The 144,179-nt window shown below is 39.2% G+C and overlaps 2 protein-coding genes, 1 non-coding gene and 1 pseudogene across 3 annotated transcripts in view; 2 read left to right on the top strand and 2 right to left on the bottom strand.

The window, feature by feature from the left end:
* Positions 1–32,915, top strand: part of ADAM18 (ADAM metallopeptidase domain 18) — a 77,991-nt gene extending 45,076 nt beyond the window's left edge. The window contains exons 16-20 of the mRNA XM_014453660.1: positions 2,954–3,143; positions 5,027–5,107; positions 18,047–18,161; positions 25,866–26,025; positions 32,778–32,915. Coding sequence (XP_014309146.1) covers positions 2,954–3,143; positions 5,027–5,107; positions 18,047–18,161; positions 25,866–26,025; positions 32,778–32,886 — 655 coding nt within the window. The 3' untranslated portion in view covers positions 32,887–32,915. The remainder of the gene's footprint in view (positions 1–2,953; positions 3,144–5,026; positions 5,108–18,046; positions 18,162–25,865; positions 26,026–32,777) is intronic.
* Positions 32,916–40,336: 7,421 nt separating this feature from the next.
* LOC102436747 (A disintegrin and metallopeptidase domain 3) lies at positions 40,337–123,629 on the bottom strand. The gene is made up of 18 exons (XM_023751829.1): positions 123,441–123,629; positions 115,321–115,397; positions 114,445–114,622; positions 108,796–108,861; positions 100,347–100,418; positions 99,947–100,113; positions 98,113–98,194; positions 86,854–86,990; positions 84,227–84,413; positions 79,518–79,616; positions 72,841–73,036; positions 71,338–71,428; positions 70,878–71,067; positions 61,091–61,177; positions 57,629–57,746; positions 43,014–43,179; positions 41,534–41,588; positions 40,337–40,360 (listed from the first exon to the last, which is right to left on the bottom strand). Exons 1-18 carry the CDS (start codon positions 123,627–123,629, stop codon positions 40,337–40,339), a joined length of 2,181 nt encoding a protein of 726 aa, XP_023607597.1.
* Positions 93,614–93,743, bottom strand: LOC111825444. The gene has a single exon (XR_002828610.1). It is a non-coding gene; the product is annotated as a small nucleolar RNA SNORA65 (small nucleolar RNA).
* Positions 123,630–136,222: 12,593 nt separating the features above from the next.
* On the top strand, positions 136,223–137,310 carry LOC102425942 (annotated as a pseudogene).
* Positions 137,311–144,179: the final 6,869 nt, after the last annotated feature.

The raw sequence follows: 144,179 nt of genomic DNA, 5'->3' as shown, positions 1-144,179 counted from the left end.
TAGATCTGTGCTCTTCTTTCACAATGTATACCCATATCAAATCATCACTTTTTACACTTTAATAACTATCTTATAATTTTGTCAACTATCTATAATAATAAGAGCATAATATGCTAATTAGACTGGACAGCCAAACAACCCTCCGGACGACCTTCTGGACGAAGCCGGGGCTGTGGGGGCTGGGACCCTTGCATGAATTTCATGCATCGGGCCTCTAATACCTCAATAAAGCTGGAAAAAATAGTAGCAAATATGTTATAGAGGTCTACTATAAACATAGTTTCTCTGGCTAAAACTATGGTATTCTCTACTTAAAATTTGCTATGCAGGTAGATCTTATGTTGAATGTTCTTACAACAAAAATAATAATTGTTATAATACAAAGGGTGGAGGAGACTTTGGAAAGTGATTGATACGTTTATGTTCCTGATGGTACTGACGGCTTCACAGCGTGTACTTGACCCCAAACTCATCAAGTTGTATACAGTAAGTGTGTACAGCTTTTTAGAGGTCAGTTATACTAAAACGTGGCTGAAAAATAGAAACAGAGCCCAATTCAAAAACTAAGAGAGGAGAACAGAATATAAAAACACTCAGATAAGGTCAAGTGATCCAAGGAGAAGCAGGACTTTCTTTTAACCTCCAAGACACAGTCAGGAAAAATTGTTGAATTCTTAGGTAGGAACCACACTCAACGTGATTAAAAACAATGTGGTTCCTTTGTGGAGATTTTTGAAGATTATAAATGTCTGGAGAAGGTGGCTAGCTGGATGGGACTAAGATAGCATTCATCTGTCACCACATAAATTTACTATATATTAAGTATGGCATGTAGAGAATGCAGAATTTTCCAAATACCTCGAGCACAAGAAGAAGAATGGATTGAAAGAGAAGGTCTGGAATCATAAAGTGAGTGCTGATGAGGGGAAATCTCATGAGGAGGCCCTGTATAATCTCTGAAAGACAAGGAATAATCAGCCATACCTGTATTAGATAACAATACAGAACACCAGTCATCAGGCAGATCTGCTACACTACAGTGGATGCCAACAAAGTCGGGAGATGGTGGTTGCCGGGGTTCTTGTCCCAGCATCAAGAAGGGTTCAGGAATCTGGAGAAGGCTGTGCGTAGATGTTAAATAAGAGTCCAGAGACTAATAAAGAGTCTGGAGACAAGATATAATTTTGAAAGGCATTTGGGGGTCAGAGGAGCTTAGCTAAAGGAGCTAAGTTCTAAGGTCTTAAGTCTAAGATCTCCTAAGTCTTCCCGTCCCCAGGACCCCATGCTTTTTATTAACACAACTTGTCCTGAGGCGAGGCAGAGATATACACTTCAAAGGGTATACAGAAACATTGTCAGAATGGGGGAATTAGCCTACGGCTGTTCAGGTGTTTGGCCAATAGGAGGCAATAACATGTAGATTAAGATGCCTTTTAGATGTCTGGCCTTCCAGCAATAAGTTTAATACATCCTATTTAGGTTTGGGGAAATGCCTTCAGCCATTCCCAGATGCAGCCCTGCTGTTATGCTGGAATTGGTCTCCGGCAGGTGGTAAACCAGACATATTTCTCTCGTGACCAGGGGCATGTCTACTGCCCGGGGCCTAAGATTACCTATGAAAGAAGGAAAAAGAAAGGTGGAAGGTACCATAAAATTTAGCAAGAATGGCTTATCTGGACATGACTTTTCCTGAAATAAAATCACTAGAAGAGACTGGAATTCAATAGCATAATTTATCTGCTCTAAGTGGATTGTGATCCCTTTTCAGAAGAAAAAGCAGTACTAAGAATTCAACCACAAATGCAAAATTTGAGTGAGTGGACTTTGGAGAAAGAGTTTGTGTACCCCATAGCCACCCTGGAAAGAGACCTGCCATTCAAAGATGGTTTAAGATGTAATTCCTGGAAACAGAATGGAGCCACAATTAAAATACATAAATATCTAGATCTGAGAAACTAGAAAAAATATGTGGTAGGGAGAGAAGCTTGGGAAAAGATTTAGGTTTTGGCTCCCAATCTCATTTCAATCTTCACTTAATAATGTCGTTAAGCTAATTCCTGCAATATTAAAGAATCCAAAATGATCTTTTAAGACAAATGAATTAATTCCCTAAGTGGATACATTTCCTAAGAGGAGACTTTTGGAAAAATAATCATGAAATGTTCAACAGACCATATCAATACCTAAGAAATTGTTGTTTCATTGAGGATGAGAGTTGATAGAGCTGAGTGATTCCAAGAGCAAGAAATAACATAGATTATTTCCAGGCCACAGACTAGAAATTTTATAAGCCTCTTAGAGAAGCCAATGTTCTATCCAATGATAGATTACAAATGGCAAAATAAACTGTTTATGGGACAGCCTTTGGTGTACGATGGTATAAAGGAGATTTAAACATTTCTTAATTCTCAAGAGAGGAGTACAGAACTATTGAAAGTATCAACATGTTGGAATAATCTTGAGATAAAAATAAAAAGTCTGTATAAAACAGAGCTGCCCTGAGTAAAGATCATAATCAGAGGAGGCTCTAATGGTATACAAAGAGTAAATAAAGGCAATCAGCCACTCGTAGAAAATCTTGAGTAACAAATGACCAGACTGGCCAAGCTACAGCAAAGTGAGGACAGGTGATGAATTTCCCCAAAAAATGTAATAAAATATGATGATTGCTCTAATACAACTGGAGGCTAGACAACAAATTTTATTTCTGAAATAGGAAATGACATCACGTCTATACATTTGAGCTGTGTGTACTTTTCAATTCTGCTGCAATGCTAATTAATTAAATTGCATTCAGTTCTGCAACAAAGATGTTATTTTGACTTATTTTTTCTGGCTTTATACCATCAATTAAATAACATTTATGCTACTACCCATGTAATATCACACTTATTTGGGATTTGGTATCATTAAAAGAAGACACCATGAGAAATTTTCTGCTTTTCATTTCTAGGGATGTTCTCTGTGGAAAATTAGCTTGTGTTTGGCCACAGAAAAATACTTATAAAAATAATATTCAATCTGCAATTTATTCATATACTCAAGGGCATGTATGCTTATCCATCCCTACTGGATTATCAGTGAGATCAGATGGAAGAGATTATGGCTATGTAGCTGATGGTACTGTGTGTGGCACACAAATGGTAACAAAACATTTTTGTGTATTTTAGCTTTAATAAAGTATGTAATTATCTGATACTATATTCAATGATGACTATCACAATTATACTGAATGAATTGCAACCTGGTACTGTCACTTATTTCCCATATGATATTGAAAAGGTAACCAAGCTAAATCTCAGTTATCCAATAACTCTTGTTCAGTTAACCTGTCATCAGTCCTTATCTGAGGAAATATGTATGTGTTTTAAGCATAAGATTGCACTGACAGGTGATTTTGTTTTAGATCTTTGAATTCTAACAGCTTTAAAGCATAAAATTATAATCCTGAGTTTCCAATTTTCCCTGCTTCACAAAGAAACATAATTGAGCTTTCATATTTCTTAAATCATCTTCTTATGTATTTGACCAAAATGTAAATATGAGAGGATTGGAAGAAGCAAACAGGAAGCCTGTTCTGGGAAAGCATTGTTATAGTGATAATGTACAAGCTTATGTATGCATGCATCTGTACATACATATGAGCATTTACACATGCATCTGTACATACATATGAGCATTTACACATGCATCTGTACATACATATGAGCATTTACACATGCATCTGTACATACATAGGTGCATTTACACATGCATCTGTACATACATATGAGCATTTACACATGCATCTGTACATACATATGAGCATTTACACATGCATCTGTACATACATAGGTGCATTTACACATGCATCTGTACGTACATAAGAGCATAAAATAAAGGGAGAACAAAAGTGGTTCAGAGGCTTAGTTAGCCTGAAAGTATGAGGGCACACATTTCAGAAAACATAAGGCCTCTGAGATTTAAAGAAATTGTAAATCAGTATGTTGCATGTAAATGGAATTCAACACTTGCTGAATTAAAAATAAAATGAAACCTTGACATGGTGAATCAATTAGCTAATTCTTATATCAGGGCTCAGCAATCCTATCCCCTTGGAAAACTTGTTTGCTGTAGTAAGCAGCTCCTTTTTTATGTTTCATTGGGTTGACACTGGTTTATAAGATTATATAGGTTTCAATGGTACATTTTTATGATGCAGATGATCTTCCGTCACCATATATTGGCCCCCTTTACCTTTTGCTACTACCCCACCCCCTGGTAACCTCCATACTGATGTCTGTGAGTTTTTGTTTGCTTTTCTTGTGTGTTCATTTGTTGCTTTTAATTTTTTATACCACATAAGAGTGAAATCATATGGTTCTTAACTTTTTCTGACTGACTTATTTCTGTAGGCAGCTTCTAACATGGCCCTAATGATCCCACTTCCGGGTGTTCATTCCCTGTGCACTTTTAGGGAAATCAAAAGAAAATAAACTAGTAGGATAATTAATAAAAAAAGATAAATGAGGCAGAGTCACATGTCCACATACTAATTACCTGGATTAACCACTTAGACATAACAGGGATTTTATAATGGATACAAATTAACTTAAAATATTTATCTTGCCAGATAAGTCTGATCACTATTACAACAAAGACTCATGATAATTTATAATCCAAAATATTAATTCATGTTTGAAAGCCAAACAAAGTTAATAAATTTTCTTCCAATTTTTGAGGGGCAAATCATTAACATTAACCTAACCTATTATTTATAGCACAACATTAATAATTGTAAAAGCCAAAACCAAAATTATATGACATCATCACATCAGCCATGTTAAAGCAAACACCCTCATATTTTTTCCTTAAATTTAATATTGTTTAGAATTTTGTATTGGTATGCCAGTATCATTGTACTAGAATCAGATATGGGAATAAAAAATCTCAACTTGAGCATGTATTATGCATAGATAACAATTTTTTTCCATATCAAATTTTCAAATAATTACAAAATACTATGTTTGGATTTTTATTTTTTCAGTATTGTGAAAATAAAACCTGCAGAGAAATTGATTTAAAGAAATCTAACTGTAATGCCACTACAAAATGCAAAGGGAATGGGGTAAGTGACTTCTTTTTGTAGTTCTAAACTGCATGTTATTTTTCTGGATAATTCAAAGTAAAAAATATATACTACTTGAGAGAATTGAGAGTCTACATTACTTTTAAACTGAGCTTGCCTAGAACTAGCTAACTAACATAAAGAAAATCAGCTAAGAAAATTCAAACACTATTAAACTAATTATACACCAATTGTGTATTGAATTTATTGTAAGCACCCTCAACTTATAAATTAGTATCATGTTTAAATTAAAAACATTTATTCTTTCTTAATGCAAATAAATGCATATTTTATATTGTTAACATATTTTGTTCATCCTCATATTCTTCAGAACTAAAATTTATGCAAGTATACTTAAAAAGCATGTTGCCATATTAAAGAATTTTTTGTTTTTTATGAAGAGGTTTCTAATAGGAAATATACTTTCATGTAAAAACTTTTTTTATTTCTTCTCAACTGCTTTATCTATGTTAATCTGGTAATACAAATTTGTCATTATTTCATATTCAATTTTATTTTCGCTTCTTAAAATTTATAATTTTGGTCTTTTGTATGTAGTCAACATTATATGAATGATTCCATATTTACCAAATTTGTCAATATTCAACTTATAAATTTAAAAGTGATTGATTTAGAAAATATAAAATGCCACTATATTGTCTTCAATTTTTTTTATGGGCTATTAACAAAGAGGATAGCTCTATTTTGTGTGTGTGTGTGTGTGTGTGTGTATTTAATCTTACTGGTTATCTTTTTTTCTTTTTATTGTTTATTTTGAGGTAATGATAGGTACACAGGATACTGCAAAGATATAAGTATAAAGATGTGCCATGTGCCTTTCTCCTAGTTTCCCCCAATGGTTACATCTTAAATAATTATAGTACAATATCCAAACTATGAAATTAACATGAGTATAGTGTGTTCACATAGTTCCATGCCCCTGTTATCACAAGTGTAGAATGTATAATGACCACTGCAATACAGATACAGAGCTATACCATCATTACAAAATTATCATTCTACCTCTTTATAGTCACACCAACTCTTCCTCCTTGCCCCTCCAATGCTTGACAACCACTAATATATTCTCCTGTCCTATAATTTTTGTAATTTCTAGACTGTCATATAAGTTGAATCATATATATTAACCCAAAACAAAACATAGTTTTACTGATTTCAGAGAGGAAGGGAGAGGGGAAGAGAGATAAAAACATCAATGATGAGAATCACTGATCAGCTGCCTGCTTCCTGCACGCCCCCTACTGGGGATCAAGCCCACAACCCAGGCATGTGCCCTGACCAGGTATATAACTGTGATCTCCTGGTTTATAGGTCAATGCTCAACCATTGAGCAACACTGGTCAGGCTATTTTGTTTTATGTTTTGTATTTCTATAGTTAAAATTGTTGGCCTGATCTTTTGCTTTCCTTTGTTCAATGATCTGTTATCAGGCTCAGCTTTAATATCTGTCATAAAATCTCAAAACAAAGATATAGATTATAGATTATTTGTTTTATAGGGTATAAATTTTTCTTAATTTATCACTATTTAAGCTCAATTTTTATATTAGACTTTTTGAATGTATTTTTTCTTTTGATAACGTTTTTTACTGTGAAATAAGACATATAAGAAATAAATTAAGATAACATTTCCATATTTTTTATTTTTCTACATGTTATATTTCACAATTAAAATGTTTTAAAAAGAAAACTATTTAAAAGTAATGAAAATGTCAAATAAAATTTAACTGAATCCAGGGGAAGCAGTGTTTAAATCTCAATGAATCTCAACAACTCTATTATTTACACAAAATTCATGCACAGAGGGGAGGCTGTCCCTCAGCCTGGCCTGCACCTGCTCCAATCTGGGACTCCTTGGGGGATGTCTGACTGCCTGTTTAGGCTGATTGGGCCTAAACTGGCAGTCAGACATCCCTCTCACAATCCAGGACTGCTGGCACCTAACCACTCTTCTGCCTGCCAGCCTGATCACCCCCTAACCACATCCCTGCCAGCCTGATTGACACCTAACTGCTCCCCTGCCAGCCTGATCACCCCCTAACCACATCCCTGCCAGCCTGATTGACACCTAACTGCTCCCCTGCCAGCCTGATCACCCCCAACTGCCCTCCCCTGCCAGCCCAATCATCCCCAACTGCCCTTCCCTGCTGGCCATCTTGTGGCAGCCATCTTGTGGTGACCATCTTGTGACAACGTCACAGGAGGGCATTGCAGGAGGGCGTGACGCCACCTAGGCTTTTATTATATAGGATTACAATTCAATTTTATAAGCATGTAGTTATTCAGAAATTTCATTAATTGTGATATGTTGGCAGTTAATTAGTGTTGTTCATTTTTCATTCATGAAATACCTTTTTTATTACCAAGACTATATTTTTACTCCTGCTGAAAATTCAACACTTACGAGTGGTTAGAGCATCTACCTTCAAGCCAAAGGACCCTGAGTTTGATTCCCAGTCAAGGGCACGTTCCTGGGTTGCAGGTTCAATCAAGCATGCAGAAGGCAACCAATTGGTGTGTCTCTCACATCAATGTTTCTCTCTCTCTCCCTCTCCCTCCCTTTTATTCTCTCTGGAAATCAATGGGGAAAAATATCCTAAGTTGAGGATTAAAAAATAAAACTAACTATATTTTCAGAGAAGTTTTAGGTTCATAGCAAAATTGAGGGGGAAGTAACAGATTTTACATAAATCTCTTGGTCCCACACATGCATTGCTTCCCCGTTATTAACATTATACAGTAAAGTGTTGCATTTGTTGCAATTGATGAGCCTACATTGACACATCATAATCACCTAAAGTCCATAGTTTACATTACAGTTCACCTTTTGTATTGAATATCCTATGAGTTTGGACAACTGTTTAATTACATGTGCCTATCATTATGGTATCGTCAGATTATTTTCACTAAAATTTTTCCATGCTCCCCCTTTTTATACCTCCCCTACGTTAACCTATGGCAGCGACTAATCTTTTCACTGTCTTCACAATTTTATCTTTTCTAGAATGTCATTTAGTTGGAAACATTTGGTATGTGGCCTTTTCAGAGTGGCTTCTTTCAATGAACAGTATGCATCTAAGGTTTCTTTATGTCTTTTCATGGCTTAATAGCTCATTTTTACCATGGTTTAAACCATGTAAATCTATGTTGCCTAGATTTGTTATGATTTATTTATTCTTTCACCTATTATTTATTTCTTGCATTATAACTTTATATATTTCCTTTCATTTTTAATGAATTACTATTAAATTCCTTCCCTTATCTTGCCTTGATCAAATAAAAAAGAAATTCTAGGGTATAACTGATTTTTTTGTTTTGTTTTGTTGTGTTGTGTTTTGTGTGTGTGTGTGTGTTGTTGTTCTTTTTTGTAACTAATTACCTTGTAATTTTAACATTTTTTATTGTCCTTATTCCTTTATTCTTATACCAAACTTATGTAAAAGTATTTAATCCTGCACACACACTTAAGTCTTGCCCATTTTTGTACTTTTTCATACCGTTCACCTTTCACTTCTAACTTGTGTTTTGTGTAGCTACTTTGACTTTGAGATCCCTAATGGATTGTATGCATTAGCTTATTTTTAAAAAAAATATATTTTTATTGATTTCAGAGAGGAAGGGAGAGAGGGAGAGAGCGAGAGAGAGGCATCAATGATGAGAGAATCATTGATTGACTGCCTCCTGCACGCCCCCTATTGGGTATTAAGCTCACAACCCAGGCATGTGCCCTTTACTGGAATTGAACCCTTCAGTCCGCAGGCCTACACTCTATCCGCTGAGCCAAACCAGCTAGGGCAGCTTTTTTTTCCCCCGAAAAATCATTAGAGATGAAATTATAATACATAGAGATTTGCTATGCTAGAAAATATGTTCTTTCTAATATGACAGTGATGGCGAACCTATGACATGCGTGTCAGGGGTGACACGTGAACTCATTTTTTTGGTTGATTTGTCTTTGTTAAATATATAAAATAAATATCAAAAATATAAGTGTTTGTTTTACTATGGTTGCAAATATCAAAAAATTTCTATATGTGACATGGCACCAGAGTTAAGGTTTTTCAAAATGCTGACACGCCGAGCTCAAAAGGTTCGCCATCACTGTAATATGACATTGTTTTTCTATTTAATGGGAGGGGTGGGCTGCTGGAATACTTTTTCAAAAAGTAGAAAGAAAATGTATGTGAGAGTTATACATTTAGAGATGTTGCATATCAACAATGCAAATATTGCCGAAGCCGGTTTGGCTCAGTGGATAGAGTGTCGGCCTGCGGACTGAAAGGTCCCAGGTTCGATTCCGGTCAAGGGCATGTACCTGGGTTGCGGGCACATCCCCAGTGGGAGATGTGCAGGAGGCAGCTGATTGATGTTTCTCTCTTATCGATGTTTCTAACTCTCTCTGTCTCTCTCCCTTCCTCTCTGTAAAAAATCAATAAAATACTGTAAAAAATCAATAAAATATAAAAAAAAAAACAAAAAAAAAAAACCCAATGCAAATATTTTTGCTGCCTCAAAAAAGATGTTTCCTTTTTTATTCCAGATGAAGTTTTGGAAAGTTTGTTCTAGGTCTGTGAAATATGCCATTAGTATTTTAATGGGGAGTGCATTGAATCTACAGATTGCTTTGGGTAGTATGGACATTTTGATGATGTTGATTTTACCAGTCCATAAACACGGTATGTTCTTCCATCTGTTCTTCCATCTGTTTATGTTTTCCTATATCTCTTTTTTTTTCAGTGTCCTGTAGTTTTCCACATGTAGGTCTTTTACCTCCTTAGTTGAGTTTATTCCTAGGTATCTTAATATTATTGGTGGTATGGTAAATGGGATTGCTATTTTAGTTTCTCTTTCTGTAAGTTCATTATTGGTCTATAGAAATGCAATAGATTTCTTGGTGTTAATTTTGTATCCTGCTACATTGCCAAATTCATGTATTAAGTCTAATGATTTTTTGATGGAGTCTTTAAAGTTTTTATGTACAGTATCATGTCATCTGTGAATAAGGACAGTTTTACTTCTTATTTTCCAATTTAGATTCCTTTATTTCTTCTTCTTGTCTGATTGCAATGGCTAGTACTTCCAGTACTATTTCGAACAGGAGTGGTGAGAGTGGGCATCCATGTCTTGTTCCTGTTCTTAGGGGAAATGGTGTTAGGTTTTGCCCATTGAGTATGATGTTGGCTGTGGGTTTGTCATATATGGCTTTTATTATGTTGAGGTGTGATCCTTCTATTCCCACCTTGCTGAGAGTTTTTATCAAAAATGGGTGTTGAATTTTGTCAAATGCTTTTTCTGCATTAATTGATATGACTATGTGTTTTTTTTCTCTCAGTTTGTTTATGTGGTGTATCACATTTAGTTATTATCGGATATTTCACCATCCTTGCATCCCCGGGATAAATCCTACTTGGTCATGTTGTATGATCTTTCTGATGTACTGCTGGATCCGATTTTCTACAATTTTGTTGAGGATTTTGGCATCTATGTCCATGAGGGATATTGGCCTATAATTCTCTTTCATTGTGTTGTCTCTATCTGGTTTTGATATTAGGGACATGCTGGCTTCATTGAATGAGCTTGGAAGTGTTCCTTCCTCTTCAATTTTTTGTAGTAGTCTGAGGAGGATAGGTTTTAGTTCTTCCTTGAATGGTGAAACTCCTCTGTGAAGCCATCTGGCCCTGAGATTGTGTTTGCTGGAAGCTTTTTGATGACTGCTTCAATTTCTTCCATAGTTATCAGCCTATTGAGATTTTTAGATTCTTCCTGATTGAGTTTTAGAAGATTGTATTTTTCTAGAAATATGTCCATTTCCTCCAGGTTGTCTAGTTTGTTAGAATAGAGTTGGTCATAATATTTTTTAATAATCATTTGTATTTCTGTGGGGTCTGTTGTTATTTTGCCTCTTTCATTTCTGATTTTGTTTCTTTGTGTCCTCTCTCTTTGCTTCTTGGTGAGCCTGGCTAGAGATTCATCAATCTTGTTTATACTTTCAAAGAACCAGCTCTTGGTTTCATTGATCTTTTGTGTTTTTTTTTTGTGTTGTGTTTTTTTTTTTGGCCTCTATGTCAGTCATTTCTTGCTCTGCTCTTTAATATCTCCTTCTGTCTGCTCCCTCTTGGCTTTTCTTGTTGCTCTTTTTCTAATTCTTTGAGTTGTAGAGTTAGATGATTTATTACCATTTTTTTCTTATTTTTTTGAGGTAGGCCTGTAGAGCTATAAACTTCCCTCTCAGGACTGCTTTCATTGTGTCCCATAGATTTTGGATTGTAATGCTCTGAAGATGTTAATTAAGTCTAGATGATCTAGTGAGTTATTTAGGATTGCTGTTTCTTTGCAGATTTTTTGTCTAGAGCAGTGGTTCTCAACCTTCCTAATGCCGCAACCCTTTAATACAGTTTCTCATGTTGTGGTGACCCCCTACCATAAAATTATTTTTGTTGCTACTTCATAATTGTAACTTTGCTACTGTTATGAATCATAATGTAAATATCTGATATGCAGGATGTATTTTCATTGTTACAAATTGAACATAATTAAAGCATAGTGATTAATCACAAAAACAATATGTAATTATATATGTGTTTTCTGATGGTCTTAGGCGACCCCTGTGAAAGGGTCATTTGACCCCCAAAGGGGTCGTGACCCACAGGTTGAGAACCGCTGGTCTAGAGGACTTATCCAGTGATGTCAGTGGTGAATTAAAGTCCCCTACTATGATTATATTGTTGTCAATCTCTCCCTTGATATCTTCCAGGAGACTTTTTTTTTAAATATATTTGGGTGCTCCTACATTGGGTGCATATATGTTTATCAGGGTTATATCCTCTTGTTGTATCTATTCCTTTAGTATTATGAAGTGGTCTTTCTTATCTCTTGTTATGGCCTTCATGTTAAGGTCTATTTTGTCAGATATAAGTATTGCTATCCTAGCTTTTTTTTTTCATTTCCATTTGCCTGAAAGATATATTTCCATGCCTTCACTTTCAGTCTGTGTGAGTCACTTGTTCTGACTTGGGTCTCTTGTAGACAGCACATATATGGGTCATTTTTTTTATCCATTCAGCCACTCAATGTCTTTTTATTGGAGCATTTAGTCCATTTACATTTGTTATTATTGATAGATACTTGTTTGTAGCCATTTTTATTTTTTGTGCCTGTGTTCCTTCTTAACTTTTTATTTCTTCTTTTTACACCAATCCCTTTAGCATTTCTTGCATTGCTGGCTGGGTGGTGATAAACTCCCTTAGCCTTTTTTTGTCTGTGAAGCTTCTTATTTCCCCTTCAATTTTGAATGATAGCCTTGCTGGATAGAGTATTCTTGGATTCAGTCCATTGCTTTGCATCACTTTGAAAATTTCCTTCCATTCTGTTCTGGCCTGATGTGTTTCTGTTGAGAAATCATTTGATAATCTACTGGGAGATCCCTTGTATGTAACTTTCCATCTCTCTCTTGCAGCCTTTAAGATTCTCTCTTTGTCCTGAACATTTGCCATCATAATTATAATGAATCTTGGTGTGGGTCTTTTCGGGTTCATCTTGTTTGGTACTGTCTGTGCTTATCTGACTTTTTTCTTTCCCACATCAGGGAAGTTTTCTGACATTATTTCTTCAAATAGGTTTTCTAACCCTTGTTCCTCTTCCTGTTGTTCTGGCACCCCTATTACTCGTATGTTGTTTCGTTTCATGTTGTCCCATAGCTCCCTTATGCTCTCCTCCTGTCTTGTAATTTTTTTCTCCAATTGCAGTTCAGTTTGGGTGTGTTTTGCTTCCCTGTCTTGTAATTCACTAATTCAGTCCTCTGCTTCTAGTCTACTGTTGAAAACTTCCATGGTGTCTTTTTTGCAGCTATATCACTCTTCATTTCTTCTTGATTCTTACATTAGTTGTTGATTTTTTCATCCATCCGGTTTATGAACTGTTTGATCCTTATTATGAATTCTTTTTCTGACATATTGCATACCTCTGTTTCACTAGGCTGCTTTTCTGGCAATTCCTCCTTTTCTTTCCTTTGGGCATTTCTTTGTCTACCCATTTTTGGTCTCTCTGACTGATCTAGATGTCGAGTTGTGCAGGGGCTGCTCCTTGGGTGGCAGTGGCTCCTCGGGCTGTAGTTGCTCCTCGAGCGGTTGCACTAGCGGCTGCTCCTCAGTTGGCAGTATCTCCTCCTGTGGGTTCTGTTTACAGCAGTGGTATCTCCTCTGGCTGGTGGGGGAGGCTGCTCTCACAGCTGCTGTTCCTTAGATGGGGGTGGGCTAATCACATGTCAGCTGCTCCTCACATGGGGATGGACTATGTACGTGGCTGCTGCTCTTTGGATGGGTTGGCTGCATGCTGCTGCTGATCTTCAGATGGGGTGGGCTGCTCATGAGGCCGCAGCTCCTTGGACAGGGGCAGGTTGTTTGCAGGGCTTCTGCTCCTTGGATGGAGGACAGGCTGCTTGTGTAGCTGCTGCTCCTCAGGCAGGAGTGAGCTGCACATGCCGCTGCTGCTCCTTGCACGGGGGTGCTGCTCCTCACCTGGCTGCTGCTCATCCAACAAGTGTAGGCTGCATGTGGCTGCTGCTCCTCAGACCTGTGCGGGCTGCTTGGGCGGCTGCTGCTCCTCTAATGGGGGCAGGCTGCTCACAGCACTGCAGTTCCTCGAACAGGTATGGGTTGCTCACACAGCTGATGCTCCTCTGATAGGGGCAGACTGCTCATGCAGCTGCTGCTCCTCAGATGGGTGCGGGCTGCTCACACAACTGCTGATCCTCAAATGGGAGTAGGCTGCTTGTGGGGTTGCTGCTCCTCAGATGGGGGCAGGTTGCTTGAGCAGTTGCTGCTTTTTGGACAGGTGCAGGGTGTGGGCTGGGCACAGCTGCTGCTCCTTGCATGGGGAGGGCTGCTTGCATGGTTGCTGCTCCTTGGATGGGCAAGTGGGCCATTCACATAGCTGCTGCTCTTTGGATAGGTGTTGGCCATGTGAGGCTGCTGCTCTGAGGCCTGGGGCGGGCTGCTTGCGGGGCTACTGCTCCTTGGACAGGAGCAGGCTGCTCACATGTCTGCTGCTCACGTGGTTGCAGTGCTCTGGTCTAAAGCGTTGGGCTGGTCAGAGGGGAGCATGATTCAAAACTCGCAGGAGCCTGTGCCTGGGGTGGCTGGAGTCCCGTTGACTGTAGGACCACAGCTGAGGTATCAGGTCCCTGGCAGGGGTGGCTGTAGAGTCCCAGGTATTATCTGAGGGCACCCTGGGTGGAGGTGAGGCTGGGCTCCCAGTTATAGCAGCTCTACCCTTCAAAAAGGCGAGGCCTCTGAGGACAAGCTGGCCTCCTGGTACTGTTTGCAATGGGAGTAGAGGCTGCCTAGTTAGGCGAGCTCGGTTAGCCTGCCTCAGAATGTCCTGCAGGATCTAACTGTGCCACACACACACACACACACACACCCCATACACAACCACACAATCCTCTTTTGCTCCCTCACTCATTCACATTCTCTCCCTCACTGCCACTACCTGTATTTGGGTCTGGGATGTTATTGACCCATTCAGGGATGGAGTTTCCTCTCCAGGTGTCTGGTTATGTGGCTCACTCTCTAGCACCTTGGCCAGACAGGATAAAATTCACCTCGACAAGACACAACACAATGGAACAAAGCACAAATGTACTTACGACATCAATAAACCAATATAAGTGACCACCTGAGCAAAGAGAATTAGGGGACAGAAAAGAGCACAAATAATATCGAAGAGAGAGAAAAAGATAAGAGAGAGAAGAAAAAGGAGAATATATATATATGGGGGAAACACCACAGAACCAATAGACAAACCAAAAAAATACAAACACCAAACACCCAGCAAAGAAGGTGGGGCAGAATCTGTAGAGGCTGGGCTTATATACAGAAAGTAAGGTTAAGAATTGGATGAGTATGGGGAGGACCTCAATTCAGTATAGAGGAAGTAGAAAGGAGATGAGTGGATAAGAATAAAGAGAATGAGAGGAAAATAATAATAATAATAATAATAAATTTACAAAAAAATGATTTCAAAAATGGTATAAAAATAGCAAATAAAAATAAGATAAAATAGAGTGATGGGAAAATAATGTGAAAAGAAATAGAAAATAAAGCAACAAACAAAAACAGGAAAACAAAGAAAAAAGAAAAAAAGAGATAAAATAATAATAAAAAAATTTTAAAAAATGAAAAAGTGAAGTGTCATTCCTTTGGCTGGCTTAAGAACCCTGTCTTCTGGACTGTACTATTTCTCAGTTTCCTGTTGATGGGCTGAAGGTCTCTCTTTAGACTGGTCCCTGTGGACTCTCAGGGACTATTCAGATTTTTTTTTTAATCCTTTGTACAATTCAGGGTGGAATCTGGGTGTGGTTGTATTGGTTGCCCAGAGACTGGAGGGAGGGGCTATCTCTTCAGGACAAAATGGCTGCCCAGCTCCAGGCTCAGGTATGACTCAGCACCAACCTTGCTGCCTCTTCTCCTAGACCCCCACCTCTCCCCAGATTCCACAAGTCCACACCTTCTCCTGCATCTCAGCCATGGGTAAGTGTCTGTATCTGAAAGGTCCTGTGAACTAGGTTCAGTAAAGAAAAGCACAGGCCACAGAGAGGGGAAGGACTTCGCCTCTGTGAGCTTCTCTCCTGCCGGCACTGCGCGGTCTGGTCAGCCCTTAAGGCTGCCCGCTCTGAGCTCAGCCTTTCGTGACTGTGGACCCAGATCTAGAATCCCCTGCCTCCAGCAGTCCTGTGGACCTTCTTTCCACAGTCAGACACTGCGCCTGTCCCCAGGGACGCGGCTTGGTGCTGTGCAGATTCCCTTTAACCTTCTGGGCTCAGAGGCCTGTCAGACTCTCCTGCCCAGATCCTTGATTTTACCTTTCTCCAGGGATCCTCTGCCCTTTCTGGCTACACACCGTCTCACCAGCTGAGTCTCCTTCGCCAATTTGGCTTGGATGTTATTCGTTTCAGCTGCTCATTCTATTTGCTCCGGGACAAGGCTCAGGACACGTCCATCTATTCCGCTGCCATTTTGTCTCTCCTCTGAAATCACTTTTTTATATGTAGGGGAAAAGGTTTTAAAATTTGGATAACCTTCAAACACAAACAATTTATTAGTATGACTGTAAATGGAAAGGACACAGCATCTATAGAATTATATTAAATGTCTATACAATTTAATATTATGAGTCTATTTTTTAAATATGCCAATCCTGTGTCTATACAGAAAGACAGGAAAATAGGTTCATGGTATAACATTAGTGATATTAGTTTGGCAAAAAAACAACCATGAATGTGTGGAATGTGTGTTGATGTATGTTTGTGGATGTGGGTATCGATGTTTATATATGAATATATATGAATGAAATGCAGAAAATGCTTAGCAGTGGGGGGGTGGAAGTTAGTGAGGACTCTTTCAGTTCTATATATTTTAATTTTTTTAATTTCACAAAATTTTACTTGTTTTACTTTAAAATGAAAATTAATAGTAAACCATTCAAATAGAAAAGCATAAGTAACATGTGAACTGCACAGAATGTAAATGGCTAGTGATGCAAGCTTTTCATAAAGTTTTATTTTATAGTTCATTTGAAAAAAATTTTGCATCTATGTTATATTAGTTTGGAAAATATATTCACTTAAAATGAAACACATATTGTTTCATAATAGTGTTGAATTTCTAAAAAGGGCTGGGATAAGAGATTAAAGTGGCCAAGTCAATTGATGGTAATTTTATTGCAATATTTTGGGTAGAGATTAAAGAAATTAAATGTGGAAGTGGGAAAAGCAAATATTTTGAAAATAAATTGATATAATATTGTGAAAAATTCTAACATCGCCCAATGATATGCTTTCTTCTGTGAATGACATGTACATAATTTTATTGAACCAGACGATTACTGGAATTAGTGGGTAGTCACATTGTAAGGTTTAAAAATATGTCAAATCATTCTATTGTACTCCTCAAACTAATATAACCAATATAAAATTGTATACCAACTATAGTTAAATAAAAATAATTTTTAAAAATGATCATGAAGACAAAGTACTTATTAAAAACAGTCAAAATGTAAAGGCCAGAAATATACTATCATGTAGGTAGTGATGTCATTCACTATTATGCTGTCAAAATTGTCACTACTTTTTCTAACCTATTTCTCATATTATAGTCATGCACCACATAACAACATTTCTGTCAATGACAGCATCTGAGACAGTGGTCCCATAAGATTAAATGGAGCTGAAAAATTACTATTACCCATGACATTGTAGCTGTCTTAACCGTGGGAGCTTCATAGCATAGTGCATTACTCACATGTTGTAGTGTTGCTGGTATAAAGAAATCTAATGTGTTGACAGTTGTATAAAAGTATACAATTGCATACAGGACATAATGTTTGAGAATCATTATAAACAACTATAATACTGATTTATGTATTTGCACTGTACTTTTAATCATGATGTTAGAGAGTACTCTTTCTACATAATAAAAATGTTTGCTGTAAAACAGTATGCCATACATACTGGCAGCAGCCTCATGCTACTTGTGTTTATCACATTTCCTGATTGCATCATTTTCTCTTGTGCCTGATTTGATCTTGTGTACTTTTCCACATTAACGTTCTGTATAGGTGTGTAGCCTAACAGCAATAGGCTATACCATATAGCCTAGATGTGTAGTAAGCTATCTACCATCTATGATCGTGTAGGTGTACACATGTTGTACACCTATGATGTTTACACAATGACAAAATCATTTAACCAGGCATTTCTCAGAATGTATCTTTGTTAAAAGAATAGGAAAGAGTATATTCTTTAAAAACTTTAAAAAAATAATGATTTTACTCTTTTTAATTTAGGCATGTAAATACTAACATGATACTAATATATACAGTCTAACATAATTTAGAGTGATTGTATGTTTTTATATTTTAGATATGTAATAATTTGGGCAATTGCCATTGCTTTCCTGGCTATCGGCCTCCAGATTGTGAATTTCAAATAGGTTCACCAGGAGGAAGTATTGATGATGGAAATGTTCAGAAATCTGGTGAGTAAAAATTAAACTTTGAAAACAAAAATAGAATTTTATTTTATTAAATAAAGAAATGTACTGCCAAGTCATATCTTTCATTATCTTTTGAGTAATTAAAAATTATCATGAAGAGTGGCTTTAATTAAATTACTGTCAAACAAAATTTGTAATGAGAATTTTTTTCAGAGATACTGACTTTTAATAATCTTAGTAAAATTAGTTAGAATATTGCACTGTTCAATTTCAATAAATACCATAATATGAATTCAAAATAAATTCAAATATGGAATAACAAGCACTACACAAATGATTTGCATTCCAAAATATAAAAAATTGTAGGTTATTAAAAAACAAACAAAGCATAAGGTTTTTATTCAGAATTACATTTTGAAAATAACATTTGGCAAAATAGAAATACACATATTTATTAAAAAATAATAGCAAACCATATTTTATACTTTCTCTTGTTCCCATAAATAAACACAAGAGCCATAAACTATTTATTGATTCAACCATTCATTTATTTATTAATACCCTTTCTCCACAAACATGTTATTAAGTATCTGGTAAGGCAATCAAATTTAGATCCACATTTTAGTACGTCTACTCATGCAGCAATGTGGAAAAGGGGTGTTATAATGTGAGTCTGAATTAAGATAAATTATTTGAAAGGAAATTGTCTTACTTATAAAGACCTGAAGTAAATAATGAAATTGAAGATAAATAAGTCGCTACATAATATCAAATATTTGTGAGTAACAATGAATAAGGCATGATCAGTTGTATTTGGCACATAGAGAAGAATGTGTAATGATGATATATCATGTTTGCATAAAATAATCCGAGGATAGACACATCATAAGATAATGAATCTAGTTTTGAATAACTAGAGTTTAGTTTACCTGTGGAAGAATCCATGTGATAATATCTATGAGAAGCCATGGGAATTTGATAATAATGTTTCCAACTCAGTTGGGACATCAAGAATTGGTATTCCTTTGTTAGTTTATAATTAATTTAATTCATAGGATGACATAAAAGTATACACTGTTATATACAATAAGAGATTTGGATATAATTTCAGGAAACAGCAATATTTCAGAAACAATGTCTGAGATTACTAGTGATTTTTAAAAGAAAGATCATAAAGAGGAGTAGTCACAAAGACTTTTGCCATGATGTACTAATAATATAAAATCACATGTGATATTTTTATAAGGCAATAGTATTAGATTATGATTCTAGAAATAAGAGAAACACATGATACTCATCGTTGCATGTTTATGGCGTGATACAATCATTCTTATGTGTAACAAAATTCAGGTGAAAATGAAAAAAGAGAGAGTGAATGTACAGAAAAAAATATTTTAAAAAATAATGTTACCAAATTTCCTAAACAAGATGAAAAAAGTTAACACTCAGATATATGAATCTACATAAACCTCAAGCAAAATAAATTAATTAAATTTAAATCTAGTGCACATCAAACATTATCTAGTACAGACCACGTTAGGACACAAAACAAGTCTTGATAAATTCAAGAAGATTGATATTATATCAAGCATCTTCTCTGACCACTATTGTAAGACACTAGAAATCAATTAGAAAAACAACTGAAAAATAAACAAACATATGGAAGTTAAATAACATGTTACTAAACAATGAATGGGTCATCAATGAGATCAAGGAAGAAATCAAAGGTTACCTTGAGACAAATGAAAATGAACACAGAACAATAAAAAATCTATGGGACACAGTGAAAGCAATCTTAAGAGGTAAATTCATAGCAACACAGATCTACATTAAAAAGCAAGAAAAATCTCAATCTAACCTTACACCTACAGGAACTAGAAAAAGAACAACTAACAAAGCTCAAAGTAAAATAGAAGAAAAGAAATAAAGATTAGAGAAGAAATAAGTGACATAGAAATTAAAAAATACAAAAGATCAATTAAACCAAGAGCTGATTCTGTGAAAAGATAAACAAGATTGATAAATCTTTAACCAAACTCATAAAAAAAGCCCTCACCAGTGTTGTGCAATGGTTAGAGTGTAGGCCCATTCACCAAAATATCGTGGGTTCCATTCCCAGTCAAGGGAACATACCTGGGCTTCAAGATCATCCCCAGCCCTGTGCTGGAGACAACCGATCCCTCTCTCTCTCTCTCTCTCTCTCTCTGTCCCCTATTCCCTTCCTTCCACTCTCTCTTAAAAAGCAATTTGGGGGGGAAGGGGAATATGCTCAGGTGAGGATTAACAAAACAAAACAAAAAAGAAAGATGACCCAAATAAAATCAGAAACAAGAGATATAACAACTGACAACACAGATATACAAAGGAGTGTAAAAAATATCCTATATAGTCCTGACCGGTTTGGCTCAGTGGATAGAGCATCCGCCTGCGGACTGAAGGGTCCCAGGTTTGATTCCGGTCAAGGGCATGTACCTTGGTTGCGGGCACATCCCCAGTAGGGAGCGTGCAGGAGGCAGCTGATCGATGTTCCTCTCTCATCAATGTTTCTAACTCTCTATCCCTCTCCCTTCCTCTCTGTAAAAAATCAATAAAACATGTTTTAAAAAAATATCCTATATAATAAAAGGGCAATATGCAAATCGACCCAGTACAGGATGACCAGTTGCTATGACACGCACTGACCAGCAAGGGGCAGACGCTCAATGCAGAAACTGCCCCTTGGTGGTCAGTGCGCTCCCACAGGGAGAAAGCCGCTCAGCCACAAGCTGGGCTGACTGCAGCACTAAGGATGTCCAACTGTGGCTTAGGCCTGCTCCGCGGACCTAAGCCATCAGTTGGACATCCCCCGAGGGCTTTCGGACTGGTAAAGGGTGCAGGCCAGCTGAGGGGACCTCCGCTCCCCCTCCATGCACCGGGCCTCTAATCCTATCTAATAATAGAGAAACATGGTAATTAACCGTAACTTCGCTACCCTTCCCATTGGCTAATCAGCGAGATATGCAAATTAACTGCCAACCAAGATGGCGGCCAGCAGCCACACAGCTGAAGCAAACATGAGGCTTGCTTGCTCCATTGACACAGAAAGCCAAGGTTCCCCGCCTGCCGCAGCCCAGCTCTGAGCTCCAGATGCAACAATGTTGCAATTATAGAAGCTAAACAAACACAGAAACCTGCTTTCAGCTGCCAGCGGGCTCCGAGCTTAGAGTGCCAGTGATGGCAACAGAGTTTCAATTATAGAAGCTAAACAAACCCAGATACCTGCTTTCAGCCAGCCACAGCCTCAGAGCTGGAGCTGGCTCTCAGCTCCAGTGATAGCTATAGAAGGTAAATAAATCCCAGAATAAAAAAAAAAGAAAAAAAAAAGAGGCTGGGAGCTTCAGTCGCCCACCAGCCTCAGCCCCTCACCCAGACTGGCCAGGCACCCCAGTGGGGACCCCTACCCTGAAGGGGGTGTGACCAGCTGCAAACAGCCATCAGCCCATCATCCAGGCTGGCCAGGCACCCAAGCGGGACCCCCACCCTGATCCGGATCACCCTTCAGGGCAAACCAGCCGGCCCCCACCCGTGTACCAGGCCTCTATCCTATATAGTAAAAGGGTAATATGCAAACTGACCCTAACAGCAAAATGACTGGGAATGACTGGTCACTATGACACACACTGACCACCAGGGGGCAGATGCTCAATGCAGGAGCTGCCCTCTGGTGGTCAGTGTGCTCTCACAGCAGGGAGCTCTGCTCAGCCACAAGCCGGGCTGATGGCTGCCAGTACAGTGGTGGTGGTGGGAGCCTCTCCTGCCTCCTCAGCAGCGCTAAGGATGTCCAACTACAACTTAGGTCTGCTCCCTAACTGGGCATCCCCTGAGGGCTGCCGGGCTGCCAGAGGGATATCTGATTGCCATCTTAGGCCCAATCCCCCGGGTAGCAGGCCTAAGCCAGCAAGTGGTCACCCCCGAGGGGTCCCAGACTGCAAGAGGGCACAGGCCAGGCTGAGGGACCCCCTACCCCCGAGTGCACAAATTTTTGTGCACTGGGCCTCTAGTCTACACTAATAAAAGAGAAACATGCAAATTGGTGTCACTTCACTACGCCCACCAGCCAATCAGAGCAACTATGCAAATTAACCCAACAAAGATGTAGGTTAATTTGCATACGCAGCCACGGAGTGAAGACTGAAGGCTCCGGCTGGAGTGAAGACTGAAGAGGCTTGGCTTCTCCACTTCACCCAACCAAATGCCTGAGTCCCAGGTGCTGGAGGAAAACCAGTACCAGCAGCCAGGGGAAGGAAGGCCTATTGAGCGAACCTTCGTGCAACAGGCTTCTAGTATGTTATAAACAACTATATGCCAAAAAATTGGACAATCTGGATAAAGTGGATAAATTCCTAGAAACCCAGTTTTCCAAAACTGAATCAGAAAAATCTGAATATCTGAATGAACAATTACAACTAATGAAATTGAAGCAGTAATCAAAACACTCCCAGCAAACAAAAGTCCTGGACAGGATGGCTTCATGGATGGGTTTTACCCAAACATTCAAAGGGGAATTAACAACTATCTTTTTCAAACTGTTCCAAAAATTTCAGGAGGAAAGATTTCCAAGCTCATTCTATGAGGTCAGTCAGCATTATCCTAATTCCAAAACCAGATAAAGACACTATAAGGAAATAAAATTATAGGCTAATATCCCTTTTTCACACGATGCTAAAATCCTCAACAAAATATTGGAAAACCTTATCCAGTAATACATTAAAAACTCATGCACTATGATCAAGTGATATTTATTCCTGGGATGCAAGATTGGTACAATAGTTGCATATCAATAAACATGATACCCCATAAAAAAGTATGAAAGTCACATGATTGTATTAATAGATGCAGAAAAAGCATTTGATAAAATCCAGCACCCATTTATAATAAAAAACTCTTGGCAAAGTATGAATAAAGGAAACATACCTCAACACAATACCACCCATATAAAACAAACGCACAGTGAACATCATACTCAATGGGCAAAAATAAAAGCATTTCCCTTAAAATTCAGAATAAGACAGCGATGTCTGCTTTTACCACTCTTATTCAACATACTACTGGAAGTTCTAGCCACAGCAATCAAACAAGAAGAAATAAAAGGCATCTAAGGTAGAAAGAAAGAAGTAAAACTGTAATTATTTGCAGGTGACATAATACTATACACAGAAAACCCTAATAACTACAACAGAAAACGAGAACTGATAAATTTAGTAAAGTAGCAGAATCCCATATAATAAAAGGCTAATTAATATACAAATAGACCAAATGGCAGAACAACTGAATAACCGAACAACTGGTCACTATGATGTGTGCTGATTACCAGGAGGCATGTGCAGAACATGGCAGGCGTTGGCTGTGGTGGGATGGTGGAGCAGGTAAGTGGGGGTGCCAGACCAAGGCAGGGTGCCAGCCGCTGTCATTGGAGCGAGCCTCTGGTGATTACTGAGAAATATTTGCTCCACATGTTGCAGTTCCACCTGGCGCTCCCACCCACTGCCAGTGCCCTGCTACAGCCCTGCTTGCACCTGCTGCCGGTACTGGAGCTGCTGCTTGCACCCATTGCCAGCACCTGCCCTGCTCGCACCAGCAGCCAATGCTGGAGCCACCGCTCGCACCTGCTGCTGGTGCCCGGCACAGGTCCCGAGCACTTGGGATCATCAGCATGTGTGAGTGGCGGCTGCTGGACCTGATCACCCATGAGGGCTTCTCCACCTCCCCCTGCTCCTGAGGGGCAATCTGGGCAGCAGCTGCCGCTAACACCTGCTGTTGGCACCGGCCCCAATCACTCAGCACCTTTAGTGGGTGCAAGTGGGGCCAGCGCTGTCAGTGCATGGGAACGACAGCAGTGGGAGTGGGGCTGCCAGCAGACAGGGCACCAGGGGCCATGGCAAAAGGGGCTGGGCGGGGGCGCAGAGGATGATGGGTTGAGACCAGCCCCTGTGCCTACCGCAGCCTCCCGGCCCACAGTTCCTTTCAAGGTTCATGAATTCATGCACTGGACCCCTACTACAAAATAAACATTCAGAAGTTCCCCAATTCAATACACCGATATTGAACTATCAGAAAGAGGAACTAAGGAACCAATCTCATTTATAATTGTAACAAAAAAAATAAAGTATCTAGCAATAAATTTAACCAAGAAGATATAAAAAAACCTTTATTAGAAAATTATGATACTGAAGAAATTGAAGAAGATATAAATAAGTGAAAGCATATACCATGTTCATGGAGAGAAAGATTTAACATTATTAAAATGTCCATACTATCTAAAGCAATACCCAAGTTGGAGGAATCATGCTAGCTAATATAAAACTATAATAAGAGGCCATAGTAATTGAAACAGAATGGGATTGGCATAAAAACAGACATGTAGATCAATAAAATAGAAAAGAGAGCCCAGAGATAAACCCATTACTTTATGATTAATTAATATTTGACAAAGGAGGCAATGATATACAATAGGGTAAAGACAATCTATTCAATAAATAGTGTTGGGAAAATTGGACAGATACATGCAAAAAATGAAACTAGACCACCAACTTACACCATACACAAAATTAAACTCAAAATGGACAAAAGACTTAAACATAAGGCGGGAAACCATAAAAATACTAGAGGAATCCACAGGCAGCAAAATCTCAGATATATGCCGATGCAATTTCTTCACCGATATAGCTCCTATGGCATTGGACACTAAAGAGAAAATAAACAAATGGGACTACATCAAAATAAAAAGATTTTGCACAGCAAAAGAAACCATCAACAAAACAACAAGAAAGCCCACCACATGGGAGAACATATTTACCAATGTTATCACCAATACTTCAATTTTTTTAAGTGTAAGAAATAGTAAAAGGGTATAATATGTTTTGCAGAATGTTAATCAGAGAAAAAATACATACACATATTACATATAGCTATCTAGACATAGATATAGATACAAAGATAAGTGTAAATAAGAATTTTATTTATATGCATAAAATATAAATACTAAGTGGAGAAACACAAGTCCTTTAAAAATCGTTTTCACTAAGGAGAGAAACCATGTGACTTGGCAAGTGAGGAGGATAGGGTTTTTAAATTTTTTTTAATATTTATTTATTTTTAAATTGACTTCAGAGAGGAAGGGAGAAGAAGAGAGAGAGAGAGACATTAGTGATGAGAGAGAATCACTGATCATCTGCCTCCTGCACACCCCACATTGGGGATCGAGTCCCCCATCGAGGCATGTGCCCTGACCAGGAATTGAACCTTGACCTCTTGGTTCATAGGTCAATGCTCAAGCACTGAGCCATGCCCACCAGGTGAGGATAGGTGTTTTTTTGTTTGGTGGGTTTTTTTTACAAAACATTTCTTTTTATATTTGTAATGTAAGCCTTACTAATGTATTACCTTTTAAGGTAGAAATGTCATAAATAAGTTGAATGTAGTAAGCAATACTCAAAACATGTCCACAGTGGCAGAATAATTAAACAAATATGCATAAAATACAAGTAAGAAATATATTTTTAAAATTATCATTGTAATTTTAGTTTGTGACTTAAATGTTCTTTTATTTTCTCTATATGATCTTGCAAGGTATTACAATTTTAATTGTAATATATATGTATATATATGTGTGTGTGTGCATATTGCATATATATTTAAAGTGAAAGGAATATAAATGTATTTAAATATTCACTGCATGTCTACTGATCTCTTATGTTTTATTTCTAGCTATAGTTGTTATTAAAAAGGACTACAATGCACATCAGGACAACTGGCGTTTTCTTAGTTTCTTCCTTGTTTTTCCTTTTTTTTTATTTTCCATCCTTGTAATCATGAAGCTAAGTGAAACTAGGAAACTCTGCAACAAAACGAACCCAGAATTTGAAGGGTAAATATTATTATACAAATAATTTATTATCATAAATTGTACAGGTCATTGACTAGTGTCATACATTTATATTATATTATAAAAAATTGTTATAGTTTACCTAAGTATCTGTTATTTTTAAAAATATATAAATGTCATTTTTTTCTTTTTTTTTCTTTTTTTTATTATTTTTTTTATTGCTTAAAGCATTACAAAGGGTATTACATATGTGTCCTTTTTTCCCCCCGCCCTTGACAATACCCCGGCTTCCCCTACCCCCCAGTGTCTTATGTCCATTGGTTATGCTCATATGCATGCATACAAGTCCTTCGGTTGATCTCTTACCCCCCTCCCTCCTGCCCCCAAATCCCCCCCGGCCTTCCCGCTGCAGTTTGACAATCTGTGTGAGGCAGCTCTGCCTCTGTATCTATTATTGTTCAAAAGTTTATAATGGTCTCTATTATCCATGAATGAGTGAGATCATGTGGTATTTTTCCTTCATTGACTGGCTTATTTCACTTAGCATAATGCTCTCCAGCTCCATCCATGCCGTTGCAAATTGTAAGAGTTCCTTCTTTTTTACAGCAGCAAAGTATTCCATCGTGTAGATGTACCACAGTTTTCTAATCCATTCATCTACTGATGGGCACTTAGGCTGTTTCTAAATGTCATTTTTATAATTTTAGTTTTCTATAGTTTATTGTTAGCATATGTATATATATATATATATCTTTTTTAACACATTTTGTTTTATTGCTTAAAGTATTACAAAGAGTAGTACATATGTCTCCTTTTTCTTCCCCCTTGACCTTCCCCCAGCCTCCCCTACCCTCTGCCCCCCAGTGTCTTACATATATAGCTCTTTTGATATATATTAAAAGAGGGATACAAATAAGTTAAGATTTTGAAACCAAATGAGGAACCAAAAGAACATTTTATGAGAAAGTGAATTACATTTCTCAGAAATTTGTTTCATTAATAATGTATTATAATCTATCCACCTTTCTATTTGTTATCAAGTAACACTTTCTCAGTCTTGAGAACTGATCATGACATAGCCTTTTATTGTAAGTGACACAGGGGCATCAAATACTTTCTATGTTAAATAACTTTCTATTTAAGAAAGAAATAGTCAATTTACAATCTCTGAAATTATTAACATTATATCTCATGCACATCTACATGTTTTAAGATAAAACCATAGGCAGTTTCACTTTTTTACCTAGGTTACTAATTTTTGCTTACAGTAATTCCACAAGTTTGGATATTTCAAAGAACTCATAAGACTCCATAAAGCATACTCACCTAAGGATTCTATTATAAAACTAAAATGCATTATTGGCAAAACAGAGTTTTAGACATGTCGTTCACTTTACATATAAAACATTTTGTTGGTTCTCCACATGGGTTCAAAAAGTCACTGTATATGTTATAATTATTTTTGTTTGAGCAGTTAATTATTTTTGTAACAGCTGTCTTAAAATATATAATTTATATGTCATGCAATTCACTAATTTAGGTGTACAATGAAACAATCTTACTTTATTCATCAAGTCATGTAATTATCACCACAATCAATTTTAGAACATTTTTTAGAACATTCTCATCACCCTAAAAAGAAATTTCGTACTCATTAGAAGTTACTCCCAGTGGTTATCAGGGACTAGAGATTGGAGAAATTGGGAAGATGTTGGTCTAAGGGTACAAATTTCCAGTTACAAAATCAATAAGTTCTGGGGATCTAATATATAGCACAGTGATTAAAGATAGTAAAAGTTGAAATTATGCAACTATTTGACAAAAACACAAAAATTTTTTGTTGATCTAGGACTATACTCACATGAGAACAAATCATGAACCACAAAGAAAATTTAGATTTGGTCAAATGAAAGACATTTGAACTGAAAAGTAACCTTTAAAGAGGATAAAAAGACAAACTATGGTCTAGTAGGATGTATTTGTAAGTCATATAGTTATAAATATATATATTTTTAAATTCAAACCCCAAACTTAAACAAAGCAGTAAAAAATGGGCAAAGACAAAAACATGGAATAGACTGAAGGAATATATATAGATAGCAAACAAGCACATTACAATATGTGACCAACATATTGACATAATATGTTGACATATTGAGATAATGACATAATGAGTCACTGCATAAAGACAAATTAAAACCACAATGACATATCACATTTCTCCTAACAGAATGATCTAGATAAAAAATAGTGATTATAGCAAATCCTGATAAGAATGCAGAGAACGTGATAACTCACATATTGCTGTAAAAAATGCAAATGTATAGATACTCTGGCAATCAACTTGTGAGTTCTTATCATACAACCCAGCAATTTCACTCTTGTGTATTTATCCCTGACACAGAAAATTTAGGTTTACACACAAACCAGTACATGAACATTCTTAGCAATGTTATTTGTAATAGCTACAAACTGGAAATTACCCAAGTACTCTTTTGAAGGATGAATGATGAAGCAAACTATGGAACTGTTTCCAGTCCTCATCATTCCTATCTCATCATCACCAGATTATTAGAAGTTATCTTTCTAAGACACAAAATATCATGACTTATTTACACTTAAATCTCTTGAGAGTCATGTAAAGATGGCTCACCTCCTCCCTTGACCACGTCAAAATAACAATTAAATTATAGAACAATCAACCTGGAGAGCCATCTGGAAACTATCTGAACAGAAGTCCTATAACTAAAAATGAAAAGAAGCAGCCACAATGAGAATGGTAGGAGGAACAAATACTCAAAATGGGCTGTCCCAACACCACCAGTGCCAGGAAGAAGAGCCTACATCATCTAGATGTGAAAATCTGTGGGGAATCCACATGCCTATGTGAGACTAAAGACTGCTGGGAAACACAGGAGCCCTCTTAAAGGGCTTGCACTCAGACTCTTATGTGCATGCACTCAGCGTGGGCTTCAGCAGAGGGACAGTGACTCAAGGGGCCACCAAAATCATACAGGAGAAGTTGAGTTGTGTGGCTTCAGGGTGAGGGCTGGAGGGATCACCTCCATTGCCACTGTGTTGAGTCCTCCTCCCACATGGCCAAATCTTGATTTGCCTTAACCTGTTGAAATCCTCCTGCTCCACCTTAAAACTCCCTACCACCATGCCTCACTCAACTCTCACACCACCCAATAACCTTTCAGCAGCAGGCATCCAGCCTTGGCCATCTCCATAGGCTGTCTTTAAAAACCCTTAAAGTTCCACAGGCCCCAGGCAGGAGACAGCTGGTCTCAGTGCACCCTATAACTTATGTTAAGTGACCTCAGGCTCAATACTTGCACCATATCTGAATTTGCATTCACCTGATGAATACCATTTCCCCCACTCTAGTGACTTCCAAAAGCACTGCCTGACCCAACTTGTGATCCACCAAGAATCTGACAGCTCCAAGTCTTATGGACACTAGGCAGGCAATGGCTAACCTTGGGGGCCCTTGCCTTTTGCTGACCTGCTTCAGTCCCAGTACTTGCAACAACCAGTCTTGGTTCTCACTGTGGCATCTCCAACATGCATCCAGATCCAGCACAGGCAGCTATCAACTATAGATCACTTTGTAGGTACTAACTGGTAGCCTCAGGTTGGTCAATGGCAATGTCTGACATCGTCCTATCCCAGAGCCCCTCCTCAGATGCCCTAGAACCAACATACCCATTGCCCGACTTCAACCCACAACAGAGCACAACACAATCATATCCACAATCTGCAAAACCCCAGGGTGGTCTAAGTGGACACCAGACTCCACTGTGGAAAATGCCACTCTGAGGTCATCCACGCACAGCAGCTCATACGCTGTGGTCATGGCCAATTTCAGCAGCCAGTCAGCCTGAAGGTGAATCTGACCTACTTTTGTGCTCATAGCAATTAAGGCTCAAATATAAAAGGAGAGCACACAACGTACACAGGGAACGCTCCTGGAGCATCTGACTCAGGTGATCAGGGAGATGGCATTACTGGGCCTCACAAGACACCTACCACGTAAGGCCATCATGTCATGACTGAGAGACATAGCACATCTATCTAATACACAAAAACAAACACAGAGATATAACCAAAATGAGGAGACAAAGATACATGTCTCAAATGAAAGAACAAAAGAAAAAAAAAAGAACTAAACAAAATGTAGGTAAGCAATTTACCAGATACATAATTCAAAACATTGGTTATAAGGATGTTCAAGGAACTTAGGAGAAGAATTGATGAACTCAGTGAGAACTTTAACAGACAGTATGCATAAGAAAGGACATAGGAACCATAAAAAAAGAATGAGAAATGAAGAGTACAATATCTGAAATGAAGAATACAATAAAAGGACTCAACAGCAGATTAAATGATGTAGAGGATGAAATCAGCAATTTGGAAGGCAAAGTAGCAGAAAACACCTAATCATAACAGCAAAAAGGAAAAAGAATGAAAAAGTTGAGGATAGTTTCAGGGACTTCTGGGACAACATCAAGCATACCAACTTTTGCATCATAGGGGGAGCAGAAGGAGAAAAGAGAGAGGAAGAGATTAAGTCACAGACCATCCAACCTCAGAGGGAAGGCGGGGAGGAGAGGAGTGAGAGATCAACCAAAGGACTTGTATGCATGCATATAAGCATAACCCATGGACACAGACAGTAGGGGGTTGAGGGTGTTGGGAGGGGGGTGGGAATGACTGGGGAAAGCTCAATGGGGGAAAAAGAAGACATATGTAATACTTTAAACAATAAAGAATTATTTTAAAAAAGAAATATTGGCCCTAACCGGTTTGGCTCAGTGGCTAGAGCATCGGCCTGCGGACTCAAGGGTCCCAGGTTCGATTCCGGTCAAGGGCATGTACATTGGTTGCAGGCACATCCCCAGTAGGGAGTGTGCAGGAGGCAGCTGATCGATGTTTCTCTCTCATCGATGTTTCTAACTCTTTATCCCTCTCCCTTCCTCTCTGTAAAAAATCAATAAAATATATTTTTAAAAAAGAAGAAAAAAAAGAAATATTGACTAAAAATTTCCCTAACCTGATGAAACAAATAGAAATATAAGTCAAGGAAGTGCAGAGAGTCCCAAACAATATTAACACAAAGAAGCCCAGACCCAAGATACATCATAATTAAAATGGTAAAGGTTAAAGACAAAGAGAAAAACTTAAAAGCAGCAAGAGAAAGGCAGTTACCTATAAGGCAACTCCCATATGACTGTCAGCTGATTTCTAAATAAAAACTTTGCAGGCTAAAAGAGACTGACAAAAAATATTCAAATGATGAAAAGCAAGGACCTATGACCAAGGATATTCTAGAAAGCAAGGTAGTACTTTAAAATTGAAAGTGAGATAAAGAGCTTCCTAAACAAGAAAAAAATTAAAGGAGTTCATCACCTCTAAACCATATTACAAGAAATATTAAAGGGACTTCTTTAAGAAGAAGGGGGAAAGGAATGTAAATATGAATAATAAAATGCCAACAACTACATGCCTATCAATAATCACTTTAAAAGAAATGGATTAGCCCTAACCGGTTTAACTCAGTGGCTAGAGCGTCGGCCTGCAGACTGAAAGGTCACAGGTTCGATTCCGGTCAAGGGCATGTACCTAGGTTGCATGCACATCCCCAGTAGGGGGTGTGCAGGAGGCAGCTGGTCGATGTTTCTCTCTCATCGATGTTTCTAACTCTCTATCCCTCTCCCTTCCTCTCTGTAAAAAATCAATAAAAATATATTTTTTAAAAAAGAAATGGATTAAATGGTCCAATCAAAAGACATAGGGTAGCAGAATGAATAAGAAAACAAGACCCATACACATGCTATCTACAAGATAATTTAGGTCAAAAGACACATACTACTGAAAGTAATGGAATGGAAGAAGATATTTCATGAAAATGAAAACAAATAAAATAATGCTGAGGTAGCCATGCTTGTACAGACACAATAGAGTTTAAATCAAAGGCTATAATAAGAGACAAAAAGGACATTTATAATGATAAAGGCATTAATCCTTGTAAACATTTATATACCCAATATGAGAGCAACTAAATAAATAAAATATATATAGATGGACATGAAGAAAGATAAAAACAATAATAGACTCATAGTAAGAGACTTTAATACTCTATTGACATCAATGGATAGAATATTCAGACAGAAAATCAATAAGGAAACAGTAGCCTTAAATGACACATTAGATTAGATGTAGATTTAATTGGTATTTTTAGAGTATTATACACCAAAGCAACATGATATACATTATTTTCAGCTACACATAGAACATTTTCTATGATAGACCACATGATAGTCCACATAACTAGTCTCAATTAATGTAAGAAGATTAAAATCATATCAAGCATCTTTTTTTTACCATAATCATATGAAACTAGAAATCAATTGCAAGATTAAAACTGAAAAACACAAAAAATATGGGGGATAAAAAACATGCTACTAAATTATAAATAGGTTAGCAATGAGGTCAAGAAAGAATCATTAAAGTTGTAATTTTTTAGCTTCCTATTTATTATAAATCAATACTAAATAAAATACATATGCACATTTAATGTTTAATTGTTTATTAGGACTCCTTAGTTTTCTAAGAAAAAAAACTTGTTTGTAGTAATATTGATTTTTTATTTTTAGTTCTTGTGCTTGTATATGTATGTTTTGACCTGAGATTAAGCAGAAACCTGGCAATAGATGTGGCTAAAATAGGCAATTGTCCGCTACTAAACAAATCATGAATTTCTGTTCTGTTTCTTTTTTTGTTCACTACAGCAATTCAACCACTATACCGGAAAGCAATATTGTGGACTCATTATTGCCAAGAACTCCGCCGGTCAATGGCCAGCTTCCAGAAGAGAAAGTGACCCCTGAAGGCCTTTAAAATATCAGCTTGAGGGAAATAAAACTTATGGCAGGAGGCAGGCTTCCCTGTTCTCCCTTGTGTGAGCGCTGGTTGGTGTGGGGCCGACCTCCTTGTGACATCCTAAGGGGGTCAGGTAGCTCCATAAGGACAGTCGCACAGCAGTGTCCCTGGGCCAGTTGAGTGTTGCCTTTTGGGCTGGGAATCTTATCGTGTTTCAGAGCCACCTAGTTTCAGGTCAGGCTGCAGCTGGTGGGGCTGGTGGTTGGAGGGCTCAGAGCAGGCCTGGGGCAGTTGGCCCTCACTTACCTGAGTCTGCAGGGGCAGGAGAGGGCGCCCTGCTGCTGGGGCGGTGGGTCCCAGAGAGCCTGGTTGGGGTCCTGAGACCAGCACTTCCTCCCCCAGTCAGGGTTGAGGTCAGCGAGTCCCAGGTGTCTCTGGACAGTGATAGGGCAACACTCTCACATGAGAGGGGCCTCTTCCTGGAGTCGCACAATGTGTGTGTGTGTGTGTGTGTGTGTGTGTGTGTGTGTGTGTGTGTGTGTGGAATGCTCACACATTTCCTTCTGCAGACTCTTAAACATCACATCTGCAAATTACAGTGCCACAGAAGGTTGGGACCAATACCATTGATGGTGATGTTATAGAAATAGTTGCAATCAAGAAAATTTTCTCGACAGTCTCTTCAATAAATGGCCCTGGGAAATTTGGTGAGATACATGCAAAAAAAGAAACTAGATCACCAACTTACAACATACAAAAACAAACTCAAAATGGTTAAAGGACTTAAATGTAACACGGGAAACCATAAAAATCTTAGAACACTCTATAGGCAGCAGAATCTCAGACATATGTCGTAGCAACATCTTTACCGATACAGCTCCTAAGGCAATGGAAACTAAGGAGAAAATAAACAAATGGGACTACATCAAAATAAAAAGCTTCTGCACAGCAAAAGAAACCAACAACAAAACAACAAGAAAGCCCACTGCATGGGAGAACATATTTGCCAATGCTGTTTCAGATAAGAGTGTAATATCCAAAATTTACAGGGAACTCATACAACTTAACAAAAGGAAGATAAACAGACACTTTTCCCTAAGAGGACATATAGAAGGCCGAGAGACATGTGAAAACATGCTCAAAGTCACTAAACATCCAAGAGATGCAAATCAAAACAACAATGAGGTACCATCTCACACTTGTCAGAATGGCTATTATCAACAAATCCACAAATGACAAGTGCTGCCGAGGATGCGGAGAAAAAGGAACCCTTTTGCATTGCTGATGGGAATGCAGACTGGTGCAACCACTGTGGAAACAGTATGGAGTTCCCTCAGAAAATTAAAAATGGGACTCCCATTTGACCCAGTAATCCCACTTCTAGGGATATATCCCAAGAAACCAGAAGCACCAATCAGAAAGGATATATGCACCCCTATGTTCATAGCAGCACAATTTACCATAGGTAAGATTTGGAAACAGCCTAAGTGCCCATCAGCAGATGAGTGGATTAAAAAGCTGTGGTACGTCTACACAATGGAATACTATGCTGCTGTAAAATGAAGGAACTCATACCATTTGCAACAGCATGGATGCAACTGGAGAGCATTATGCTAAGTGAAATAAACCAGTTGGAGAAAGATAAATATCACATGATCTCACTCATATGTGGATATAATGATCAACATAAACTGATGAACAAAAATAGATCCAGAGACAAGGTAGCACTGAACAGACCATCAACCTCAGAGAGAAAGCAGGGGAGGGGGGTTAGAGATCAACCAAAGGACTTGTATGCATGCATATTAGCATGACCAATGGACACGGACACTGGGGCTGTGGAGGCTTGCCCTCATTAGTGGAAGTGGCTGGGGCGGGGAGGACGGTCCAATAGGGGGACAAAGGAGACAAATGTAATACTTTGAACAATAAAAAAAGAATTTTATTGCCTTAGCTGGTTTGCCTCAGTGGATAGTGCATCAGCCTGTGAACCAAAGGAAAATAAGATGATCATCTGAATAAAAGAACAAAAAAGTATTTGATAAAATTAAATACCCATTATGACAAAGGCATACAACAAGCTAGGAACAGGCAGTAACTACCTCCTAATAATAGAAGACAGGTGAACAAACCCATAGCTAATATCATACTCAATGGTGAGTGACAAGTTTACCTCTAAAATGGGAAAGAAGGCAAGAATGCCCATTTTGCCACTCTTATTCAACAGAGCCCTGGAACTTGTAGGCAGGGAAATTATGCAGAAAAAAATGAGGCATCCAAATTGAACAGGAAAAAGTAAATTATATCTTTTCACAGAGGGTATCATCCTATACATAGAAAACCCTAAATATTACACACACACACACACACACACACATACACACACACACACACAATCTGTTAGACCTAATAAATGGATTCAGAAAAATAGAAAGATACAAAATCAACACTCAAAAATACTACATTTCTATACATTTGACAGTGCACAATCCAGAAAGAAATACTACACTGCTGTAAAATGAAGGAACTCCTATCATTTGCAACATCATGGATGGACCTGAAGAGCATTATGCTAAGTGAAATGAGTCAGTCAGAGAAATATAAATATCGCATGATCTCACTCATTTGTGGAATATAATGAACAACATAAACTGATGAACAAAAACAGATCCAGAGACAGAGAAGCATCGAGCAGAACGTCAAACCTCAGAGGAAAGGTAGGGGAGGGTGGGGGAAAGGGGAGAGATCAAACAAAGGACTTGTATGCGTGCATAACCAATGGACACAGACACTAGGCAGGTGAGGTCACGGGCCGGGGAAGGGTGTGGGAGGACAATGGGGGGATAAGGACACACATGTAATACCTTAATAAAGAAAAAAAATAATAAAAAAAGAAAAACAATAAAATCTGCTGATTGATTAAAAAAAGGGGGGAGGACAATCTTTTCAGCAAATAGTGCAGCAAAAGCTGAATATTCATAATGCAAAAGAATAAAAATTAGACCTTTAACACCACATACAAAAATTAACCCAAAAGCAATAGAAGACATGAATGTAGAAAATAAATTACAAAGTCTTCAAAGAAAACAGAAAAAGAAACCTCCACAAAGTTGGTTGGGTTTGGTAATGATTTATTTTGGATATGACATCAAAGGCACAGATAACAAAAGAAAAACACAGACAAGTAGCACTTCATGAAAATTAAAAACTTTTGTGTATCAAGAGACCCTACAGAGTAAAAAGGCAACTCACACAATGAAAGAATATATTTGCAAATCACATATCTGTTTGCAAATCATAATCTTATATGGGATTAAAATTCTGATTATATAGAAACTGCTAAAATTCAACAACAAAAAGAACAACAAATAATCCGAGTCAAAATGTCCACGGGACTTGAACAAAACTTTCAACAAAGAGAAATATAAATGGCCACAAGGTATATGAAAAAGATATTCTGCATCAGTCATCATTGGAGAAATGCAAATCAAAAACCACAATGCCATACCACTCCATACCAATTAGGAAGGGTACTATTTAAAAAAAAACATAAAATATTAAGTGTTCATATGGATGTATAAGAATTGAAATATTTGTGCACAAAGAGTGTCAATATAAAATGTGCAGTCACTGTGAAAAAGTTACCCAAAAAAACTTAAAAAGAGAATTACCATATGGATGGACCAGTACAACCTGACTTCTGGGTATACACACAAAAGAATTGAAAGCATGGTCTCAATTAGATATCTGTACCCTAATGTTTACAGTAGCATTATTCACAATAGCTAAAAGGTGGGAGCAGCCCAGGACTGCCAGGAACACACATTGGGGAACGTATAAGCCTTTCAATAAGTGGTGTTAGGAAAACAATATATTCCTATGCAAAGGAATAAAATGGGACCCTCATCTGGCTTCTTACCCCCCAAATAAACTCAAAATAGATTAAAGACTTACACATGAGACCTGAAACTCTAAAACACTTAGGAGAAAACATAGGCAAAACCTTTCTGATCATAATCTGGACAGCGGTATTTTGGATGTGATCTCAAAACACAGGTGGCATAAGCAAAAATAGACAATGAAATTTTGCATCAAATTAAAAAGCTTCTGCACAGCAAAAGAAAAAATTAGCAGACTGAAGAGACCAGCTATGCTATGCCAGGAAATATTTGTAAATTTTATATCTGGTAAGGGATTAATATCCAAAATATATAAGGAACTCAATAGCAAGAAAAGAAATAACCCAATTAAAACTTACATAGGTATACTCTAATGTGAAATCTTCAATGGCAGAGTTAAGTTCTCAAAAGCCATTTCCTCATTGCTTATTGCAGACAGGCTTTGATCCCTTCGAGTTTTCTAAAATTATTCTGGCAAAAGCATCATTACCTCCACAGCTGATGGACATTTAGAAAAGGAGATCCCACCCCTGACCCAGGAGCATCTTTGCGTACTGATGGAAAATGCCCAGTTTCTAATTATCTCCAGGGAGGCTGATGGTTTCTAATCCATGTATAATGGGTTGAGCAGAAGTGCACCTATAGCAGTAAGAGTGAGAAGGGGAGGCAACAAACACTAAAGCAAGAAAATCTTACCCAGAAAAGCTCAGCTTCAAGTAAAGAAAGAGTAGCAAACCGGGGTCCCCCAAAGAACAAAGATATAGCCTAGAATAGATCCCAAGTTACATGAGGCCAACGAAGTGTCTCCTGGAGAAAGAAGAGTTATCTATGTCCAGGAACTCAGTGGGAGCAATTCCTTGAAGATGGGTGGGATGTTAGTGACTCTCTGGGGGCTTGGGGCTGGGCTTACTTGGCAACACTTCAAATCCCAAGCCTGGAATGGATGGGGAAGGGAATCACAAGGTATTGGAGAGATGTGGACTGTAGGTGTCCTCTTTTGTGATGGGAGCAGTTAGCATGGCCTTGGGCATCTGAAGGCAGGCAGCTGCAGTGGACAAAGGAATGTCCTCCTTGGGATGTAACAGCCTCCCTCCTTCAAAAGAGGCAAAACCACTTATTTTCCACTAAAGCAGTGGCTCTCAACCTTCCTAATGCCGCGACCCTTTAATACAGTTCCTCATGTTGTGGTGACCCCCAACCATAAAATTATTTTTGTTGCTACTTCATAACTGTAATTTTGCTACTGTTATGAATCGTAATGTAAATATCTGATATGCAGGATGTATTTTCATTGTTACAAATTGAACATAATTAAAGCATAGTGATTAATCACAAAAACAATATGTAATTATACATGTGTTTTCCAATGGTCTTAGGCTACCCCTGTGAAAGGGTCATTCGACCCCCAAAGGGGTCGCGACCCACAGGTTGAGAACCACTGCACTAAAGGATCCCAGCAGGTAGAAGAATCAGCAGACACAAGCCTACATACTTTCACTCACAGGATTTATTTTGGTTTGTGAAACTGAAATCTTTAAGCCATAACAAAAGGAGAGAAAAAGAGCAGATTTTTTTTTTTTTCATTTTTGGATCAGGCCAGTTAATGGTGAGCTTCTTGGTAACATCTTTTCTCCAAACTATGGCTTTTTGACATTATTGCCCAGTCACTGCTGTAAAAAAGAAAGTATAGAAAATAGAAAGGTTAAATTTTAACTTAATAAAACTGTCTAATTTTACTATGTATCTATAGGTATAGAATTTCATTAGTATAATAAGACACTGGTTATACTGTCACAATCTATGCCTGTGTTCCACAAAATTTGTAAACCCATTTCCTTTTCCTGAATCCTTTGTGCTAGCCACATTAAAATATATTATAAATTGGTATTTATAAAATATCTCACTTACATAGTTCCTATGCTTTATCTGGGTGAAATAAAATCACCAACAAGGAAACAGAGAGGATAACAATGAAAATATGTGAAAAAGAAATAATAATAATGATTGATTGATCTATTTTCATCTACAGAGGAGGAATACTTCCAAGAGTTCTCTATGCATATCCAACAGGTGTCCCACATACACATATTCAAAACAGAACTCACACTTCATCCCCCTCCACATCATCCTTCCAACAAAGTGCTTCTTAGCCTACTGGACAGTATGTGTTTAGTAAAAGGTGTCATTATCAACTTTGTCAGAAATGTTTTAATTTTCATAATTCTTTGTAGAATAACAAATATATCCATCCAAATATATCCATCACTCACCACTTACTCAACTCTACCTCTGTTATATCTCACAAAACTTTTTGATCTCTTCTTCTCTTCCAAACCTGTCCTTGTCATATCTTTCCTGTGTATTCCATACTCTCATCGCTGTTTCCCTCATTTCCAGTGCTGGCTGAATCTGACTGAATTCTCCCCTGCTTCATTCCAGCAAACTATATCATGTTAAGTTCTTCAAGTACTACTTCAAAAATTCTTTCACATGTTCCCAATCATATATGAGAAAATGTAAAACCTAACCAGTGCACACCAGACAATTGGTTACCTATTGGCACATGATTACCTATGTAGATTTTATCTCTCAATGTTCATAAATTTTAAAATAACATTTAAAATGTATTAAGAGCACAAATTGAGAAACAGGTCTGGGTTTACATTTTAGCCTTCCTCTCTTCCTGCTTTATATCAGTAAACATTATCTATGTACTTTTTCTTACTCTATATCCAAGCTCTCAACTCATTCTGTTAGTTCATCTTAAAAATTGGTTCCTAAAACCATTTTTACTGTTGCTGGTCTGAGGTACCATGCTGTTTTCTCTTGGGTTATTGCAGAAATTCTAGATTAACTGCTGTCTCCACTTTTACTCTCTGTCCTTGTTACTTTAAACTCTGCTCCAGATAACCTGACATCACCGTTATTTAACAAACATTCCTGACTTTTTCTTCATTGGCTCTTTCCTGTGTTTGCAAAGCTCCTTCCCAGTTATATGCAAGTATAGCTCTGCCATCTGAATCCCTGTGTAAGACAGCATTGATTTATTGCAGCAAAGGTGAAGCTCTATTTTTAACTCTGGGAAAGGCTGGGTGTCTGCTTTCACATTTTGCCAAGATAAGGGCAGTGAGGTTGATGATCATCTATTTAAAAATATTTTTAAAAAAAGGAACCTTGAGACCTTGTACCTGATGTGTCTCTCTTACCTCCATTACTGCCTGCACTCTCTCTTGCTGTGCTGTATCTTTTGTATTTAAATAAAAGCCTCATGTGAGATGACCCTGTGAGTCCATGAGACTTCTTTCAAACATCTAAACTGGGTAAATATTTTCACCTCCTTCAATTATTTGCTTACATATCACTTGCTCAATAGAGCTTACCAAGCCAACCATATTTTAGAAACTTCCTATCAAATTCCTTCATCAACATCAACTCTTCTAATTACCCCTCCTGCCCTAATCTTTCCCATCTTTCCAATACACTATATAATCAATTTATGAAATGTGTTTGTTTATGGACTGTCTAACCCATTTTTTGAAAATTTTGAGGCAAAATCTTAATGTAACCAATCAAGAATTTCTAGCAGGAGAAGGCTGTGAAAAACAGGAAAAAATATCACCTAAAGCAATATAGTGAATTTATAATTTAAGAGCTGGAAGAAATCAGAGAAATCACAAGATCAGTGTAAAGCTCTAGAAGAAAATAAGTGAAGTTGGGTGGTGGTAATTAGTTCTGGAGAAGCTTATCCAGCATGAGGATGAGACGGTGATTGGAGGATTTGAGAGGGAGATAGTGAGCTAAGTGCCAAAATTCTCATCTGAGATTTAGATTTTAACTGAGTAATCAAAGAAGAAGTAGAGATTGGTCTAGTCAGAAATAAGACTAATTTACATTCTGTGTAGGAGTTATAAATGTGTTCTCTGGTAGCAGATGAGGAAACAGATACATTGACTTCACTCTCAAAGTCTAGTATACAGGAATGGCATGTAATTTATTAGATGAGCACTGTTCTCATTCTTGGTTGAATGTTTGCATTTTTGCATTTACTCCAAATGGTAGATCTCATATCATGATTTCTTTATGCATATGAGTTAAAATTTGAAAAATATATACAGATGCCTACTTTATTCCATCTTGGAGCATGTAATTGTCTTTCTGCCTTGAAGAGTACATGTAGCATTTTCCTTGACATCTAATATGCCCTTACTAAAAGTACATTCCATTACCCACCCCTATTTACATAATAGGCTATATCTATCAAAATTGTGGAGTTTTTAGTTTAAACCCTTGTGTCTGATTGTCTTGAACTCCAGCTCCAATACTTACTAAAATTCTATACACATGGGGAATTATTTAAATTCTTTTGTCTGTTTTCTCATTTATGAAACAAGAATAACCATAACCATGGAATTTTAGTGAGGAAGAAATGTAAATATTTGAAAACAACCCATATAAGTTTACCAATTAATACATTAAGTGAGTGAGCAGGATACATGACAATTTGTAACTATTTTAAGAATATATTTAAATCTCTTCAAAGTCATTCTTTTTTTAAAAAAATGGTTGACAAATCACTGACTAATACTGGTTAACATTCACTACTTCTGAAGATGATAAAACAAAATTTGAATTAGTTTAAGATACTAGCAAATAGGAATGATGGTGGTGAAACATGGAAAAAATATATTTCCTACTTAGATATTGTTAAAGATTAAAAAATATCTCAGAAATGATATTATGTCAATAATTTGATTCCATCATTTTACCTTTAATTCTGTGTATGTCATGTAGCTGTTACTACTGCTGCTTTCTGACATGGACCTGTATAAAATAAATAATATTAGTTTTAGGTTTGGAAACATTTCAATCTTAAACAACATCAAGAAAAGTAACGAAGTTATATTTGTACTAATTACTCAAACAATGTAAGCCAAGATACACTTTGCTTCCTCTATTCCAGTCAGTGATCCTATTTTTAATATTTGGTCTTTCTAATGTTAACCTAACTACTTATCCTTGCAACCCTGAAGCTCCTTGATTTTGCTCTAAAACTTAGACTGCCAAGACCAGTTTTAGTTATGATCAATATTTCCCCATTATAACATCTCTTTTAAGTCATGTTTACTCCCAGCAATTATTCAGATTTGTCCAAGGTGTCTTAAGAGCACAAGAAGACTTATGCCAGATATCCATTCAAGTCCATTTATAATAGTTTTTTTATTATGTAATGTATATATAAATCAGGCAGAATAATACACTGAATTTAATTAGTTGCTGCTACGTTGTTTATAAATAAAAATAACTAACTTGGGAGACAGATGTGTTGATACATTTTTTTCTATAATTATTTTATTTATTTCTGCAAAATTAGGAAAGAGAACAGCCAGTGTTCCTCAGTTGGTTGAGCATCATTCGTACACCAAAAGGTCACCTGCTCAATTCCTGGTCAGGGCACTTTCCAAGGTTTTGGAGTCCTCCCAGGTCAGGGTGTGTGTGGGAGGCAATTAATAGATGTTTCTCTCTCACACATCTCTGTTTCTCTCTTCTCTCTCTCTCTCTCTCTCTCTCTCTCTCTCTCTCTCTCTCCCTCACCCCCTTCTACTCTCCTCCTTCTCTGGAATAAAAAAAAACATATTTTAAAACAAGAAAGAATGAGAATCATTGTGCTTTAGCATGGAATAAAGAGACACACTTGTTTATTTTTCATTCTGCATTCTAATTTTTCTGAATATTTCCCAAGAAAATTGTGTCTTGTATTGGTGTTATTGTTACAGAATAAAGTTGCACAAGTACCTTCATTCTAATTTTTGAAACACATGAGCAATATTAATTATGTGTAAAATGGGTGGTATCCTGTGTTCTCTCCCTTATTCTTTGCTATCTTATGTTTTTCTTACCTTCTACATATTCTATTCACAAAACGGGCTTACCTATCTCTATTAATCTGAATGTGGGGTTTCTTGAGAAAAAAACAAAACCTCCTAAAGCAATTTTACCTAAATGGCTTCCTATTTGAAAGGCATTGAGGATTTACTGAGTAGCTTCAGATTTTTCTGGGCCTCTATGCACATGAAGAATACCTACCTACCTACAATCTGAAAAAAACAACTTATATACTAAAACTCAGTATTTCTACACATCAATCCAATCCATCCAAGAATTCCTACTTGTAATATTCTTGGTTACATTTGAATTCTTACCAAAATGGATTTCAATATAAATATAAGAAATAATAATTTTACTTACCCTTCACTTAGTGCTTCTTCTCTTTTCCAAAATTTCATTTTATTCCACTTAAGAGCAATGATGGCAATTAAAATAAGGAAAAGTAGAAAAACGAAGAAACTCATCAAGAGGACTTTTATTTTAGGAGCAGCATGTCGTTTTTTTATTGGCCAGTTTACAATTTTCCCTGAAAACATGAGAGTACCTCTTAACATTTTCAAAAACGATACTTAAAGCAAAATAGAATTTTGATTTATAAAAACTTGCGATTCCAATTATAAACTTAAATTTAAAAGTGTTAAAGTGTATTTTTAATGTTCTGTGACTATGCCACAAAGTGCATTATATATTTATGTCATTCAATAGATATCAATACCATTTAAAAGAGGATAAACAACCCAATCAAAAAATGGGCATCAGACCTAAACAGATACTTTTCGAAAGAGGACATAAGGAAGGTCAAGAGACATATGAAAACATGTTCAAAGTCACTAATCATCCAAGAGATGCAAATTAAAATGACAATGCGGTACCATTCACACCTGTCAGAATGGCTATCATCAACAAATCAACAAATGACAAGTGCTGGCAAGGATGCAGAGAAAAAGGAACACTCGTGCACTGCTGGAGGGAATGCAGACTGGTGCAGCCACTGTGGAGAACAGTATGGAGTTTCCTCAAAAAACTAAAAATGGAACTCCCATTTGACCCAGTGATCCCACTTCTAGGGATATATCCCAAGAAACTAGAAACACCAATCAGAAAGGATATATGCACCCCTATGTTCATAGCAGCACAATTTACCATAGCTAAGATTTGGACACAGCCTAAGTATCTATCAGCAGATGAGTGGATTAAAAAGCTGTGGTACACCTACACAATGGAATACTACACTGTGGTAAAAAAGAAGGAATTCTTACCATTTGCAACAGCATGGATGCAACTGGAGAGCATTATGCTAAGCAAAATAAGCCAATCAGAGAAATATAAATATCACATGATCTCACTCATTTATGGAATATAATGAACAACATAAACTGATGAAAAAAAAAACAGATCCAAAGACAGAGAAGCATCAATCAGACTGTCAAACCTCAGAGGGAAGGTAGGGGAGAGTGGGGATAAGAGGGGGAGATCAATCAAAGGACTTGTATGCATGCATACTAGTATAAGCATAACCAATGGACACAGACACTAGGGGGGTGAGGGCATAAGTGAGGAGGTGAGGGGGGCAACGGGGCTTAAGGACTCTATGTAAAACCTTAATAAATAAAAAAAATAAATAAAATTTTAAATCACTAAAAAAATAATAATTTTATATATACTCTTTATTTATTCTTTATATCCTAATGTTTTTATCATATTCCCATCTGTTAAATGCTACTTAGGACACATTAAATTGATATTACTACTTAATACATACTTCCATTTTTTTAATATATTTTATTGATTTTTTACAGAGAGGAAGGGAGAGAGATAGAGAGTTAGAAACATCGATGAGAGAGAAACATCGATCAGCTGCCTCCTGCACATCTCCTACTGGGGATGTGCCCGCAACCCAGGCACATGCCCTTGACCGGAATCGAACCTGGGACCTTTCAGTCCGCAGGCCGACGCTCTATCCACTGAGCCAAACCAGTTTTGGCCATACTTCCATTTTAAATACAGAGCAAACAAAAGAACTGTTTTTAAAAAGTGACTTAATGAAAAATTATTGATGGGGAGAAAAAAGATGGTGACCGTCAAGAAAGTAGGGAGGGAGAGTGTGTGAGAGAGTGAGGGAGCAATAGAGGAGTGTATGGATGTATGTGGTGTATGTGTGTGTGTGTGAGCTAGGGACAATTAGATCCTGCAGGTCTTCCTAGGGGCTGCCAAACCAGGCAGTCTTAGATAGCAAAACCCCACTGCCACTGCGGACACTCCGGGGACAGCCAGAGTGGGCACAGAGACCACACCATCTTGAAAAACAGAACTGCTTGAGACTAGGGTCCTAGCCTCACCACCACCCCATCTGGCCTCAGACGCAAACTGGGACCCTACAGCCACTGGGGACAAAGACCTGTGACCACAGCTGCAGAACCACAGACACCAAGAATCCAGACATGCCAGCCACAGATTTCTGTGAGTCACAGAGCCCATCCCGCTCCCTGCAGGATCACTGCAGCGCCATAGGAACTGCTGGACCTGCCCCGCGCAAGCAGGCCTCCTGCTCATGCAGGGCGGCTCTGGCTCCACTGCCTGAATTTGAGCCTTGTGCACAAACACTGAGAATCTGTTTTCAGCAGAGTGCACTCTCGTGACCAGACCCCACTCCCACACAAGGCAGCAGTGCCACCTGACCTTGATTCTGGGCAAGCGCACGTGGAAGTCTATTTTCTGCAGTGCAGGAGTGGACCTTCTGCCGACACAGGGAGGCTGTGCAACCTGGTCCCCCAAGCAGACCAGGGACCCTGATTCTCTGCATGAGAGGCAGCACTGAGCACCAGTGACGTGACTCTGTTTCTCATCACATGCACTTGGGATCCCTGATTCCCAGTGCATGCACACTAAGAGCCAGTGACTCCAATTCTCTGTGCATGTGCACACAGTGACCCTGATTCTCAGCGTGAGGCTGCACCAAGCAAGACTTCAATACTCAATTCTCAGCATGGGCACAGAGGGACTCTGACTCCTGGCATGCACTAGGGGACTCTGATTTTCAGCACACACCAGCGGGGTCTCTTTTTCAGAGCGGTGCAGGCAGGATTCCTGATACTAGGTGTGCACATGAGGCTACACTGAGCACTGGTGACTCTGACCCTGGGTGAGCGTGTCTTTCATCAACCCACGGCAGCCACATGTCTTGGTGTTGGAGCTTCTTTTCTGTGACACTCGGGTGGCGTGAAGCTCTCACTGCACAGAGCCCAGGCCCCAGCAACTCGGCATTTGAACCTTCTGGTGATAGTTAGAATGGGGAGACTACAAAACAATCCACAGAGAAAAGAAAAAGAGAATAGCTAAGAAAGGAAATAAGTGAAATGGAGAAATGCAACATGACAGGAAAAGGAATTCAGAGTAATGGTCATACAGTTCATACACAGGATGGACGAGAAAATCAACAACCTATGCAAAAATCAGGAAGAAATCAAAAGTGATATAGCTACAATCAAAAACAACATGGAAGGTTTCAACAGTAGACTAGAAGAAGCAGAGGATCGAATTAGTGAGTTAGAAGATAAGGCAGAGAAACAAGCCCAATCTGAACAGCAACTGGAGAAAAAAATTAAAAAGCAGGAGAAGAGCCTAGGGGAGCTTTGGGACAATACAAAACAAAGCAACATACATATAATAGGGCTGCCAGAAGGACTGGAAGAACAGCAAGGATTAGAAAACCTATTTGAAGAAATAATGACAGAAAACTTCCCTGATATGGGGAAGAAAAAATGTTACACAAAAACAGAGAGTCTCAAGCAATATGAATCCCAAGAGACCCACACCAAGACACATCATAATTACAATGGCAAATGTTAACGACAAAGAGAGAATCTTAAAGGCTGCAAAAGAGAGACAGAGTTACCTACAAAAGATCCCCCATCAGATTATCAAATGATTTCTCAACAGAAACACAAGAAGCTAGAAGGGAATGGAAGGAAGTATACAAAGTGATGCAAAGTAAAGGAATGAGTAGAAGAATGCTCTATCCAGCAAGACTATCAATCAAAATTGAAGGGGAAATCAGGAGCTTCACAGACAAAAAAGGTTAAGGGAGTTTATCACTACCAAGCCAGCAATGCAAGAAATGCTAAAGGGAATGCTGTAAAAACAAGAAATAGAAAAGGAGGAAGGACCACAGGCATAAAATACAGAAATGGCTACAAACAAGTACCTATCAATAATAACATTAAACATAAATGGATTAAGTGTTCCAATCAAAAGACATCGAGTGACTGAATGGATAAGAAAACATGACCCATATATGTGCTGTCTACAAGAGACCCACCTTAGAACAAGGGACTCACACAGACTGAAAGTGAAGGGATGGAAAAATATCTATCAGGCAAATGGAAATGGAAAAAAAGCTGGGGTAGCAATACTTATATCTGACAAAATAGACCTCAAAGTGAAGACCATAGTAAGAGATAAGAAAGGCCACTTAATAATTCTAAAAGGATTGATACAGCAAGAGGATATAAATCTGGTAAACATTTATGCACCCAATGCAGGAGCACCCAAACACATAAAAAAATTCTGGAAGCTATCAGGGGAGAGATTGACAGCAACATAATAATAGTAGGAGACCTTAATACCCCATTAACATCACTGGATAAATCCTTTTAGACAAAAAATTAGCAAAGAAACATTAATCCTAAATGACTCACTAGATCAGATGGACTTAATCAAAATCTTTAGAACATTCTACCCCAAAACTACAGAATATACATTCTTCTCAAGTGCACATAGGGCATTTTCAAAGGCAGACCACTTATTGGGACACAGGCAAAGTCTCTCCAAATTCAAGAGTATTGAAATCATATAAAGCATCCTCTCAGATCACAATGGCATAAAATTAGAAATCAACTACAGTAAAAACAATCATAAAAATTCAAATTGGAGGCTGAATAACATACTATTAAACAATTAGTGGATTACCAAAGAGATAAAAAAAAGAAATAAAAAACATCCTGGAAACAAACAACAATGAAAACACAACAATCCAAAATCTTTGGGACACAGTGAAAGCAATTATGAGAGGGAAGTTCATAGCATTTCAGGCCTACCTCAAAAAAACAAGAAAAACTGGTAATAAACCATCTAACTCTGCAGCTGGAAGAACTAGAAAGACAGTAACAAGAAAAGCCCAGTGTGAGCAGAAGGAAGGAAATAATAAAGATCAGAAGGGAAATAAATGACACAGAGACCAAAAAAACAAACAAACAAAAGATACAAAAGATCAATGAAACCAAGAGCTGGTTCTTTGAAAGGATAAACAAGATTGATGAACCTATATCCAGGCTCACCAAGAAGCAAAGAGAGAACCCAAACAAACAAAATCAGAAACAAAAGAGGTGACCTAACAACAGACCCCACAGAAATATGAAGAATCGTAAAAAAAAAAATACTATGAGCAACTCTACTCCAACAAACAGAACAACCTAGAAGAAATGGACATATTCCTAGAAAAATACGAACTTCCAAAAACTCAACCAGGAGGAATAAAAAAAACTGAATAGGCCAATAACTATGGAGGAAATTGAAGCAGTAATCAAAAACCGTCCAACAAAAAATATCCCTGGACCAGACGACTTCACTCACAGGGGAGATTTATTAAACTTTAAAACCTATCTTCCTCAGACTATTCCAAAAAATTCAAGAGGAATGCACACTTCCAAGCTCTTTCTACGAAGGCAGCATTACCCCAATTCCAACACCAGATAAAGACAATACAAAGAAAGAGAATTACAGGCCAATATCCCTCATGAACATAGACACCAAAATTCTCAACAAAATTCTAGCAAATCTAATCCAGCATTACATTAGAAAGATCATACACCACGACCAAGTGGGATTTATTCTAGGGATACAAGGATGGTACAATATCCGCAAATCGATAAATGTGATACACCACATAAACAAACTGAGAGATAAAAACCATATAATCATATCAATTAATGCAGAAAAAGCATTTGACAAAATCCAACACCCATTTTTGATAAAAAAAAAAAAAACTCTCAGCAAGGTGGGAATAGAAGGATCATACCTCAACATAATAAAAGCCATATATGACAAACCCACAGCCAACATCATACTCAATGGGCAAAAACCAAAACCATTTCCCCTAAGAACAGGAACAAGACAGGGATGCCCATTCTCACCACTCCTATTCGACATAGTACTGGAAGTACTAGCCATTGCGATCAGACAAGAAGAAGAAATAAAAGGCATCCAAATTGGAAAGAAGAAGTAAAACTTTCCTTATTCACAGATGACATGACATTGTACATAGAAAACCCCAAAGACTCCAACAAAAAACTAGACTTAATTAATGAATTCAGCAATGTAGCAGGATACAAAATTAATACCCAGAAGTCTATGGCTTTTCTATACACCAATAATGAACTCACAGAAAGAGAAATTTAAAAAGCAATCCCATTTACCATTGAAATAAAAAAAATTAAGATGCCTAGGAATAAACTTAACCAAGGAGACAGAGGACCTTTACTCAGAAAATTTCAGATGTTAAAAAAAAGAGATAGAGGAACACATGAACAAATGGAAGAATATACCATGTTCATGGATTGGTAGAGTCAACATCATTAAAAAGCCCATACTACCCAAAGCAATCTATAAATTCAATGCAATCCCCATTAAAATACCAAAGGCATACTTCAAAGACCTAGAACAAATTCTCCAAAAATTTGTCTGGAATAAAATAAGATCCCAAATAGCAGCAGCAATCTTGAAAAAGAAGAGCAATGTTGGAGGGATCACTATACCAGATACCAAGCTATACTAAAAAGCCAGTGTTCTCAAAACTGCCTGGTACTAGCACAAGAATAGACATATAGACCACTGGAACAGAACAGAGAACCCAGAAATTGACACAAGCCAGTATGCTCAATTAATATTTGACAAAGGAGGCAAGAGCATACAATGGAGACAAGACAGTCTCTTCAATAAATGGTGTTGGGAAAACTGGACAGATACTTGCAAAAAAAATTAAACTAGACCACCAACTTACACCATATACAAAAATAAACTCAGAATGGATAAAGGACTTAAACGTAATATGGGAAACCATAAAAAATCTTAGAATAAGCCATAGGCAGCAAAATAGCAGACATTTGTAGTAGCAATATCTTTGCAGATATAGCTCCTAGGGCAATGAAAACTAAAGAGAAAGTAAACAAATGGACTACATTAAAATAAAAAGCTTCTGCACAGCAAAATAAACCATCAACAAAACAACAAGAAAGCCCACTGCATGGAAGAACATATTTGCCAATGTTATCTCTGATAAGGGTTTAATCTTCAACATTTACAGGGAACTCATACAACTTAACAAAAGGAAGACAAACAATCCAATCAAAAAATGGGCAAAGGACCTAAATAGACACTTTTTGAAAGAGGATATTCAGAGCGCCAAGAGACATGAAATCAATGCTCAAAGTCACTAATCATCCGGGAGATGCAAATCAAAACAACAATGAGGTACCATCTTACACCTGTCAGAATAGTTATCATCAACAAATCAACAAATGACAAGTGCTGGTGAGGATGTGGAGAAAAAGGAACCCTCATGCACTGCTGGTGGGAATGCAGACTGGTGCAGCCACTGTGGAAAACAGTATGGAGTTTCCTCAAAAAATTAAAAAATGGAACTGCCATTTGACCCAGCAATACCACTTCTGGGAATATATCCCAAGAAAACAGAAACACCAATCAGAAAGGATATATGGACCTCTATGTTCATAGTAGCACAATTTACAATAGCTAAGATTTGGATACAGGCTAAATGCCCATGAGCAGATGAATGGATTAGAAAACTGTAGTGCAACTACACAATGGAATACTATGCTGCTGTAAAAAAGAAGGAATTCTTATCATTTGCAACAGCATGGATGGAACTGGAGAGCATTATGCTAAGTGAAATAACCCAGTTAGTGAAAGAAAAATACCACATGATCTCATTCATTTATGGATTATAAAGAGCATTATAAACTGATGAACAAAAATATATATGGGGCAGAGAAGCATCAAACAGACTATCAAACTATAGCCGAAAGGCTGGAGAGGATTAGTGGGAGGAAGAGACCAACTGGAGGATTTGTATGCATGCATATAAGCATAACCAATGGATGCAAGACACAGGGGGGTGGGGGTTCAGGGCATGTGATGGGGGTATGGGGGTTGGGGAGACCTGGGGAAGGTCAATTGGGGAAAATGAGACATATGTACTACTATTTGTAATACTTTAAACAGTAAAATAAAATAAAAAATAAATAATAAATAAATAAATTATTGATATAACTGAATGTTGTAACTGAATTAATAATAGTAACCCAGATTAAAGTTCCATAGTATCTGTATAAAATTATATTGTTCTAATTTTGATTATATTAAGTAGAAAAATAGATATTCCTCTAGATCAGTGGTCGGCAAACTGCAACTGGTGAGCCACACGTGGCTCTTTGGCCCCTTGAGTGTGGCTCTTCCACAAAATACCACCTGCGGGCGTGCATGTACAGTGCGATTGAAACTTCATGGCCCATGTGCAGAAGTCGGTATTTTGTGAAACAGCCACACTCAAGGGGCCAACAAGCCGCATGTGGCTCGCGAGCCGCAGTTTGCCGACCATGGCTTTAGATGATATAATACATTACAGAAAAAAATTTAAATCCTTGGAAACGCAGTTCAATTTAACAACAACAAAAAAATAATCCAGACAACTAAAATACAGAAAATTAAGTAATCAGTATTACTACTGACATTCTGTGATAATTAAATGTAACTGCGATAATATTAAATGTAAATAAAAGTAATGCCACACCCTAGCAAAAGAGAAAAGTTCAATAACTTAGAAACACAATCCAATTACATGTTGATAAAAAGTGACTTAATAGCAATAAAGTGATTCACAATGTTTCCATGTTATTAGGAAATAAATTGGAAAATACATGTAAAATATTGAAATCATGCAAAAATGCCACAGTCTTACATTATGGGAGAACTCAATAGTTTTTAAACTCTCCTTTTCCTGCTTCCTCCATCAGAAAAAAAGGTTAATTCTTCATTAGTCCATCTTCACTCACAATATCATATTCAAAGTGGATCTTTCTTCTCATGTGCTAAAGGCTAATTAAAGAAATTGCACCTACTTATTGGATTGAGAGATACCCATTGCCATAAGGAAGGTAGGGCTTCCACTTCAGCTCTGATGAAATATTGCCATTGAATGGTGCTGAACTAGCCCTCTTATAATAAAAATATAAAACAAGACAATCTACATGAGGAAAGTGATTTCTGGAAATCAACAGAATATGCAAACCTATAATGTCAGAAGGAAGGAAAATATGATGTTGATTTTATGAAAATTCTACTCTACTTATGGAGAATTTGCTGACATCAGCAGAGAATTGGAGTCCTAGGCAAAGTGCAGCATTTCACTGAGTTAAGGAGCCAAAACACAGAGTTCACAGCACAGAAATGGCTAGAACTGCAGGGTGCAGCACAGTTGCTCTGTAGATTAGGGACCCGGAAGTGTTGTGATAGCCTCCCAGGTGTCCTTAGTGGAGGTCTAATCTGAAGCTAATCAAAGGCAGCTCTTACTGGCTTGAGATTGAAAATAAGATACCAGCGCTTGAGCACTGCTGGAAAAAAGAGCACTAAGATGATCCCAGTTTCTCTACACCCCACTAATAACATGTTGCCTGTTATTTTACATTATAATCAACCAAAGGAGTGTGAACCAGTATTTCACATGGATTTATTTTACATTTTCCTAAAATGTTTAGCACATTTTCATGGGTTTATGAGCTATTTTTTTTATCTTCTATGGATATATGTTTATTTAAATTTCTTCTTATTTTTAATTGAGTTGTTTTTCTAGTATGGGCTTTAAGAGTTCTTTATATATTCCGGATACACAAGTTGCATATCAGATACAAGATTTGCAAATATTTTCACTCATTCTGTAGTTTGTCTTTCACTTTCTGGGTTGTATCATTTGCAGCACAAAAGTTATTAATTTTGATAAAGTTCAATCATTCTCTTGTTTCTTCCTTTGCTTGTGCTTTGGTGTCTTCTATAGCATAGTCTATGACACAGACACAAAATTGTTATTGTATATTCTCTAGGTGTTTTATAAATTTAGCACCTCCAATGAGACATCTGATCCATTTTAAGTTAATTTTTGTGATGTTGCAATATAGCAATCTAACTACATTATTTGCATGTTTGATGTCTACTTTTCCCAACACCATTTTTAAAAAGATCATTCTATCCCCATTTAATTGCCTTGACATTTTGTCAAAAAGTAATGAGTGTAATTAATGAGTCTTTATTTCTGGACTTTGTATTCTATTCCATTGAACTATATGTCATCTTTATTCTTATGACAGTACTGTACTGCTGATTATTTTGTCTTTGTAATAAGTTTTGAAATTAAGAAATATGTTTTCGCCAGACTGACATGCCTCAGTGGTTGAGCATTGACCTATGAACCAGGAGGTCACGGATCGATTCAGTCAGGGCACCTGCTCAGGTTGTGGGCTCAATCCATAGTGTGGGGCATACAGGAAGCAGCCAATCAATGATTCTCTCTCATCATTGATGTTTCTATCTCTCTCTCCCTCTCCTTTCCTCTCTAAATTAAATTAAAAATATATTAAAAGAAGTATGTTTTCACTTTCAAATTTTAATTGAAAACCTAGTTTTGAATTTCTGTGTGACTTTTAGTATCAGCTTGTCAATTTCTGCCAAAAAGACAACTTGAGTTTGTTAAGGATTGTGTCGAATATTTATGTCAATTTGTGGAATAATTCTGTATTAACAATACTGAGACTTCCAATATATAGACATTAGATGTCTTTACATTTATCTAGATCTTTTAATAATATAAATGTATGCTTTCAGTGTATAACTTATACTTCTTTGCATAACATTATTTCTAAATATTATATTACTAGAGGCCCAGTGCACAACATTCGTGCACTGGGGGGTGGGGTTCCCTCAGCCCAGCCTGCCCCTCTCACAGTCCAGGAGCCCTCAGTGGATGTCCTACTGATGGCCACAGTCTGGCAGCAGAGGCTTGGAGCAGGCGTCCCGTGTGTGTGTGTGTGTGTGTGTGTGTGTGTGTGTGTGTGTGTGTCTATATGCTAGGGCCTGCCCCCAGCCGCGCCACGTTGGCTCGAAGCAGTTGCCATGTGTGTGTGTGTGTGTGTGTGTGTGTGTGTGTGTGTGTGTGTGCTGGGGGCCTGCCCCCAGCCACACCATGGAGGCTTGGAGTAGGAATCCCTCTGTGTTGATCTCTCAGGCTCCTGGCCTCCACTGCATGTTGTACTCTCCCTTGAGCTACGGCCAGGATGGGGGTGCTGCTTGCAAGCCGGGCTTTCCTGCTCCCGGATCCGCCATGGCGACCGGGGAGCAGGCCCAGCTGGGGGCTGCCCACAGGCTGGGCTTTCCCACTTCCAGGTCTCCATGGCAACCGGGGAGCAGGCCCAGCTGGGGGCTGCCCGCAGGCCAGGCTTGCTTTCCTGCTCCCGGATCACCATGGCTACCAGGGAGAAGACGCAGATGGGGGTGGTTGTTGTAAATCCATCACCAACATAAAACTCCAGTCTTTTTATTCTCTCAAACTGAAACTCTTTTACCCTTTAACTTGTCATTTTTCCCTCCCCATGGCCCTGAAAACTACCATTTTACTTTCTATGAATTTGATCACTCTAAGTGCCTCATAAATGCAGAATCATTCAGTACCATATCCAGAATGTGACTGGCTTGTTAAATTAACATAAGGCTTCAAATTTCATTCATGTTGTAACCTGTGCCAGAATTTTAATTCTTTATAAGCTAGTTAATATTCCATTGTATAAACATACCACATTCTGTTTCCCCATTTATCTGTCATTGGTCATTTTGGAATTTTTACCAATTGTCTATTGTGAACAATACTGTTATGAACATGACTGTACAAATATCTGTTTGAGACCATGCTTTCTATGCATTGTGCCATACAGTATACTTCACTATGGAATTGCAGAATAATATGGTACTTCTATGTATAGTCTTTTAAGGAACCACTATACTATTTTCCACAGAGGCTGCATCATTTTACATTCCACCAATAGTGCATAGGGGCTCCAATTTCTGCAAATTCTCATCAACACTTGATATTTTCTCAAATTTTTTGATAGCAGCCATCCTACTAATTGTTAATTAATATCTTGTACATTTGACCACAATTCCCTAACCGTGAGTGGTGTTGAGCATCTTTTCATGTACTTATTGATCATGTGGGTAACTTCTTTGGAGAAATGTTTATTCAAGTCCTTTACTCATTTGTTAATTGGGCTATTTTCTTACTGAGTTGTATGAGTTCTTTACATATTATGGATATTAAGTTTTCTTCAGATACATAATTTGCAAACATTTTCTAACAGCATGGGCAATTTTTTCACTTTGCTGATAATGCTCTTTGCTAGAAAACAGTTTTTAATTATTACGTATTCAAATTTTTCTACTTCTGTTTTCTGTATTTTTGGTGCCATACCCATAAAAGTATTGCAAAACCCAATGTTTTTAATATTTCCCCTGTTTTCTTCTAAGGATTTTATCATTTTAGCTCTCACATTTAATTTCGGATCTATTTGTAGTTAATTTTGGCATATGGCTTCAGTAAATATCCAAGTGTATTCTTTTGCTTGTTGATATCTACTATCCTATCAGCTACCTAAGGGCAATAATAATGTATTGTCAGTGATATACTACAATATATAAAAAAATATAACAACAAAAGTGCCAATGGTGGAAAGATATTAATGGAAATGAACTCTTCTGAGATTTATAGATCGTGAAGTTTAGAAAAATCAAATACACTACATTTGTTTGTGAACATTCACCAAATACATGGAAAAATGTTTTGTACTACCTACTATTCATATGGGATGGTTATGAAAGATTTTATTATTTTTAACTTTCTCTAGTATAGTTAACTTTAAAAATGCAACTTAGTTTTGAACTAGCACATTACAATAGCTAATTCTTGAGATATAAACTATATACTAAAACTATCACCTATTCTATAATTTAATAATACTAATCTAGAAAACTCTACTGTATAAATAGAAATGTTTGAGTAACCATGGTTAATTTTGGGAGAAGCCTATTGAAATGTTCACTTCTAGATTTGAATTATAAGAGTATACAACATTTTGATTAAAAGTATGATTTAGAGTTAGCTGCACTACATAATAGAGCAGCCACAATGGCTATTTAAATTTAAATTCAATAAAGTAAAATAAAATGGAAATTTTAGCTCCTTAGTTGTACTATCCACATGCCAGGGACTCAACAGCCATATCAATGGTGGAGATGTAGAACATTTCTTTTTCTTTTTATAATATACTAGAGGCCCAGTGCACAAAAATTTGTGCACTTGGGGGGGGGGATCCCTCAGCCCAGCTGTGCCCTCTCACAGTCTGGGACCCCTTGGGGGATGACCACCTGCTGGCTTTGGCCAGCTCCCCGGGGGATTGGGTCTAAACTGGCAGTCAGACATCCCTCTGGCAGCCCAGGAGTCCTCAGGGGATGTCCACTTGCAAGGGGGAGCAGGCCTAAGCTGTAGTAGGACATCCTTAGCGATGCTGAGAAGGCGGGAGAGGCTCCCACCACCACTGCTGTGGCTTGTGACTGAGCAGAGCTCCCCCTGTGGGAGCACACTGACCACCAGGGGGCAGCTCCTGCATTGAGCATCTGCCCCTGGTGGTCAGTGTGTGTCATAGTGACCAGTCATTCCCAGTTGTTTTGCTGTTAGGGTAAATTTGCATATTACCCTTTTATTATATAGGATAGAGGCCTGGTGCATGGGTGGGGGTGAGCTGATTTGCCCTGAAGGGTGCCCCGGATCAGGAAGGGCTTCCTGCTGGAGTGCCTGGCCAGCCTGGGTGAGGGGCTGAGGGCCGTTTTCAGGCTGGCCACACCCCTTTCGGGGAAGGTGGTCCTGCTGGGGTGCCTGGCCACCCTTGGTGAGTGGCTGATGGCTGTTTGCAGGCTGGCCAAGTCCCCCAGAGGAGACCCTCACCCCATGAGGGTGTGGCCAGCCTGGGTGAGGGGCTGATGGCTGTTTGCAGGCTGGCCACAGCCCCTTCAGGGTGGGGGTTTCCACTTGGGTGCCTGGCCAGCCTGGGTGAGGGGCTGATGGGTGTTTGCAGGCTGGCCAAGCCCACTTCAGGGTGGAAGGTCCTGCTGGGGTGCCTGGCCAGTCTGGGTGAGAGGCTGATGGCTGTTTGCAGGTTGGCCAAGCCCCCCAGTGGGACCCTCACCCTATGAGGGTGTGGCCATCCTGGGTGAAGAGCGGATGGCTGTTTGCAAGCTGGCCATGGTCCCCAGCCACCCAAGCTCCCAGTGGAGGCTAGCTGGAAGCAGGTATCTGGGATTTATTTATCTTCTATAATTGAAACTTTGTTGCCTTGAGTGGAGGCCAGAGCCGGCCAGGGCAGGCGGGAAGCTTGGCTTCCTCCATCACTGGGGCAACCAAGCCTCCTGCTTGTTCCAGCTCCGTGGCTGCCGGGAGTTGGTTGGGTTAATTTGCATATAGTCACTCTGATTGGCTGGTGGGCGTGGCTTGGGCGTAGTGGAGGTGCAGTCAATTTGCATGTTTCTCTTTTATTTGATATGATTTTTATTGATTTCAGAAAGGAAGGGAGAGGGAGAGAAAGATAGAAACATCAATGCTGAGAGACAATCATTGATCAGCTGCCTCCTTCATGCCCCTTACTGGGTATCAAGCCCCCAACCCTGGACATGTGCCCTTGACCGGAATCTAACCTAGGACCCTTCAGTCTGCAGGCTGACGCTCAATCCATTGAGCTAGAGTGAGATGTAGAACATTACTGTAAGTGCAGAAAGTTCTGTTGGAGCATACTGATTGAGATACTAACCATTGTCAAAATACCAATACCCATCATCGATACTTCCTCCTGGTGATGACAGTGTTTGCTCACAATTTGGAGGAGAATATCCGCTATCACAATGGCAATTGAAATTATTATTGCAAACCTAAAACCAAAACCAAATGAAGAATAAGAATACTATATGTACAATAAAAAATTAAACGCAACATTTGTCATTATTCTTCAATACACATTGTTAAAGTATTATAATTTAGTATATTAGAGGTAGTGTTTATTTTAATGTGGAAATAATTTCTAAAATAAAATTCTACAAAATAAATGTCCATGCATTATCTTTTCATAAAACAGAGATTTACTATTATTTGTCTCTTGTATTTTAAAATACAGGTAACATTTTTGATACAACTGAAATAGCTTATTCTAGAAAGACATAGAAATTATGAGGCTAGATGTTATAAAATTGTGGGAGTTTAAATTTATTATGAATTGTGTCATATAAAAAATAGCTGTGAGAAAGGCAAACATTTACCAAAAAACATTATGGACAAACTCACGGAAGAACTTGCTTAAACATACACAAACATAGAAAGTATTTTTCTAGAAAATATCTATAAATGTAAGCTGGTACATGAATTGAAAGAAGGGTCAGAAATAGATGAAGGAATCTAGAAGTAGGGGCATGCAAATATTCAATTAAAATTAGATAAAGAAGGAAAGATACAGAAATTAAATGTAAATAATAGGACATTTAAGTTACTTGGGAGAACATTTTGAATCAAGACATATAAAAATGTCACTTTTTTTGAATTATTACAGGATAAAATATGAAGGATCCATACGGCAGAAGACACTAGTCACAAATTTAAAACCAAAGGCATGCTTGAAAACCTTCCAAAGTTTACAAAACTTCTATAACATAATAGATAATTTCGCCATGGATGAGAAAATAAAAATGCAAATGGTAAATATGAGTATACATACATAGTTAAAACTGTATTATTAATTATTTAATAAATGCAAATTAACAATGGATTTACCATGTTAGAAGAGACTGAAAAACTGAGAAAGGGCACTGGCCATAATTAGAGGAAATGCACCTTTTCATACATGATAAGTGGGAGCAAAAACTGGTACACTGTTTCTTTAAGACAATGTATTACTGAAAAGTTTAATGGTGCATACATTTGACCCATCAGATATTATAGATAACAACTTAAGAAATCAGATAAACATGCAAAAATGAATGTGCAATAATGTCCAGTGAACCAATGTACTATATAATAAAAGCCTAGGTGGTGTTGCACAACACCCTTGCACAATGGCGTCACAAGATGGCCGCACAAGATGGCTGTCACAAAATGGTCACCACAAGATGACTGGCAGGGAGGGCATTTGGGGGGAACGAGGCCTGCAGGGGAGGGCAAGGAAGGGAAGTTAGGGGTGATCAGGCCAGCAGGGAGGACAGTTTGGGGTGATCAAGCCAGCAGCAAAGGGTAGTTGGGGGTGATCAGGCTGGCAGGGGGGGCAGTTGGGAGCGATTAGGCAGGGGGGCAGTTATGGGGCGATCAGCTGGCTGGTAGGAGAAGTTAGGGGCAATCAGGCAGGCAGATAGGTGAGCAGTTAGGAGCCAGCAGTCACGAATTATGAGAGGAAATGTGGGAGGAATCAGGCCTAAACTGGCAGTCAGACATGCCCCAAGGGGTCCCAGATGGGAGAAGGTGCAGGCCGGGCTGAGGGACACCCCCCTCCTATGCACAAATTTCATGCACCCAGCCTCTAGTTTATTAGTTAACTTAAAATTAACAATATACCAAAGTCTAATAGTGAATGACTTCAAATATATTGTGGGACAGACATACAAACAACACATTGAAGCCATTAAAGTGCATAAATGATTGGAATACACAAAACATCCTGCTCTCACTCAAAAAATATTAGACTACTAGAGGCCCGGTGCATGGGTTCATGCACATTGAAAGGAGATTAATTAGAAGAAATATTTTTAGAGGCCAGGGAGGGACCACAGGAGGTCTCCAGGGTGTGTTTGACCAGCCTCACCCAGTCCTAATCTGCCGGACCTAAGCAGCAAGCTACCCTACCTGTTGGAGTGTCTGCCCTGTGGTGGTCAGTGTGCATCATAAAAAATGGTCAAATGTCTGAAACCGGTTTGGCTCAGTGGATAGAGCGTCGGCTTGTGGACTGAAAGGTCCCAGGTTCGATTCTGGTCAAGGGCATATACCTGGGTTGCGGGCACATCCCCAGTAGGAGATGTGCAGGAGGCAGCTGATCGATGTTTCTCTCTCATCGATGTTTCTAACTCTCTATCTCTCTCCCTTCCTCTCTGTAAAAAGTCAATAAAAATATATATTTTTTAAAAATGGTCAAATGGTCAAACTAACAGCTGGACACTTAGCATATTAGGCTTTTATTATATAGGATAAGTATTACATGTAATGAAAATATACTGTGCATGGTTGACATATCCTAATATATAAAAGCCCTGGGTCTGTCATGACCAGAGGCTCGACCAACCGGAAGTCAGTCCTGTAGTCAGCACTGGGTCGCCGTGGAGACCCAACACTGACTGCTGCAACTGCAGGCATGGTGACCCAGCACTGACTGCTGAGTGGGCTACGAATCAGGCCCAGAGAGAGGCCTGAAGAGAGAAGCATGGTCTGATTCATAGCATGTGTGGCAGCTGTTGATCAGCACTTGCGTCTCTCTTTCTCTCCAGCAGCTGTGCCTCCATTTCTCTTCAGGCCTCAACCGGGGCTGCTGATTAGCCCCGCCATTCTGATCAGGTCCTGTTGATAGGCCCAGAGGCGCTGACTGGCATAGAAACTGACCAATCACAACCAAATCTGGGTGAAGTGTGAGGAGCCAATGGCTGCCTAGGAAGTGGAGTTTTTGATGCTGACTGGCATAAAAACTGACCAATCAAAACCAAATCTGTGTCAACTGTGGGGAACCAATGGCTGCGTAGAAAGCAGAGCTTTTGATGCTGACTGATGCTTTATATAGCATTTTGTGCAGAGTTCAAAGGTTACTAACTCAGGAGACAGAGACCTAGAAAAATCTGATTAAACACATAATTCATGTACATATGTATAAAAATGAAAATGGAGCCCTAACTGGTTTGACTCAGTGGATAGAGCGTTGGCCTGTGGACTGAAGGGTCCCAAGTTCAATTACAGTCAAGAGCATGTACCTTGGTTGCAGGCACATCCCCAGCAGGGGGTGTGCAGGAGGCAGCTGATCCATGTTTCTCTCTCATCAATGTTTCTAACTCTCTATCCCTCTCCCTTCCTCTCTGTAAAAAATCAATAAAATATATTTTTAAAAAAATAAAAATGGATTTCCTTATTTGACTGCAATTTTTATAAGAAATTTCCACATCAAATAATTGTGAATCTCATTGTTATCTTTAAAATGTTATTAACATGAATTTAAAAAATAACTATACATAAAAATAGAGTAGCCATTACTTACGCCATGTCCATTGCACCGTTTTGAAGCATTACAGGATGCAAGGTTTTTGTACGCAGAAACAAAAGAGCAACGTCCACCAAGACAAAACTAAAATTTTAAAAACAAGCATCAACAATGAAAATCAAAAAATGCAGAGATGAGCAATTGTTCTTGGTACAAAACAATGCACAAATGTATATGTACAGAAGAAGGCAAAAGTAGGTTTACAATGGAAAAATACATGCAAGTTATGATTATTTACATTATTTACACACTCCTGTAGTCTACTTTGTTTTGCATACACACAACTGTAAACATGCATAGGCCCACCAAAGTTTTATAAAACATATGAATTTGTTAAATAAGAGTGGTGAAAGTGGACATCATTGTCTTGTTCATGGTTTAAGGGAAATGCTTTTAATTTTAGCCCATGATGTCGGTAGTATCTTTTTCATACATGGTCTTTAATACGTTGAGATATGATCCCTCTATCCCCACTCTTGAGAGTTTTTATCTTAAATGTGTACTATTTAAGATAAAATAGCTGCATCTATTAATATGATGTGATTTTTATTTTTCATTTTGTTTATGTGATGTTTCTTATATATATTGTATCAACCTTGCACCCCTAGAATAAATCACACTACATCAGGTATATGATTTTTTTAATGTATTTCTGGATCCAATTTGCTCAACATAGTACTGGAAGTCCCAGTCATAGTGATCAGCCAAAAAGAAAAAATAAAGGCATCCAAATTGGAAAAAAGGTAGTAAAACTGTCGGTGTATGCAGAAGACATGACATTGTAATATATAGGAAACTCTAAAGACTCCACCAAAAAGCTACTAGATCTAATAAATGAAATTGGTAAAGCTCCAGAATACAAAATCAACACACCGAGATCCTTGGCATTTTTATACCCCAATGATAAACTGCCAAAAAGAGAAACTAAGAAAACAACCACATTTATTAATGCATCAAAAAATAACAAGGTAACCTAGGAATGAATTTTACCTAGGAAGGAGGTAAAAGGTCTCTACTCAGGGAACTATATGACATTGAAGAATGAAATTAAGGAAGATACAAACAAGTGGAAGAATATTACATATTCTTAGATTGGAAGAATTAACATCATTAAAATGCCCATACTACCCAAACCAATCTATAGATTCAATGCAATTCTTATTAAAATACCAATGACATATATCACAGAACTAGAAAAAAATATTTTAACATTCTATCTGGAACCAAAAAAGACACCAAAAAGCCACAGGAATCTTGAAAATGAAATATAAACTTGAAGGGATCCCAATACAGCTATCAAACAATGCCACAAGGCCATTGTAATCAAAATAGCCTGGTATTGGCATAAGAAAGACATATCGACCAATGCAACACAACAGAGATCCAGGAAATCAACCCACAACTTTATAGTTGATTAATATTTGACCAAGGAGGCAAGAGCATACAATGGAGTAAAGAGAGTCTCTTCAATAAATGCTGCTGAGAAAATTGGATTGGTACATGAAAAAAAAAATTAAAATCCAGGAAGAGGAAGGTTGAGGGATTAGGGTTGGAGGTGGATAAAAGATAGGAGGAAGGAGACTCCTGCAATAGTGTCAACAATAAAAACTTTTTATAAAAACACCATGTGAACCTGGATTTTATGACATCTAATAATTCAATAAAGTAACTTAGTATTTGATAGAATATAAAATATTGAGAATTAGATACTATTTTCCCTTGAGGGAGCAGTGCTGTTAGTTTATTGATACTAATTGGCATAAGCACAAAAATAGTCAACTTGTACTGATCACTTGTAATGTGGTAGGATCTGTCTTAGCACTTTCTATGCACTTTTATAAAATACTAGAGGTCCGGTGCATGAAAATTTATGCACTGGAGGGGGGTCCCTCAGCCCAGCCTGCCCATTCTCATAGTCCAGGAGCCCTCAGGGCTGGGAGGCTACCCAGGGATCAGGGGAAGGCATCGCCCCATCACACCTCTGCTGCTGCCACTGATGGCAGCGCAAGCCTCAGCTGGCCCTGGTTACCAGAGCCTTGGGTGGCCTTGGGCAGCTGGGCAGCTGCCATCTGAGGCTTGCCTGGACCTCGGGCCAGCCCTGAAAAGCTGAAGGGACGTGGGGGGGGGGAGACCCTGGAGGCAGGCACATGGAGCAGCAGGACCGAGGGGACTGGGCGCCACCATCTTGTGGCTGTGGGTGCCACCACCTTTGAAGGTTGGCAGTCAAATAGCATAGTCCCTCCTTATTGGCTTTGGGTGGCACCATCCTTGAGGGCAGGGCAGTCAATTAGTATATTCCCTCCTTATTGGCTGTGGGCACTGCCATCTTTGAGGGTGGGGCAGTCAATTAGCATATTCCCTCATTAGCTGTGGGCGCAGCCATCTATTGCAACAGCATGAGGGTCAATTACCATATTCCATCTTTATTAGATAGGATATTCATATTGACCCTGTGAAGGTAATATTTTCATCCTTATCATATTTGACAAGAATTAACTTTACAATTTTAAGGCCATTCAATGAGTTATTGGCTAGGCCAATATTCAATGCAATAAGTATGTTACTCACTGATTCTAGTGATCAGTGCTAAATACCAGCATTCTTATAATTTTTACATTTTTCCAACTTTAGTAATAATATCCCTTATCTTTCACATTAGCAATGTGACCTTAAGCAAGTTATTTATCTCTTCATACCTCAGTTTACCCATCTTGCAATTTGAAATAGTAATTATACCCAAGTGAATAAAAAATATACGTAAAGGTTATGAAGATGAAATAATTTGATACACATAAATAAACAAAAGCAATGTATGACACATAGTAAGTGATCATTAAATACAAGTTTTACTTTATTTATTGATTTGACCTGATTTTCATGCAAACTTTATGTTAATATTTTTCTATCCAAATTTAATTTAATTTAATTTGAATACATATGGGGCACCTTCTCAAATTATCTCCTTGCTTTTATCAAGTTATCAGATAGAATATCCAATATATGATGAATAGTCTAAAACATAAATTATCGCCTAATACCATTGGCATTAAAGGGGGAAAAAAGTATCAGCTTGTTCATTAACATAAATTGCTCTAATGAAGCCAGCAGGAATAATAAAATGTTGGACAAACCAGCGTTACCTGTCCACAAACTAGTATTTTCATTCTGTGCTCCTTAAACATTATCACTGAGGCAATAATAAACTAGTTATACTTCCCTGGGTTGTTTTTAGGGGGAAATAAAGGAGAAAATGTTAAGACCCAGGCTTAACAGATCATTTTGTAAGTTGGCTCTTTTGTAAGGAAAAAAAAGAAGCAAAAGACACCATAAAAGAAAACTGGTCAGTGGCTGGGATGATGTTTTGAATACAAACTAGCATATAAGACTTGCTTCTCTGAAAAAGAGACACAAAGAATATCCCAGAAATAGTCATAGCACAGTTAAAAAAAATCTCTACTGTAACTAAAACCACATTTCCTAGGGGAAATGCCTGTTTATGTAAGCATATTTTCTTATAGTCCTGTGTATTCATATGGATAAGAAAAACAGTTAATATTATTTATTAATTGACTAGCAACATTTACATACCACAAACATAATCTTTTTGAAATTTCAAAGGCATGTATGTGCTGAGATGTTCTTATCTCCTCTAGAATACCCATGAGGTTACGATCATTTTGATAAACCATACTCCTATATCTCATCAATAAAAAATTCAAAGACACTCTGAATCACAACCCATATTAAGCAAACTTGCATTCTGGAATAATGTCTAAGTCCATGCAGTATATTTTTCACTTAGAATTACAGTGTTAAATTTAAGAATGATTTATTTAAAATTATTATCTTGTAAAAAGGGAGAGATACATTTCTTCATGTCAATAAATAAGAAATAAAATCTCTCTTTTTGTATTGATTGATCAATCAAGATACACAGAAACACCATTTAATGTATAAAATGATTGATAATTTTCACAAAGGATCACAATATATGAGAGTGAGGTAAAGACACCTTAAATCCCCAACCTTTCTAAAATCAATTGAATAATTCAGGATAATAAATAAAAATAGCTTAAAATTTTAATTAAATACCTTCAGAATGATTGCAGGATTTGACACACAATAGCCTCCTTTTCCCCAATAAATAAGAGTTAAGGAGAATCAGAAGGAGACAATTAGAAGATGAGAGATTTAAGAACATACAGGGATTTTGAAATAAAATGAAGGCCATTGATGGATAAGAAGGAGAAGGCAACCACCTCCAATGCAATAGCATAGGAGAGAACCTAGCTGACCATCCTCACAGTGCTCTAGAGGAGCTGCAACCCCAGAGTCATATGGAAAAACAGGGAGAGAGCTGAAAGGGTGGGATTGGGAAGAGTGGCTAAAATGTCTATTATTAATGGAAGTCTGTCCACAAAACCACAGAACTAGTTAGCTCTCAATCCTCACTACACACCTATTCCTCTCAATGACAGAATGCAGTCAGCACAATCCTTTTTATCCCAAGGGACAAAATTTAGAAGGGTATTTTTTTTCTAAAGCAATTGAGTTAATGGTGACTACAGAATTCAGGCTTCTCAAGTAATCTGCCATGGAATAGGCTTTATCCAATTAAACTATTGTAAGTTGCATGGACTAAAAGCCAGCTTTCAAAATAAAGCCTGTCATGAGACAAACCCAGTCACACAGACAAAGATGCCAATTTGTTGTCTATAATCAAAACGGTGTGGAAGTAAAAACTCATGGCAGCTTAAAGCTCCTGCTGAACAAAGCAGGTAAAGTCAAAGTCTTCCTCCCTCCCTCCCTCCCTCCCTCCCTTCCTCCCCTTCTTTCACTTCCTTTCCTTTTTCTTTTCTCTCTTCTTTTCTTCTTTTTCTTCCATGGGGATATTGTCCTGTTGGGCATGGGATAATGATCAGACTTTCCCAGGCAGAGAACCACTGCTAGAGAAATGAAAAATCTGTAAAGCCATATAGTGCTGTTGGAACAAACCAGAGGACTTTCAAATGCTTGGTGAAATTCCCACAGAACATTAGTTGAATTCCATTATTATGTAAGACTAGAGGCCTGATACACAGAACACGTGCACTTGGGGTGGGAGGTCCCTTAGCCCAGCCTTCACCCTCTCCCAGTCCAGGAGCCCTTGGGGGATGTCTGATGGCTTTAAGAACATACAGGGATTTTGAAATAAAATGAAGTCCATTGATGGATAAGAAGAAGGCAACCACATCCAATGCAGTAGCAAAGGAGAGAACCTAGATGATCATTCTCACAGTGCTCTAGAGGAGCTGCAACCCCAGAGTCATATGGAAAAACATATGACTCCATGGGCAGCAGGCCTAAGCTGTCAGTCAGACATCCTTAGCGTTGCCTCAGAGGTGGGAGAGGCTCTCACCACCACTGCTGCGCTTGCCAGCTGTGAGCCCAGCTTCTGGCTGAGTGTTGCTCCCCCTGCGGGAGCATATTGACAACCAGGGGGCAGCTCCTGCATTGAGCATCTGCCTCCTGGTGGTCAGTGTGCATCATAGCAACCAGTCATTCCGCTGTTTGGTCGATTTGCATATTAGTCTTTTATTATATAGGACTGAAGACCCAGTGCACAAAATTTGTGCACTGGGGGGGCGGGGGGCGGTTGTCCTCAGCCCAGCCTGCACCCTTTTCAATCTGTGACCCTTCGGGGGATGTCCAACTGCCAGTTTACAGCTCCTGCTGAAGGAAGAAGGTAAAGTCAAAGTCTTCCTTCCTTCCTTCCTTCCTCCCTCCCTTCCTTCCTTCTTTCCTTCCTTCCTTCCTTCCTTCCTTCCTTCCTTCCTTCTTTCCTTCCTTCCTTTTTTCCTTCCTTCCTCCCTTTCTTTCACTTCCTTTTTCTTTTCTTTCTTCTTTTCTTCTTTTCCTTCCATGGGGATACTGTCTGTTTAAACTGGCAGTTGGACATCCCTCTCACAATCCAGAACTGCTGGCTTTCAACAACTTGCCTGCCTGCCTGCCTGCCTGCCTTATTGTCCCTAACTGCCTCTGCCTGCCAGCCTGATCACCCCCTAATCACTCCCTTGCCAGCCTGATCGACACCTACCTGCTCCCTTGCCGGCCCGATTGCCCCCAACTGCCCTCCCCTGCTGGCCTGGTGGCCCCCAACTGCCATCCCCTGCCAGCCCAGTCACCCCTAAATGCCCTTCACTGCCAGCCTGGTCGCCCCTAACTGCCCTCCCCTGCCAGCCTTTTCCCCTCCAACTGCCCTACCCTGCTGGCCCGGTCACTCTTAACTACCCTCCCCTGCTGACCATCTTGTGGCTGTGTGTGCCACCATCTTTGAGGATGTGGCAGTCAATTAGCATATTCCCTCCTTATTGGCTGTGGGCGCTGCCATCTTTGAAGGCAGAGCAGTCAATTAGCATATTTCCCCCATATTGCTGTGGTTGCCGAAATATTTGCGACAGCGTGAGAGTCAATTAGATAAGATGGTAAAAGACTAGTTAATGGCAATCTTCTGTAGCATTTGTATGTCTAGTTCCTATATTGTTTTATTTCCATTATTGTAGCTGTGTTTCCTGTACATAAGATATAATTTCACTCTCACTACTTTTTAGATTCTCTTTCTTTGTCTTTAACTTTCCAAAATTTTATTATGCTGTATCCCACCATGAATTTCACTAGACTGATCCTATATGATGCTCTTTCTTTTTTTTTAATTTTAATAATTTTTATTTCTTAAAGTATTACAAAAAGTATTACATATGTCTCCTTTTTCCCCCCCTTGACATTCCCCCGGCCCCTACCCCCCGCCCCGTGTCTTGTGTCCATTGGTTAATCTTATGATGCTCTTTCAACTTATTTCATCTCTGGGTTTATGCCTTTTGCCAAAATTGTAAATGTTCCAGGCATTATTTCCTCAAATACTTTTCCAACCTTAAGTTATTTCTCCTACTTTTTAGGATGCCAAAGTCTTGGGTATTATATATTTTCCTATAACTCTCCATGTCCTTGAGGCTCTATTAATTTTTTCATCCTATTTTCACTCTGTTGTTCAATTTGGGTATTTTTCAGTTTCACTGATTTTTTCTGTTGTCCCCACTATTCTGCTGCTGAGACCATCATTGAGTTTTTATATACAGGGTGGGACACAAGTATGTTTACAGTTGCGAGGACAGGAAACACAGAGTTCATTTTTGTATTATTATTTCTTAACTAGAGGCCCAGTGCACATATTCGTGCACCTGTGGGGTTCCTTGGCCTGGCCTGTAGGATGGGATCAAAACTGTCTCTCTGACATCCCCTGAGAGGTCCCAGATAGTCAGAGGTTGCAGGCCAGGCCAAGGGACCCCACTGGTGAATAATGGGAGGCCAGGGAGGGATGCAGGACGTTGGCCAGCCGGGGAAGGACCACGGGAGGGATCTAGGCGTGTCCAGGCCATCTCGCTCAGTCCCAATCAGCTGGACTCCAGTAGCAAGCTCACCTATTAGTTGGAGCATCTTCCCCCTGATGGTCAGTGCACATCATACTGACTGGTCGACCAGTCGACTGTCTGCCCCCTGGTGGTCAGTGCACATCATAGCAAGCAGTTGAGTGGTCTTGGCACTCATTAGCATATTATGCTTTGATTGGTTGAACGCCCGATGTGACAACTGGACACTTAGCATATTAGGCTTTTATTACATAGCATCATTGTATTATTTTCCATAACCTGTAAACCTATTTTTGCCCCGCTCTACATTGATTGTTGTATATTTCAATTCTAAGGTTTCTAAGCGATTCTTCTTTATATCTTCTTACATCCTTGCTGGAACTTTCTATCATTTCATTAGTTTCCAGCATGTTTGCAAGTGCTCATTGAAACATGTTAATGATGACCACTTTAGATTCTTTGAAGAGTATTTCTAACATCAATGTCAACTTAGTGTTAATTAATGTTTTTGGTGTTATATGATGCATGCGAGCGTGTGTGTGTGTGTGTGTGTGTGTGTGTGTGTGTACCATTTTATTTCCTTTTTCTAGTTAAAGAATGATTAAATTAGTTAATATATTTACTCTGACTTATTTATAGTAAACATTTGTTCACTTGGTTTTAAATTACCTTTGAAGGGAATACATATTACTTTATAATGTTGTGGACAAAACGGGGGCCACATACTAAACTTGACAAGCTTAAGGAAGGCATACATGGTCGGTCTTATAAACTCAGAGACATAAAGTAACCACATAAGAAGGTCTGAAACTTAAAATGTCTAACTAAAAGGGAGTCTTGGTATGCATTCAGGTCCTAGGCTAGTATCTTCCTTGACAAAGGTCAGTCTATCTTAACTGAGCCTGCAGATTGTCCTTTTGCATCTAAAATAACATACCTTTGGAATGTCAGCGTAATCTTTTCCAGAACCCTCATGGCACAACTATTGCACCAGAGCTAGAGACCAGATAACAACTCAATGCTATCTTGCTCCCGCATACCATCTCTATGCGCTCTAACTGTTCATTATCAAACATCCTATACCCACCAGGGTAAAGCAAGTGTGTGTCTATTTGTATTACTTTTCATCCAATCTCAGATATTTTCCAGCTTTGCTGTCTCCAGGCTACCAATGAATTCCAGGTAACCACCCCTATGGTCTCTCTTTGATTCTGATGCATAAATCAGCAATAAAACTACTATTCCCCAGAGCATTTTATCCATCCTTTTAGGTTTTGCTTCCCAGCAACTGTTGTCAGTTTGCCTCAAATAAACTCTTATAAGATTTTTTTTCTTAGACTAGACACTCTTTAGTGGACAATGTATTCAGTACCAGTATGTTCCTTTGTGATTACTATTTTTATGTAAAAATGTCTTCTGTCATTCTAAAATGTTTACTCATTGCCTTTTTCTGCTTATTTTTCCTTTCTTAAAATACTGTTTCTCAATAGAAATCATTTTAATCAAAATATAAGATAACGCTCTAGGCAGTTTGGGTTAGTGGATAGTGCTTTGGCCCTGCAATTGAAGCATCCTGAGTTCAATTCTGATCAAGAGCATTTACCTTGGTTGCAGGCTCAACCCCTGGCCCTGGTCTGGGCAAGTGGGGAGGCAACCAATGGATGTGTCTCTCTCACCTCCATGTTTCTCTGTCTCTCCCCCTGCTTCCACTCTCTAAATATCGATGGAAAAATATCCTGGGGTGAGGATTAACAAAAAACAATGTAAGATAATTATGCACTTTTTTCTTCAGTCAACTAGTTTTAGTAGTAATATTTTCAAAATCACTTATCTATAATGTTTAAAATTTTAAGAAAAATTAAATAAAGCTTAGACTCTATTTTATTATTGTGTCTTATGAAAGGGCCAAATTTTTAACAAATACATTATGCTTTGGAGAAAGAACTAAGCTAATAAGCAAATAAGTGTTTTACTTTTCTTATAACCAAATTCATTCTCATCATTACTGCAAGACTAAATATTTGTTTGTTCTTGTTACTGTTGTTCTTAGTATTCAGATTGCTCCATTCTACCCTTTTAGTATATTATTTGATTCTTTTTTGCCCTTTGTTTACACAAACTACTGCAGACCTAATTCTAGCTTCATGTGTGAGAAAACCATTTTAAATATCTATAGCAAAGTTCATAATAAAAAGGATAAGAAAGCAAGTATTCCACTGACCAACAGAAATTATGATCTTGGAATCTTAAGATACAGGAACTAGTTTGTAAAATTGTAAATAAAAAAATCTTAATCTCTCTGTGTGTCTTTCATACACATACACACACAGACATTCACATACACCTCATATGTAGAATCAATTACATTTCATATTTACCATCTCTTCATCACATATAGTGCCATCAGTTACATAGGTATTATCTGGATCTGTGACTTTTGAATCTTTTCTTGTAGCTGCTGACATACATATATGGCCACCAAGGTAAGTATATTGAACATCAAAATTTCTCGTTTCTGTTAGATGTGTAGTTGTCCAGTCACAAACTATCTTTCCACACAAGGTGTTACTGGCAATATAAAGCAGAGGAAATTCCCCATATGTCACTTTGGGACACAATTTTTTAGGTAAATAACAATTAAAATATGAGAATAAAACATTACTCAGAACATAACACCAAGCTACTCAGAGCATACACCATATTATTAAGTGCAACACATAAATTCATCCATCTGTACTAAATTCATATCTCACTTGAATTAAGTGACTTATTGCAGAAAACACATACACACAAACACATATATGCATTTGGGAAATAGGTAGGTTTTAAAATACACACCGAAAAGAACATCGAGTTTTAGGACAGTGTCCAAAGGGATCATCTAGATAATTCACTTCTTCTGCACAGAGATACGTTCCACTTCTAGCAACTGAAAATAAAAAGTTCCAATTACTCATCTTACAAAAATTAAAACTAAAGTATGGCACATTAATACAGAGACATCTAGACAGCAGCAATATCCAATCAATGGCGTCTACTGCAAGTATTTCAAGTTACCTACTGGCTCTTCCAGAATGAGAAACACTCCCAAAAAACTACCCACTTGAGAAGAGAAAAAGTGGTATCATCTTACAGAAATGACTTAAAAGTCAGTCATTTATTTTCTGATATACAATTCTAGTAATCTAGTCTCTATATACCAATCATATGAAATTTGCCTAATGCTCTATTCTTTTTGTCTTATATTTACTAAGGACATTTTCCTCTTGACATAATTCAAAGGTATTTTGATTTGCAATTTCATTTTCAAACTAGTGACCCAGTGCACAAAATTTGTGTACATTAAAAGGGAATTAATTAGAGGAAATATTTTAATATTGCTATTTGCCCTTTCTGTAATAATAGAAGTGTCAGAGATGCAAGAAAATTAGTAAAATGTATATGAAAATCTTCCTCCTGTCAGAGTCTGGGGTGTGCCATGGGAACCAGAGTCAAGTCCCTGCCCACCCACATGTGCCTCAAAATCATGCAAAACCCAGACCCCACTGGCCCCACCCACATTGGGCTAGATCCAGACATGGCCGGCCCTACCCCTGTCAAGCCCCGCCAGGCAGGAGGGTGCAGCCTCAGGTGCTGGGGCAAGGGGTACGGCCTGAGGTCCCCCTGCCTGGGCCGGGGAAGGGGGCACTCCTTGAGGTCCCCATCAAGGCCCACAGGTGGGGGGGAACAGCCCTGCATGACAGGGGGCATGGCCTCATGTCCTTCGGCTGGCACCTGGGTGGGGGTGGGCATAGCCTGAAGTCCTTGTCAAGCCCTGCCAGGGCATGGGGCATGGCCTCAGGTCCCCTGTCAAGCCCTGCCGGGTGGGTGGTGCAGCCTGAGGTCCCACAGCCTGGCGCCGGGATGGGGTCATGGCCTGAGGTCCCCTGGCCTGGCACCAAGGTGGGGGGCGCAGCCTGAGGTCCCCTGTCAAGCCCCACCAGGCGGGGGTGTGCAGCCTCAGGTCCCCTGCGTTGGCCCCGTGCCATGCAGCCTCAGATCTCTGCTGATTGCTTGTCAAAACTCGTTATGGGAACTTGGCCTCCACTGTGGGAGCAGCCATCTGCATTATGGGATCCCCGCCTTTGCTGTGGGCGCAGCTATCTTGTGTTATGAAATCTCTGCCTCTGCTGTGGGTGTAGCCATTTGTTACACTGTGATGGTCAATTTGCATATTCCCTCTTTATAGATAGGATTTGGATTTAAATAAACAATATATTTTTGTGGATTTTAGGGTGAGTTGCTGACTTCAGAAAATCACAGTTCCAAAATGAACCCCTAAAAAACACACACAGCTATTACATTTTCCAAATAACTCCACACACTGTCTAGCTGGATCTCGACATACTCCCTTATAGCAAAAGGCGGTTTTATTGTTACATGGCTCTAAATCAATAGCTTTCATGTCTGGCACACAATACTCAGATGTTCCAGTGCAAAATTCTGTAAAATCACATGGATCAATGCTTCTCCGACATATACGTCCTCTTGGGAATAGCTGTGAGGGAAAAACAAAATTGGGGGGAAGGAATACATTTTATTCAAATGACTTGAAGTGCTTCCCACATGGCAATGAATCAACTCTTACCACACTATTCCAAGCAAGGTATTATTATCTGCTATTATAATTTACATAAACTGTCATTATAGTTAAGAATCATGAGAGGTTAAATGAAATGTCAAAGATCACATACTACTCAGCACAGGAACAGGGGCGGTATAACTCAGATTCCTGACTGATGCTATTGACATTAAGCACAGCCACTGTGCATGTTATCCACTGAGCACGACACCCTTCTTTTGAAATAATTTACTCTATGCTAACCTATTATGAAGTTTAAGTGAACATGAACATAATGGCATCAGATCATGTTCTCACACCCAACACCATATTCGGAGGCAAGTATGTATGTGATGTTCTGAAAGAGGCGAAATGTTAAACACACAAGTCAGCATCTTTTTTTCCCATCTGGAAATGCTGCATTCCTTTAAAGTAGTGTTGAGCTCTCTCATTGTTCCTAGTAGCTTCAAATGTGAGAACAATGGTCAATGGTCAATTAAAGGTGGATTCCAGTGACGGAGTAAGGGGCAGGAGGAGGCTGTTACCAAAGCAGAGGTTCTAGGATGAAGTCTTTTCACAAGGCTGTTGCTCAGGTTTCATGATTGAACAGAACTGTTTAAAACAAAGGACCCTGTTGATTTCCTTCTTTTTTACTAATATATATATATATATTATTAAAACAAATATTTTTGTAAAGTATCAACCAAAAATGTAAAAAGATTAAGTGAGAGCATTGTGTTTGTAACTCTGATTTAGATTCTATTACATTTTTAGCTACTTAAATAAAATTATAAATTTACTTAAAAGTTCTAGAGAACTAGATCAGAAAGAACCCAAATGTCCATCAATTTTCACCTCAATTTTTAAAAAGGATCTAGTTAGTGAAAGCATTCATAGTTGTAATGCTGAGGTTATACTAAATACTTACTTCAAGATCAATAGAAAATATGTTATATCAAGCTTTACATATTTGTTTTTCAACTTTGGGTTCTTGGGGACAAATTACACTCCTGAAATTCTGTCCTAATTCAGATACTAGTCTTACTCATATTTCTAAAATATGACTGAATGGATATCATTTTCATTTCAAGCAATTTTTCTTTCAGGATGTACTCCATCTCTACCATGAGGGATAATGAATTTTGAATCTGCTCTGACTCAGGATGATAATCAGAAAACTTCTCCCTAGACACAGGGAAAGGATCAGTGGTGGAAATTTAACTTAGCAGGATCAGTCATGGTTTCTTCTATTACCAAGCAGAGAGGCAGATGTTGGCAAAGAAAGGATCTCTCTACTCTTCTGAAATATTGTACTGTGGACTAGATATGCCAGGAGATGTAATGAGTTATCTCTGTTACACATGCAGAAACCTTGTTTGAGACCTGTCAACGAAATTGCAAGGATATGCAATAGAATAAGGATTCTATTGTTCCTGTTTGAAATATTCTCCTGAGCACTAAGTAAGACTCATCTTTTCCTAAGTTTTATAAGTGCTTGTTTGTTTTCCTTTGCTTGGCCATTATCAAGATACAACCTTTTGTGACAGCAGAGAGTATTGTGCTAATTGAAATAAGCCAGTCAGAGAAATACCATATGATTTCACATATTTGTAAGTGAAATCCAATGAACAAATTAAAGAAACAAACAAAATAGGAACAGACTCATAAATACAGACTGACAGTAGTCAGAGGGCAGAGGTGCTGGGCACTGGTTAGAACAGGTGAAGGTATTAAACAGTACCAATTGGTAGCTGCAGAATAGCCACAGAGTTGCAGTTTGCAGCATGGGGAATATAGTTAAAAATGTGGAGAAAACTGGGTGTGGGGCCAGGTGGGCCACAGGGAGTCCACTCTATGAAGTGCATGGTTGTCTGACCACTTTGCTCTACATCTGAAACTGGTGATGAATGGAATTAAATTTAAACTCTGGCTGATCTCTCTATATGAAACCTTAATATGCAAATAGACCGAACAGGAGAACAACCAAACAACTGAACAACAGGTCGCTATAATGTGAGCTGACCACCACGGGTCATACACGAAACATGGCAGTTGTCGGTAGCAGGTGGCTGAGCACTGAAAATGGTGGGCGTCTGCTACAGTAGGATGATGGAGCAGGTGAGCAGGTGTGACAGACCAAGGAAGGGCGCCAGTTGCTGTCATTGGGGAAGCCTCTTGTGATTACTGAAAATTCTTTGCTCCCGCGTGCCATGGTCCCGCCCAGAGCTCACACCTGCTGCCGGCGCCAGCCCTGCTTGCACCTGCTGCTGACTCTGGAGCCTCTGCTGACACCTGCTGCTGGCACCCAGTGCCCAGCCCAATCGCTTGGCGCCATCAGCAGGTGTGAGCAGTGGCTGCTGGCCCCAATCGCCCCTCAGGGCTTCTTCACTGTCCCCTGCTCTAAAGGGGTGATTGGTGTCAGTAGTCGCCTCTTGCAACTGCTGCCAGCGCCAGCCCCGCGTGCACCCACTGCCAGTGCAGGAGCCATCAGTTGCACCCATTGCTGGTGCTGGCCCCGCTCACACCGACAGCTATTGCTGGAGCCGCTGCTTGCACCCAATGCTGGCACCAGCCCCAATCGTTCCGCGCCATCAGCGGGTGTGAGCAGGGCCAGTGCCATCAGCACATGAGAGCGGGGCTGCCAGCAGACAGGAGACTGGGGGCCATGGCAGGAAGGGCTGGGCTGGGGCACAGAGGCTGGGCTGAGACCCGCCCCTGTGCTGACTGCAGCCTCGTGGCCCACAGTGCCTTTCAAGGTGCATGAATTCCTCCACTGTGCCCCTAGTCCTATATAATAAAGAGGTAATATGAAAATCGACCATCACTCCAACACACAAGATGGCCGCCCCTATGTGGACACAAGATGGACGCCACAAGATGGCCAGCAGGGGTGGGCAGTTGTGAGGGGCCAGGCCTGCAGGGCAGGATAGTTAGGGGTGACCAGGCCAGCAAGGGAGGGCAGTTAGGGGAGCAGTTAGGCATCAATCAGGTTAGCAGTGGAGTGGTTAGGAGGTGATCAGGCTGGAAGGCAGGTGAGCATTTGGGAGCCAGCAGTTCTGGATTGCTGTTTAGGCTCAGTGGGATCAGGCCTAAACAGGCAGTTGGACATCCCTCTAGGGCAGTGATGGTGAACCTATGACACACATGTCAGAGGTGACACACGAACTCATTTTTTTGGTTGATTTTTCTTTGTTAAATGGCATTTAAATATATAAAATAAATATCAAAAATATAAGTCTTTGTTTTACTATGGTTGCAAAGATCAAAAAATTTCTATATGTGACACAGCACCAGAGTTAAGTTAGGGTTTTTCAAAATGCTGACATGCCGAGTTCAAAAGGTTCGTCATCACTGCTCTAGGGTTCCCAGATTGGAGAGGATGCAGGCTGGGCTGAGGGACACACACTACCGGCCCCATGCACAAATTCTGTGCACCGGGCCTCTAGTAATAGAATAAAATACTACTAAAGTGCTAAGTGTTGGTTATGGTTTGATTGATTTTCATTATAAAACAAATTCCAGAATATGATAGTATTTTTTTAACCACTATTTAGAAAATAAAAGAACTCTTCAGCTTATTCTTCTAAAAAGTGAAGTCATGTAATGTCAAATGATATTTTAGTCCTTTGATATTTAAATAACAAAAGCTGTATATCTAGAAGTTTTCACTTTTGTTGTTCCACTATAACATTAAAATTATACTATATCTAAGGTGTTAAAAAATAGTATTAGAAGCAAGCTTTATTTCAAACTTTTAGTAAGCTTGAATTTAAAGTCCACATATAGTTAGAATGCCCATATCTTTAAAAATTTCACACATAAATTATATATAAGAAATTCATAATAAACATCATATTGTACCAATTTTTTAAAAAGACACAACTGACCACTACATAACATGCATTATAGAGTACCAATTACATTTTTTTAAATTGCATATAGAATTGTCTGAGTACTGGTTAGAAACAAGTTATTCATTGCTATGTTTCAGCAATACAGTTGGTTAAATTATTGTCTTCCATATCTTTGCACTTTGATTTATTTCTATCTAAATAGAAATGTCATTTATAAAACACTAGAGGCCCAGCGCACAAAATCATGCAGGTAGGGTCCCTAGGCCTAGCCTCCTGTGATCAGGGCCGTCTCTGCCCGTTCACCAGTCCCCAGGACATATGCTGCCTCCATCACTGGGCTGTCAGGCCTTTGGGATCACCAGTTCATCCCTGGCTGCTCAGGGACTCAGGCCTGAGGGAAAGTGTGCGCCAGCGACTTCACTTCCATGCGCGTGTGCCAGCTGCTGATGGAATGCGTTGCCCTCTCGGGGCCACTTACGCGGGCACCGCCACCACTGCTGCTGCTGCCACTGCTGCTGGGGCAGCACACGTGCATGGAGGTGAAGTCGCCGGTGCACGCTTTCCCCCAGGCCTGAGCTCCCGAGCAGCCAGGTATGAGCTGGTGATCCCAACAGTCTGACAGCCGCCCGGTCCCCCGTCACCCACCCCAATTCCCCCATTCACCATCACTGATTCATCGGAGCCTGCTGGCTGGGGGCAGGGACCAAGAGGTCAGCCATTCAGCCTGCTCACCAGTCCCAGTCGAACTCCGCTGCCGCTCACGGGCCAGGGGTTAGGGACAGAGAGGTGGTCAATGCCACCTGATGGCGCCTAGTTGAGCGGTAGTTTCAGTCATGACACTATGGCCTCTGGCCTTTTATTATAGAGACTAGTGGCCCAGTGCACGAAATTTGTGCACGGGGGTAGGGAGGTATCCCCCAGCCCGGCCTGCACCCTCTCCAATCTGGGACTCCTTGGACATCCCTCTCACAATTTGGGACCACTGGCTCCTAACCGTTCGCCTGCCTGCCTGCGTGATGGCCCCTAACTGCTTCTGCCTGCCAGCTTGATCTCCCCCTAACAGCTCCCCTGCAGGCCTGATAGAAGCCTAACTGCTCCCCTTCTGGCCTGAACTCCCACAACTGCCCTCCCCTGCTGTGACCTGCCTCCTCTGCTGGGACCTGCCTCCTCTGTGCGAGGCAGCAGAGACACAAGGACTGGCCTCCTCTGCACCACACAGAGCCGCAGAACTGCTAGGCCTCACCGCGCAGAGTGGCCACTGGGCCACGCCTCCTCTGTGTGCATGGCCATCTTCTGGCAGCCATCATGTGGTGGCCATATTGTAGCGATGTCGCACATGAAGGCCACCTAAGCTTTTATTAATATAGATTAGATAAAATTGTTAAATTTTGAAAATGAATTGGTGTAAATTAGCCCACTTGAAAGTAGAAAAGAGAAGAAAAAAGGAAGACTTTTACCTTAGGGCCAATAAAGAAGAGAGCAGTCTTAAGTGAGAGCAAAGCAAGTCTATTCTAACACATATAAAATTAATGAACCACAAAGTACATTTAGCTCTTGCCCTGAAGCTTTTAGCAACTTGTACTGTGGATTTTCACTCAACCAAATGTAGTGATTATCTCCATTTTCAAGAGCTTGGGGTGTAGGTAAATGGCAATGGACTGTTTAGAAAAGCTGTATTGCACTGGTTTGGAGACAAAGGTCAAGATGAGAGCTCTAATGAAGGGAAAAGCAACAAGATTTACTGCTAAGAAGTAGAAGCCCTACACTGGCCTCTACATTCATGTGCCTTAAGTACAACTGACCATTGATTCTAATTAGTAACCCACAGAGTAAAAGTGAACACATATAGAACAAAGCAGAATAATGTTGTGAGAGATTTCATTGAAACAGAAAATATCTCTCTTTAATCCACTTTTGTCATAGACTCCTGAAAGGGACACTAAAGGAGGTGCTATAATGATGCAAACCACAGAAGACAACTCCTAACCAATCCCCTCTCAGATGTGGCTACAGAGAAAAACATGAATGGAAAACTTCCCAAGAGAAATCAATTCAATCCTCCACTTCTAGACTAGGAGTCCTTGACCAAGGCAAACTTCACTACTTTATATGTTACATATTCCACATAGATTCCTTTTTCTAGTATTTTCAAAATCAGACTTTTAAAAGTACTGTCTTTTATTGGAGCATTGCATGTCAACTGTGTGTTAGCTGGCTCATTTATAATTTTTTTCGTCAGTTGTTTCATGATGAAGAGCTTCACTCAGGCAGCACCGCGAGGAATTCATAGCACCCAAATAATCTGGAATTGGTATTGAGTGCAATAACTAGATGGATCTTGAATAGAAAATGAAACAATACAGAGAGTAGTGGAGCTAAATAGTAGGGAGAAAAAGACCTAAAGACATCATCTAAATTCTAAAGCCAACAGTGCGTGAATAGAGTACATAAAGTAGCATATTTGAAAGATGTGTACAAACAAGTTTTTAAAAAACTAAAGCAGAAAGAAAGCACAAGAACACAACAATTTCATGAGGTAAAACGGTTATATTTAGAAAGCTTACCAGACAAGTTTTATTGTCACAGCATGGTCCACCCCCACATTCTGCAGCTACAGTGAGTGTACAAGTTTCAGGATTACAGCATTTTTTAAAATCACATTCCTAAAAGCAAATAAAATCAAATTAAATAATTAGAATTTGCCATCAAATAGATAACTTTATTTGTCAAAATAAACTGTTTGTCTCTAAGTTAAATACAATTACAGTATAATTTTTACTTCTGTATTTACTAGTATTTATAGCACTGCTTCATTTGAAATTATGATATTTTCAATATAGAAAACAATGGTAATAAATTATGCATAATTACATGCTCAAGAAATTGAACTTTTACTTATTTTATGCAATTAATTTCAATCCCCTTTGGTTTTGTAAACATATACATACCAATGAATTTCTACATTTATATTTTTTTATCAAATACACTAGAGGCCTAGTGCACAAAAATGTGTGCACTCAGGGGGTGTCCCTCAGCCTGGCCTGTGCCCTCTTGCAGTCTGGGAGCCCACAGGGGATGACCACCTGCTGGCTTAGGCCTGCTCCCCAGGGGATTGGGCCTAAGCTGGCAGTCAGACATCCCTCTGGCAGCCTGGGAGCCCTCGGGGGATCTCCACTTGCCAGTAGGGAGCAGGCCTAAGCTGAAGTCAGGCATCCTTAGCGCTGCTGAGGAGGCGGGAGAGGCTCCCACCACCACCGCTGTACTGGCAGCCATCAGCCTGGCTTGTGGCTGAGCAGAGCTCCCCCTGTGGGAGCACACTGACCGCCAGAGGACAGCTCCTGCATTGAGCGTCTGCCCCCTGGTGGTCAGTGTGTGTCATAGTGACCAGTCATTCCCAGTCATTCTGCTATTAGGGTCAGTTTACATATTACCCTTTTATTATATAGGATAGAGGCCTGGTGCATGGGTGGGAGCCACCTGGTTTGCCCTGAAGGGTGTCCCGGATCAGGGTGGGGGTCCTGCTGGGATGCCTGACCAGCCTGGGTAAGGGGCTGAGGGCTGTTTTCAGACTGGCCACACCCCCTTCAGGGTGGGGGTCCCGCTGGGGTGCCTGGCCAGCCTGGGTGAGGGGCTAAGGACTGTTTTCGGGCTGGCCACAGCCCCTTCAGGGTGGGCGTCCCTGCTGGGGTGCCTGGCCAGCCTGGGTGAGGGGCTGATGGCTGTTTGCAGGCTGGCCACAGCCTCTTCAGGGTGGCGGTCCCCACTTGGATGCCTGGCCAGCCTGGGTGAGGGGCTGATGGCTGTTTGCAGGCTAGTCACGGCCCCCAGCCACCCAACCTCCCAGTGGAGGCTGGCTGGAAGCAGGTATCTGGGGTTTATTTATCTTCTATAATTGAAACTTTGTTGCCTTCAGCAGAGGCCAGAGCCGGCCAGGGCAGGCAGGAAGCTTGGCTTCCTCCATTCCCGGGACAACCAAGCCTCCTGCTTGCTCCAGCTCTGTGGCTGCCGGCCGCCATCTTGGTTGGGTTAATTTGCATATAGCCTCTCTGATTGGCTGGTGGGCATGGCTTGGGGCATAGCAAAGGTACGGTCAATTTGCATGTTTCTCTTTTATTATATTTCCATATCAAGTCTTCTCAAGAAATAATTTTAGAAATATATAACAAGTTATGATTGTGACAAAATAGAGGTTTTTAAATTATAATATTTTGGTATTATAAGAACTGTTTCAAAGAAAATTGTTGTCATTATTTGCTTAGCTCTAAATGGAAGAAAATTTTACCTATGGATCTGGACAACATAATACTAAATGAAATAAAACAATGAGAGAAAGACAAATACCATATAATTTCACTCATATGTGAAAGTAAATAAACAAGCCGAGCTACTAAGCAAAATAGAAACACATTCATAGGTAGAGAGCAGGCATTCACCTCTTGTAATGGGGTGGTTGGGGTGTTCAGGGAGGTTGGTTGGGAGTTGAGGGATTAAGCAAAATAGAAAAAAAAATAGAGAAAGATAGAGAAGGCAGTAATAAGAGGGTAGTTATGTCAGTAAAGGCCTATCTCAAGAAACAAGTGAAATCCCAAATAAACAACTTAGCATTCCATCTTAAAGAGCTAGAAAAAGGGCCCTGTCTGGGTTGCTCAGATGGTTCTAGTGTTTTCCAGATACAATAAGGTTGCAGGTGTGACCCCTAGTGGTGGCACATACAAGAATCAACCAATAAATGCATACATAAGTGGAACAACAAATCAGTGTTCAAATATACCCATTCTGTTTACAGTCCCCTTTATGAAACAATGCAAATCAATTGGGTGAGAAACCGCCCCAAAAGTTCCATATAAACCAAATGGCCTCTTACAGAGATAAACCACAAATAGGAGACTCTCCATCTGAAAAAAACAAAGAAACAAACAAAAACCAGAAGTAGCCCACTTACTGATTACCTAAATGACAAGATCACTAGGACCCCTCCCTACAAAACTCATCTCATGGCAAGAAAACTTAGTTTACTGGAGAAACAGCATACAAATGGTCCTCCTACAATATTGATGATAAACTGCTGACACTTCAAAGCAGTGAATAATGAGGAAAATGTGTAAAAGATATGAAAAGGCCATTCAAGCATAAGAAAACCAAAATAATTAAGATATCCTCAATTCAAAGTTTTATATGCATATATACCTCTTGACATAGCACATTCACCTATTGGTATACACCCTTAAGAAATACAGGCACATGTACAGCAGCAGGGATGTGTAAGAACAGTCATAACTGCATGAATCTTAGTAGCCAAAGAGTGAAATAAATTTAAGTTTTCATGGACATAGAAAAGATAAGTTATAATATTCAATAAATTAATACTAAGAACAATGAAAACATTTGATTATACCTACCTTAAGGAAACTGATAACATGACAAGTACAATATTGGGTGAAAGACCAATTTATTAAATGATGTAAACCATATGATTGTAAGTTGTATAAAGGTAGTAAACAGTCACCCAAACCAAGTTGCATAAAGATGCAAAAAACAGGATGTAAAACTATAATGAGCAGCAAAGTACTGAAACAATTAGCATCAAATACTATATGATGGTTTGTGGGAAGAGGCATGTTATTGAGAGAAGACACACAAAGAACTTTGGCATCGGTAAAATTTGTTTTGGCCTAAGTGCAAATTATTCGGGTGCTTATAATTCATTACACTCTCCATCCATATTTCATGTATATACCTCATGTGTGTTATATATCACAAGGAAATAATGAGAATGACAAATATTTATTGCTAAACAATCATAGGTAGAGTACTGCCTTTCAAGAGTACTGTTGTCCGAAAATAATAGTTTAAGGAAATAATTTTAGAAGGAATCTTTGACATATAAAAAACTAAAGGAATGGTAGGTAAAATAAAGTAACTATGTTTTAATAAAGTCTTCAAATACTTTTTACTATAAAGTGTGAGGTGACAGAAATGAAATATTAACACACATTGTATATAAACTAGTTGAGTCATAAACACTGTTATTTTGGAGAAGGTAGCCCAGATATTGTTAAACATTAAATAAGCATGGTAAAAATGAAAACATAACAGAAATAATAATCACAATAATGTCTAAGGTGATAATCTTATAAATCAAATACAGATTAAATGATAAATGGGAACAATGTAGATATTGAAGGTAATAGTATAGAAAAACTAAATGATAATAGAGAAATATCGGGGACGTGCTAAATGAAAGGAAGCTGGTGTGTGCATACTGATAGAGACAGACAGAGAGATAGAGAGACAGAGATAGTAATGGAGATAGAGGTAGATATGTCTGACTTTAAAACAGAAAGCAGCATTAGAGATAAGATGACTCACTATTTGGTGGTACAAAGTTAATATCTTGGAAGGTATAACTATTGTAAGTTTACACCACATAAAACAGCTTTAAAATATAAAGAATGAATTGAGTAAATTCTAGTGAGGAGGAGGCAAATACAACTGTATCATCGGAGGGATCAATATAATTTCTCAAGTACTGAGAGGTCAGACAATCAAAATTAATAAAAATACAGAGATTTTGAGTCATTCACTTACATTTGTAATGCGGCCCACACCGTCAGTGCATGGGAGCAGAGGCAGGATCAGGTTATATGGAATTTTTCCCCTAATAATTAGAGAGCCTTCATCTTTTCTAGAAAATCTTTATCATTCTCAACATCACAATGAATAAGTATATGAAGACAGTTACCACAAAATTCACTGATTATCTTACCAAGCACAATTAAAAACAAGTAATAGCAAAAACTAAATACAACGATGATGAATGATGCATTATGATTTATTCAATTCTGTTCAACCAAGTTAATATAAATGAAGATCCCCAGATGCAAGGACTAAAGAGATGAGGAGGTAATCAACACACATTGTATAACTTTGGGAACCAGTACTCACTTGGGAAGAATTCAGGAGATGATTTAGGTGACTATATTGTTGAGGGTGCTAGTTTTTATGATACAGAAAGGTGAGTGTTGCTATTCATGGTTGCACAATGAAGAAAATCGTATTGAATCCATGCTACACTTACCTGTACTTACTCTATACTTAAATTCTTCAAATGTTTCAAATTCAGGATGAGTCCGTTCTCACATGCCCAAAATCTCCATGTCTTAGATAGTTGATGAAATGGTGCAGCATTTGACAAAAAGCCCTTCCCTTTTGTATCACAATCTTATGAGCAGAAAAACAAGTCTTTAGCTACTCATTAATGATTGACACTAACCTCTGGAGGGCCACAATCACATTGCTCATCCTTTTCCACAATTCCATTGCCACATTCTGATGCTCTTCCTTGGACAACCACTTTTGAAATGGTTTGATTTTGAAGACATTCAAATTCAGGCTGTGAAACTACACGCTTAAATTCATTCACGCTGCAACTGCTAAACAGCTTTACACCACGGGAATGTCTAAAATTAAATTATATTCTTCAGATAAAAGGAGCAAAATCACTATCAAACTAACAATCTTCAATATAGCACTACATACTAATTCTGTACAACTTCAGACAGAGAAAAACAAGGAGGGGAGAGTGCTTTGATTTTTAATACAAGTCATAGAAAATGTAAGCAACGAGTTCATTTATATTATAATTTAATATAATAGAATTCTAGTAAGTAGAGAAAGTGAAGGTGACATGAGTTAGGGATATATTAAAACACAACAGTGCTTGACACACGAAAGTTCTATTTAAGTGGATGAGTCAAAGATTTCTGAGCTCCCAGGTCAGTGAGATTTTTAGAGGTCCCACTGTGTTAATTTATTTTAATTCTGTATTGATTAAGACAGTGGTCAGAAAACTGCGGCTCGTGAGCCACATGTGGCTCTTTGGCCCCTTGAGTGTGGCTCTTCCACAAAATACCGACTTCTGCGCATGGGCCACGAAGTTTCAATCTCACTGTACGTGTACGCCCGCACGTGGTATTTTGTTGAAGAGCCACACTCAAGGGGTCAAAGAGTCGCATGTGGCTCTCGAGCCTCAGTTTGCCGACCACTGGATTAAGGTATTACATATGTGTCCTTATCCCCCCATTGCCACCCCTGCTCTTGCTCTCACCCCCATGGTGTCTCTGTCCATTGGTTAGGCTTATATGCATGCATACTAGTCCTTTGGTTGATCTCTCCCCCTTCCCCCAACCCCCCTCCCTTCCCTCTGAGGTTTGAGGGTCTGATCCATGCTTCTCTGTCTCTAGATCTGTTTTTATTCATCAGTTTATGTGGCTCATTATATTACACAAATGAGTGACATCACTATGTTCATTTTATTTCCTCCTGCACAGCTACTTACTTCATGCGGGTCTTATTTTGTTAGTGAATTGAACCCACCTGCTGGTATTTTTGTTGTGTTCCAGTTTGGGAAACGTAGATTATGCTTTTGGTTTTTTGTTTGTTTTCCTACTTTTACTCTTTATTTTGTCAGAAACTTGGGGGGACTAAGTTACCCTCTGACTTCCATCTTCTCCATTTTCTTAAAACATAGTCCTCCCTAGGTATGGAGCCATCCTCTCTAATTCTAATATTGTCTTCCTTTCTATGACAATCCTGCAAAGCTACATCTTAGGGCACCTCTTTCACTAGTTTCAACTTCTTTCTAAATGAACTGTCCATGGTTTTAATTCCCACCAATATGCAGATGGCTCACATATTCTAGATCCCTTGTCCTCAGAGATCCTAACTGTGCACTTAACTAATAAATGACTCAGGGCCCCCGATATAGCATTTAAGACTGCCTCAAGATTTCCCAATTTCTCCTTTCCTAAAGCATTTGCCTTTTTCACTAAACATTTGCCTTTTAGTTAAGTTGTGATATCCAAAAATCTACAAATAATTCTTGCCATCTCCACTTCTCTCAATCTTAATAAATTGATGTAATTATGATAATCATCTCCCCAATATTATTATAATGATTTCCCTCTGTGTATTATTTATTCATTTTTAAGATAATTTTTATTAGCCATACTGTATAAATCAATTTAAAATGTGGTTTGCTACATTGATCATAAAATCCCACCACTCGCATCATGATTACACAATCAGGCTTTTTCCTACATACACCATGTTAGTTACTCCTGGACTTCTTCCCCTGACTGATTGTTCTTTAGCCTCCTTGCAGTTTACTTTATTTTCCTTATGCCTTCTATATATGTCCTTATAGTCCAAGCCATGTCTCTTGTTTTGCATTGTCATCCCCTTCACCCCTCAATCTCCTCTTAATAGTCCGTTGAGTTTCTCAAGCTTGTTGCCATCCAAGTATCACTCGCCTGCCCTCCCTCATTAGTATTCAATGAGTTCTCTAGATGAATAGATTCATTCCTTCTGTTCAGGTCCCTACAGAATATTTCCTAGGCCACATTACTACTACTAGAAAATTTCCTCTCCCTATGTATTCCCTATCAACCTCCTTCTGGGCACCTATCATTAGATGTTTATATTTTGTTTATTCTATGGCCACTTTTTTCTTTCCTGTCCCTAATGCACTAATATTAGATATTTAGGACTTACTTACCTTGTTAACCATTGGTAAGGCAAGCACACAACCCTGCAACACAGTCAATGCCCATTACATTTTCAAAATGAATAAATAAATTTCACTTCAAGACTATAGCAAGCCCCAGAAAGTCACTGACAACAAATTCTTTCTCTGTAGACTGTAACATTGAATATAGAAATATTAAGTACATTTTCTACAATATAGAATCCTAGTTGTATTTAATAATCTTTAAATAACAACGTATATATTTCATTAAAATCTCTTTTACTCATAAGTTGTATTGCAAGCAATTATACATCAAAGACTACTACAAACATTCCACCAAAAACTACTTAGAGTTTATAGAAACAACACCTTACATTGCTTGAGGATTCATAATGCATGCAGCTCCTGGACAGTAACAATTATAGACGTCATCATATCTTAATCCCAGATTAACTCCAAGCAGCTGTGCCATAACAACTGAAAAAGCCTCTAAAGATATCCTCTTTGGATACTAAATACAAAAAAAAAATATATTGCTTAAATTATTTCTCCATCCTGTTGATCATTTCAATTAATAATTTGTGGGCATACTGCCTAAATGCAAATATAAATTTAAGAAAATAGCATAAAAAGTTGGTAAATTTTGATGTGTTTTATTTTTTTAAGAAGTGGTATTTTTAGTCCAAATGGAATTGACAAGAAACAGATAAAATTAACGCGATTTTTGTGGTTTTATCACGTTAGTGTTTGAAATCCAAATAATTTTTTTTTGAGAATAAACATTGTTTTAGTCTATTATTTTTCCAGTGAATACTCAAGTGCGCAGGCGCCTGGCGGTCACTGGTCTCACCAAGGAGCAGAAAGGTGAGTGGTGAAGCGGCCTTCGCCAGGAGGGGCAACAGCCACCAGGGCGAGGGCAGCCACAGAGGGGTACCCGGCAGTGCGGTGTCCCTCCACGAGGTGGCGCCACCCCTCAACCCCGGCCTCTGGAAGGCGGGTCCGTGCCCCTCCGCGCGGGCATCCTTCCACACCAGCAGCCATCGCCCCTTGTTCCCAGCCGGGCCGACCCATGTCTTGCGGCTGATACAGAACCTCACGCTCTGCCGGGGAGGCAGATCTCCGTCCACAGGCCCCATCCCTCGGCACCAGCCCCCTCTCGTGCACCCCACCTCGGCGCAGCTCTGCATCCCTTGGCCGCCTGCCTCCTGGCCGGCCACTTTGCCCAGGAGCTGCCCCTCAGGCGGACACGCGGTCAGGGCCGCCTTGGGGAGTCCTCTGCGCACACCTGCACCGACAGGTTTCTCCGCAGTGGCTCCTGGAGGGCCGCTTCGCCAAACCCGCAGGGCTCACCTGGTAGCCGCCCCTCAGGTGGAGGCCTGTGCCTGTGCCTGTGGACCCTGGGCCACCGCGCCCCCGCCCCATTCCTGACTTACAAGTCCACGCCCACCCGCGCCTGCTAGACACGCAACCTCCTGATCAGTCCTTACTGTGACGGCGTCCCAACCAATTTGTATATGACCCTATTGTGAGTATAGGTATATGGAATATTCCATGCAATAAGAACAAAATATACCACATTCTCTTCAAGAGTGCATAAACATTCTCCAGTATAGACCACCTGTTAGGCTACAAAACAAGTCTCACAACTTTGAAAATATTGAAATTATACAAGGTATCTTTTCTAATGCCAATGGCATGAAACTACTAATTAATGAGAAGAAAAGCTTAAAAATTCACATGACTGTGAGACTTCAACAACATACTCTTAAATATTAATGAATCCAAAAAAGTGAAAAGGAAATTAGAAAATACCTTCAGAAAAATTAAAATTAAAATAGAACATATCCAAACTTATGGGATCCACCAAAAGTTAGGCTATGAGGAAAATTTTTAGCTGTAAATGCATACATTAAAAAATAAAGAACCCTGGCCTGTGTGGCTCAGTTGGTTCAGTGCCATCCCATTCACCAAGGGGTCACTGGTTTCATTCCCCATCAGGGCACATGCCTGGATTGCAGGCTTACACCCATGGTGGGGATCATGCAGGAAGCAGCTGAAAGAAGTTTTTCTCTCATTGATGATTCTCTCTCTCCCTCTCCCTTCTTCTCTCTCTAAATCTAAAATCAGCCCTAACCGGTTTGGCTCAGTGGATAAAGCGTTGGCCTGTGGACTGAAGGGTCCCAGGTTCGATTCCGGTCAAGGGCATGTACCTTGGTTGTGGGCACATCCCCAGTGGGGGGTATGCAAGAGGCAGCTGATCGATGTTTCTCTCTCATCGATGTTTCTAGCTCTCCATCCCTCTCCCTTCCTCTCTGTAAGAAAATCAATAAAATATATTTTAAAAAAATAAATAAATCTAAAATCAATTAGAAACCATATTCAAAAAAAAACACCAACCAAGCAAGAAAGATCTCAAATGAAAAACATAACATTAAGCCTCAAAGAGCTAAAAATAAAAGAACAAAATGAACCCAAGCAAATAAATAGATATAAAATCCAGATAGGAGAAAACAGACAAAGTCAATAAACAAAATCTTGGTTCTTTGAAATGGTCAAGAACACTGGCAGACTGTTAGGTAGAGTAACCAAGAGTAGAAGAAATAAGGCTCCATATAAGGAAAGAAATTTGGGACATTACAACTAATGTCACAAACATTTTAGAAAAGATAGTAAGAGAATACTGTGGAAATTGTAGGTCAACAAATTGGATAAACATTCCTCTCTATTAATGAAACATTTTGGTGTTGGGGCCCATGTTTTCAAACTTTTTAATGAGCTTGTTGATGTCTGTAAAAGCTTCTGCTAAAACCTGAACACTATATTTTCTGGGGGAATTTCTTCTTTTCCATCTCCTGAAGATTTCTTTTCTCTTAACTCTTCTTCAGGTATGTGTTCCTGTAATTCCTCCAAATTCTCAGAAATCAAATCCTCTAGGAATTCCTCAATGTCAACCTCATCCACACTCAGGTTAAAGTTTTAAGTGTCAACCACAGCCTTGTTGCATTTTGCAACCTTCCATCCTTAGTAGAATCTTTCAAGTCATGGAGGAACCTCTTTTTTTTGTAATATATATTTTATTGATTTTTTACAGAGAGGAAGGGAAAGGGATAGATAGTAGAAACATCCATGAGAGAGAAACATCGATCAGCTGCCTCCTGCACACCTCCTACTGGGGATGTGCTCACAACCAAGGTACATGCCCTTGACCAGAATCAAACCCGGGACCCGTCAGTCCGCAGGCCGGCGCTCTATCCACTGAGCCATACCGGTTAGGGCTGGAGGAACCTCTTGAGTGTTTTCTTCCCTATGTCACACATACATTCCTTCATGACATCACCCCAAGCCCAAGCTAGGTTCTTGATTCGGTCATATATGCTGTAATCTTCCATAATGGCATCAGTGTCTTCTCAGTGGCTCCTTTGCTTGCAGCAATAATTTGGCAAAGGACTTCCTTAGGTAGCAGGCCTTAACATCTGCCATAAATCTGTGACCCATTGGAAGAATAAAAGAGGTGGTGTTTGGAGGGAGAAACACCACTTTAACATTAAGATAAAGATCACCAATTAAAAGAACATGATTGGGAGCATTATCAACAATCACCAAAATCTCAAAAGGTGTTTTTTTCTCCAAACAGTACTCCATTTCGCTGGCACAGCAATTCAGGAGGGCATCCTGCAAGAGGAGCTGAGTCATCCAGGACTTCTTATTGCTTCTGTAGTGCAAGGCAGTGCATGCTCATTGATTTGCTTACAAGACCGGGGTTCTCACTGTGCCAGATTACAAAGGATTTCCATTTGTAGCCTGTGACATTGCCCCAAGCAACACTATTATTCTATCCTTAAAAGTCTTCAAACCTGGCATTGACTTTGACTCTTTATGGATAAAAGTCCTTTCAAGCATCTATTTCCAGAATAGGGAGGTCTTATTCGTTTTGAATATTTTCTATGGCGATCAGTTTCCAAGAATTCTTCATCTGTCTTCATATCAGCTCTGGCATCCTCACCACTTACTTGATTATTATATAGTGAATAATGATTCTGGAATTATTGAAACCACATAGAGCTGACAGTAAATCCAACACTGTAATTGGGCCCAATTCTGTTTAGCATCACAAACAAACTTTTTGTTTTGGCCATGATCACCATGGTGCAGAGAGAGATACACTTCTGTAGTTATTTGTCTCTTCAGATTTTGTTTCTTCATGACTCAGTCTTGAACAGTTGTGTGTATCCTTCCCTTCTAGCTTATTAATAACCTGAATAGAGTAAGGTATTGAGCTTTGTCTCAAATGCAATGAATACAATCACTTTGTTCTTGTTCTTCAAGATCTGGCTATGGTAGAATGAAATATGCCTGACTGGCAAGCCATAATCATCCCTGGTTTCCTCCTTTGTAGTACTTAATCACTCTTAATTTTGTTACCAGATCAATTATTCAAAGTGGGTGCTTACAAGCAACAGTGATTTCATATACTCAGGGGCCATGATGAGCAATAAAATATGAGATTAGGTCAAGCACAAAAGAAAATGATGCAATCAAGAGATGCAGTAACACAAGATGTAGGAGGATGCTAGTGGTATAAAATGGCATAATGTTTCACAGCAAATTTATTTTTATAAGTAGAAACAGTACCCTCTAATATAATGTTAAAGGGTATAGCATAGTAAGTACATATACCAGTAACATAGTCATTTATTATCATTATCAAGTATTATGTATTGTACATAATTGTACTGCTATACTCTTATACAACTGGCAGTGCAGTAAGTATGTTTATACCAGCATCACCACAAACACATGACTAATGTGTTGTGCTATGACGTTACGACGGCTATGACCTGACTATGTGATGGTAATTTGTCAGCTCCATTATAATCTTCTGTGACCAAAATCATAGAAGCAGCCCCTTGTTGACCTAAATAACATTATGTGGTGCATGACTGTATTCATTACATTTGATACAAAGCTCAATACCTTACTACATTCAGGTTATTAATAAGCTAGAAGGGAAGGATACACACAACTGTTCAAGACTGAGTCACGAAGAAATAAAATATGAAGAGACAAATAACTAGTAAGGAGACTGAAGCAGTAATCAAAGACCTTACAACAAGAATAACAACAACAACAACAACAAAACCCCAGGAACTTATGGCTTTACTGGCAATATCTACGGAACATTTTACAAAGATGTAATACCAATCCTTCTCAAACTCTTCCACAGAATCAAAGGAGGGATATTCCCAATCTCATTTTATGAGGTCAGCAGTCCCCTGATAACAACATGTTCAACAAGAAAAAAATTAAAGGCCAATATCCCTGATGAACATTAATACAAAAATAATAGCAACCTGAATTCAATATCATATTAGGAGAATCATACACCATGACTAAGTGAGATTGTTTTCTGCTGAAATACAAGGATTATTTAACATAGGAAAAATCTATCAATGTAATATACCAATTTCACAGAATGAGGGTAAAATCCACATGATCATCTGACCTAAGGCAGAAGATGCATTTCACAAGACTGGATACCTTTTTGTGATAAGCAACCCTCAAGAAAATTGGAATATGAGACATCTACCTCAACATAATAAATAAGGCAGGATGTTCTCTCTCTCACCACTTCTATTTAATATTCAAAAACTTACCCAGAGCAATTAAGCAATAAAATATATGACTTTTAACTTGGAAAGGAAGAAGTAAAATTATCCATGTTCAGAGCTGACATGATCCTATATGTAGGAAACACAAAAGATCCCACATAAAAGACTCTTAGAACTAATAAATGAATTGCAGGATATAAAATCAAAACTTTATTGTGTATCCATACACTTAAAATGAATAATCTGAAAGCAGTGGACATTCCGTGCAGATCAGAAGCATGAGACTAAGAAACCACATGTTTGAAAGTGACCTAAAGGGTGTCATGGAGAGAACTGTACTGTTATGATGACTGTATTCATTGTTGCTGTTGGACTGAATCCCAGGAGAGGTAATGGGGGAGACATAATTACAGAGAAGCCTTCGACTTGTCATTGCAAGGCCTTACTCTAGTGCTCCCAGGAGTACTAAGTGCATATGTTCCTAATTTCACTTATGATAGGGTAAATTTATAACCTATTCATATATATTCATTAAAAAATCATCTTTTTGAGATTTTAGAGGATATAGAAATTTGTTAAGTATATAGTTTTACTTTTTTCCTTTTAATTTTATTCCCCAGTATTATAAACTGTTGTTTTTTTTCAGTATTATATTGTACTAGAGGCCCGTTGCACGAAGAGATTTGTGCAAAAGGCCTTCCCTTCCCCTGGCTGCCGGCACCGGTTTTCCTCCGGCACCCGGGACCCAGGTCTTTGCTCTGGATGGAGCCTTCAGTCTTCGCGGCTCCAGACGGAGACTTCAGTCTTCGCTCTGCCACTTCACCCCTACATATGCAATTAACCACCATCTTTGTTGGGTTAATTTGCATACTCTCCTGATTGGCTGGTGAGCGTAGCTAGGGACAGTCAATTTACATGTTTGTCTATTATTAGGTAAAATTAGTTTCAGGTGTACAGAATAGTGATTAGACAACCATATACTTGGCAAAGTGTTCCACCAGATACTTCTAGTACCCACCTGACACCATACACAGTCATAATTTCAAGGACTAGATTCCCTATGCTGTCATCTACCCTTAATGGATTTTTGTGCACATCCTTTTGGGTTGTGCTGATAAACAGATTGATAGTCAATTAGTGTTTTCAGGCCAATTCATTGGCTACTATACAACTCATTTTGAAATTGTCCATCTGATTAAAAAAATTTCAATTAATTGGATATCCTATGGTTGAGGATATTCTGAATTTATATTTTGAATCAAAACTGTAGCTTTTCCACTAATTGTAGATATTCCTCATCAATTGGTCTTCCAGTTATTGCTTAAGAGTATTAAAAGTGTACAAAACTTTTCAAAACTAAAAAATATTAGGTAATGTTTTTATTCTTTGACAGTGTGATATTACAGACAAATTATTCTTCTGTCATTGTTCATCTGAATCATCATACATTCTTATTTTTTGTCATTTGTATAATTTCATTTTTTCCAGTTCCTTGATTATTAATGTTTGTTTGTTTTTTTATCCTGGTTGTTCCCATACTTTCGGCACAGAGTCACCCACATGAAGAATGACCCTGTTTCCTAAGCTGGAGTTTGCTTTCAGCTCACCATTGGAATGCACCAGCCAACAGAGAAGTGGTCAGGTGCAGTGGCGGGTGGCTAATGATTATTAATGTTTTTGTTACTGGTTCCTAGAAACTCTTTAAGACTAAAGAGGTCAACAATTGGTCATGCAGTGCAAATGATATACCATGTTTTTCATTATTTTATGGTAGTATTTCAGTGTTTTTCTTTTTGGTTGTACAAATGTTGTATACAAAAACATAATCATGTTCTGTTTTTAAAAAGAAAGTAATTGGAGTTATAATATCATAAAAAAGAAAGAAATACTTTGAAGTTAAACAAGGAGTTGAAAGAAATGTAGATGGAATACTGAAAAATATTTCTGAAAGCAATTACAGAAAACACAATGAAATGAAAAGTGTCCGTCCGTGGATGGAAAACATAATATTGTTAAGATGTCATTAATAACAAAACTAATCTTAATATTCAATGCAATCCCCACAACAATCCAAACAACATTTGCTGGTAGAAGTGAAAGAAAAATAAGCTCAAAATTCATATGGAATCTCAAGGGACAGTGAATGACCATAATAATATTAAAAAAGAAGAACAAAGTAGAACAACCACATTTACAGATTTCAAAGTATCATACCAAGCACACATAATAAAAACAGTGTGGTAATGACTTAAAGATAAATCTATAAATCACTGAAATAGAATAGAGAGCCTAGAAATTAACCCTCACATATATGTTCAAATTATCTACGAGAAGATTACCAGGACCACAGAATGAGAAAAAGATAATTTGTTCAACAAGAGTACTTAGTGGAAAAAAGATAAGTCTCTTCAATAAATGGCAATGGGAAAATAAATACCCATATAGAAAAGAATAAACTTGAACCCTTATATTATACCATATGCAATAGATACCTCTAAATGGATTAAAAATCTAAAGGTAAGACCCAAAACTGCAAAACAAATGGAATAAAACATAGAGGAAAATCTTCATGACATTGAGATTGACGCTAATTTCTTGGACATAATGCCAAGAGCACAGGCAACAAGAGCAAAATAGGCAAATTGTACTACACCCAGCTTTAATGTTCTGTGTTTCCAAGGTCAAAATCAATGCAGTGGAAAAGCAACGTACAGAATGGGAGGAAATATTTGCAAATCAAGTCTCTTGTAAGGGGTTAACAACCATTTCATAAAGAACTTCTGCCATTTAGCAACAAAAAATCAAATAGCTCAATTTAAATATGTACTAAGGATTTGAACAGACATTTCCCCAGAGATGATATACAAAAATCAAAAAGGCATATGAAAAGATGCTCAGCATCACTAATAATCATAGGAATATAAATCAAAACGACAATGAGCTATCACTTCATATCAATTAGGATGACTGCTATTTAAAAATCCAGAAAAATGCCCTGGCTGGGTGGCTCAGTTGATTGGAGCATCAACGCATACACCAAAGGGTTGCAGGTTAGATTCCCAGTTGGGAACATAGCAAAATTTCAGGTTAGAGGCAGCAAGCAATCAATGTTTTTCTCTGACATCGATTTCTATTTCTCTCTCTCTCTCTCTCTCTCTCTCTCTCTCTCTCTCTCTCTCTCTTCCTTTCTTCCTCTGTAAAATCAATAAACTAAACATGTCATCGGGTCATGTGAGGATAAAAAACAAACAGAAAATAACAAGTGTTGGTGATGTTTTTATGATGCAATGTAAACTGCTGAGATTATAAACTATTGTAAGCAGTAATTAAATTATTAAAAATAGAATTACCATATGATACCTCAAACCCACTTCTGAGTATATATCAAATATATTTGAAAAAGAAGAGATATCTGCATTGCCCTTTCATTGCAGCATTATTCCGAATAGCCAAGATATGGAAACAGCCTAAGTGTCTATTGCCAGATGAATGGATAAAGAAAATATTACACACACCCACAATTACACACACAGACACATATGCATACTTATAGACCCCTATATTATACCAGTAGAGGCCCAGCACACAAAATTCTGCATGGGTAGGGCCTCTAGGTCTGCCTGTGATCAGGGCCAATTTCCATGGCTGCCTGCACCTGGCCCCACTCCCCACCACTAACGCCAGTCACCCTCTGTGTGTGGGGCGACCGGCAGGGTGATTGGGCCCCGCTCACTTGCACCTGTCTTGGCCTGGCACTGCCCACGTTCACTGCCACCCACCCCTGGTTCCCTGGTTCCCATCAGGCGATCAGAGCTTGCCAGCTGGGAGAAGGGGCAAAGAGGTTTTCCAGCAGTCCCCTGATGGGGCAATTTGGGCCTGAGGACTGGGGGCAGCTCCTGCATTGAGTGTCCGCTCCCTGGTGGTCAGTGCACATCATAGCAACCGGTCGTTTTGCTGTCTGGCCAATTTGCATATTATGCTTTTATATATGGAGACTAGAGGCCTGGTGCATGAAAATTCATACACTCTGGGAGGTGAGGATCCCTCAGCTCAGCCTGCGCCTCTCACAGACCAGGAGCCCTCGGGGGATATCTGACTAGCAAGGAGAGCGGGCCTAAGACACAGTCTGGCCTCCCTCTGTGGGAGGCGACCGGCAGGGCATGGCACCAGCCAGTGAGTGGCCGGCTCCGCCGCCAATTGCCCCTCCACCACCTCCGCTGGCACCCACTTTGGCTGGCCTGGCACTGCCCGCTTGTTAGCCGGACCCCCCACTGACCAGTCATTCCATGTTGGGTCAATTTGCATATGAGGCTTTTATTATATAGGATATGAAAAGGTAACTCAAAATGAAATATTATTCAGCCATCCTATCTAATAATAGAGAAACATGGTAATTAACCGTAACTTCGCTACCCTTCCCATTGGCTAATCAGGGTGATATGCAAATTAACTGCCAACCAAGATGGCAGCCAGCAGCCACACAGCTGAAGCGAACAGGAGGCTTGCTTGCTCCAGTGATGGAGGAAGCCAAGGTTCCCTGCCTGCCGCTGCCGGGCTCTGAGCTGCAGTCTAAGAAACAATGTTGCAATTATAGAAGCTAAATAATCCCCAGAAACCTGCTTTCAGCCAGCCGGTGCTCAGAGCTGGAGTTGCAACAGTGTAACAATTATAGAAGCTAAACAAAGCCCAGATACCTGCTTTCAGCAGCTGAGATATCAGAGCTGGAGCCGAGCCTCAGAGCTAAAACTGGCTCTGAGCTCCAGTGACAGCCATAGAAGGTAACTAAATCCCAGAGTAAAAAAAAGAAAAAAAGGAGAGGTTGGGAGCTTCAGTCACCTGCCAGCCTGAAAACAGCCCTCAGCCCCTCACCCAGACTGGCCAGGCAACCCAGTGGGGACCCCCACCCTGAAGGGGGTGTGACCAGCTGCAAACAGCCATCATCCCCTCATCCAGGCTGGCCAGGCACCCAAGCGGGACCCCCACCCTGATCCAGGACACCCTTCAGGGCAAACCAGCCGGCCCCCACCAATGCACCAGACCTCTATCCTATATAGTAAAAGGGTAATATGCAAACTAACCCTAACAGCAGAAGGACTGGGAATGACTGGTCACTATGACGCACACTGACCACCAGGGGGCAGACGCTCAATGCAGGAGCTGCCCTCTGGTGGTCAGGGCGCTCTCACATGGGAGGAGCTCTGCTCAGCCACAAGCCAGGCTGATGGCTGCCAGTACAGCAGTGGTGGTGGGAGCCTCTCCTGCCTCCTCAGCAGCGCTAAGGATGTCCAACTGCAGTTTAGGTCTGCTCCCCGCTGGCAAGTAGACAACCCCCGAGGGCTGCCGGGCTGCCAGAGGAATATCTGTCATCTTAGGCCCAATCCCCTGGGGAGTGGGCCTAAGCCAGCAGGTGGTCATCCCATGAGGGGTCCCAGACTGTGAGAGGGCACAGGCCGGGCTGAGGGACCCCCCCTCCCTCCTGAGTGCACAAATTTTTGTGCACCGGGCCTCTAGTAAAAATAACAAAATCCTGTCTTTGCAAAAACATAGATGTAGCAGGGTAATACAATCCTAAGTGAAATAAGTCAGGAAAAGACAAATATTACATGATTTTCCTTATACATGGAATGTAAAAATGTCATACTCAGAGAAGCAGAGAGTAGAATGGTGGTTGTCAGGGGCTAGAAGGTTTAGAAAATAGGGCCATGTTGCTCAAAGGGTACAAAGTTTCAGTTATGAAAGATGAAAAGCTCTGCAGATAAGCTTAACACAATGTAAATGAACTTAACACTACTGCACTATGTACTTAAAAGTAGTTAAGATACTATATTTTATATGTATTTTACCATAATAAAAACCCTTTTTAGTATTACACCATTTGAGTTTCCATAATCTATAAAAAAACACTTTCTAAAATTCTGTCAAAACAGTGTGGTAGATACACTCTATGTACTTTTTCCCCTTGAAGTGGATATTAACTTTCAACAGGGTACATAACTACTGAAGAGATGGGGATAAAATGCATACCAGAGCAATTCCTGCAGCAAGCTTTGGATCGCATGCCCTTCCATGATATGTTGTACCCACGTAATTTGGATGATCCCTATAACTAAATAATAAAAATTTTCTTGAGGATAAATGCATTTTAAATGATTAATAATTTAATGACTTTTTAAGACTTGGATTCCTCAATGAAGCTATGTTTTCGTTAAAATGCGAATATTACATATCAACTCCAATGCATTTAATCATTTTTATATTTGGGTAACCATATATAGTTTCTACAAAGTTAAGTTCTAAGAAACGTTTCAACATTATTTGATACACATCCCAGAACATAGCAATGTCTGATCCCTCCAAATATTTAATTAACACTGTTGTCACTTCTGGGTGGATATAATCCTAGGTTGTAACAGTCAGGATAGCATACTGCCATGATTTTCACATAGCAAAACCTTTAAAGTATATAAAAATGTTGGATTGGAGGAGAAATAGAGAGACAGAACATGCAGTAGACGCACTAAGAAAAAGAGAAATAGGATGTACAAACTGTCCTCATTCGTTTTAGTTCTTAAAGTTGCTCCTAAATTCCCAAACCTCACCTTAGATTCTACAGGATACACCAAAATATTTATAAGTGTATTCTACAATTCTTTCAGACTTCAGAATTATGAGTTTTTTAAATCTAAAATAATGAAATTATTAAAACAAAAATCTATCCATAATCCCTTGAATGGTATACTGCAAGTAATTAAATAGCTACAACTCAGGTCAATATAGGAATACCAGAGGTAAGCACATTACCATTTTAATCTGGTGAACTGCAACCAGCTTTATATACAACTAGAAGCCCGGTGCACAAAATTTGTGCCCGGCAGGGGGTCCTCTCAGCCCAGCCTGCACCCTCTCCAATCCGGGACCCCGCGAGGGATGTCCGACTGCAGGATTGGGCCTAAACCGGCAGTCAGACATCCCTCTCACAATCCTGGACCGCCGGCTCCTAATCACTCACCTGCCTGCTGCCTGCTTGCCCCTAACTGCCCCTCCCCGCCAGCGCAGCCTTGATCCCCTCTTACTCTGCATGCCAGCCCGATCACCCTAAATACCCCCAACTGCCAGCAGGTCGCTCCCAACTGCCCCCCTCCCCTGCTGGCCTAGTTGCTCTAACTGGCCGGGCCTCCCCCCCGGAGGCGGTCACCCCACACAGCCTGCTGTTCAGTCATTTGGTTATCCCTCACTAACCCCCCCCCCCCCTTGCTGGCCTGTTTGCCTCATGCAGCCTGCTGTTCAGTCGTTTGGTCATCCCTCACTAACCCCCCTGATGGCTTGGTTGCCCCACTCAGCCTGCTTGTTCAGTCATTTGGTCACCCCTCACTAAACACCTGTCAGCCTGATCACCCCACGGAGCCTGCTTGTTTAGTTGTTTGGTCATCCCTCACTAACATCCTTGCCTGCCTGGTCATAGGCAGCCATCTTGTGAGGGCATGAGGGTTAATTTGCATATTACCTCTTTATTATATAGGATTATTGCATTCTCTTAACTTATTATATTTTATTTAATGTGAAAATGATGGCTTCAGGTATTTGCATCTAAGAACATTTTTAAAACCTCAGAGGCCCATGTATATCCCAAGACTTCCTATATTTTCCAGTTCATTACATTTTCACAGGTAAATAGTCCACTCTGAGAATAATGACCTACCATGATTTTTTATGCTACTTTGTTGTCTGATGTTTTTATTTTGTACTTTGCCAACATTGTACTCATACACTCTTTTTTGTCATTATACTTAACATTTATATGTAGTTTTGATAGCTAAAATATCAAATAATTTGATAAACAATGCAATAAGGAACTTACATCAACAACAATGCCATATCATGGGACCTCTGAAACAAATTGTTTTCTTTCCATGACACAAATCTTTGCAGTAGTTCACTAACATGCCCAGTACATAAAATTTTATTTTGATCTGACCAGATCTCCAAAGATGTTAACATAACAGTGAGTTTCATCTGGGAAAACATCTAAAAACAGAAGATGCATGATATACAGTTTAGACAATCACAAATATAACATTACATCTCTATACAGAATGCTAGTATATTCAATTTACTGTAATTTGAAGATGAAACCCATAGGAAGTGAAACAGGTTGGTAGGACTATACTTTTATAAAAATGTTAATTCTATTCATACAAATAATGTTATTGCATAATTGAGAATGCTTCTTATTTAGAATACAAAACATAAACACTTACAGTGTTGATAAGACCAAAGATATGGACAATTTTCTCAGTTGCAATGGCCACGTCAGAGCCCATATAATCATACTGAAAGACAAGTTCTATTTCTTAGTAACTAGTGAAAATTACTAAGTTACCACATTTCAATAGCTATGAAATACTATAATAAGTGACTAAGTGAAAGACAAAAGCAGATTAAGATTTATCAAATGCTTAATAAACATACAGACTTTACATATTAATAAATAATATGAAAATTATGAGATTATGACATCTTCCTATTCACACATGCAAAAATTAAGCATCAAAATTTAACATTCCAAGAATGTATAAATACTTTTTTATAGCAAAGCCTATAAAAAAGATACTGTGAGCAAATTAAAATTAAAACACCTACTTTACGAAGACATAGAAATATTAAAAATATGAAATTATATACCAGGAAGTTACTGGACAAAAAGCAGTTGTCATATAATATGATAGTTATATTAATTAAAATAATCATTACATTACTATAAAAACTTAAGCCCCCCAAAATAAAACTAAAAAAAATTTTAAAAAAACTTAAGCCTAAAAATAAACATAATATTTATCAATATAATTGAATATTGATAAAATATTCATCAGAAAGATAGAAGCATTCTAAATGTGTTGGTAACTAAGCACAGCAACAAAATGTATAAAATAAATTTTAACAGAATTATAAATAGAATATAAGTATCATAGTAATGGATTTTACATAGTTCCCTTAATTATTAATAAATCTGGGCTACCTTGCTGTCATGATGGCAGGATAGGTAAATGCTTTGCTTGCCTTTTCCCATTTTCCCACAATGACATAAAAATTACAACTAAATTACAGAACAGCCATCAAAGGGAACCTCCTTAAGACTAGCTGAACACAAGGCCTATGGCTTAGTATAAAAAGAGGGAGCTATGGCAAAATGGATAAGAGAAACAGAAATACTGAACAGGCTGGTCCCATACCAACACTGTGGCAGTTATGCAAGGAGAGGGTTATCTAAGCTAAGGAGGTATCCCTGCCTCTCCAACCAAGGGCGCATGGCTCCCTCAGCAGGATCTGCGACTTACCCCTCCTGCTGCCTGCTTCTGGACAACTTGGTGAGTTACTGAGGACTCAACTCCCTGGACAAGGTCATGCTGTTTCAGCCACAGACTCTGAGATTCCCACATCCCCAGCTTCTGGCTTCTGGACACCCTCGTGATTAACAGAGGGAAATCACTCTGGCCAGAGTCCCACTGCCAAAACCACAGACTACAGCTGCCTCCCACTGTCACAGGATCCAGGACACTTGTAGTGAGTGGAGAGCGACGCTACCCCAGCAAGACTCACACAACATTGGCCAAACACCTGAGGTTCAGGCCCCAAGACCCTTTCATCCCAGGCTGTGGACTCCAGGATATCACAGTGAGACATCAGGCAACCCTTTCCACAAGAGCTGGAGTCATTATCACATGCACAACAACTTGCATAACAAGGCCAGTGATGAGACTTTATGCACAAATGAGAAACTAACATTCAAGACCCAACCACATCAAGAGAACACAAACAGCTCAAGAGGGGGATCCACTACATCACAAAGCTCAGGAGATCTGAGAGACTGCACCACTGGGTCCCAAAAATCACCAACTACATAGCACCACCCACAAAAGAAACTGAGTAGCAAAGCAGTTGGACCTAAGACATAGAAACAATTAAAACATTACAGCAAAAAATGGGGAGACAAAAATACAATTCCCAAAAGTAAGAAAAATAGGAATCACCAGAAGAGGAATGAAATGAAATGGAGGCAAGTAACTTGTCAGAGAAATAATTCAGAGTAATGGTAATAAGGATGCTCAAACATCTGGATGACAAATACACATAATTCAATGGAATTTATAAGGAGATGAATAAGAATGTCACCAACATGAAAAGGAATCAAGAGAAAATGAAGAATGACATAGCTCCAATAAAGAACACAATGGAAGGCTTCAACAATAGACTAGAAGAAGCTGAGGAATGCATCGGCAAGTTAGAAGATAAGGTAGATAAAAACACCCAAGCAGAGTATCAACAGGAAAAAAAAGAAAAAACCTTAAAAAGCAGGAGAAGCTCCTCAGGGAGCTCTGGGACAACACAAAATAAAACAACATTAGCATAATAGGGGTGTCAGAATGTGAGGAAAGTGAGCAAGGAATAGAAAACCTGTTTGAAGAAATAATGTCAGAAAATGTCCCTGATGTTGGGAAGAAAAAGGCCACACAAATCCAAGAATCACACAGAGTCCCGAACAAGATGAACTCAAGAAGACCCACACCAAGACACATCATAATTAAATTGGCAACATCAAAGACAAAGTAAGAAACTTAAAGGCTGCCAGAGAAAGACAGAAAGATACCTACATGGGTCTTCCATTAGACAATCAACTCATTTCTCAACAAAAACAGATCAGGCCAGAAGGGAATGGAATGAAATATATATCGTAATGCAAGCAAGGGACTGAATCCAAGAATACTATACCCAGCAAGACTATCTTTCAAAATTGAAGGTCTAATCAGGAGCTTCAGAGACAAAAAGAAAGACTAAAGGAGCTTATTAACACAAAGCCAGCAATGCAAGAAATGCTAAAGGGACTTCTCTAGAAAGAAGAAAGAAATAGGGAAGAAGGAACACAAGCATAAAGAATAAAAATGGCTATAAACAAGTACCTATCAATAATAACCTTAAATTTAAATGGACTAAATGCTCAAAAAAAAAGACATAGGGTAGCTGAGCGGATAAGAAAACATGACCCATATATCCACTGTATACAAGAGACCGACTTCACAACAAAGGACTCACACAGACTGATAGTGAAGGAATGGGAAAAACATTTTTCAGGCAAATGAAAATGAGAAAAAATAGAGGTAGCAATACTTATATGTGACAAAATAGACCCCAAGAGATAGACGGTAAGAAGGCCATGAAGAGAAAAGGAGGGCCACTTCATAATACTACAGGGAGCAATTCAACATGAGGATATAACTCTGGTAAACATACAGTGGGGCCTTGACTTACGAGTTTAATTCATTCCGAGACCAAGCTCGTTAAGGAGCTCGTTAAGGAGCTCGTTAACTCAAATTACTCTATCAACTCAATGCAAAAAATCAGCCGAGAGACAGCTGGTATCTCAAAAAACTCGTTAGTCAGGACACTCGTAAGTCAAGGCCCCACTGTATATGCATCCAATAGAGAAGCACCCAAATACATAAAAAAAAAAGCTTCTTGAAGATATCAAGGGAGAGACCAACAGCAATACAATCATAGTAGGGGACTTTAATACCCCATTGACACCACTGGATAAATTCCTAAACAAAAAATCATCAAAGAAACAACAATGTTATATGACTCACTACATCAGATGGAATTAATTGACATTTTCAGAACATTTCATCCCTAAGCAACAGATTACACATTCTTCTCAGATGCATATGGGACATTTTCAAAGATAGACCACATATTGGGACACAGGCTAAGTCTCTTCAAATTCAAGAAGGTAGCAATCATAACAAGCATCTTCTGAGATCACAATGGCACAAAATTAGAAATCAACTAAAATAAACACAATTTTAAAAAATCAAGCACATGGAGGCTAAATAGCATGCTATTAATTAATGACTGGGTTACCAAAGAAATCAAAGAAGAAATAAAAGCATTCCAGAAACAAATGACAATGAAAACACAACAATCCAAAATCTATGGGACAAATGAAAGCAGCCTTGAGTAGACAGTTCATAGCTCTACAGGCCTACCTTAAAAAACAAGTAAAACTGGTAATAAATTATCTAACCCTGCAACTTAAAGAATTAGAAAGAGAGCAACAAGCCCAGCAGAAGGAAGGAAATAATAAAGATTAGAGCAGAAATAAATGACATAGAGACAAAAAAAAAACCAATACAAAAGATCAATGAAACCAAGAGCTGGTTCTTTGAAAGGATAAACAAGATTGATTAACCTATATTCAGGCTCACCAAGAAACAAAGAGAGAGGACCCAAATTAACAAAATCAGAAATGAAAGAGGTGAAGTAACAACTGATCCCACAGACATACAAAGGATTGTAAAAAAAAATTCTACAAACAACTCTACTCCAACAAAATGGGCAACCTATACAAAATGGACATATTTCTAGAAAAATACAATATTTCAAAACTCAATCAGGAAACATCAAAAAACCTAAATAGGCATATAACTACTGAAGAAATTAAAGCAGTCATAAAAAAAACTTCCAGCAAACAAAAGCCCTAGTCTGGATGGCTTCACAGGAGAGTTTTACCAAACATTCAAAGAAGAACTAAAACCTATCCTCCTCAGACTATTCCAAAAAAATTCAAGAGGAAGAAACACTTCCAAGCTCTTTTTATGAAGCCAGCATTACCCTAATCCCAAAAACAGATAAAGACACTACAAATAAAGAGAATTATAGGATAATATCTCCAATGAACATAGCTGCTAACATCCTCAACAAAATTTTAGCAAATTGTATCCAGCATTACATTAGAAAAATTATACACCACGACCAAGTGAGATTTATTCTGGTGATGAAAGGCTGTTATAATATCTAAAAATCAATAAAGGTGATACATCACATAAACAAATTGAAGACAAAAATCACATAATCATATCAATTGATGCAGAAAAAGCATTTGACAAAAATCCAACACCCTTTCTTGATAAAAACTCAGCAAAGTGGGAATAGAGGAATCATACCTCAATATAATAAAAGCCTTACATGACAAATCTATGGCCAACATCACACTCAATGGGCAAAAACTAAAACAATTTCCCCTAAGAACAGGAACAAGACAGGGATATCCACTTTTGCCACTTCTGTTCAATATAGTACTGGAAGTGCTAGCCATAGCAATCAGACAAGAAGAAGGAATAGCCCTAGTAGGTTTGGCTCAGTGGATAGAGTGTCGGTCTGTGGGCTGAAGGATCCTGGGTTTGATTCTGGTCAAGGACACATGCCTGGGTTGCAAGCTTGATTCCCAGTAGGGGGAGTACAGGAGGTAGCCGATCAATGATTCCCATCATTGATGTTCTATCTCTCTCTCCCTTTCCTTTCCTCTATGAAGTCAATAAAAATATATATTTTTTAAAAAGAAGGAATAAAAGGCATCAAAATTAGAAAAGAATAAGCAAAATTATCATTATTTGCAGATGACATGATATTGTACATAGAAAACCACAAAAACACCATAAATAACTATTAGACTTAATAAATGAATTTGGCAATGTAGCAGAATATAAAATTAACACTCAGAAAGCTATCGCTTTTTTATACACTAACAATGAAGCACAGAAAGAGAAACTACAAACACAATCTAATTTATCATTACAAAAAAAATTAAGATACCTAGTAATAAACTTAACTAAACAGGTAAAAGATCTGTGTTCAGAAAATTACAAGACACTGAAAAAGAGATAGAAGAAGACATAGACAAATGGAAGAATATACCATGCTCATGGATCAGTACAATCAACATCATTAAAATGTCCATACTTCCCAAAGCAATCTATGGATTCAATTCAATCCCCATTAAAATACCAATGGCATACTTCACAGATCTAGAACAAATGCTCCAAAAAAAAATATATGGAATATAAAAAGACCCCAAATAGCTGCAGCTATCCTGACAAAGAAGAACAAAGTTGGAGGGATCACAATACCAGATATCATGCTATATTAAAAAGCCACAGTTCTCAAAACTGCCTGGTACTGGCACAAGAACAGGCATATAGACAAATGGAACAGAACGGAGAACTCAGAGATTGACCCAAGCCATTATGCTCAATTAATATTTGACAAAGGAGGCAAGAGCATATGATGGAGACAATACAGTCTCTTCAATAAATGGTGTTGAGAAAATTGGACAGATACATAAAAAAAATGAAACTAGACCACCACTAACACCATTCACAAAAATAAACTCAAAATGTATAAAGGACTTAAATGTAAGACAAGAAACCATAAAAATCTTAGAAGAATCCATAGGCAGCAAAATAGCAGACATATGTTGTAGAAATATTTTTACTGATACAGCTCCTAGGACAATGGAAACTATGGAGAAAATAAACAAATGGGACTATATTAAAACAAAAAGCTTCTGTACATCAAAATAAACCATCAACAAAACAACAAGAAAGCCCACTGCATGGGAGATCATATTTGTCAATGTTATATTCGATAAGGGTTTAATCTCTCTCCAAAATTTATAGGGAAATCATACAACTTAACAAAAGGAAGATAAACAATCCATCCAAAAATGGGCAAAGGACCTAAAGAGACCCCTTACAAAAGAGGACATAGAGAAAGCCAAGAGACATATGAAAACACTAGTGGCCCATTGCACAAAATTCGTACACAGTGTGGGGTGGGCTCAGCCCGGCCTGCACCCTCTCCAATCCAGAACCCCTCAGGATATGTCCTGGGATCAGGCCTAAACAGGCAGTCGGACATCCCTCTCACAATCCAGGACCGATGGCTCCTTAACCGCTCACATGCCTGCCTGCCTAATCGACCCTAACCACCTCTGCCTGCCTGCCTGATTGCCCCTAACTGCTTCCCTGCTGGCCTGATTTTCCCACATCCATGACCCAGGATTCCCTCATCCAGACGGCCTCAAGCACCCGGGACCCGGGCTTCCCTCCCTTTGGCCGGCCCAAGGCACCGGGGACACGGGCCAGCTTTGCCTGGGCTGGCCGCAGCCGCAGGTTCCTGGGACTGGGGGTGGGCAGCTTCACCCGGGCCGCAGCCACTGGCACCTGGGACGGCAGGCAGATGGGCGGCTTCTCCTTTTCCCGACCACAGCCGCAGCCGCTGGCACCTGGGACCTCAGGCGGGCAGCTTCACCCGGCCTGGTTTTGTCAGGAAGGACATCTGGCAGGTCATCTGGAAGACATCTGGTCTAATTAGCATATTACCCTTTTGTTAGTATAGATGCTCAAAGTCAATAATCATCCTAAAGATGTAAATCAAAAGGACAATCTCACTGCTGTCCGAATGACCATCTCACAGCTGTCTGAATAATTATCATCAACAAATCAACAAACGACAATTCCTGGCTAGGATGTGGAGAATAAAGAACACTTGTGCACTGCTGGTGGGTATGTCAATTGGTGTAGCCACTGGGGAAAACAGTATGGAGTTTCCTCAAAAAATTAAAAATATATCTCTCATTTGACCCAGTATTCCCACATCACATTAAATCCCAAGATAGGAGAAACACCAATCAGAAAGGACATATGTACCCCTATGTTCATAGCAGCACAACTTACAATAGCTAAGATTTGGAAACAGCCTAAGTGTCCATCACCAGATGAGTGGATTAAAAACTGTGGTACATCTACACAATAGAATACTATGCTGCTGTAATAAAGAAGGAACTCCTACCATTGCAACAGCATGGATGGGCCTGGAGAGCATTATGCTAAGCTAAATAAGCCACTAGGAGAAAGATAAATATAACACGATTTCACGCATATGTGGAATATAGTGAACAACATAAACTGATGAACTAAAATAGGTCCAGAGATATAGAAGCATTAAACAGACCATCCAACCTCTGAGGGAAGGGACGAGAAGTGGGGGAGAGATTAACCAAAGGACTTGTATGCATGCATATAAGTATAATCCATGGACACAGTCAGTAGGTGGGGTGAGGGCATTTTCAGAGGGGTGGTGGGAATGAGTGGGGAGAGGAAAATGGGGGGGATTCATATGTAATACTTCAAAAAATAAAGAACCTAAAAAGAAAAAAAAAATAGAACATTATGGCAGTCATTGAGAGACTGATGAAAAAATATCAGTGATAACAGACAAATTAGACTTTTTAACTTCCAATCCATATGGCTTTGTTAAGAATTCCCATAACTACATGAACATTACAATGAATAATTCTTCCCATTATTAATTTTACATATATATATGTAAAATTAATAATGGGAAGAATTATAAGTTTCCACCAGGCAACACAAGTATTTATAAAGCATAAAATAATCTTATGAAAGAAAATACTCAATAACAGAAATCACCAATTAAGTAATAAAAGAAATACCTGTTTTAAAATGGAAATCAATTTAGGAAAGAAAATTTCACCATCACCACAATTTGGGGTGGATTGGAAATAACTGCAGTTAGTTATAATCCAATGTATTATAGTGTAGTAGAAGCCTCCCACACATACAAAGTTACACATTGTTACAGGAATTGCATACTGATTTAGATATCAATAACCATAAATACTGGTCTGCGCATTTCAATGAAGAGGCAATGGACATATATTTATGCCCTGCTGTATTGAAATACACATTTTGAACACTTTAAATTATATCTGCACTGCAAAGAAAGGATGTTTCTTATTCCTTTTGAATTTAAACACAAAACAAAGATATGATGAAATGTATCAATAATGCATACCAAGGCTTTTTCCATAATGATTTGTATTTTCAGAGTTCTTGTTAATATTGCAATATCCGATTTTTTCTGTGAAACAGAGGACATGAGATAAATAAAACATTTTTAAATTCTTATATGGTTTATAATTATGTGCATTATATATGTTCACACAGAGATATAGATAAATAAATATCCTCATATATAAAAACCCAGGATCCATAACATCCAAAACAACCAAAGGTCAACCGAATGCCAGGCTAGGGAGCTGAGGGAGCTGGAGCTGATCAATCAGTGGCAGCGGTGACGGCGAGCGGTGACTGGCAAGCGGCTGAAATGCAGACCTCTTGATCCCTCCTCCCGGCCCTCAGACTCTGATCTGGGGGAAGGGCTGCTCCAAGAAGCCCTCAAGGATGCAGATGACTTTGGCCTGCAGTTCCCGCTGGATCTGGACGTGAGAGTGAAGGCTGTACTGCTGGGAGCCACATTCCTCATTGACTACATGTTCTTCAAGAAGCGAGGAGGCACTGGGCCCTCTGCCATCACCAGTTAGATGGCATCTCAAGGTGAGGACCATCACCTCAGCCAGAACTCAAGATGGTCACCTGGCCTGACCTGGCCCCTCCTCAGAGGCAACCCTTTCCTCCATTTACACTGCAGAGGACAGACAGGGATACCTAAGAGGCTGGGGCCATGTTGCCCCATCCCTACCCTACTCCCCTGGCCTCCTTCACCTGTGGCCTGAAGGGTATGCATGAGAGCCCTTCCCCTGCTACCTCTCACCACTGTCTCCAGCCATCCTCAGAACACAGGCATATCTGCTTTCAAACTTGCCCTGCTCACTTCCTCTCACCCCCTTCCAGGGCCTCTGCTCTGGATGGGACCTTGCAAATACAGGGCTCTGGATTTTACAACAGAGCTGGGGTGGGAAAGGGTAAACAGCACCAAAAATGGCTGATATGGCCACTCACCTCTGCCGCAGCTTGACCAATTAGTTCAGCTTCAGAACGTGGCACTCAGAGAACATTCCTACTTCCCGAGCAATGTCTCTAGGGCCTCAGCCCCAGGGCCAACCTCCTCTCCCTGTCCCCTTTGGCCCTCCCCACAGCTGGTGCTTGCTGCAGCTCCCTGTGCCTTACTTAACCACCCTTCCTTCCCTATTCCTACAAAGGAGGCTGCATCTCTGTATGTTATATTCATACTAGTGGCCTGGTGCACAAAAATTTGTGCACTCGGGGGGTCCCTCAGCCTGGCCTATGCCCTCTTGCAGTGTGGGACCCCTCGGAGGATGTCCACCCCAGTGGGGACCCTCACCCCATGGAGGTTTGGCCAGCCTGGGTGAGGGGCTGATGGCTGTTTTCAGGCTGGCCACACTCCCTTTAGGGTGGGGGGTCCCCACTGGGGTGCCTGGCCAGTCTGGGTGAGGGGCTGAGGGCCATTTTCAGGCTGGCCAAGTACCCTGGTAATGTAAGCTCCCAGCCTCTCCTTTTTTTCTTTTTTATTCTTGGATTTATTTACCTTCTATAATTGAAACTTTGTTGCCTTTAGCGGAGGCCTGAGGAAAGCTTGGCTTCCTCCATCACCAGGGACAACCCACTCCTGCTCACTCCAGCTCCGTGGCCACGGCTGGCTGAAAGCAGGTATCTGGGATTTGTTTACCTTCTATAATTGAAACTTTGTTGCTTTCAGTGGAGCTTAGAGCCAGGCCATGACAGGCAGGGAACCTTGCCTTCCTCCATCACTGGAGCAAGCAAGCCTCCTGCTCGCTCCAGCTCCGTCGCTGCCGGCTACCATCTTGGTTGGGTTAATTTGCATATAGTAGCTCTGATTGGCTGATGGGCATGGCTTAAGGTGTAGCGAAAGTATGGTCAATTTGCATGTTTATCTTTTATTAATATAGGATAAACTTTGTAACGTTTTGGAAAAAAAGTAATAACCAAGAGAATGCCGCAGTCAACGCCTGGAGTGAGCTCAGCAGAATGGAGATAAGGGAGAATTCCATAAGTTGATTGATGCCAAGTTATTTCTGAGTGACTGCCTGGTGTGTGACAGTTGTGTGACCCCAGAGGAAGGAATCCAACTTTCTCAACAGTGGTAAGGATCAGCAAGCAGGCAGGCAGTGAGGAGCGAGGGGTTCCTGACTGTGAGAGGGATTTCCAACTGTCGGGTCTAAGCCGGCAGGCAGTCATCACCTGAGGGTCCCGGACTGTGAGGGTGCAGGCTGGGCTTGAGGAAAACCCCCCCCCCCCCCCAGTGCACAATTTCATGCACCCGGCCTCTTGTTGACACATAAAAATACAGATAATAGGAAAATAAAAGAATGGATGCCGATTAAGTAAATAAGCAGGTGAGATTCCAAACAAATATTTTAGGCACCAATCAGAAGCTTTTACTTTATATTTTTTATAATTAGGATATTCAAAAAAAATGTTGCTGCAATGAGGGAGAAGCCATATTTCCTTTCTCTCAAAACCTTCCTCCAAAATCCTGCTCCAACCTTCAAGCTAACAAAGTCCCATCAACTTTCCCCCAAACATTGCCTCTCATCATTTTTATACTTTTAGGTATTTATATTGACTTCATTGTGGCTTAAACCCTATAAAATTCATCCATTTTAAGTATACAGTTACATTGTTGGTATTAATATATACAGCCATGTAACCATTTCCATAAGTAAGACCAAGAATGTTGTCATTACCCTCTTCCAAGTCAATAGCCACACAGCTCAAGGAAACCAATGATCTGCTGTTTGTTTTTCAACATAGGTTACAATGATCTATTCTAGAATTTCATATAAATGGAATCATATGGCATGTACTCATTTCTATCTGGTTTCTTTCATTCGGGATTCATCTGTCTTGTGATTATTAGTAATTCATTAGTATCTTCCTAAGTAGTGTGCCATTGAAGATATCCGTTGCAACTTGCTTGTACATTTACCTGTTGATCATTTGTAGCCATTTCAGCTTTTATAAATAAAGCTGCTATAAATATTAATGTACAGGTCTTTGTGCAATTTTTTTCTTTCCTTTTTCTTGGTATTTAGAAATGGAATTCCTGAGTCATATAGTAATTGTGGGGGTGCAAAGTGGTAGGAAAGAGCCAGATTGCTGGAGCAGGGCGTGAGTTGAGCAGCCTGGTGTAGCCACTGCTCCCAGCAGGCTGGGCCCCCCAACAGGCTGGGGCCCCCAGCAGGTGGGGCCCCCTCCTTCTATGCCCTGCCAAAGGTGGGGCTGAGGTGGTGGAGCAGTGGAGATAGAAGATTCAGCATGTGAAGGCTGAGAGCCCCTCCATGCCTTGCCCTCTGGAGGCTCACAATGTGCTGACCCTATGGTCCCCTGCTGCTGGCACCCTGGGTCTCTGGCCACTGTGCTCCTTCTGGAAGGGACAGACTGCAGGCTCCTTCCTCTGCCCCTTCCCCCAGACTGAATGCCACAGGAGTCCTCACATCCTGTCCCCCCTCACCCTGGAAGAGCATAGTAACACAACCAGGAGGCCCAGGAGGTTCTTCACAAGATGATGAGGTCATTCAACCAGGTTTCAGCAGCCCCGGAGTGAATCCTTTGAAATGGAGATGATGCTCTAATGAGTATCATGAAACAGAAGATTCTGAAAAGTTGTTACAATATTTTAATTTACCAACTAGTTTCTGATAACTGGAGATTATGGTTTTTCTGTGAGGGCAAACTGGAGACAGTCCAGATGTGTTTTTCTTTTCTGTTGGGAAATAATATTAACACCAATGTGTTAAGTGCCTGCAATAAATTTTCATGTCTGTGTTTCCTTGTGAAAAAAAAAAGTGCCAGATTGTTTCCTAAAGTCATTTGATCATGCTGCATTTTAACAAGAATTAAGTGGCAATTTTTACATATATATAATATGTTAATCAATGTTAACCAATATTACTTAAAATAATACACGTAAAATCTATATATATAAAAGGCTAAGTGACTTTCTGACTGGCCAGTTGGTTGGTCCATATGACACACACTGACCACCAGGGTGCAGACACTCAACACAGGAGCTGCTGTGACTTGGCAGAGGTGGTTCTTGGGTGACGCACCCTAGAACCAGAGAAGAGGGAGCCTGATTCTGGAGTGTGTCACCCGAGAACCACAATCTCGCAATCCAGGACCCTTGGGGATGTTGGAGAGCCCGTTTTGGCCCAATCCCTGCAGGCCAGGCTGAGGGATCCAACCTGCCAGAGGTACCCCACTCACTCCAAAGATGCCCTTCGATCCGTGGTGCCACCCCAGGTGTGGCCAGCTAGGGAGGGACCAGGGGAGGTTGGCTCCAGGGCATGTTTGGCTAGTTTCACCCAGTCCCACCCTGCTGACCACCTTGTAATTAATTTCCTTTCAATGTTTAGAATCCATGCACCAGGGCACTAGTAATAAGTGAAAGAATGCATTGTCCTCTGAAGAGCAAAAAAAGAATTTCAAAGAAACATGAATGGTTAGATCATTTTTTGTTTAAAAAAGAATTTATAAATTTATAAATCCACATTTATAAGACTAGAGGCCTGGTGCATGAAAATCGTGCATTGAGCAGGTGTTCCTCAGACCAGCCTGCACCCTCTCCAATCTGGGATCCCTCGGGGGATGTCCAACTGCTGGTCTAGGCCTGACATCCCTCTCACAATCCGGGACTGCTGGTTCCCAACCGCTCACCTGACTGACTGCCTGATTGTCCCTAACCGCTTCTGCCTGCCAGCCTGATCGATGCCTAACTGCTCCCCTGCCAGCCTGATCACTCCCAACTGCCCACCCCGGCTGGCCCCATCACCCCTAAATGCCCTCCCCTGCAAGCCTGGTCGCACCCAACTGCCTTCCCCTGCTGGCCTGGTCACCCCTAACTGCCCTCCCCTGCTGGTCTAATTGCCCATAACTGCCCTCCCCTGCCAGCCATCTTGTGTCTGTGGGTGCCACCATCTTTGAGGGAAGGGCAGTCAATTAGCATATTCCTTCCTTATTGGCTGTGGCCACCACCATCTTTGTAATGGCTTGAGGGACAATTAGCATATTCTCTCTTCATTAGATAGGATACATTGTAAAAATTAGACCAAGTATTCCAAAATTCTAAGAACACTATCTTTAGATAATGATATTTGGGACAACATCTTGAATTTTTCTACTTTTAAATTTTCTAACAAAATAATACTTTTATACAAAGTTAGAATGTGTATTGGCAAGGAAACTATGGACAAAATAATAATCAGCAAATCTTGGTATCATTGCATTAGTAGGATGCAAATTCAATAACAATGCAACTGTATACATATATTAGAGGCCCGATGCATGAAATTCTTGCAAGAGTAAGCCTTCCCAGTTGCGGCAGCTTCAATCCCTCCCTCTCTGCCTGAATTCCTGGCTCGGTCCCGCAGCTGCTGAAAACCCAGCTATATCCCAGAAGGAAGTCTGGTAGAACTTCTGTTCTAATTAGCATACTATGCTTTCATATATATAACTTGAAATTAGGGGAAAGGAATACTTCCAAATTATATATGACTAAACATATTCTTATTCATATATTAATAAAATAATTAAGTATCTTATAAAAGAAGGTTTCAATATAATTAATATGTTTAAATTTGTTTTCTAAATGTAACAAATTTCTATGAGAATAAGTTTATCAAATGTAGCAAAATGAAAATTTCAGAATATGGTGGCTTACTTCTGACTTCACCAGAATCCTGTAGGCCTGATCTCCCAATTGGATCATAGTATTATTGTCTTGTAAGGGGAGAAAATCAGCTTTATTATTCTTTATTTGATAAAGCATATGCTCAAACATAGCTGAGGATTCCAATGGTTCAATGCCATAACTGACATTCGCCAACTGCAATAATCCCCTGAATATTTAAATACATAAAAAGACATAAAAGTTATTAATATAGATTTTCCTTTTGAGAAATGTAAATCAATACTAAATAAAAACTTTTATACAAATTTTGATAGTTATTCTTATGGTCTAATTAAATCTAGGAATCATCCTATTTTACGCAAATTAATTTTTGACCTAATTTTATACCATCTGTCTGTTATGTCATCTACAAGTCCCTGTGGTTCTTGTAGAGCTAATCCATATGAATATTCTTTGTACTAGTAGACTTTTTCTGAATAAATTTTATGGCCATATGCTTAGGATAGAGACAACAAAAAATAGAAAATGCCCTAGCTGGTTTGGCTCACTGGATAGAGCGTCAGCCTGGGGACTGAAGGGTCCCAGGTTCGATTCTGGCCAAGGGCATGTACCTTGGTTGCAGGCACATCCCCAGTAGGGGGTGTGCAGGAGGCAGCTGATCGATGCTTCTCTCTCATTGATGTTTCTAACTCTCTATCCTTCTCCTTTCCTCTCTGTAAAAAAATCAATAAAATTATTTAAAAAAATAGAAAATATAAGAGGAGGACAAGGAAAAGAAAACATATGAGAAGAAACACAACCAAAGCCCATATTTTCTTTGCTTTACTCTATCACTCAAGGAATTTGGAAAAATTAAAGTGTTACACAAGATTGTCAATCATGCACACCTCTGGAAGTTGCCATTACCTGAGTCCAGAACAGGTGCTTAGTGTCACGATTGAATTTGGAATCTCTGCGGCATATCCTTGGTAAAAGCAATGACTCTAACAGGAGTACATAAAGGTACATTCATGAATGATTTGTACATAAAGTAGTTTTATACTTACTTTCTAGACATTATGAAATGTAGAGATTTATCCAATTAACCAATATCATTTACAAGATATCCCATTTCCTTTTGATCTACCTATAATTTCTTCCTCTTAACACTTGTCTGCCTATAAATCCCACTAAAAAAAATCCTTGCTATAATAAAGAATTCTATAATTTTAAAAGAACCTTTTAAAATAGAAGAAAATGTAGCTTCCCAGACAAAAAAAAAAGCTAAAGGAGTTTGTCACCTCCAAACCAGTATTATATGAAGTGTAATACTTTAATGTAATACTTCTTCAAGAATAATAGGAAGAAAAAAGATAACGATAAATATATGAACAATAAAATGGCAATAAATATATATCAATAATTGAATCTAAAAAAAATAAAATAAACAAGCAAAATAGAAACAGAAAAAAAGAATAAATCCTAATGTAAGCTGTAAGATTTAATAAATAGTAATATATTAATATTGGCTCATAAATGGTAACCCAAATAGCATTCTAACCCAAGATGTTAATAATAGGGTAACTAATTTGGGAGGATGCAGGGAAATTTCCTGTGCTTTCCACTTTTTCTCTTAAAGCTAAATATGCTGGGGAAAAAAGGTGTATTAACTTTTAAAAAGATATTATTGAAGAAATAAAAAGGCAAGCTATGACCTAGATGAAATGATTCATAATACATATATTTCATTTCATTTACTTATTTTTTATTTAAATTTTATTTTTTAATTACAGTTTACATTAATATTATTTCATATTAGATAATTTACAATGTGTTTCCCTTGATATTTTCAGTACCCACCTGACACCATAAATACTTATTGCAATATCATTGACTATAATTTCTATGCTGTACTCTACATTCCTGTGAATATTCTGTAAATGCCAACTTGTACTTCTTAATCCCTCCCCTTTTTCACCCATTCCTCCAAGCCCCATCCCCATCTGGAGCACTTGGAACTCTTGTACCTTACTGATAGAAATGTGAAAACCTGCAACTGGTTTGGAAAACAGTTTGGAGGTTCTTCATAAAGTTAAATGTAGAATAATCCTAATGATCCAGAAATTTCATTTCTAAGCATATATATGAGAAATTGAAAACAGGTTTTCTAAAAAAAAAATTGTACACAAATGCTTATACCAATACTTGTCTAAATAAGTAATAAATGAATGAATAAATAAATGAATTAATAAGTAATTGATGGAAGCTTTCTTATCTTTCTTTTCTCAGCTGCATTACTTAAGTATATGATCTGTAACTGCTGACTCATGCAATTAACAGCATTCATTTGACTTCAATTGTGAACATCTCACTTATTTTTCAAAGTTACCCAAAAGTACCTTAATTTCTTCATATTTTTGTCCTTAATATTTCACCTTATTTATCATCTTTAGTTCAAACTCTCATCCCTATGGACTTTCTTTTCTTTTTTTTCCCATTTACTTTCATAGCAATAGTCTCTCAGAAGCTCCCCCAATATTCTCTTTCAGCAGAAAATACTCCTTTCTCTTCCCTTAAAAGTCTAGTGAAATCTAGAATCAGTCCTATTCCTTTGTTAATCCTGTGCTATTAAATATTTAGAAGCATCCCATTCTCTTCTATGTATTTGCTTATGCATTTTAAGTTCCCATTCATACATCTCCATGAGTAACCATTTGATTTTTGCAAAACTAAGCTGAACCACTATCCCCCACCCACTGCCAGCAGCTGAACACACCCTGCTCCATGCAAAGCAACAGCTGCAGCTACCTCCACCAGCACTGGTGCCAGCAGCCATTGTAGCTACAAGCCCTTCATAAAGTATAAGGTTTCCCAAACTCTACACAGCAGCAGGGGGAATTCAGACTCTCAGCTCCTGGCCCTGCACCCAGTTAGAGAAAATGATCCTCGTGAGAGATTTCCCACTTAGGATCTTCCTTAACCAGGAGACACTATCAAAGTTAATGCAGATGCCCTAACCAGTTTGGCTCAGTGGATAGAGCGTCGGCCTGCGGACTGAACGGTCCCAGGTTCGATTCCGGTCAAGGGCATGTACCTTGGTTGCGGGCATATCCTCAGTGGGGGTGTTTGCAGGGGGCAGCTGATTGATGTTTCTCTCTCATCAATGTTTCTAACTCTCTATCCCTCTCCCTTCCTCTCTGTAAAAAAAAAAATAAAATATATATTTTTTTAAAAAGTTAACGCAGAAACAACTGGCATCCTGTGGCTGGAGAACAGTCAGAGGAAATGCTCTCCCTCCCATGGGTTCTTCACCATCCAACCCCACCTGGCAATACAGGTTGTCACAGCAAAGTGCCTTTTACCCCTATAGGCTGCACAGGCAGAGCTCCAGCAGGAGCTCCAGCAGAGCACAACAATATAACATCAAAGGACCCAAGAAGGCTAATTGCCATTGGAACAATAGAACACACTAAATCGACACTTAACCTGGGTGACTGCTTTCAAATCTAGGTTATTTAAACATGAAGAAAGCAACCAAAGGACTGTATGCACGCATATTAGCATAACCAATGGACACAGACACTGGGGCAGTGGGAGCTTGCGGGGGGAGGGGGGCGTGGAGGGGGGCGGCATGGCTGGGGGGGATCAATAGGGGAAAAAGGAGACATATGTAAAACTTTGGACAATAAAAATAATAATAATAACGTAAAAAAGAATGCAACTGGAAATCACATCCTATATCAACAAGCAAGGAAATCACAGCAAAAAAACGGGAAAACACAACCACTGACACTAATATTGACATGAGGCACATATTGAAACTATCACACAAACATTCTTAAAAAGCTATGAAAATGTGTTACAATGAACATCGAAATTAAATTCAATGGTGGAGTAAGAAGCCCTGGCTCCTCCATCCCCCAACGAACACACCAATTCAGCAACACTTCACAGTTTCCCTTTGTGAGAAACCAGAAACGAATAGACAGCCTCCTGCACAACATAAAAGAGTGGAAAATCAGTTACCAAAGCCAGTAGGGAGTGTTGCAAGACCTTTTCACCAAAACTCTGCCCCTGAGCCTGGCCATATGATCAGAAAGACATCCTCTAGTTACCGTCCTACTGATGGGTGGGAAGCAGTTTGCTCACAAGGCCAGGGCCCTAATGTTTCTGAGGGGCTGACCCAAAGAACTAGTATCTGTGACAGGAGTCCTGGAGATGTTAGAAATAAGGTGAGTCCCCTAATTCAGGGGCTCTGGTAGAATGCAAAACATACTCAGGAGCCAGGCAGCAAGGCAAACATCTTTACTTCTTGTAGAAAGGTGCGCACACATGGTCTGGAAGTGCATGCACACAGAGCAGGCGGGCTGCTTGGCTTTATAAACCCTGATGCACGTGACCTCTCCCTTGCTCTTGATTGGAGCTCGGGCACACCGTCTTTCGCGATTGGCTAATCCAAAGGGAGGGTTTGGCCTTTGTTATTTCAGATGGCGGCCTCCAGGGGAGCTGCAAGCCATGCAGCCAACATGGCCACTGCCAAGTCACGCAGTCCAAAATGGTGGCTGTCTAAACTGTTCTTTGACAGAAAAGATGACTTGTTTATTCTCACAATTCCCCCCTATACTTTATTTAAACTCTTTTCTTCAAACTCGGCTAACTTTCATTGACTTTCATGCTCTGCAGTGTCTAGGAGGAGACTAATTTGCTGTTTGGTCAATGCCGTTTCAATTAACCCTTGGGTAAGACCCCCCCCATACATGGGATGATGTAACATCCCATCACTGTAGCTCCTAATCCAAGGGGTGAATGTGGACACCATTGCTTTAGTGCATTAAAGAAAGGACCCTCGATACCCGGTTCCAGCTCTCTCGTCACTAAAGCTGTCGATGCCTTAGGGCCTCAGTGATGTCCGTCTGCTGTGTTGTCAGGGATGCGTGTACAGCACTGACCCCAACATTACAAATCTTCCTCCTTTTTCTGCTTGTTCCCCCAGGTCACCCTGCTGCTGGCATCTAGCTCTTCACTATCCCTTTAACTGCATCTCGAGTGTAGTTAACAAGCCTTTGCTAGTGATAGTAAATATAATTAATCCACCAGATTCTTGTTCACAGTGGCCACCAGCAAGCACAGGACAGACTCAAACCCTGCAGCAATCTGACTTCTACCCTTAAACTCCCTGGCACTCCTCCTGGAACCCCAAGGGGATCTGTGTGTATATGGGGATCAAAGGAGCCCCCTAGACTCTCTCTCCTCTTCCTAGTCTGTCCATTGAAAAAGGTTTACGATATGCTGACGTGAAAGGGATAACCAATCAGAGCACAAGTTCCACTCCAACTGCTGGGCAAGGCCACAAGTCAGGGTCCCCCATGACACCACCCGACATCAGCAAGGGGTATCGACAGTGCAGCATGATGGGCTTCTGAGGATGCTTGGCTATTTACACATCTGGATAAATTTCTCATAAACTCCGAGCACTGTTTCCCCCTTTGAGAGGCATAGTTTACATTGGAGGACGGGCCAGATCGTTTTGGGGGGGTCCTAGCTCTTTACCTCTGTTGGATGGGAACAACAGGGCGAGAGTCTTACAGGAAGCGTTTCCCCAGGTGGTTTCCTCCTGGTACAAGGCAAGCACACATTCCATCCCGTTACTGTCTGAGGTCCATCCGAATGGGAATGGGACCCCTTGGGCCTCTAGCCTTCCTGCCACGCAAGCATAATAATCGCTTTTACTCAGGGCGTGTACAGAATATTTAATCCATTCCAGCTGGGCATTCGTTCTCTTATATCCTACTTCTATTTGCGTAGTGGTGACAGTGGTCTAGGACAGTGGTCGGCAAACTCATTAGTCAACAGAGCCAAATATCAACAGTACTTCTTCAAAATAGACTTGCCCAGGCCAAAAACCGACTTCTGTGCATGGGCCATGAAGTTTCAATCGCACTGCTCGTGCGCCCGCACGTGGTACTTTGTGGAAGAGCCACACTCAAGGGGCCAAAGAGCCGCAAGTGGCCCGAGAGCCGAAGTTTGCCAACCACGGGTCTAGGGGATCTTGTCCTGTGACATCTACTCCTAAATATAGTCCTAGCCAATCTTTTGACCTGAAATATCCAAGTCATTCAAGTTATCTATTACCAATAACTTAACTGGGTAAGCATGATCCAGATTGTACACATTTCTCCAGCCCACATTGTAAGCCCCTGCAATTTTCCAGATTCCTTAAGCAAATAGAGCCTAGTACATGATGGTTATTAAGACAGCTCACAGTTTTTAGAGTCAGTTTCAAGGGGACATGTCCTGGTATGGCTGTCCAAGTTGAGGTGTGTCCACCCTCAATCCATGTGTGATGGGTCCAACCTCGCTCTGCAGTCCAAATAGCAGTCTCTATGGTAAGCAAGACAGGTAAGGTCCTTCCCAGGAGGGTTCCAACTTGCTTCCCTTCCAAATCTTGATTAGAACAAATGTAGTTTTCCAGCAGATTGTGATGAACCGGAAACTCAAGAGGGCCTTGGGTCAGGAGGCCTTCTAACCTGAGAGTGATTAAAATAGAAGAGATACCCAGTACACAGTTCTTAAGAACGTGGTCCCTACTTTCCATTGTAGGAAGATCTTGAGGCATTCAAGGGCCTCTTGGAATCACCTATAGTCAACTCCAGGTAAAAAAACAACAAACTTTTCTTAAAATTCAAACCCTAGAAAGTTGTCAAACTTGATTTTACCAAAAGATTATATATTAAAGTGTATTAGACAGGAACATAGGCCAGCAAACTTCAGTTCCTATGATTAAAAGATGATCTTTTTATTGAATACCTGATTAATTATTTTACTAGAAAAGAACTGACCAAAATAAGGCTTATTTTCTAACTTCATTTGTCCTTGGTTGTGGACAGCAAATGACATTAATTGGATTTCTCCCGTCAGTCTTCCTAAGAACTTTGGCATAAACTATTTACCCTCTGTTTAGGGAGGCAAAATGTAAATTACTGACTTTTAAGTGTCCTTGGTTTAGGGGAAGACAGAGTTTTCTAGATGTTTGCAAACTGCTGTTTTAATATTTCAGTTTCCCTGCTCTGTCCTGGCTTACTGGCCTGTATCATTTAATCAATTTTCTTTTAACATTTCTTTTTTATAAACTTACTAGAGGCCCAATGCATGAAATTCGTGCAAGAGTAGGCCTTCCTTCCCCTCTGTTACATCATCAGCAATTTGTACAGACCTTTTCTTTTTTTTAATGTATTAGAATTCTTCATTCTTAGAAAACTTAATTTTTCAATAATTTACCAAAAAGTAAACAGTCAGCGTTTCTTAGATTAACATTTATCAACACACTTTTTGTAATTATTCTAAAAGATATTAATTAAATTTAAACCAGTTTTAATATTAAAAATTTGGTTTGGACCAATTAATCCTTTTTGTATCAGGCCAATAAAATATTATATCTTAGGTGAAATTTTACCACACATATTACACATAAAGATTATAATATATTTTGAACTACTAATATTTCCAGAGAAAATAAAAGAATTATGTTTCTCAAAAATTAATTTCTATACTTTATGCATTTTTTCATCTAGATTTTTCATACAAGGCAAACTCAGCTTAATATTTCATTTTAAAATACCTAGATATTTAATAATTTTTATTATTTAATTCAGCAAACTCCGAAGTTTTAAGTTACCAAAGACTTTGGGAAATTATGTATAAACTGCTACATTATTCCTTAGAGATACATTACCTAAGGTTAGTGCTGCTACTTCTGTTTCTGGCCTTCTGGGCCAGCCCTTCCCTAGGCCACTTTCTTGAGATGTCAGGCCAACTATTGGTGGCAAAATGTAATTTATAATATCTCTTGGCCCAACAGGTCTTCAGGGTCTGGCCAGAGTACTTTCTCATTTGATCTTTTAGTCTTGGTAAAATTTTTTTAAAATATATTTTATTGATTTTTTATAGAGAGGAAGGGAGATGGATAGAGAGTCAGAAACATCTATCAGCTTCCCCCTGCACACCCCTTAACTGGGGATGTGCTCGGAACCAAGGTACATGCCCTTGACTGGAATCGAACCTGGGACCCTTGAGTCTGCAGGCCAACACTCTATCCACTGAGCCAAACCAGTCAGGGCAGTCTTGGTAAATTTGGAAGACCTTTCTTTGCCTCGTTAAATATTAAAGGCTTTATTTAGGTTCTGAGACCAGGGAACTGCTTCCCTAATTTCTTTAATGATTAGCTCCCTAAGGTCTCTCATGTGACCTCTATGGTCTATGTTGTTATGGTCCCACTGGGGCTCTTGGTTTGAAAAATTTACCTCTGCTTGAAGTGCCCCAGGGCCAGTAGGGTACTCTCACTCCCAGACCACTATAGCTGACCTTCGAATCATAGCTGACCTTTGAATCATTGCTCTCTCTTCTCCCGAGAATAGGATTCCTAAAATGGACATTAACTTTGTCCACGTGTATACTTGTATATACTTGATCTAATTGGCCAGCTACACCATGTGGGTCTTCCAGTAGAGGCTTTAACTCTTTTCTTTTTCTTTTTTCTTTTTTTTTACTGTTCCAACTTCCTTCGCAGCCTAGAAAAGCTTGTTTCTGGTAGCATGGTGGCCAAAGGGCCTGACTGGGATTGTAAATCGGCCATCTTGGATGTTTCCTCAGGTTGTCTCCTGGTGGCATAGGAAGGGGCGAGGCAACTCAAGGGATCCCATTTGTCTGGAATCACTTTTAGATTTTTAGATTTTTACTGAAAAGCTTTATATCTTAACAACTTTGAGGTTTTTAAAGCCAATTATTACCTAAAGCATTTTCTTGACTAATTTTGTAACAGGGATTTGAATTATGCTGTTAACTATTATTGCCCCTTCTGTTCAAAGAAAGGACACGCTAATCTGGCTGGGAGTCCTATGCCTCCAGGACCACCCTTGGAATGTGGTCCATCCTCATTCGAGAACTTCCCATTCTCTTGCTGTGTGCCCCCAAGGTCAGCCTTAGTTCTGGCTCGGCTGGCCTGTGCAGGTTTGGACATCACAAGAAGGCGCGAGCCACCTACTTCCCACCTCGGGCCCCTCGCTTCCATCCGGGTCCCATTCTGGTCCCATTCCAGTCCCATTCTGGTCCCATTCTGACCCTGTCCCAGTTAATACCAACGCTGACAACTGGATGTTTAATGGAGGTGATGCTGGGTGGGGTTTTGCAAATTTCTCCGCCCTTCCCAGTTCGGCAAGCACCCAAGTACCGCCTTCCATTCTGCCACTTGGAAACCTCTGGCTTTTTTTTTTCTTTCCCCTCCTGCTTTGCCTCAGGTGGAGAAGATAATGTTTTGTTAACAACAAGCAGTCTTGGAACTGCCTGGCCTTTGTTTTAAACTACCCTGGATTGCAATCTTTACAAATTTTACACTTTTAAATTAATCTTAGAATCTTAAAATTTTAACCCAGCACAGCAAAATCATAAATCAGGGAAGAGCAAATTAAAGTACCTACACAGACAGACAGAAATTTCACTAGCTAAGTAAATAAATTAAACAACAACAACAGCAAAAAAACAGACATAAAACATCAATACACATTCTCATATAGGCACGCGCAACACTAAAAGTTTACACCAAGAGCAATGTATATCCCTGGTTTGGGAACTTGCCTCCCCATCACCTCAGCATTCTCCCAATGGGCTATTTCAGCGGAATATATTCCCTAGGCCTAGCATTTCCATTTCTCATCCTCGGCAGGTCGCTTGTGACTATGTACTTAACCTCTCATGCTGGAGATTTCTTGTACTCCCCGAGATCTACTTCATCCCTCTCTGGCCACTTCCCTCACAGAACAGAACCACAGATCAGATCTCCGCACTCACTGTATGTCCAAGACACATCCCAGTCACATATGCCCTACCTCCGAGGACACCCAATCACCAAAGTAGTACTCAGTCCATTTCCTACCTTGGCTCATACATGAGGTTACCTGATTGCTGTGGGTCTTGCTTGGGCCCTTCCTGAGTTGCTGGCTGACTCTTGATCCTGAGCTCATAGTTGGCCCAGGGGTAATGGCTGTGACTCCTCACCGAGCCGCCACAACTTGGCAGCGGGGTGCACCTCATCAGCAGAGGAGTCTATTTTCATTGTGGCAACAGACGGTATCCCACTCGCACGCCCAAATTGTTATAAATAAGGCGAGTCACCCAAGTCAGGGGTTCTGGTAGAATACAAAACATACTGGGGAGCCAGATAGCAAGGCAAACATCTTTACTTCTACATAGAAGGATGCGCACACATGGTCTGGAAGTGCATGCACACCGAGCAGGCAGGCTGCTCCGCTTTATAATCCCTGACACAAATGACCTATCCCTTGCTCTTGACTGGCGCTCAGGTGCAGTCTTTCACGATTGGCTAATTCAAAAGAAGGGGTTGGCCTTTGCTATTTCAAGATGGAGGACCCCCAGGGAGCTGCAAGCCATGTGGCCAACATGGCAGCTGCCAAGTCATGCAGTCCAAAATGGTGGCTGTCTAAACTGTTCTTTGACAGAAAAGATGACTTGTTTATTCTCACAGAGATATGATGGGTTCAGCACAGTCTAGACACCCAGGCAGCAATAGAGGTGGTGGCTACCAGCCACTGTTAATTTATGCCCACCCCAACTCTGTCCAGAGTGAATGGATGGAAAATCCCAGCTCTGTGCTTCCTCCTGGGGTAGGAAAGAGTTGATCCACGCATGCCATGCTTCCACTTCACCACAATTGCCCAAGGAACTAGCATCTGTCTCACCAATCCTGGAGCCCTGATGAGTCCCACACACTCTGGTTGTCAGGGAAAGAACAGAGGCAGCAGCTCGGGATGGTAAATGCCACTGGTCCTTTCTGCTGAGCGGCACAGAGAAGGCAGGAATAAATAGATGCCTGCTTTGCCCAGAAGATGGCAAAGTGCTAGTGGAGGCCCCCAAATCTCTTTCCAGGATGTTTTGTGGGATCCTCTTCTGTACTCCCCCAAAGTGAAGGCTGAGAGAACCTTCTAAGAAGCAGACACCAAAACAGTGAATTAATAAAACAATCAGGAAAAGGTGTCTCACACAAAGGAATAAGATAAATCTCCAATACTGACCCTAATGAAATGAAGTTACATGATTTACCTTGAAGAGAATTAAAATGAACTCTCCTGAACATGCTCACTGAGCCCAAAAGAACAATGCAAAAATGTCTGATCAATGTCCTCTGGGAAAAAATGTAGACAAATTACAACAATGGAGAAAATATTTGCATACCACATATCTGGCATAATACATATTCACATAATAGATATATCTATTTTGAATGTAATGGGTGCTCAAAACTTTATTTAAAAAATAATCAATAGACATTTAATGGGTATTTCACAAAAAGGGAACAAATAAGTACATGAAAATATGTTCAACATCATTAGTTACTGGGAAATGCAAGTCAGAATCACAGGAGATATCACTACACATCTATTAGAAGGTCTATTAATTTTAATACTGAATTGTGATCACCACAGCAGGAATGCAGACACTCATCTCTCATACATTGCCAGTGGAAATGTAAGATAGTACAACACCCTGGCAAATATTTTGGTAATTCCTTTTTTACAAAAATCTTGATTGTTGAAAGTATTACATATGTCCCCTGTTTCCCCCATTGACCTCTACCACCCTGCCCCCACCCCCAACCCAGACCTTCACCACTCTTTTGTCTGTGTCCATGGTTATGCATATGTGATATGAGTTCATTGGTGGATCTCTTCCAACCAACCGTTCCTCCCCTGCTTTAATTCCTTTTATTAATTCCTTTTAAAATATAAAAATACACTTACAATATGGCCTGCCAATCACATACCTGGGTATGTGTTCCAGAGAAATAAAAATTTGCATTTCATCTAAACTATTAGATTTATTGGTGCAAAGCTCTTTTTTCAATTTAGATTCTTTATTGTTTAAAGTATTGCATAAGTCTCCTTTTTCCTCCATTGACTTCTCCCTGGCTGCCTCCACCCCCCAGCACATGCCCTCACTTCCCCATATGTTCATATGCATGCATACAAGTCCTTTAGTTGATCTCTTACCCCCTCACCCACCTTCCTTAGGAACTGGAGAGCACTATGCTAATGGAAATAAACCAGTCAGAGAAAGATAAATATCACATGATATCATTCATTTGTGGAATATAATGAACAACATAAACGGAAGAACAAAAATAGAATCAGAGTCATAGAAGCATCAAACAGAGTGGTGTAAAGCTTTTAAAATACTCCCAAATATTTATTTTTCTCTGTTACTAATAAAATCTCCATTTATCCCTGATATTGATGGAATTAGTTCTTATTCTGCAGAAGTCTTAACAGGATTATTAATTTTTAGTTATTTTAAGAACTAATTTCTGGGCTTTAATGTTTTCTTTTTCATGTTTCAATATCATTTATTTCTGCTTTTATGTGCATTATTGCCTTCCACTAAAATGTTGGAACCCTTATAGGGTATTTCATTTTGTTAATCCTCATCCCAGGACATTTTTTCCATTGATGTTTTTTAGGAAGAGTGGAAGAGAGCGGGAAAGACAGAGAGAAACATTGATGTGAGAGAAACACATCAATTGGTTGCCTACTGCATGAGCCCTGTACAGGGCCCAGGCCCAGGAGGAGTCTGCAACCAAGGTACTTACCCTTGACTGGAATCAAACCTAGGACTGCAGGCTACCACTATATCCACTGAGCTAAATCAGCTAGGGCTAGATTACTGCATTTTGTAGAGGAAAGTAATTAATTTAATGGTAACCCTCCTTACTCTGCTCATTGCTGGGCTTCAGGCTATGGGATAAAGAATGGGGTGATAAAAATACCCATTACTCTAGATGCCTTCTCCTAAGAATTAGCCTTTCTGGTCTCAGCTGAAGGCCTGCTCACACTATGCTGCCTGGGCTGAACAATCCATTATCTTCCAACACTGTTTGACCCAGAGCAACGATTTTCAATCAGTGTACTGCAAGAATTTTTAAAACATGTAATACCTGATTAATTTAGTCGGGGGCAGAGGCATCTTTTCCCTTACATTGTCAAGTGAAAAAAAAATGACAACAGCAAACACAACAATATCCATGCAGTGTCAGTGAATCAAAATTATACCTGTATATTTTTTCCGGTGTGACACAGAATTTTTGTAATTAGTTTATGTGTAACATGAGACAAAAAAACGTAAAAAAAAAAAAAAAAAAAAAAAACATTGACCTAGCCCAGCTGGCATGACTCAGACATTGAGCATTATCCTATGAACCAGGATATCACTATTCAATTCCTAGTCAGGGAACATGCCAGGATTGTGGGGTCGACTCCCAGTAGGGGGCATGTTGGAAGTAGCTAATCAATCATTCTATCTCATCATTAATGTTTCTTTCTCTCTCTCTCTCCATACCTCTTCCTATCTGAAATTAATAAAAATATATTTTTAAAAATCACTGACCTATAGCATTATCTCCATTTGACTCTCTACCCTTCAGTAGAGTCTTACCCAGCAAATATGTAGCCTAATCCTCAATCAAGGACATTAAGGCAGCTACCCTCCCCCCAAAACATATATCTGATAGGCTCTGTTCATCTCCGGTCCTGTCTCCTTCAAGTTCCAACTGCTTCAGCATCCCTGAACTCCCATCTCTGAGTGGCTGCTTGGTACCACTTCCGTATGCTGTGCTTAAGACGTTATTCCCAGTCAGAGGGTCAAGTTAAATTTGAGACTCACCTTCTAGGTGACTTGTCTCTCATTGAGAAATCTTCTGATCTGCCTATTGCCAAATGTCTAAAAACAGGTACCTCATGTACAATATTTTATTGTGCTTTCTACTTGTGGATAGTGAGTATAACATGCTATGGCAGATACCATTTTTCAATTTATTTTGTTTTTAATTCATTTTTATTGTTGAGAGTATTACAGATGACCTCCATTCTTCCCCTCCCCCCCGCCCCGCCCAAGTCCTCTCCATCTGACTCCCGTCCCCCCTTCCCAGGCCTTCATCTCACTATTGTCTGTGCCCATGGGCTGAGCCTATATGGATTTATATTAATCTCTCAATTACAATAAAGAAATAGAATCTGACCAATCATTTGTCAACATTGGTTTCTTCCAAATCATATATTCTGGCAAAATGAGAACCTTACAGACTAAAGCTAACTTTCTCACATATTTTGAAAAATTTCTTCACTCCTACCAGCATTTTAGGATACAATTGAAATTCCAATGTTTCATACTGAACACATTCAGTTTCTGTACCTAATATGCTTTTGTGTCCTCATTTTCTCAGTGGTCAATCTACAATTTCCACCATTACCTCCCTGCTCAGAGACTAGGATATATCAATTTAAACTACTCAATGTGTTTGGGTTTTTTTGTTTGTTTGTTTGTTTTTAGCTTTTTTAGCTCCTTCATCTATTTTTTGTTTATTTGTTTCTTCTCAAACTCCTACTAATACTTCCAGATATTAAATGACCATTTTGGATAAGTGACTCCTAAATTTTAAACTTAAAAAGTAGTTGTTCTATCATATATGATTTTATTGTAATTGCCATATTATACTTGGATTTTTTATTTGTTTGCCCAATAATTCTGTGGAGTATATAACAATCTTTTTCTTCTCACTAATGGCAGGTAAAAAATAGAATCTACACAGAATAAAAGGAAAGCTTACCTTTTTAAATGAAGAATGTGGATGCAACGTTCCTGACTTGTTGTATGTATATACCAGGAAATGAGGGTCTAAAAATGACCTAATTCAACCAAGATAATGACACTTCATTGTATGAATTTAATTAATAAAAGAAACTTCCAGAATCATAAAATTAAATAAATTTACTTTCAATTATATAAGCTCAGATATCTAAACAATTAAATGAACTCATATTTCCTTGATCTAATTTGCTTTCTAATAGCATAATGTGTGTATAAGAGAAAGGAATAAGCAGTATAACCAGATTCCAGTATGGAAGCTGCAATGACACAGCTTCACCTGTAGTAAAAACCAGAGCTTCTAGATTCCCACAGCGAAGTTCTCTTTTAGATTTAACCATCAGTACATCTAATAGCATCAATATGCCAGTTAATATTTACGAACAAGTAGCCATCAGTTGATAAAGGCAAAAAACATGCTTTTATTATTAGTTTTTATGCAGTTATTTTGCCGTGAAAACAACCCCATTGTTCTCATTGCCTTAAAACAGCAATGGATGTTCACACATTTACTGCAGGTTGGGCTAATGCTACCTTCATTCTGGGACCCAGGAAAAGGCCTGGTCCCTCCTTGGAGAACAACTTTCTTTTAGCAGAAAGAGAAAAAAAATTGTAGAAGCACAGTATAGTTCTCAAAGCCTTTGTTTAGAGGAGGGATACTAGTGTCCCTGCTCACATTTCATAAGCCAACCTAAAGGATCTCTATAGACAAACCCAATATAAACATGCCTCAGAAGTTAAGTCTTTCTCCTGGAAGAAAGAGGTCATCATGGAAAAATCTAACAACATTATTTATTGTAAGGAGATCAAACTTTTTCAAGGATGCCAAACACCAGAAGGCATTTCAAGGCCATAATTGAGAGGACTAGAGCATTCGCAGGGTACTTTCAGTCACCAGGAACTCTCTTTCTCAGTCTGCTTCGTTGTCTCTCATTCCTGATAACCTTTCCTTTTCCTCCAGTCAAATAACAAAACTAGAGAGATCCCCTGAGAAAAACAGATATTGATCAGTTCCCATTTTATATACACTCTTATGGAAAAATCTCTGAATGGCCTGGGCTGGTTCAGGTGCAAGTACCTGGGAAAAACAATATATCAGGGAGAATTAATATAAAACCATACACACAGACAACATACTGGAAAATTCACTCTATCAAATTGCAAGAATGTATAGCAAAAGAATAAGACTCACAGATTCTACACATTGCCAAGTTACTCAATTAGGAAAACAAAAGGGACTTTTGCAGATATGCAGATTCAGAAAGCATGCCATCTGCATATTCTCTCTGGAAGGCAGCTATGCTCACCACTATACCACCAACGCCGACGGCATATTCTCTCTGAAGAATATAATGTGAAAGTATTCTACAGGAACAATATCTGAGTTAACATAAAATTACAACAGGAAAAAAATACAAAACAGTGATAAAATTTGAAAAATACAAGACATTTAAGTAACTGAAAGCACTGGATTTACATCTTAAATGTAAGAATTTAAAAAATACTGTAGTAATATTATGATATAAATTTAGATGTGAGAGGCACAAGAGAGGAATCTGAGGACCTAGAAAGGAAAATAAAAATATAATGATGATAAAATTTTATTTTGTATCAATAAGTCCCACAAAGAAAGTAAGAAGACAATCAATAGGGTGGCATATTTGCAACATATAGAACAGATAAAGGGCTAATCTCTATAGCAGCGGTTCTCAACCTGTGGGTCTCGACCCCTTTGGGGGTGGAATGACCCTTTCACAGGAGTCGCCTAAGACCATTGGAAAACACATATATAATTACATATTGTTTTTGTGATTAATCACGATGCTTTAATTATGTTCAATTTGTAACAATGAAATTGGGGGTCACCACAACATGAGGAACTGTATTAAAGGGTCGCGGCATTAGGAAGGTTGAGAACCACTGCTCTGTAGTAAACAAAAGTTCTCAAAAATCTGATTATAGAAAATAAGAAAGAAAAGCAGAATTACAAGGCACAGATTGAAAATAAATACTGAAGACACATGAATAAAAATAAAAACCCCAAAGAAAAAACAAAATCTTGGGAGAGGCCATTCAATTAGAATGGTCAGTAAACATTTGAAAAGATACTATATGATATTAAGAAGCAGTGAAGTGCATATTAAAACAACAATAAAGTAGTAGTTCTTATCCATTGGTTAACAAAATAAATGAGTCAAGATACTCATTTTGTTGGCAATGTAGAGTACAGGAATACATTTGAATTGTTGGTGTGAATGAAACTGGTATAATTCTTTGAAGTAAAAATTTGACAATGAGAATTTTCTTATTTATTACCCATCAATTTCACTGGTGCCCAGGAAGTCATGGCTAGGGATATCCACAGTAAAGCTTTCCTTGCTATAAATAATGGGTGGATAATTAATAAATGAGAAATATTCATTCAAAGGCTGTATATATAGTAAAAATAAACTCATTTGGCACAGAGCAATATAAATCTCAGAAAAGTAACATTATGTAAAATATTCTATAATAAGCAACCACGAAACCACAACCACATACAACAGAATACGTATCTATTGCTCACACTTCTCTGTCACATGTGGGTAGCCATGGAAATTCTGCTAATTGGCCAGGCTTGATCTATGGTATTGGATTCAGCCATATTTAGGAATGATTAGGGCACCTTGGCTGTAGTCCACATGTATCTAGCTTTCAGCATGCTGGCCTACGCATATTCTCATGAGGATGGCAGACAAACAGGATAGAAAATGGAAAAGCATGAGAGCTTTTTCAAGCCTCTGTTTGAATCAAGTCAGGTAATAACATTTTGGCCAAAGAAATCAAATAGTCTATATAAGTGTGGGGTCTGAGGTAAAAATGATTCAAGGCCTCTGTCTAAAACTATTAAGAATCTCAGGACAGCAACACTGGAACATTAAACCAAATACAGGGCCCTTCTAACCATAAGGCCCTGAGGCACCACATATCATGAATTTGGCCTTGCATAAGTGAATTCAGATTCAAGGGCTGGATAGTGGGGGGGCTGATGGAAATGTATTTATCCCATCTCTTGATGATAGTCACACAGTTAGTTATATGGCAAAGAATGAAGATACAGGAAAAGGTAAAGTTTTGGGTGTACTTTTGTGGTGCACCATATTAATATAAATAAATTGATGGAATATATGGTATTGAGTCATTACATTTATTAAGAAATACTCAAAACATTAGGATTGTTATTGATCTCTAGACATAAATGAATGAAGATAAGACAGAAGAATATTGCCGAGACCGGTTTGGCTCAGTGGATAGAGCGTTGGCCTGCGGACTGAGGGGTCCCAGGTTCGATTCCGGTCAAGGGCATGTACCTGGGTTGCGGGCACATCCCCAGTGGGAGATGTGCAGGAGGCAGCTGATCAATGTTTCTCTCTCATCGATGTTTCTAACTCTCTATCTCTCTCCCTTCCTCTTTGTAAAAAATCAATAAAAAAATATTTTTTTTAAAAAAAAGACAGAAGAATATTGCCATTATTGTAATTGTGATTGGCACTGGGGAGTATGAGAAATAGATCTGGGTAAGGAAATAACAAATTTCACTATTACCAGCCATGGGCAATATACTTCAATTTAAATAGTGTAGGCACGATACTTCCATGTCTGTCACTAATTGTTTAAATTATTCTCAGAATTATCCATTTCTTTTTTATCATTCAAAAGAAAAAAAAGGCATAAAATATTGATCTAATATAAATTATGGACTTTGGGTTGTAATGATGTGTGGATTTAGGTAATCAATTATAACAATACTAGAGGCCTAGTGCACGAAGTTCATGCACTTTGGGAGGGGATCCGACTGATGACTTAGGCCCACTCCCCACAGGGGGCAGGCATAAGCTGGCAGTGGAACATCCTTAGCACTGCCTCAGAGGCGGGAGAGGCTCCTGCCACCGCCGCTGCACTCGCCAGCCATGAGCCCAGGTTCTGGCTGAGTGGCGTTCCCACTATGGAAGCTCACTGACCACCAAGGGCAGCTCCTGCATTGAGCATCTGCCCCCTGGTGGTCAGTGAACATCATAGCGACTGGTCATTCTACCATTGGGCCAAATCAGCTCTCCAACATCCCCTGAGGGGTCCTGGATTGTGATAGGGTGAAGACCAGGCCAAGGGACCCCACCAGTGCACAATCGGGGCTGGGGAGGGATGCAGGAGGTTGGCTAGCTGGGGAGGGACTGCGGGAGGGCCCTAGGGTGCATCCGGCCTGTCTCGCTCAGTCCTGATTGGGTGGACCCCAGCAGCAAGCTAACTTACTGGTCGGAGCATCTGTCCCTAGTGGTCAGTGCACATCATAGCAACTGGTCAACTAGTAGACTTTCTGGCCCCTGGTGGTCAGGGCATGTCATAGTGAGCGATTAAAAGGCCTTAGCATATCATTAGCATATTACGCTTTGATTGGTTGAATGGACAATCAGACGACCAGATACTTAGCATATTAGGCTTTTATTATATAGGATATCATTTTGATGGGGGTTGTTGATAATGGGGGAGGCTATATATATGTGGGGTAAGGGGCTTATGGGAAATCCCTGTGCATTCCAGTCAATTTTGCTGTAAACATAAAACTGCTTTAAAAAATGAAGTGTATTAAAATAATAAATAATGAGAAAAATATATGAATAGGCAAGCCTCATACAGATAATTGCAAATAAAAGTAATTATTTAAGGAAATACAAACTGATGTTAAGATGAAATAGAATATTTAGCACATTATGTAGGCTTTTGGAAATCTATATTGCTATCATCTTTTCAGAAAGACACTGGTAATGTTTCTCAAAGTCTTAATATACTATAAAATGTGAATATTAAATCAGTTACTACATGAAAATTGCTTAGAAATATCCCCAGAAAATGTTATGTGTTCAAAAAATGCCAGTTACTTTTGTTATTTTTGTTATTATCATTACTATTGTCATTATTATTCATACTTCTTGATCCAGAAACCTACTTCTTGATATCAAGGCTACCAAACAAAGTATCCTATCTAATAAAAGAGTAATATGCAAATTAACCATCACTCCATGACAAAGATGGCGGCGCCCAGTGCCTCTCAACCCTGCCGGAGTCCCCCAGTCCGGGGGAGGGGGTGGCGCTGAGAGCTGGCAGCATGAGCAGCCTGACGGAATGCTGCCCAGAGGCCCTCCTGACCCTTTATAAAAAAACAAAAACAAATTCATTTGCCATGAGTGATCCCCCCCACACACACGTGCAGCCTCAGGGTCTCAGCCTCGGAAGCGCCCATGCTCCCATGGAGTGATCCCCCATACACCCACCTGCAGCCTCAGGGTCTCAGCCTCGGAAGTACCCGTGCCCCCACAGAGCGATCCCCTCCCAGGGGCAGCCTCGGGATCTCAGCCTTGGAACCTTGTGCATCCCCACGGAGTGATCCCCCACACACACACCTGCAGCCTCAGGGTTTCAGTCTCAAGCGTCAGCGCCCCTCCCTGGCGAGTGACCCTGCCCCACTGGCAACCTCAGGGAGTCAGCCTCAGAACTTCCCTTGCCCCCAGCCCAGTGATTGGAGCTGGGAGGGGGCAGAGGCGGGTATCTGGGCAAAACTGCCCAGCAAACTTCTCCCATTGGGCAGAAACTTGTGACCGGGTTAGGGAGGTAAATGGGTTTTGTTTAAAATCTTTACAAACCGCAAAGGAAATGTCTGAGGTAGGTTTCACATCAGAAGTAACTTACAACTGATTTCTGAAGGCAAACTGCGACATTGCAGTTACATTACTAGAGAGTACCCCATGGTCCCGAGGTCTCCGCAGCGGCGGTGGGGGCACTCCCTGCCCTGGTTCCTCAGCACCTTGGGCCGGGCTTGAGCCCACCCAGGATGGCCTTTTCCCCTACAGTTTTCACCAAGGCAGGCAGGTTTTGTAGACATGAATAAGTGCTCACACATGTCCTGAAGATACCGAGGCCAGCAGAAATAACAAACTGGGAAAAGAGAAAAACCAGAAACACCACCAATCCCAACATAGATCATTTTTTTCTTCAGATGACAGTGTGTTTCCATCTTCTTCATCTTCTGGAAGCAAGACAGATTCAAGTACTGACGATTCTACCAATGGAAAAGTTAAGAGAAAGAGAGGACAGAAAAATAAATAAAAGAAGAAAAGAAAGAAAGGACAAAAGATGAAACATCAAGAAAAAGAAAGAGAAGGAAAAAAGGAGGAAACAACCACATGATATCATCTTTCCAAGATCTCATGAAATTCCTATTTAAGGAGTTTATTTTATGACACTTTTAGTTTGTATTTACATTTTTATTGGTTTGTCAAGACCAAGGCAGGTACAGTGTCCAATATGTTAAAGAAAAAACCCTATCTAATAAAGAGGGAATACACAGGGGAGGGCAGTTGGGGGTGATCGGGCTGGCAGGGGAGCAGTTAGGCATTGATCAGGCTGGCAGGAGAGTGGTTAGGGGGTGATCCGGCTGGCAGGCAGAAGCGGTTAGGGGCAATCAGACAGGTAGTTAGGGGCAGTCAGAGCCAGCAGTCCTGAATTGTGAGAAGGATGTCCAATGCCAGTTTAGGCCCCATTCCCACAGGGGTTGGGGCCTAACCTGCCCATTGGACATCCCTCGAGGGTTCCCAGATTGGAGAGGGTGCAGGTTGGGCTGAGGGCACCCCTACCCCGTGCACAAATCTTGTGCACCGGGCCTCTAGTGTATTATATAAAAACTAGAGGCCTGATGCACAAAATTCATGCAAGAGTGGGCCTTCCTTCCCCCAGCTTCCGGCACCCCAGTTTCCCTCTGGCCCCTGGGATCCAGGTTTCCCTCCAGCCAATGACAGGCACTCGGGACCTGGGCTTCATCCGGAAGGTCATCTGGAAGGACGTCCAGACTAATTAACATATTATGCTTTTATTTCTATAGATTATTATAGATATACATACAAGAATGTTTATTGCAGGACTCAATAAACAAATGACAATGTCTGGAAATAACCTCATTACCTATCAATATTACATACTGTTGGCCTCGCGGCTGCCGCCCCCTTCCACATGGTCAAGCCGAGGTAGCACCTGTTCCTGCAACCCTGCTGCCTCCTTCGCCATGCCTGCCGCCTGCTCCTGCTTTCCCACCATGCACCCCTGCAAAGTGAGCAAACTCCGGGCCTTCGTGAAAATGTCGAGAGTTCTGCACACTGAGGAAATGCGCTTCCTGAGGGAGTGGGTGGAGAGCATGGGAGGTAAAATACCACCTGCTACTCATAAAACTAAATCAGAAGAAAGTAAGGAGGAAAAAACAGATAGAAAGAAGGTGGAGGAAGACCTAAAGACAGATGAATCATCAGTGAGGAAAGTGATCTAGAAATCGACAATGAGGGTGTGATTGAACCAGACACTGATGCCTCTCAAGAAATGGGAGATGAGAATGTAGAGATAACTAATGAGATGATGGATCAGGCAAATGATAAAAAAAAGTGGCTGCCATTGATGCCCTAAATGATGGTGAACTACAGAAAGCCATAGACTTGTTCCCAGATGCCATCAAGCTGAATCCTCGTTTGGCCATTCGGTATGCCAAGAGAGCCAGTGTCTTCATCAAATTACAGCCAATCGAGACTGTGACAGAGCTATTGGAAAATCCTGATTCCGCTCAGCCTGGCAAGTGGCGAGGGAAAGCACACAGACTTCTGGGCCACTGGGAAGAAGCAGCCCGTGATCTTGCCCTTGCATGTAAATTGGATTATAATGAAGATGCTGTTGCAGTGCTGAAAGAAGTTCAACCAAGGGCCCAGAAAATTGCAGAACGTCGGAGAAAGTATGAGTGGAAATGGGAAGAGCGAGAGATCAAAGAAAGAATGGAAAGGGTTAAGAAGGCTCGGGGAGAACATGAGAAAGCCCAGAGAGAGGAAGAAGCCAGAAGTCAATCAGGAGCTCAGTATGGCTCTTTTCCAGGGGGCTTTCCTGGGGGAATGCCTGGTAATTTTCCTGGAGGCACGCCTGGAATGGGAGGAGGCATGCCTGGAATGGCAGGAATGCCTGAGCTCAATGAAATTCTTAGTGACCCAGAGGTTCTTGCAGCCATTCAGAATCCAGAAGTTATGGTGGCCTTCCAGGATGTGGCTCAGAACCCAGCAAATACGTCAAAATATCAGAGCAACCCAAAGGTTATGAATCTCATCAGTAAATTGTCAGCCAAATTTGGAGGTCCAGCATAATGCCCTTGTGACAGATAAAGCCCTTGCTGATGGAAAAGCAACTTGGATCGCCCAATGGATGTCTCAATAATACAAACCAGTGTACCTCTGACCTTCTCATGACGAAAGCTGGAGTGCTTGAAGAGAATCCCAACCCCTCTGCCCCAAATGCAGCTGTAACATTTCACAGTGGTTTGCCATTATGGTATTCATTCAGATAATGTTTTCCTACTGGAAATTACAAAGTTTAAACACTTTTAAACCTTAAAAATATTTAAAAACAAATTGAAAGGGTGTGTTAAACCCTACATTTTACTATATATATATCATACTGTTAAATGTTATCTATTGAAGGATGAGTTATGAACTACATAATGAGCAAGGAAATAAGCACCATTAATCAATAAGACCTGCCAGTAATAACACCCTATTTCCACTTTTGTAAAAACAAAATTGTGGGTAGGTTTTATTTAATAGAAAAATGAAATATAAATAGAAAATTGGGACAAGTATGCACAAAGTTATTAATATTGATTTCCTAGAGTGAAGATAGAAAACAGAATACTTAATATGTTAAAGGTACATACAAAATGAGAAAAAATATTCTAGAATGTCAAGTAAAGTTCTTAAAATTATGTACATATGTGAAATAACAAGAAGACAAAAGAAGCTAAACATAGTCAAATAAAATTATACCCTTAATTGTTACAATTGTAGTTGCATTTTAAGGAGTTACACAGAGTAATCTTAATCTATCTAACATGCCTAATATTGACATCATTAAATCAGAATTTGGCGTGAAAATTAAGTTTCAAATCTCAAAATCAAGGCTGAAATTCTAGTCTTACATGATTCATGAAGAAGATATAACATGTTAAACAAGTGAAATATTCATGCTTTTGTTTAGTCACAATTTAGGGTACTGACTATACAAATTTAAGACACTAAAAACTATATTAAAAAAGAATGTTCACTTACTGTTTTTTAAGATGGAGAGAGTATGTTTTCCTGTTCATTTGGATGGCATAAATGACCTAACAACAGAGTATTCAGAGAGAAAGTAATCATTAAAAAGGTGAAATTCTTCAAACCAAAGACATACTTCTTTAAAATGTAAACTAAGATTGTATCATGCATGTGTCAAAATTATATCCACATATAGAAGTATATTGCTATCTTTCTTTAATCACAGGATGTATGACAGAAATTCAAGGAGTCTAAATCTATTTCAAATTAAGAGCATTAGTCATTGGCATTTATTACATATCATAATCAAATGTAATTTAAAATGGTTATATTTAGAAATGCTGAGGAACCTTGAAGAAACTTGAATTTTATTATCTTTTTTCCTACTTTTCAGTTTCTAGCACAGATACATGGAAAATCCGAGGACTATAATGCAGGTCCCCTTTTAATGTGAAAGGGAGTAGCCATAACCGCCAGAAGCACTGCCTGCACACAGCCTTTCACCTTGCTGTTCTCTCCAGGATTTGCCTCACAACGTTCAGGGACAGTCCACGTTTAATAAGAAGCCCCCTCACCCCAACTCCAGATCTTTTCATGGGTCATGCCAGCTTCCCTCTTGTTGAGACTCAGTTGATGCTCTCTCCATTCCTGTTTTTATTTCCCTCCCCTCCCACAGTGCTCATCATAAGGGCAACCCCTAATTTACACAAATCCCCTCAGAGATTGCAGCTCAGAGAACACACTCTGGAGCATCAGCATCAAACATATCCATTTCTTATGGGGTAGCACGTAGCTAATTCTGGTAAAGGTTCCATGTTTGCAAAGAATATGAATTTTGTCATTGGGTGCAATTTTCTGAGTTATCATTTTCAACCCTGTAGTGTTCAGTGTTCTGCAGTCTATTGAAAAAGGTGTGTTGGCATTTCCAAGTTTATTGTGACATTGTTTCTTTCTCCTTTCAATCTGAGGGTTTTATGCCCTGCATCATTTTGGAGCTATGTTGTTGGGTGTGAAAGATTTAGTATGTTGATATCTTCAGGATAAGTTGAGCACTTTATCAATAATAATGTAGCATTTATTTCTAAAAGTATTTCTTCAAATTCTACTCTGATATTAGAATAGTTACACCAATCTACTGTTGATGTTTTAACTATTTTACTTTAACTTTTGATCCATTTTATGTAATACTAGAGGCCTGGTGCACAAATTTGTGCACAGCTGGCGATCGGGCAATTGGAGCCGGCCTGCATGGGGGGGAGGGACTGTGGGAAGTTGTCCAGCAGTGGGAGGTTGTCTATGGGAGCACACTGACCACCAAGGGTAGCTCCTGCACTGAGCATCTGCCCCCTGTTGGTCAGTGTGCATCATAGCTACCAGCCGGTCATCCGGTCATAATGGTCACTTAGGCTTTTATATAGAGAGAAGTATTTAAATTTTACATATTTATTTATAATTTAGAGATGCATTCTGAAAGATAATAACAAGTAGCAATTTCCAGGGTATTGTACATATAAAGATGACTCCCAAATCTTACAAATTTCATGATGCACTTTGTAACTTTCTTTTTGTATCTACACAAAGTATGTAGAAAAAGAATAGTTTTGAGTACTACTTCTTTTAGTATCCTATCTTTATTCTATTGTTTGAGAATAAATCTGTATAATTTGTCTTCTACATTGTGGAAATCAAATAATGGCATGATCAAATATCCAGTTATTGAAGGCAGAAGCCTGATCTATGCAATAGTTGGTCTCTGTCTTACCTTCTAAACCCTACATGTTCTACATTTCTGTTCCCTGATTTTTATATTATAAATTATTGAATAAAATGGGAATAATAAGAATTCTGCCTTACTCTGGCCCTAAAATAAAATGCTTTACTGTCCATAACATTAAGCTTGGCACTTGTTACAGTTTCCTCTTGGTGCTATTGTTTTGCTTAGATTCATGTAAATCTCATTGAGTCTGTTCTCTTCTAAAGTGAGATATTGTGTGAGTATTTGGTGAGTACGTGTGTGTAAATGTGTGAATAATTTTCTGAAATATTCTTTCTGGATATAGTCATTATTTTTCTCAATATGTTAGTGTGGTGAGTTTATTGAATATATATTTCTAATATTAAGAGATCTTTCCACAGAGAATAAAGCTACTTGGTCATAATGTTTCACAATTATTTGCTAATTTCAATTTTAAATATTCTGCAAGTATAAGAACCTATAACTTTCTTTTCTCCCACTTTATTTGTCTGCTATATAACAACGTTACATTAACCTCTTAAAATGATTAAAATTCTGAAGAATTGATTTATGTTCTATTCTCTGAAAAAGATACTTATCTTTCCTTAAATATTGCCTGAAGCCTTAAAGCCATTTGACTAGTAGAATTACTTATTTAAATCTATCTATATATAAAGGGTGTCCCAAAATTCACGCAAAAAGTAATTTTGACAGAAAACACAGGTTTATAATTAAAAATTGTAAATTTTTTATTGATTCATAAAGTATACAGTATAGGGTTATGTATGGAATAGCATATTGGGTAAATGGCCTCCAAGGCTTTGCTGGCACATACGCACTCTTTTGTTGAAATTTTCCATGACCGTTTTGCATAAATGTGGCTGAATTTCGTTGATACAGTGCTCAATTTCCTCCTTCAAGGCATAGGTGGTCATGGGCGTGTTGGCATAAACCTTAGACTTCAAAAAACCCCAAAGAAAAAAGTCCAACAGTGTTAAATCGCATGGTCTGGGCGGCCAATTCTGATCACCAAAACGGGAAATTACACGACCAGGAAATGACTCATGCAGTAATTGAATTGTTTCTCGGGCTGTATGGCATATGGCACCATCTTGTTGAAACCACATGTCGTCCACATCCATATCTTGTAATTTAGGCACAAAAAACTGGATTATCATGTTGTGATAGCGAGCACCATTAACTGATATTGCCTGAGCAGCCGCATTTTTGAAGAAGAATGGTCCGATGATGCCTCCAGCCCAAAATTTGCACCAAACAGTGACACGTTGTGGATATTTTGCCCGATATGCTATTCCATACATAACCTTATACTGTATACTTTATGAATCAATACAAATTTACAATTTTTAATTATAAACCTGTGTTTTCTATCAAAATTACTTCTTGCGTGAATTTTGGGACACCCTTTATAAAAGCCTAAGCAATCAAACAAATGACTGAACAACTGGTCGACCAGTTGCTATAATGTTCACTGACCACCAGGGGGCAGATGCTCAATGCAGGAGCTGCCCCTGGTGGTCAGTGTGCTCCCACAATCAACCTCCGATGGCCAGCCAACTTCCCACAGTCCCTTCCCCCTGCCGTCTGGCCAACCTCCCACAGTCCTTCCCTCCAGCCAACCACACCCTCACTTCCCCGACTGTTCCCCATCACCAGCCAGGCTGAGGGACCCCACCCATGCATGAATTCATGCACCAGGCCTCTAGTTTATTAATAAGAATGTTTTCATGATTGTAAGTATAATCTATAATCAGATATTGCATTTCTACTTTAGTCAAAAGAAATCTATTGGGGGAAAAACAGATATCAAGATGGTAGTTTTATAACAAACCTTATCAATAATTACAAAAAAATAATTTTATATGAATTCAATACCCACTGCCTGTCTTCTACACATGTCAATTAAAATCAAGGAGACTATTACCACTTTAATTTTTCCATATCTCTGTTGATTAAGGTGTATTTTTTTTAATTTACTGAGAGAAGAGTTTTAAAATCTCTAATGTAATTGTGGATTTGTCAATTATTTTGCTACTACATATTTTTGAGTCATGTTTTGATACACTCTTAGTAGATGCAAATATTTTTAAGATTATTATGCCTTCTTGATAAAGGAAGATATTTATCATTAAGACATGCAATTACTTATCCTATTAGTAGCCTTGTCCTGCAGGCTACTTCTTTTATATCAATTTATCAACTTACATTTACTATGGATTTAGGTTTCAGTTTAAATTTTTTACATTCTTTTCTTTTAATCTGTCTTATATTTAAAGAGTATTTCTTGCAGATAGCATTTAATTTTTTCACCCAAATTGGCCATCTCTGATGTAGTTGGAAAGTTTACACTAATTACTTTTAAAGAAATTTGTATATTAGAGTATAAGGCAAATATGTTGTTGTTTACTTTTGCCATATATGTTCGCCCCCCCATTTTTCTTTACTGAAATTGGATATATCAATATAAACAAGGTTTTAATATAAACACACATGCATATTTATACGCACCCCAACACATGTGCGCACACACCTTATATCATGTTTGTGTATAACACACACATATTTTCTGACATGAGCCACTGAATTACATATAAACAGTGAAATCCCTGTCATAATTAGCATACCAAGCATAGAGATTGACTTCTAAACACCATTTTCCTCTCCCTACTGATAGGAAACAGGTGCATAAATTGAAAAAATAGCTAAAATGTAATTAAAAATAGATTAAACAATGAAAAAGAAAACATGGTAAGAACTGAAAAATGTAACAGAAACAAAGAACATACAAAGATAATAAAAATCAATAGGTTTAAATCCACTCTATCAAGAATTAAATTTTAAGAATCTCCAAGTCCAGAGATATTCATTCATTCAATGGTGAACTGCACTAAACATTTGAATAAGGAAAAATACTAATCTTATAAAAATGCATGAAATATAAAGTTGGAACACTTCCCAACTACTTATATGAAGCAGTATCAACCAGATATTGCAATAAGACAACTGCAAAATACCTACAGCAAATGTCATAGTTATTTTTAAAATATTGATAGCTTCTTCCTACGATAAAAGCAAAACAAACACAAAAGCATCAATAAACTAAATGAACTATTACCTGCTACTCAACATCATAGGGGATTCCTAGACAGTAAAAAAAAAAAAAGGCATAGAGATTTGGGGGGAAAACTGTGCTTTCTGCAACTGATATGAATGCAACAAATAGAAAAGCCAAAGGAAACAACAGAAAACTATTATTTATGACAGTGATTTATTATTTGCAAATATTGATATAGTTAAATATATAAAAATCAATTTTATTTCTATAATGTTAGAGATAAAATATTGGAAAGATAAATTTTATTAATACCATTTACGAAAGCATCAGAAAAAAAACATATGCATACCTCAACATAAAACTACAAACTATAAAAGAGAAAATTAAATAAGAGCTAAGGAAATGATGTATCAATACCATGATTTAGAAATATTGATATTAAGTTTTTCTTACAATCAAAATTTAATTGTAGTTTGAATGTTATCCAACAACTTATTTGTAAAATTTGGCAAGATAATTTCAAGTATATATATAAAAACAAAAGACTTTAAATAGACAAAATTCTGAAGAAAAGCAAAATGTAGAAAGACATATATTTATTTATCTAACTGATTTTAGAGAGAGAGGGAGGGAGAGAAGAGAAAGAGAGAGACAAACGTAAATGTGAGAGAGCAATATCAATGGGTGCTGCCTCTTGCATGCCCCCTACTGGGGATCCAAGCCTGTAACCTGGGCATGTGCCCTAAGAGGAATCAAACCAGCAAACTTTTGGTACGGGAGACAAAGCTCAAACAACTGAGCCACAGTGGCCATGGCAAAAATAGAAAGACTTTAAATACTAAATTTCAAGACTTACTATAAAGCTACAGTAATTAAGATAGTGGGCCATTTGTTTAAAAACAATTATATCACCTGGAAAAAAAAATGAGTTTAGAATAAATCCACAAAAGATAACTTTTTGGAGGGACAGAGGTGCCTATTTAAATTAAAGGAAAAATAATATTTTTCTTATGAGTATCTATTGACTTACATGAAGGCCATAGGAAAAAATTACTTTTGACACCCTTCCATATGATAAAAGTATCTTAGAAATGTTCACAGATATGTCAAAACTAATATA

Source organism: Myotis lucifugus, unplaced genomic scaffold (assembly GCF_000147115.1).
Source record: "Myotis lucifugus unplaced genomic scaffold, Myoluc2.0 scaffold_26, whole genome shotgun sequence".
NCBI lineage: Eukaryota > Metazoa > Chordata > Mammalia > Chiroptera > Vespertilionidae > Myotis > Myotis lucifugus.
This window is presented reverse-complemented; position numbering and strand designations above follow the sequence as displayed.

What these genes read in the sequence shown, in the direction of transcription:
- LOC102436747 (XM_023751829.1), bottom strand. Translation starts at nt 123,629, where the DNA reads ATGGAAGGCGGTACTTGGGTGCTTGCCGAACTGGGAAGGGCGGAGAAA. An exon ending in ATTATGAATCCTCAAGCAAT is followed by an intron (nt 84,414 to 86,853) that starts GTAAGGTGTTGT and finishes ATTTAATTTTAG; the next exon opens with ACATTCCCGTGGTGTAAAGC. An exon ending in GTGACAATAAAACTTGTCTG is followed by an intron (nt 73,037 to 79,517) that starts GTAAGCTTTCTA and finishes TTTCCCTCACAG; the next exon opens with CTATTCCCAAGAGGACGTAT.